This window comes from Aquarana catesbeiana, linkage group LG04, assembly GCF_042186555.1.
Source record: "Aquarana catesbeiana isolate 2022-GZ linkage group LG04, ASM4218655v1, whole genome shotgun sequence".
Classification (NCBI taxonomy): domain Eukaryota; kingdom Metazoa; phylum Chordata; class Amphibia; order Anura; family Ranidae; genus Aquarana; species Aquarana catesbeiana.
Window position 1 is genome coordinate 637355816 of NC_133327.1, and position 144179 is coordinate 637499994.

At 44.7% G+C, this 144179-nt stretch overlaps 1 protein-coding gene and 1 pseudogene across 1 annotated transcript; both read right to left on the minus strand.

Moving 5' to 3' along the window:
- Positions 1-4466: 4466 nt before the first annotated feature.
- On the minus strand, positions 4467-106852 carry SMYD2 (SET and MYND domain containing 2). The gene is made up of 12 exons (XM_073628386.1): positions 106550-106852; positions 85165-85228; positions 67883-67993; positions 65009-65069; positions 63267-63391; positions 56225-56292; positions 46292-46394; positions 30449-30559; positions 16405-16525; positions 12648-12822; positions 10083-10191; positions 4467-7612 (listed from the first exon to the last, which is right to left on the minus strand). The coding sequence occupies exons 1-12, from the start codon at positions 106714-106716 to the stop codon at positions 7535-7537; spliced, it is 1293 nt and encodes a 430-aa protein (XP_073484487.1). The 5' UTR covers positions 106717-106852; the 3' UTR covers positions 4467-7534.
- On the minus strand, positions 44382-45306 carry LOC141140865 (NAD(P)H dehydrogenase [quinone] 1 pseudogene; annotated as a pseudogene).
- Positions 106853-144179: the final 37327 nt, after the last annotated feature.

Here is a 144179-nt window from a genome sequence, read left to right on the forward strand (position 1 = left end):
CGACCGCGATCCATCTGCAAGAACTCCAGCGGCGGTTCCTGGCAATTAGCTGTGGGTGGTAGCCCCATTGAAAGCAATGGGAGACTGCCAGCTCCCACAGCTAGTTGAGGCCGCTCACATGTAATTGCTCATAGAGCGATCACCTGTCTGGGGAGGGGGGATTGAGGAGTGTCTGGAGAAAAACTCACAACGAGAATATTCCAATGCCAAGTATAGTGAGCTTGATTAGTTGGAACCACCTCTTGCAGGTCTGGGTTCAAAACTGGTGACTGTGTTGTCCACTAGAGGGAGCAATTATGAGGCAGAATAGAATAGCATGTAGTACTGTGACATGTACAATTGTACTTTTAGTCAAATGTTGCAATATTAAACACACACTATATATATATATATATATATATATATATATATATATATATATATATATATATATATATAGTGGGAGTGTGTGTGTGTATATTTTCCAGTAGCTCTGTGTGCAATACTTCTAGCACAGTATGAATTTTATTTTGTATCCCTTTTATTCATATTTTTCTCCACATCTACATGCAAGTCAAGCTGTTCATCAAAAGTGAGAGAGTGTTTGGGAGCAAACTATACCACCACCAAGGGGGTTTGCAGTCATCACTTTTTAGATGAGCCCTGCCCCTTACTCATCTGCATGTTAAGGTAAATAAAAAAAAATAAAAATCATCCCATATAAACCTTACATGTATTGGCCATGGTTGTCAAAATACACTTTTTTTTTTAGTTGTGATCCTTTAAAAAAAAAAAAAAACACACACATCCAGTAGGCCCAAAAGTGGAGTTTCCCTTTAAACATAATAGTTAATTTCAGTGCGCAATCACTCAACATCACTGCTCTTTTGTTGGCAGCAGCTAAATGTATCGTGCATTCCCACTATAGAATTAAGAATGTATTATATTTAAACTCTTAACTTATTGTTTAAGCTATGTTGAGGTTTCCTTTTTAGCTGCCTGCCAAGAACATAGCGCCTACTAAACTGCCATATTATACTATGCATTTTTTAATGTACTATAATGAATAACAGAAGTTTCTAGTTAAACATTGTTTTTTTTTTATTGTTTTTTTTTTTTGAATAACAAACATATCATACTTGCCTCCACTGTGCAGCTTGTTTTGCGCACAGTGGCCCCAAACATCCTCTTCTGGGGTCCCCCGGCGGCTCTTCCCCGCATCAGATAACCCCCTTGGAAAAGCGCTCTCCCGAGGGCGTTACCTTGCAGGCATGCTCCCGAGTCCAGCATTTGCATCCACAGACACTAATGCCAGACTCAGCCCCGCCCCTGCATCATTGGATTTGATTGACAGCAGTGGGAGCCAATGGCTGCGCTGCTATCAATCTATCCAATCAAAAGCTGGGACCCCATAGTGAGTGGGACAGCGCGTCCCCGCCGAGGAAATGAAGGGGCTCAGGTAAGTAAAACGGAGGGGCCGGTCACTGCCAGGTGTTTTTTCACCTTAATGCATAGGATGCATTAGGGTGAAAAAACATGAGGGTTTACAGCCCCTTTAACTACTTCAGAACAGTATTTTTGCACACTGCCATTTTCTATAATTGTGTATATGTGCTTGGTTAGATAATGTATTATATTCCAGCTCCTGTATATTGGCTTTTTCTATGTTCAGTTATCGGACTCTACGTTGTGCCTTTAACAAGATGTAACAAAGTGTTTATATAAAACTTACGTTTTTGGACCAAAATACAATGATGTATGTATGTATTGCAATTTTTAAAGAATAAATATACTTTAAAAAAAAAAAAAAAAAAAAACCTTCACCCCAACTGACTCCTCACCCTCACTATCAAAATGATTTGTCAGATTTAAAAAAAAAAAAAGTTTTTCCAGAGTTTGGAGATGTATAGTTTAGGAGTCCTCAGACGTTCTAAATAAAGGGCCAGTTTACGGTCCTTCAGACTTTAGGGGGACCAGACTGGCCAGTAGGAGAAGAACATTTCCCAGCAACCTCGGTCCTCAAATACCCCCCCTAAAGGCCATGTTTCCAGGTTTTCCTTTTCTTGCACAGGTGCTTGAAACCAGAGTCAATGGCTTGGTATTTTGGACAGCTATTTTTTCTGAGAGATTCCCAAAACATGGCCTGTTGGGGGTACGCGAGGACTGAGGTTGAGAACCTTTGATTTAATTCAAAGCCAATATATACTAGGACGGTCTGTTGTGCATTTAGGCAGCTTTTAATGTGCCATAACAGATTAACAATCACAACTGTTGCATTTTCACCGAATGCTACTACAGTGCAGTAGTGTGTTTGTATAGACCAGTGATGGCGAACCTTGGCACCCCAGAGGTTTTAAACCTATATTTCCAATGATGCTCAAGCACGCTGCAGTGTAGTTCAGCATCATGGGCAATGTAGTTTCAAAACATCTGGGGTGCCAAGGTTCGCCATCAGTGGTATAGGCCCTTACTATTGCTTGTATTTGATCATTATTTGTGTACTCTTACACTTTTCCAAAACTTTTTTCATATTTTTTTTCCCCTTTGAGAAAAATAAAGTTAGGGGGGCCGCTAATTTGGCACAACAGGTCCAGAATAGTGGGGGGGAGCTTCTGTAACCCTCCAGGAGCCATTTAAACTGCACCGAACCCTAAAGCAAAACAAAAACACTCCTATCCTTTACAGCCAAGGAAGCTGCCATCTTCCACTCTGATCTGCAACTTCCCTGTACTGCACGTGTGACCACTTATGACACCTGCCCTTTGATGGCTTGGCAGTTCAGGTGAGAACACAGGCACCAGTGACCATTCTCATTCATGGTCTATCTTCAATGCAACCATTTTGGAAAACCATTAAAATCCATGGGTTACTTCTGCTTTAATGTCAAATTCCAATTCATTTAGTGCAAATATTCTGATTTATGTTGAAATTTCACACTCAATTCCACTCACCCCCCCAGTCAGATCGGATGATCATACGATTCCTAAAGGGAGCTGGGATTGCTTTTCCTCCATTGAGTATAATAAACTGTCAGGAAGATGGGCTCTCACCCATATGCAGACTCGCATATAAAAAAAAAATGAATTATCGGCCCTAAGCCAATGAAGGTAAGGGGCCAGTTGGGGCTAAATTTAGTAAAGGTTCAGTTATCCTTTAAAAACTTTTGTAATCTTGGGGTGTGGAATTATTTTCAGATTTCTATTAAATTTACTTCAGTGTAAATATGTGAAGACTTTTGCTTATGTTTTTAATAAATATTGAATTTCTCTATGCAAGCTTTTTTTTTCTTTTATAATTTGTGTAAATTATGTGTCAAAAAAAAAAAAAAAAAAATTTCTTGCAGGAGCATGAAAGCATTGCACACCTAATCACTGCGTTGATCAGAAGTGTAATGTCAGGTTTCTGCATCCAAGCCCTGCAGCTTTTAGCCTATACCTACATACAGGCTGTCCAGTTTGAAAGCTGTAGAGTTTGTGAATGAACTAAGAGAGCGCTCATCAGAGACCTCACAGTTCATTCAGAACTACAACCCGTCAGCAAAGGTGGATGAAAATAGTTTTATTTTGTTCAATCACAGGAAAATGAATCAATGATGTGGCCGTAGCCCTGCACAGCCACACGGTTTTTAAATTATGACAGCAGGTGCAGGGAGAAGATTCCCTGGCCACTGTCGTACTGCAATTGCGCAGGAGCCGCATCTGACGAGTCTCAATTTCAGCTGCGACATTCAGCAGGTCGGGTCAGAATTTGGCATAAACAACATGAAAGCATGGATCCATCCTGCCTTGTATCAACGGTTCAGGCTGGTGGTGGTGTAATGGTGGGGAGGATATTTTCTTGGCACACGTTGGGCCTCTTAGTACCAATTGAGCATCGTTTATACGCCACGACCTACCTGAGTATTGTTGCTGACCATGTCCATTTCTTTATTACTACAGTGTCCTCATCTTCTGATGGCTCCTTCCAGCAGGATAATGTCACAAAGCTCCAATCATCTCACCACTGGTTTCTTGAACATGACAATGAGGTCCCTGTACTCCAATGGCCTCCACAGTCACCAGATCTCATCCAATAGAGCACCTTTGGGATGTGGTGGAAGTGGAGATTTGCATCATGCATATGCAGCCGACAAATCTACAGCGACTGCATGATGCTATCATATCAATATGGACCAAAATCTCTGAGGAATGTTTCCAACACCTTGTTAAATTCTGGGGTCACAAAGAATTAAGGCAGTTCTGAAGGCAAAAGGGGGTCCAACCCGGTACCAGCAAGGTGTACCTAATAAAGTGTCCGGTGTGTATGTGTCCTGACCAGTTCATTAGAAAAGCCAGTAGGAATAGACTGTGGTTATCATGGGCCCCCCACAGGCTTGCAGCACTCGTCAGATGCACTACACCATGAAATGCATGTCGTTGGTTTACCTAAGAATACAGCTTTGCTGCTACATTAAGCATGGTGAACAAAAAGGAAAAAACCTCAATGAATACATTGGTTTATCTTTTATTACAATGCAGTGTTTAAACAGCAATTTTGTAATAAAATTTGCAGGCAAACAATGGTTTTCAGGCTTTGACAACTGTTCACGAACCCACAGCAATTTTACAATTAGAAAAAAAAATTATTATTATTTCAGCCACTCAAAAAATATTTAAATTATAACTTGGTTTTTGCAGGAGATCTTAGGACTTCAGTAACATTGCATGTGTAAATATAGCCCTACATACACTTCTAGTATTTGAGCTGCAGCCTTTTACACGACTGTGTACAGCCTGCTCATGTAATGGGATAGTATCATTTGGCCACCACTAAGGGGCGCTACAAGGCTGAATAGGAAGACCTTCTCCCATCTGTAGTCTGACAGCAGGAGACCGATACATGGGAACAGATCACTTCTCTCCAACTAAACCATCCCAGGGACAAGGCCATAAGTCCGCACTGGAAGCACACTTATATTTCATGTTTACAAGTGATGGTAAATCACAAGTGCCATTTACAAAGGCGGCTGTCCCCTGGGAACAGAACGCATGTAGAACAACTTTGTCCTGTCTGGCTATGTGCTGTCTAAGGCTTGGAGACAGAGAAAAATGTTGTCTCCTTGCTGGTTGTGCTGTCAGGCAGGGTGCCCCCCAATGGCTGTCCAACAACACAGCAAGCGAGGAGACCGCATGTTTTTCTATCTCAAAGAAATTGCTTGGGTCAAGCACCCCGCAAAGAATGTGAGGAATTGAGTCATCGACTGTGTTCCAGGCAAGTGCTTGGAGATGGAAAAGAAAAAGCACCAAATGTCAAAGCCTCCATCTCCTTGCTCGCTGCATGTTCAAACAGCCATGGGAAAAGAGGGGCCACCCTGTGACATCACAGTAGGAGATGGGACAATGTACTATGGGCCCTGGAGAACAGAACACATTCAAAAGCATCTCAATTTTGAGACCGATTCCACGAGAAGAAGTCCCCTGACTTTCAAGGGCCACAATACATGAAAAAATAAAAATAAAATGCGTTTGTGATCAGCAAATATTCACATATAGGAAAAAGTCCTCATACTTGTGCAAAAATGAAGCTACGCTGTATTTTGCTACACTATTAGTAGTAGTAGCTGGTCATCCTTGTGAGGGCTGCTGTAGTTTAGCATTCACCCTAATCTAGAAGTGCGCTGATGGCACACAATAGTGTGTGAGCAATGGCAATTACGCTTTTTTTCTTGAGACCAGAGAGAACCTCAAGGGACATTTCTTTATATTCAGAGCGAAAACACCTAAAGGCCCCCCTTTCACATAGGTGCCTCTGCTTGCTCAGCGGGGGAATCTCTCCACTGAGCAGGCAGATGACAGGTCAGTGTCTGCTCCACTATGCAGAGCGGACACGGACACAGCCCGCTCTCCTCTATGGGGCAATCGGATGGAAATTGACTGCATGTCTGTATCCATTCGATCCGATCCACCAAAGGGATGGGGAATAGGACTCACCATTGGCCTGATGGCGGCAGACAGCATCCGGCCCATAGAAGAGACTGGAGGTCCAATCGGGTCTGCCTGAAACACCGAAAGGCGGACCTGAGCGGACAGCCTGTGTGAAAGGGGCCTAAAGCGGTAATTATAATTTTACATATATATATTTATTCTCTATAATAGGGATTACCTGTAGGTACAGTAAATATTTACTTTAGTAACAGCTAGTGAGGTCATAGACGCATGCGCACTGCGTTCCGGATGGCCGGTGCGGTCCATTCAGAGCTGTGTCACAGATGTGACGTCACCACGGCTCAGCCATTCATTTTTTTTTTTTTTTTGGTTTACTACAGCTGTAACACCAAGAGCTTCCAGTGCCACATGCCTTGTGTCCAAGGTTCCGCACAGCACTCAATGGCTCTCCGTGTGCAGATACAAAAGTGTCAACCCCTCCAGAAGATACGGAATTCACCCTTCAGGCTCATTCTGGGAGGTCACTCACATCCTTCCCCAAGAGTCCAATCCTTTCCAATTCCGGTAATCACATGGCAGACCCAGGGGCAATACAAAGCAACAGAGCATAGAGAGACAGAGGACAGAAGGGCGAATTGTTGGGTCGTCATGCAGATGAAATGAGTCTTTTGGAGGGGTTGAATCTTCAGGACCCCTACAATGTCCCTTCTGCAATAAATAAAACCTAGCTGCTGCCTCGCAGTCTTCTGTAGAAAGAACACAGAGCTGCACAAGCTCAGCCCAGTCCTTGTGTGCTGGGATGACTGCACTCCTGTACATGTGCCTAAGTGTCATCATCCTGCACCGGCCAATCAAGAAGGCTAAAGACCAGCACCCAAAAGAAGCCAGGGACTTCGGGGGCGTTGTACTGCTGAGTTTAGTTCTGCTTTAAGTTTCTGGGCTCTGAAGTTAAAGAAATGTCCCTTGAGGTGCTCTGTCCCCTAAAGAGACCACAACCACCACTGCTCACAAGTATGTACACAACAAATGTAATACTATATGAAATATATTTAAAAAAGCGTGACTAGTACAGAATAGCATCTTTATACAAAGCAGTTGGTGTATTGGCTATAGGGGGCCATTTGACATACTACAGCCTGTACCTACAGGCCAACAATTCACATGAAAAAAATGGATCTATATTCAAATGTAAACATAAACAATCCTGCTGGGATGGGTAAATAAAGCGTAACAGATGTGGTGGAATACTTACCTTACCTGGAGAAAGTGCTTCAAGGTTCACTCCAGTGTTGCTCACATATGCAAAAGCCTTGGGATTTTGTCACAGGATCTGTTACTCTTTAGCAACTCAACTCATAGAATTCAAATGCCAACATTTAAGCACAGGTTCACTTTATGGTGTGAAGAGCAACGGTGTTATGTTGCCCCCTAGTGGAATTTTCGTACATACACAAGAACCTAGAGGCCTTCTGAGTGCTACAAGTTATGGATGTCTTATCAGCCAGTGCAGAGGAGAATCTATTGTTCCCCATTGGGCGAAGCATCTTTCCATGTCCAACAATGCCACACTGACATACACTGGCATTTCTGACATACATTTAAATAGAAGCGTGTACAGTACACCTTTGGTGTTATTGCTCCATCTCTTTCTTGACTTCTTCTATATAATGGTGATCTGGTCCATAAGCCACCTCCATTATAGCAATGGCCTGGAGAAGAACAGAAAAATCAAAAAATGTTAAAACTCTTATACTCAAGAGATAAAACTAAATTTACAAAAAACTAGTTTTGCTGCATCTTGAGTATTTATTATAATACAGCAGTGGTCTCCAAACTGCGGCCCTTTGCTTGCCTCTATCCAGCCCTTGGGACACTATTCCTCCCACTGACATCAATGATGAGGCACCCTTCCTCCCACTGACACCATCAATGATGGGGCACCCTTCCTCCCACTGACACCATCAATGGGGGCACCCTTCCTCCCACTGACACCATCAATGGGGGCACCCTTCCTCCCACTGACACCATCAATGGGGGCACCCTTCCTCCCACTGACACCATCAATGGGGGCACCCTTCCTCCCACTGACACCATCAATGGGGGCACCCTTCCTCCCACTGACACCATCAATGGGGGCACCCTTCCTCCCACTCACACCATCAATGATGAGGCACCCTTCCTCCCACTCACACCATCAATGATGAGGCACCCTTCCTCCCACTCACACCATCAATGATGAGGCACCCTTCCTCCCACTCACACCATCAAATGGGGCACACTTCCTCCCACTGACACCATCAAAAAGAGCACCCTTCATCCTACTAAAACAAACCACGGGGCACTATTCCTCGCACTGATGCTGGGACATTTTTTACTCGCACTGGCCACAGTCTGGCCCCTCTAAAGCCTGAAGGACAGTAACCTGGCCCTTAGTTTGAAAAGTTTGGAGACCCCTCTTATACAGGATTTATATAGTGCCAACAGTTTAGGCAGCGCTTTACAACATAAGGGCAGACAGTAGGACTGACAGAAAAATAAAAAGAAATTACAGCGCTCACAAAATAAATTTAACATGTGAAAACGTCCATATACACCTTTACTGCTTTCTCTTTTGAGTAGGAATGAGATGGCCCTGCTCAATAGAGCTTGCAATCCAATGCCCTGTACACATGAGCGGACTTTTCGACTGGACTGGTCCGATGGACCGAAGCCAGCAGACAATCCGACTATGTGTGGGCTTCATCGGACCTTCAGCGGACTGTTTCTGTCGAAAATCTGATGGACTTTAGATTTGGAACATGTTTCAAATCTTATGTCGGAACTCCGCCGGACCCAGTTCCTATCGAGAAATCCACTCGTCTGTATGCTAGTCCGACAGACGAAAACCAGCGCTAGGGCAGCTATTGGTAACAATAGTTTATATGGTTTATACAGAGTTGCATAGATGCAGCCGCTCTGCGTTAAGGCCCAGCACGGTAGTCTGCAGGGATCAATAAGTTCACGATGCATACTCAGGAGCTTTCCAATCATGTGACTGCTAATCAGATCGGTCGCATGACCTGAAAACACACCACCTCCCGGCTTTTAGAACTCTTAAAGGGCCGGGAGGCGGTAAGCGCAAAGGGGTTAAACTTATTTGTCCTGAAGAAGACGCTTATAGAAGAACTCCATGCAAAAAAAAAAAAAAAAAATCGCTTAAAAAAACCATGGGCAAAATGTTTATTTACAGTTGCAGTGGGGCTGTGCCTGCACTGCATGGGTTAACTGCTCGTTTTCGTATAGGCCTTGCAGAGCAGAGATATATTTGCCTAATCTGCTGATCCCCCAAGTACAAGATCGGCCCCCACCGCTCCTGTCCCCTAGCAGTCTTGTGAATGGACTGTTCCTGACGTCATTACGTCCATAGAGCGGCTCTGGATGTAAGGATAGCAGGAACAGTCCACCACTGGACATGGGGGAGCACAGTTTTCCAAAAGATCGGGTAAGTATAGCCTTTCGGTGCACCCCTGGACAAAACAAGCAGTTAACCCATGAAGTGCGAGCACAGCCCAACTGCATGGGAGAACATTTTTCTCTTCATGGAGTGGTTCTTTAACCCCTCCCCACTCGGCCTATTGTGATAGGACGGCCTGGGCGGAACCCCTACTATCCTAAGATCGGGCCGTGCTTCGGCACGAGCTGTCACCCGCTGTATCCAGCCGATGACAGATCACTGTACCAGCCTGCTACTGGTATCATGTGATCACTGTGGCCAATCACAGCAGATGACAATTGTACACAATGAAAGGCTTTGCTTCATGCCTTTCATTGTGTACTATTGGGTTGAGCTCTGTGATTGCTCACAGTGAGCACATGGTACAGACCAGGCCCATCTGTACCATGTGATTAGCGGTGGCCAAACACAGCTAATCACAATAGTAAACACCGAGTGAATAGTTTTCATTAAAAAAAAAATGGCTGCTTATCACAAAGGAGCAGGCAGTGGGGGGGGTCGCAAACACAACTTACACCCAGAAACCGGCAACAACGCACAGGTACCCCGTCACATTATATGTACTGTGACAGGTCAGTAATGAGCTGGAAGACAACCAATTATTGCACACCAGTTTCTATCTGGTCAATGAGTAAAAATAAAGGAAAATGAACACAAATGTAGACTTTCCACGGAGCCTCACATACCTTTTTCAGGGCCTTAATCCCAGCGGTCTTCTTCTCCAGGCCCATGTAAAGTCTCCCCAGCTTCAGCCACATGGAGGCCACATTTGGAGAGTAGGGTGGATAGTGCTTGCTGGAAAAAACAGAACAAATAATAGAAAGATACAATATATGTACTTCTATGGAAGCATGTACCTGGGGAGACTGCTCACTAGTGGTTAGTAGAAATGATTTCCGATTGGTCGCTATTAATATCAGCACTTGGGATATCACAATTTAATTGTATTAAGGTGCCAATATATAAGCGAGTCTTGAAACAGACTCTCCTAAATGTCCAATCTTATTTTCAGACTACTCACTTAAAAGATGGTTGTAAACATCTGACATGAAAAATGAACACGGCATATTCTTCTATAGTGTGTACTTACCTCAATCCAAAGCACAGAGTAGGATTACTGCCTGCGCTGTCATTCCCCTATCTGCATAAGTTGCCTCTGGCAGTCTATTCAGACACCAAGCAATCCAGAGAGATGGACACCATCACTCCAGCACACAGCAGGTGACTGACAGCCTCAGCTGTGCATGTTTCCCTATGAGTCGGTGTAGGGAGGGGTGCCCATTCCCTCCACTCGGGTCTCAGATTACACTCGGCTTTCTTCTCTACACTGTGCGACATCAGATCCCTGCCCGTGCCTGCTGATGATCAGAAATGGGATGCAAAATGTGTGCTTTAAAGAGTTTGTAGAGGAGAGAGGATTGCAGATAAACAGGTACAACTTATGTAGGAAGCGTTGTTTCATCTCTGTACCATCTGAGGCTTGTCAGTTCACTAGGTAGTTGGGGTTTAGGATATGGTATATGCAAGGGTTTACTATAAGCCCCCTTCCCTACTACAAAATAAAAAACACAGGCTGCCATTGGTAACCCATCCTTCTGAAAATGCTAGGTGCCCAGCTGAACATATGGCTTCAATGTCTGCAAAGTCATTGACCCACACCAAGCATGTGGATGGAAACTGCGACTTCACTTTCTGCACGCTTGTTCTGGTTGTTCATGCCTCTGGAGGTACTGAATTTACAAAATAGGCATGACAACCAACTAAGACTTGCAGAAGGTCATCAGCGGCAGTTTTCTATAGGGCATTAATGACAGGTTACCTTTAAAACACTTTCAGAATACACTAAACCCTCCATGGCTGTAATGACCCAAGTACATGGTAAACCACTATCACCCTCCACCATATAAAATACTATTTTTTATTAAACTTTTGTGTCAACATACACATACAAAAAAGTAGAAACTGGTGATTCATAGCATTATAATATCACATAAGTACATAAAAGTGCATAATAAACAGTTTTTATTTATTGGGTCTCCTGTATTCACTAATTTGAGTTACCATAAAAGTACAGTATATAATTGATTGTATGACCATCAGGTGGGTGTGTGCCCTGTTTTTGTATATTTCCTCTGTTGGGGCCACTACCTATCTGGCGATTTGTCTTGAGGAAGGGTTAATGGGCTGGCCAGCCATTTATTCCAGATTTTGTAAAAGGTTTTGTTTTTTTTCTAACCTTGAATGTAAGTTTACATAGGGGGATCACATCATTGATCAGTTGTAGCCACAGAGATTTCAGAGATGTCTGTAAACCCTTCCATGACAATAGTATGGTTTTCCTCGCATAAAAGTGAAGGATATGAAGGAGCCTTTTGGCTTTGATTGAAGTGTGGAGATCCCCAAGAATTGTCTGCAGGCAATTCTTGGGGTGCAGAATATTTGGTAGGCCTATTGCTGATTAGATGAAAGTCCCCACCTTCTGTCCAAAAGTGCTGGATTATTGAGCAGGTCCAAAAACAATGTAAAAAAATCTGCCTCTTGGCCACAGCCCCTAAAGCATTCTGCTGTGGGTGTTAGTCCCAGTTTATGTAACCTAGCAGGGGTTAGGTGGGAGAAATTAAAAATGTCAATATTAATAATGCGGTTCCTAGATGAGATCACTGACTTTTTTTATGTTTCGCTAAATTCTGTCCAGTCTTCTTCAGAAGGTGTAGAGTCCATAAGGGTCCATTTTGTTTGGGCCATTCGGAATCTTGGGTTACTATCCGTCATGACGGTAGCGTAGTAGGTGGAGATGAGTTTGGTGGGATCAGGGTGTCGCAGTACTTTCTCTAACTGAGGTATAGCTATAGGATTACCCAACGAGCCAAAGTGGGCATATATAGCATGCCGGAGTTGGTAGTAGAAGAACATATATGAGCGTGGTAGATCAAAGTCAGCCCGCATTTGTCGGAAGGATTTAAATCCCTGTGAGTCATATACAGTAGATGGCACAGGTATTTAACTCCTTTGGTGTACCACCGCTGAGGGTCAGGCAAAGCGTACAGTTCTTTATAATTGGGGTTTAAACCAGAGGGTTATTAGGGGACTTCGACCATGGTTCATTTGTAATGTTAGAGACAATCATTTTAAACAGAGTGAAGTATTTAGCATAGTTGTGCCTGGGTGAGCTGGTGCCCCGGCCTCTACTACAGGTGCCCTTTAATGCCAATTCAGATGTTATCAGAATGGGCATGGCTGTTGAGACTTACCGGTATGGCTGGATGATTTTCCCTCCATACTTCAAGGCTCCTTCCCAGTCCTGCATGTACAGGCAGATTCCCATGGACTGATACGTCATGTGTAACATATAAATGTTAGTCTCTGCAAATAACGCTCCCATCTTCTCCATACTGAGCTCACACATCTCCAGCAGTTCACTAGGACGTGGTATGGTTAAGAAAAAAATAAATCTATAAATCACAGACCCCCTCAGAGAAGTAAGCCTGCCGGTATTTTCTAAGTACCACTGTCGCACCAGGCTTGGACTGGCCCCCCCAGGATTCTCTGGTGGGCCCCCCTGTACACAGAGTGCCCAAAAAGTCCAGGGTACTACTACTTTTAGGGAATGAAAGTACTCTGGCTGAAATTATTCCCTGAGCAGACTGATCTGCATTTAACAGATCTGAAAATGGTTCACAAAGTAGGACATTAGAAGAGAAGCCGGGGAGGGACAGTCAAGTTTCATCCGCAGGTGGTACTGCCCCGGTCCTACGGTAACAAAGTATAACAAAAACGGCAAAAAAAATTTCACCAAGCACGAAAGTAAAAGAAAGTTTCGGTTTGGCAACAGAACAGGAAAAGGAGGCACATCTTCCAATGGGGGACACTAGTTTTAGAGATACTGGTGATAACCAGGGAGTTTGGAGGAATTTCCTCTTATTTCCTGTTTTGGCTATGTGACAAAACTAAGGGAATTCTCCCCAATGGGACACATATGGTTAAAAAAAAAACAAAAAAAAAAAACAAAAACAAAAAAAACCACCACACAAGGGTTAGAACTCTTAAAATTAAGAATACAATGTTGCCTTTAGGCCCACTTTAAGTACCACCAACACCAATGATTTAGGGGCCCACTATCCTACCGACAGCATTGATTAATAGCAACTCATATTTTCAACTATTTACTCACATTTTTAATTTTTTTAAACACATATTTTGCATTCCCACACTTTTATTGTAAGTGTCTAAACCATTTTCTTTACTGTTGCAGCATAGAAAATGTTGGGAGAGTTGATCAGGCTCTGGTTTCACTGAGGTTAAAATGGTTCTAAGGACTTTTTCTTTTTACCATTCTTTGCATTAAAAAGGTAAAAAAACAAAAAAAAAAACAAAAAAAAACAAAACACACCACCACACCCTTCTGTGTGCAGCTCAGCCCCCTTATACTTTGAGCCAGATCTTGATCCACCGCTGTGCCAAAGAACAACAGCCCTCTCCCTCCTCATTGGCTCAGAGACAGCAGCAGGAGCCATTTGCTCCCACTGCTGTCAATCACACAGCCAATGAGGAGAAAGCAGGTGAACGGTGTTGCAGCCGAGCGAGCCTGCACAGTGGCTGCAGCGCTAATTAGTGTATTTTGACAGTGGAGGAGGAGTCCCCCCACTGTCAGAATACAATAGCTCAGCAGGAAAGATTCCTTCATCCACCTTGAAAGTGTGGATAGGGGGAATCCATTCGTTGTTTTTTTTTAGCCGGGTGGCTGATAAAAAAAAAAAAAAAAAAAATCAATGGTCAGCTTTACTGTTTACAGGACAATCCCTTAGATTTTATTGTATGGACACAGTCCTCTCTCCTATGGTTTCTAGCTACTGCTAGGTTTTGTTAAGTGGAAAGCCAAAAATCACCTGAAAACAGCTGCTTTGGGAGGAACCGACCAAGGTTCGCCCAATGCAGCTTCTGTTGAAAGGGCATGCAGGAAAATCAGCCTCCAATCAGCAGTCGCGAGCGCTGATCAGTGTATTTTGGCAGGGCGGGGGACAAGTTGGGTTAAGGCATGAATGTTTAACCCTTTGTCAGAACACAACAGCATAGCGGGGGCGATCCCCGCACTAAAGCCAGCCATAGATGGTTCCAATCTCATGCAAACCATCTATGGGCAGACTGATTGCACCCAAGTCAATCCAGTGATCGACTTAAGTACAACCAGCATGCCAGATTTTTCCATACGATTATTGCCAGCTGTTATAGCTGCTAGCAATCATCACTGTTCACCCCGCAGGAGCAGCTAACCGCTTGCGGCAGAACACAATAGCTCAACAGGAGAAATTCTCATATAAACACTGATTGGTTGATAGGGGAAAAAAATAAATAAAAATCAAGCGATTTTCTTTCCTGCAACCCATGGCTGCAGAAAAGAAAAATTGCATCATCTATGGCCAGCCTAACATCGCTTATGTTTAACCCAGCGGGTTATAGTGTGCACCCAGCATTAAACTATATAAACTAGAGTTTGGACCATTGTATTTACTTTCTACTTTACCTTCTTATATTTATTTGTACAGCTCCATGGCAAAAGATGGTGTCACACGGTATACAAACATCAAAATACTCATGTAATTGACAATAAAAGCAACAATAGAAAAAAAAATTTAATAATGGCTAAAAATCCAAGTGAAGAAGAGCAAGTCAAGTCAAGTCAAACAGGTAAGTGCTACCACATTGCTCAACTTAGAACGTTCACTCAATAGAGTACAATGCCACCAAATCTGATATTTTACTTAGGAAGGGAGGCAGCAATGGGTTGAATCGCACCTTTGGCTTCTTATATCAGGGGAGATCTCTCTGCAAGTTCTGGTGTCACCCCCTCTAAGACAATGAAGTGATCACGTTCTTCACTATATTTCTTGCATGGTATGGAGAATCCATCAGAAGAATGTGACACAACCGATGGGCTTTGCCATGGCAGTTGGGCCAAGCTGAGAATTGTGGATGACAGATCTGGTCACTGTATCTACTGCCAGATAGAAGTCGGCTTGGAATCCTACTTGCCACCAAGTACAAATACCTCAAACATCTGTTTTAGGTGCTGGTATTCAAGCCATTAGGGCCAGATTTAGAAGACTCCTCATAGTGTTTCTACCAGGATTCAATCTCTTATATGATTTTCTGCTGCAATGCCTCTTTCTGAAAATTTCAGGTGGTGGTGTGGTAAATCAGGGGACACTTGTCTATTTTCACACACACTGGGGGCCATTAAGAAAACATGGCAAGGTAGCCAGTGGCGTTTTAGCCAGTCGGCTTTATAGGATGAATTGCACAAATTATAAACAGTAGGCCAGTAGGTCCTATGCAAGCCTTGGCCTTATTCACATGAAAGTACCGATCAGTACACCCGTGCAAAGAGCCATCTTAACCCAAGCGGGATGAGCCTGTTCAGATCAACAACAGGCAGGTGGCTGCTCGAATCTGCATGATCCTCCAAGTGTGTTCGATGTATGGATCAGAATGCAGTCTGTTTGCGTGTTCTGATCCATGCAGCTGCCTGCCTGCCTGCCTGTTATTGATCTGAAAAGGTTTAACTGAATGAGGCTTAATGGAACCTCTGTAAATCCCATCTGCGTGAAGACAGATATTTGCACGAGTGTGCAGATGAGCATACCCACATCAATGAGGCCCTTTAATGCTTTACTGGGCTGCACTTTTAAAAAGGGAGAATTATCAATGGTGTGGAGTGGATGGGCTAAAAAACAAAATACTATGCATTTACATGAAAACTGGCCATTTAACGTCATCATTTTTTTTTTTTATAGCTCACTGTATGTGAACTCCGCATGCCATGGCTGAAAGAGCTGTCAGCCCCCATGATGCATTGGGAGATTGCCATGTTCTGCCCCTGTGTTTGTTGTGCTGATATATCAGAGGAGGACGACACAAGCAAACAACCCAAAAGGTTGCTGAATGAAATATTTTGCAGAAGACAGAACATAAGTGATGGCCTAGAGGCGCACACACACACACAAAGGATATTTTTGAAATGCTTGGCTCTCCTGAACTCTTCCACCACACCTCGGGCATATTTGATCATGTCTCGTACATCCTTAGGGTTGGGTGGTTCACTGAGTTTCCTGATCTCCAGCTTTGCCTTGTCCTGAAAGAAAAAGAAAAAGAAAAAAAAAAAAAAAAAAAGACATGTTGTTATCAGCTTCTGATGTAAAATTTGTACACGCAGACGCAGAGAGTGCTGGGCTTTCAAGGAAAGGCGCCATCTACTATTTACATAAAGCTGACCACACATGTTACAGTGAGGGAAAAAGTATTTGATCCCCTGCTGATTTTGTACGTTTGCCCAACGACAAAGAAATGATCAGCCTATAATTTTAATGGCAGGTTTATTGTAACAGTGAGAGACAGAACAACAAAACAAAGACCAGAAAAACGCATTTCAAAAAAAAGTTATAAAATTGATTTGCATTTTAATGAGTAAAATAAAGTATTTGATCCCTTCGCAAAACATGACTTAGTATTTGGTGGAGAAACCCTTGTTGGCAATCACAGAGGTCAGACGTTTCTTGTAGTTGGCCACCAGGCAGTGTTCATTTTGGCAGCAAATTTCGATTTAGTTTTAGTCTTAGGACTAAAATGTGTCATTTTAGTTTCAATCCCATTATAGTCTTCTGCAATTGTTTTAGTTTTAGTCGTATTTAGTCGACTAAATCTCCAGTACATTTTAGTCGACTAAAAAAATTGAATGGGTGTAATTAAATTGTAACACATTAGTTAACCTTTCTCTACAATTTCCAAACTTCTTATACAGTGCTGGAGTGAAAAATCTAATATGTTATTATTTATGGTATTGAGGCATGAACATGCACTACAGACCAGTGTTAATTTTGTCAAATTTCAATTTAGTTTTAGTCATAGTCTTGACTAAAATGCCATTTTAGTTTTAGTCCCATTTTAGTCATCTTAATTGTTTTAGTCATATTTTAGTTGACTAAAATAGTATTTAATTGACTAAAATGTTTTTGTCGACAAAATTAACACTGCCACCAGGTTTGTACACATCTCAGGAGGGATTTTGTCCGACTCCTCTTTGCAGATCCTCTCCCAGTCATTAAGACTTCGAGGCTTTGGTAACTTGAACCTTCAGCTCCCTCCACATATTTTCTATGGGAAGAAGGTCTGGAGACTGGCTAGGCCACTCTAGGAACTTAATGTGCTTCTTCTTGAGCCACTCCTTTGTTGCCTTGGCCATGTGTTTTGGGTCATTATGCTGAAATGCCCATCCACGAACCATTTTCAATGCCCCGGCTGATGGAAGGAGGTTCCCACCCAAAATTTGACGGTACATGGCCCCGTCCATCGTCGCTTTGATACGGTGAAGTTGTTCTATCCCCTTAGCAGAAAAAGACCCCCAAAGCATAATGTTTCCACCTCCATGTTTGACAGTGGGGATGGTGTTCTTCGGGTCATAGGCAGCATTAATCCTCCTCCAAACTCGGCGAGTTGAGATGATGCCATAGAGCTCGATTTTGGTCTCAACTGACCGCAACACTTTCACCCAGTTCTCCTCTGAATCAGTCAGATGTTCATTAGCAAATTTCAGATGGGTCTGTACATGTGCTTTCTTGAGCAGGGGGACCTTGCAGGCGCTGCCATATTTCAGTCCTTCACGGCGTAGTGTATTACTGATTGCTTTCTTGATGACTATGGTCCCAGCTGCCTTGAGATTGACAAGATTCTCCCTGTAGTTCTGGGCTGATTACCCAGCGTTCACATGATCACTGAAACTCCACAAGGTGAGATCTTGCATGGAGCCCCAGACCGAGGGAGATTGACCATTATTTTAGGTTTCTTCACCAACTGTTATCACCCTCTCACCAAGCTGCTTCGCGATGGTCTTGTAGCCCATTCCACCCTTGTGTAGGTCTACAAATCTTGTCCCTGACATCCTTGGACAGCTCTTTGGTCTTGGCCATGGTGGAAAGATTGGAATCTGATTGCTTATTGGGCAGGTGTCTTTTATACAGGCATCAAGCTGAGATTAGGAGCACTCCCTTTAAGAGAGTGCTCCTAATCTCAGCTCGTTACCTGTATAGAAGACACCTGGGAGCCAGAAATCTTTCTGATAGGGATCAAATACTTATTTCACTCATTAAAATGCAAATTTCTGGATATTTTTATTGTTATTCTGTCTCTCGCTGTTAAAATAAACCTATCAATAAAATTATAGACTGATTATTTCTTTGTCAGTGGGCAAACCTACAAAATCAGCAGGGGAATAAATACTTTTTTCCCCTCACTGTACATGGTGTGTGTCATAGTGCTGGACTGATAGCCGTGAAAATTGGTTCCAATGGATCTACCGTGAATTCATGACTGAAGTCTAGTATGGGTGGACACTGTTCTGGTCCTAGGCTGCTACCTCCCTGAAGAGGGAGACCCCCCCCCCCCCCGAAACACATCGACTATCTGATGCTCTTAACCATTAGATATTTTAAAAAGTCCTTTAAACAAGATGAACTTTTGTACCAGGCACTCATCCATACACATCCAACACCATACATGTTAGAGTCCGATTGTACAATTAGCTCTCCTACTAATTTTTGTTAAATGCAAGGGCCTGCGTGACTGGATACAAAAATTGAATTGATTGTTTAGGCTATTTTTTCTAGACTTGGATTGAACTGGGAAAGGGTTAGACTTGCCATTATATAGTATATATAATTGTATAGCCGCCTCATGGCTCCGGCGCTTAGAAATCCCCCTCAGCTCTCTCCTCTTCCCCGCTGAGAGGACGAGCTACGCGGGTTCTGATTGTTCAGCGCTGCCCATGCTACGGTGCCGACCAATTAGACTGCTCCTAAAAACACACCTCCTGAAGGGGTATGTTTAGGAGATTAAGCTCTGGGGATTTCTAAGCCCAGGAGCTGTGAGACGGCTATACCGAGCGCAGAACGGGAGAGATTGCTGCGCAACAGGTCAGCAGGACTGGGGGTGGGATTAAAACCTTAATCCTGCCAGAATTCCAGTATCCTTATATTGTAACTTCCTGTGCACTGGATTGACATGTCAAAACAATGTTATCAGCTTTTACAGCCATCATTTGTGAACTACAGAACATCTCCTCTCTATGTAATGGGGATGTGGAAAGTGGGGGTGTCTACAGTCTAAATCAAAAGTGCAGAACAGGGCAACAATTTGGCTCCTGTATGATACAGGGAGTAAGTGTGGTCATCCTAGCACAGGTAGTGTACAACATCCCCACACCCTAAGCTTTTCTTAGGAAGGAGTGTGATGGGAATACAACTAGTAACAAAAACTGCATCCAAGGTAAAGATTTCATCCCATCAACAACCAAGAAAACTGTTTCAACCACTACAACCGGAAGACTGATGAGATGAAATGTATTTCATTTTTGTCTATGGGCCAGCTGCAACTGTATAGACAGCCTATCGAGTAACTGATTTAATTTCTGTAGTTTGGCTAATCTCTAAATACGATGCCTTGAAGAAGTAATCACAATTGAAATGTTCCACATTTTGTCATGTTACAACCAAAAACGTAAATGTATTTTATGTGATAGACCAACACAAAGTGGCACATAATTGGGAAGTGGAAGATAAATGGTTTTCAACATTTTTTACAAATAAAGATCTGAAAAGTGTGGGGTACATTTGTATTCAGCCCCCCTGAGTCAATACTTTGTAGAACCACCTTTCACTGCAATTACAGCTGCAAGTCTTTTGGGGATGTCTCTACCAGCTTTGCACATCTAGAGAGTGACATTTTTGCCCATTCTTCTTTGCAAAATAGCTCAAGCTCTGTCAAATTGGATGGAGAGCGTCTGTGAACAGTAATTTTCAAGTCTTGCCACAGATTCTAAATTGGATTTGTCTGGACTTTGACTGGCCCATTCTAACACATGAAATGCTTTGATATAAACCATTCCATTGTAGCTCTGGCTGTATGTTTAGGGTTGTTGTCCTGCTGGAAGATGAACCTCCACCCTGGTCTCAAGTCTTTTACAGATTCCAGACGGTTTTCTTCTAAGATTGCCCTGTATTTGGCTACATCCATCTTCCTATCAACCCTGACCAGCTTCCCTGTCTCTGCTGAAGAAAAGCATTCTCATAACATGATGCTGCCACCACGTTTCACGGTAGGGATGGTGTGTTCAGGGTGATGTGCAGTGTTAGTTTTCCGCCACACATAGTGTTTTGCTTTTAGGCCAAAAAGTTCAATTTTGGTCTCATCTGACCAGAGCACCTTCTTCCCCGTGTTTGCTGTGTCCCCCACATGGCTTCTCGCAAACTGCAAAAGGGACTTCTTATAGCTTTCCGTCAACAATGGCTTTCTTGCCCCTCTTCCATAAAGACCAGATTTGTGGAGTGCATGACTAATAGTTGTCCTGTGGATTTCTGCAGCTCCTCCAGAGTTACCATGGGCCTCTTGGCTGCTTCTCTGATTAATGCTCTCCTTGCCCGGCCTTTCAGTTGAAGTTGACAGCCATGTCTTGGTAGGTTTGCAGTTCTGCCAAACTTTTTCCATTTCCGGATGATGGATTGAACAGTGCTTAGTGAGATGTTCAAAGCTTTGGATATTTTTTTATAACCTAACCCTGCTTTAAACTTCTCCACAACTTTATCCCTGACCTGTCTGGTGTGTTCCTTGGCTTTCATGATGCTGTTTGTTCACTAAGGTTCTGTAACAAACCTCTGAGGGCTTCACAGAACAGCTGTATTTATACGGAGATTAAATTACACACAGGTGGACTCCATTTACTAATTAGGTGACTTCTGAAGCCAATTGGTTCCACTAGATTTTAGTTAGGGGTATCAAAGTAAAGGGGGCTGAATACAAATGCACACCTCACTTTTCAGATCTTTAATTTGTAAAAAAATTAGAAAAACATTTATGATTTTTACTCCACTTCACAATTATGTGCCACTTTGTGTTGGTCTATCACATAAAATCCCAATAAAATACATTTACGTTTTTGGTTGTAACATGACAAAATGTGGAAAATTTCAAGGGGTATGAATATTTTTTCAAGGCACTATACACACACACACACACCTCACATTTTTGTAAATATTTTATTATATCTTTTCATGTGACAACACTGAAGAAATGACACTTTGCTACAATGTAAAGTAGTGAGTGTACAGCTTGTATAACAGTGTAAATTTGCTGTCCCCTCAAAATAACTCAACACACAGTCATTAATGTCTAAACCGCCGGCAACAAAAGTGAGTACACCCCTAAGTGAAAATGTCCAAATTGGGCCCAATTATCCATTTTCCCTCCCCGGTGTTAGGTGACCCGTTAGTGTTACAAGGTCTCAGGTGTGAATGGGGAGCAGGTGTGGTAAATTTAGTGTTATCGCTCTCGCTCTCTCATACTGGTCACTGGAAGTACAACATGGCATCTCATGGCAAAGAACTCTCAGGATCTTAAAAAAAGAATTGTTGCTCTACATAAAAATGGCCTAGGCTATAAGAAGATTGCCAAGACCCTGAAACTGAGCTGCAGCACGGTGGTCAAGACCATACAGCAGTTTAACAGGACAGGTTCCACTCAGAACAGGCCTCTCCATGGTCAACAAAAGAAGTTGAGTGCACATGCTCAGTGTCATATCCAGAGGTTGTCATGGGAAACAGACGTATGAGTGCTGCCAGCATTGCTGCAGAGGTTGAAGGGGCGGAGGGTCAGCCTTTCAGTGCTCAGACCATACGCCGCACACTGCATCAAATTGGTCTGCATGGCTGTCATCCCAGAAGGAATCCTCTTCCAAAGATGATGCACAAGAAAGCCCGCAAGCAGTTCAATGAAAACAGTTTAAGGACATGGATTACTGGAATCATTATTTAACCACATGCCGACCGCCTCACGCAGATATACAGCGGCAGAATGGCAGGGGCAGGTAAAGTAACGTATGGGTACGTTACTTGCCTCCCACGGGCGGGGGGTCCGATCGATCCCCCCACCCCTGCCGCCTGAGGCGGTCAGCTTCTGTCCCGGAGCGATCAGAGGTGAGGGGAAGGCCATCCATTCGTGGCCACCCCCTTGCGATCGCTCCCAGCCAATGAGATTCTTCCTCTGCTGCTGTATAGTAAACAGCGGCAGAGGAAGTGATGTCATCGCTCCTCGGCTCGGTATTTTCCGTTCCGGCGCCGAGAAGAGAAGAGAAGACATCGATGTGAGTGCACAAACACCACACACACACACACAGTAAAACACACCAGGCACACTTTTCACCCCCATCACCCCCCCCCCCCCCGATCACCCCCTGATCACCCCCCAATCACTGGTGACGCTAGTTAGGGAGGTAAATATTTAGGTTCGCCGTCAGCGTTTTATAGCGTCAGGGATCCCTATATACTACCTAATAAATGTTTTAATCCCTTGATTGCCCCCTAGTTAACCCTTTCACCACTGATCACCATATAACTGTTACGGGTGACGCTGGTTAGTTCATTTTTTATAGTGTCAGGGTACCCGCCGTTTATTACCCAACAAAGGTTTAGCCCCCTGATCGCCCGGCGGTGATATAAGTTAGGTTTTAGGGTCAGATAGGGTCTGCGTCGCCCCAGGCAGCGTCAGGTTAGTGCCAGTACCGCTAACACCCACGCACGCACCGTACACCTCCCTTAGTGGTATAGTATCTGAACAGATCAATATCTGATCCGATCAGATCTATTACTAGCGTCCCCAGCAGTTTAGGGTTCCCAAAAACGCAGTGTTAGCGGGATCAGCCCAGATACCTGCTAGCACCTGCGTTTTGCCCCTCCACCCGGCCCAGCCCAGCCCACCCAAGTGCAGTATCGATCGATCACTGTCACTTACAAAACACTAAACGCATAACTGCAGCGTTCACAGAGTCAGGCCTGATCCCTGCGATCGCTAACAGTTTTTTTGGTAGCGTTTTGGTGAACTGGCAAGCACCAGCGGCCTAGTACACCCCGGTCGTAGTCAAACCAGCACTGCAGTAACACTTGGTGACGTGGCGAGTCCCATAAGTGCAGTTCAAGCTGGTGAGGTGGCAAGCACAAGTAGTGTCCCGCTGCCACCAAGAAGAAGACAAACACAGGCCCGTCGTGCCCATAGTGCCCTTCCTGCTGCATTCGCCAATCCTAATTGGGAACCCACCACTTCTGCAGCACCCGTACTTCCCCCATTCACATCCCCAACCAAATGCAGTCGGCTGCATGAGAGGCATTTTCTTTATGTCCTCCCGAGTACCCCTACCCAACGAACCCCCCAAAAAAGATGTCGTATCTGCAGCAAGCGCGGATATAGGCGTGACACCCGCTATTATTGTCCCTCCTGTCCTGACAATCCTGGTCTTTGCATTGGTGAATGTTTTGAACGCTACCATTCACTAGTTGAGTATTAGCGTAGGGTACAGCATTGCACAGACTAGGCACACTTTCACAGGGTCTCCCAAGATGCCATCGCATTTTGAGAGACCCGAACCTGGAACCGGTTACAGTTATAAAAGTTACAGTTACAAAAAAAAGGTGTAAAAAAATAGTTGTCATTTTATTGTTCTCTCTCTATTGTTCTGCTCTTTTTTACTGTATTCTATTCTGCAATGTTTTATTGTTATTATGTTTTATCATGTTTGCTTTTCAGGTATGCAATTTTTTTTACTTTACTGTGCTTTATTGTTAACCATTTTTTTTTCTTCAGGTACACCATTCAGCTGCAGATCGGATTTATTTATCTTGACAGCAACAGCGTTTGCTCCCAGGATATATAAGGCCGTGACTCCAGCGGAGGTGATATATGCCGAAGCATGGGGGCAGCAGGGGCGGAGGAGCGATTTGCTCCTAACTTTTGGAGTAGATGCCCCCATGCTTCGGCATATATAAATGGTGCATGTATGCCCATCATTAGAAGTGGGTGGATGAAGGGAGGTATTCTAACGGTGGGCATACCCACCGATAAATCTCTTTTTTTCGTTCAGCCCACAGGCTGCATGAAAAAAAAAAAAAAAAAAAAAAAAAAAAAAATAGGATTACAATATTATATGCCCAACAAGGACCAGCAACGTACTGGTATGTTGCTGGACTTTGAGTGGTTATACCAGAATGATGCCTGCAGGTTTAGGTATCATTCTTTTCAGCCAGCGGTCGGCTTTCATGTAAAAGCAATCCTAGAGGCTAATTAGCCTCTAGACTGCTTTTACAAGCAGTGGGAGGGAATGCCCCCAGTCTTCCATGTTTTTCTCTGGCTCTCCTGTCCCAACAGGGAACCTGAGAATGCAGCCGGTGATTCAGCCAGCTGACCATAGAGCTGATCAGAAACCAGAATGGCTCCAAACATCTCTATGGCCTAAGAAACTGGAAGCTACGAGCATTTCATGACTTAGATTTCGCCAGATGTAAACAGCGCCATTGGGAAATTGGGAAAGCATTTTATCACACCGATCTTGGTGTGGTCAGATGCTTTGAGGGCAGATGAGAGATCTAGGGTCTAAAAGACCCCAATTTTTTCAAAAAAAAAAAAGAGTACCTGTCACTACCTATTGCTATCCTAGGGGATATTTACATTCCCTGAGATAACAATAAAAATTATTTAAAAAAAAAAAAAAAAAATATGAAAGGAACAGTTTAAAAATAAAAAAAAAATTTTAAAAAAGCACCCCTGTCCCCCCCTGCTCTCGCGCAAAGGCGAACGCAAGCGTCGGTCTGGCGCCAAATGTAAACAGCAATTGCACCATGCAGGTGAGGTATCACCACGAAGGTCAGATCGAGGGCAGTAATTTTAGCAGTAGACCTCCTCTGTAAATCTAAAGTGGTAACCTGTAAAGGCTTTTAAAAATGTATTTAGTTTGTCGCCACTGCACGTATGTGCGCAATGTTAAAGCATGTCATGTTTGGTATCCATGTACTCATCAAACATTTGGGCAATATAGTGTGTTTTAGTGCATTAAAAGTTTAAAAAAAGTGTGCTTTTTCCCAAAAAATGCATTTGAAAAAAATTGCTGCGCAAATACTGTGTGAAAAAAAAAAAAAAATGAAACGCCCTCCATTTTAATCTGTAGGGCATTTACTTTAAAAAATATATATAATGTTTGGGTGTTCAAAGTAATTTTCTTGCAAAAAAAAATAATTTTCTCATGTAAACAATAAGTGTCAGAAAGGGCTTTGTCTTCAAGTGGTTAGAAGAGTGGGTGATGTGTGACATAAGCTTCTAAATGTTGTGCATAAAATGCCAGGACAGTTCAAAACCCCCCCAATTGACCCCATTTTGGAAAGTAGACACCCCAAGCTATTTGCTGAGAGGCATGTCGAGTCCATGGAATATTTTATATTGTGACACAAGTTGCGGGAAAAAGACACATTTTTTTTTTTTTGCAGAAAGTTGTCACTAAATGATATATTGCTTAAACATGCCATGGGAATATGTGAAATTACACCCCAAAATACATTCTGTTGCTTCTCCTGAGTACGGGGATACCACGTGTGAGACTTTTCAGGAGCCTAGCCGCGTACGGGACCCCGAAAACTAAGCACCGCCTTCAGGCTTTCTAAGGGCGTAAATTTTTGATTTCACTCTTCACTGCCTATCACAGTTTCGGAGGCCAAACCCCCCCCAAAATGACCCTATTTTGGAAAGTAGACACTTTAAGCTATTTGCTGAGAGGTATAGTGAGTATTTTGCAGACCTCACTTTGTCACAAAGTTTTGAAAATTGAAAAAAAAAAAAAAAATCTCTTGTCTTTCTTCATTTTCAAAAACAAATGAGAGCTGCAAAATACTTACCATGCCTCTCAGCAAATAGCTTGGGGTGTCTACTTTCCAAAATGGGGTCATTGGAGGGGGGGGGGGGGGGGGGGGGGGGGGTTGCGCCATCTTGGCATTTTATGGCCTTCAAAACTGTGATAGGTAGTGAGGAGTGAATCAAAAATGTACGCCCTTAGAAATCCTGAAGGCGGTGATTGGTTTTCGGGGCCCCGTACGCGGCTAGGCTCCCAAAAAGTCCCACACATGTGGTATCCCCGTACTCAGGAGAAGCAGCTAAATGTATTTTGGGGTGCAATTCCACATATGCCCATGGCTTGTGTGAGCAATATATCATTTAGTAACAACTTTTTGTAATTTTTTTTTTTTTTAATTTTTGTCATTATTCAATCACTTGGGACAAAAAAAAAATTAATATTCAATAGGCTCATGCCTCTCAGCAATTTCCTTGGGGTGTCTACTTTCCAAAATGGGGTCATTTGGGGGAGTTTTGTACTGCCCTCCCATTTTAGCACCTCAAGAAATGACATAGGCAGTCATAAACTAAAAGCTGTGTAAATTCCAGAAAATGTACCCTAGTTTGTAGACACTATAACTTTTGCGCAAACCAATAAATATATACGCTTATCGACATTTTTTTTTACCAAAGACATGTGGCCGAATACATTTTGGCCTAAATGTATGACTAAAATTGATAATATTGGATTTTTTTTATACCAAAAAGTAGAAAATATTTTTATTTTTTTTTACAAAATTTTTGGTCTTTTTCCGTTTATAGCGCAAAAAATAAAAAAACCGCAGAGGTGATCAAATACCATCAAAAGAAAGCTCTATTTGTGGGAAGAAAGGGATGCAAATTTCGCTTGGGTACAGCATTGCATGACTGCGCAATTAGCAGTTAAAGCGACGCAGTGCCAAATTGTAAAAAGTGCTCTGGTCAGGAAGGGGGTAAATCCTTCCGGGGCTGAAGTGGTTAAGGACATGGATTGCTGGAACCATGTCCTGTGATCTGATGAGACCAAGATAAATTTATTTGGTTCAGATGGTGTCAAGCGTGTGTGGCGGCAACCAGGTGAGGAGTACAAAGACAAGTGTGTCTTGCATACAGTCAAGCATGGTGGTGGGAGTGTCTTGGTCTGGGGCTGCATGAGTGCTTCCAGCACTGGGGAGCTACAGTTCATTGAGGGAACCATGAATGCCAACATGTACTGTGAAATACTGAAGCAGAGCATGATCTCCTCCCTTCGAAGACTGTGCCGCAGGGCAGTATTCCAACATGATAACGATCCCAAACACACCTCCAAGACGACCACTGCCTTGCTAAAGAAGCTGAGGGTAAAGGTGATGGACTGGCCAAGCATGTCTCCAGACCTAAACCCTATTGATCATCTGTTGGGCATCCTCAAACAGAAGGTGGAAGAGCGCAAGGTCTCCAACATCCACCAGCTCTGTGATGTCATGATGGAGGAGTGGAAGAGGACTCCAGTGGCAACCTGTGAATCTCTGGTGAACTCCATGCCCAAAGAAAAAGAAGATCCTAAAGCATGTTATACAACACAATGCTTGTCCTGCGCCATCTGGCCCCCTGTAACACCGGGCTGATCCTGCCTGGCTATACCCTCCCCCCTGTACGCTGATTCCAATATATCAGGGCTGAGTCCTGACATCAGAGTCATCCGTACGTGCCTGCTGTCTCCTCTGTGTTCTCAGCTTGTGACAGTGCCTGCCCCCCCCCCTCCCCCCTACTCCTGCTGCTCAAATAACTTTCACATCTTCATACCATCCCCTCTGTATTCTAATACCCTGTGTGCCCCTGTGAGTGATTTATATGAAAAAAATGTCTGCTATACCTCATTTCACAGCTCTTCTCAGCGATCACGTGATCAACTGGATTTCTCTCTCTCCTCTCCCAAGTGATGTCAGCGGGGGAATCTCGGCCCCCGCATCTATCAGACGGGGAGAGGAGAAAGCCAGCTGATCGTGTGATCGCTGAGAAAAGCTGTGAAACGAGGTATAGCAGGCCTTTATTATAAATCGCTCACACTGGGGCACACAGGATTAGAACTCAGAGGGGATGGTATGAAGATGTGAAAGTGGCTTAACAACCAATTTAATGGCTGTGTGTTAAGTGTTTTTGAGGGGACAGCAAATTTACACTGTTATACAAGCTGTACACTCACTACTTTACATTGTAGCAAAGTGTCATTTGTTCAGTGTACTCACTTGAGAGAGATAATTATATTTGCGGTAACCCTAATTTTTGATAGAAAATCATTTGAGTCCATAATATAGGATCTAGTATTTCTCACAAGGGGTGACAGTACCTTGTCTAATAGTTGTGCTATAGGAACAAAAATCGAGTCCCTCCCTGAAACGATCGGGCGTCCTGGTGGGGAATGGCTGTCTTTGTGAATCTATGCTCGATACTGTACAGTTGCTTGCACTTTCATGTTTTTTGGAGACTTCAAGTAAAAGAAATAATTGCATCAAAGCATTGGTCCCATCGTTTTATTATCCATCTATGGTGGAGGATCGGGAGTCCACATTGACGGTGCTTAGATTAATCAGAGGACTAAGAAAAGAAGGTAACCCACCTAATTATTGAGATAGATATATATATATATATAATTTTTTTTTTTTATTTATTAGGCAAGAGATCCCTCATGTTATCAGGGTAAATAGTAGTCACCTGAGTGGCTGCCTACGGGAGCTCTAGGGTGCGGGGGGCCACACCGTCAGGTCTGTACCATTACTCATGGTGCAAGCTTACTTCCTTGTTGTTCCGGCCTGGAACGCACACCGACGTATCTGCGCTCCAGGCAAAGGAAGGGGCAGGCCTAGCGTCAGTTCCTCTGCGTCACCCGTTGCTCATAAATAACGTAGGCGATGGGGAGCGGATCAGCGCCATGTTACTGAAAGCAGCATCAAGGAGGACAGGCAAACCCGCACAGGCACAAGGCGGACAGAGCACAGTAACCGCAAAGCCCCAACACAAAATGACACAGTCTCTGCCCAGACAGCGGTGCAGATGGAACAAAGACCAACTCGCGCCGCCATACAGCCGTGTCATAAAACAATAATAAATGACTCATATCATTATAGATATCTATGTCCGCCTTGTGCCTGTGCGGGTTCACCTGTCCTCCTCGATGCTGCCTTCAGTAAGATGGCGCCGATTCGCTCCCCGTCGCCTACGTTATTTACGAGCGACGGGTGATGCGGAGTTAGTGACACTAGGCCCGCCCCTTCCTTTGCCTGGAGCACAGACAGACACGTCGGTGTGCGTTCCAGGCCGGAACAACAACAAGGAAGTAACCTTGCACCATGAGTAATGGTACAGACCTGACGGTGTGGCCCCCCGCACCCTAGAGCTCCTGTAGGCAGCCACTCAGGTGACTACTATTTAACCTGATAACATGAGGGATCTCTTGAGATAGAGAGATAGATATAGAGTTATTTATTTTTCCCATCATATGTACAGTACTTACTGCTGCTGACAAGAGCCTCATTATGCCCCTCATAATTACATTCCTATATTTATTTGTATTCTTATTATTATGGCTACTATCATTAACATTATTAGTTTTCTTGTAGTATCATATATTTATTTGTACTACTAGTATTATCCACTTACCGGCCCACCCACGGTGCTGTGGGTGGGAGAGGGAGGGTCTTTTAGGATTTGGGTTGATTGTTTGTAGGTGCATGTGGGTACACCTACACACATATATATCAGGGGACTGCTGAAGAAGGACTCACTGCTGTGCTCTGAGGAAGAGGGGACGTTCCCCTTGAAATGCGTCAGCTAGCAGCGTCCCCCGTGAGTCACTTTGTGACCTCTGGTGGGTCCACTCATTCCAGACTACATGCTTGAAGATTTGTTTTACCATGGGATCTTCTACAACTGTTTGTAAGCAGTTCCTTTTTACCATTGCTTTAATAAATTTTCACTTAAAGGATAATGCACATGGCTGGTGCGCCCCCTTTTTTTTCTTTTTCTCGTTGTCTGCTAGGATTCCCCATCCTTGAGGCAGCAACGCCTGCGGTTAAACATTGCCTGTCTGGTCATCCACTTGTGCGCAGGAGCGTTGTTTTTTCACTATGGGTTGCAGTTTGCGCTGAGCCCCTGTTCAAGGGAGTGTAGTGCAATTACTACACACCCTTTAGCCACTAAGCAGCAATCGGAGTCCCTTGAGGGAGACACTTCTATAGCCACACATTTACCTCTATCTACAAGGTTTTCATTCACTTTAGTAGTTTCTGGTAGGCACATCTAGACTATAAGCAATAAATTCATAATAATGTGATTGTATTTTCACCTTCTCTCTTATTGTGCACTCCCTGCATTCACAAGTGAAGAAGTAAGAATCTAGCAGTCTGTCATTCCGATCTTCTGTGGGGTATAGCAGATCAATGTAGCTGGTGAACACCTAGGAACAAGAAGGACATTGTTAATGGGTGCATGTGACCGGTGCCTTACCTGTCAGTGTAGTATTCATGCAATCTTCATCCAAAACTATACCAATAAAAAGTAAAAAGGAAGCAATTTTTTCTCATCAGCACACCAAGCAGCAATCTCATATAGTCCAGATAATTATTAAAGCAAATTGCATCACAATGCAATAAGAGGTAGTGTAATGTTCTGGGGGCCACGCAGGGCCCCTTCAGACAAAATCATTCTCCTTCCTCCATTGAAGCAGGTGCTTCCGGTATGGTATAAGTAAACGACCTCCTCCCATGTGACAGACTTCAGGTCTAGCATTGCATGTCGAGAACACATGACAAAAGGAGGGATGTCACCGTTCCACCTATCATCATCATCATCAGCCAACACTGGCTATTTTAGTGCTGGTTGCAACACAATGCTGTGGGAGACCTGAATGGTCAAGGTAACCATGTCAATAATGTCTCTTCTACAGACCTGCAGGACAACGTACTGACATAGGGACTGGCAGAAGGAACCGCAACTGGTGGGGAACCAGAAATCTGACACTCCCAGAAGTTTGTCAGATAAGAGGATTTCCCATTCACTGTATCTCTTAAAAAAGGAACAAAGAATGGTGGTGCTAGCAGAGAATGGGTAAGTGTAACGTCTTTTTACAGGCAAACTTCTTAAAAGGCATTTTAATTTTGTGACTGGGTTGCTTTTTTAAGAATTTCGAAAACATTTGAATAATCTTAAATTGGAATGGTTGTTGTAATAATCTCCAAAAGCCACAAGGGGGTATTGTAGGACAGCGTAATCCTACACAACAGCTGGTACAACCCTATCACTCATAGTGTAAATCTATTCCTGGAGCCTGTGGCATGCCTACATTTATTCAAGGGGTCTATTTAATTATATGTTTAGACCCTTCCTCGTAATCTTATCAAGATTCCAAGCAATAAGCAGACTACCACAAAGAAAAACAGGCCGCTGCCAGACTATGTCCCCCCATGCAGCCATTCTTATCCCGATAATCTTCCAGCTAGTTGTGACTTCTTGTGTTAGTAAAACTTGCTGCTCCCATGTTACAAAGCTGGCCAGCTTCCAATGGGCCACACTGCACAGCAGGACCCGGAACTTCTATAGGTCATATCTATTTAAAAAGGCATGTCTATTGAAGTCCCAGGCTCTTTCCTTGTCTCCCGAATTCCACATGTATAATGTCAGCATGGTACGGTATAGCACAAGTATTTCTTGGCGTGGCCTGGGAAGGTCTGACATTTGCTCACAGCCACTGTGGTTTCACAGCGTTCCTGGACAAAGACCGTCCTAGTGACAGAAAAAGCTGAAACTTTATGGGGAACATTCTCTATGTACTCCTTAAAGGCTTTATCGTTAATTTTTTTATTCAAATACAGCAATAATAGAATTTTTTATAACAGCTTACCTGTAAAATCCTTTTCTTTGAAGTACATCACGGGACACAGAGCCATAGTAATTTCTATGTGGGTTATAGGCCACCTTCAGGTGATGGACACTGGCACACCCTAAACAGGAAGTTGCCTCCCTATATAACCCTCCCACTACTGGGAGTTCCTCAGTTTTTTAGCAAAGCAATACACGTGTATACCAGAAAGAGGGGAGGGACCTGTGTCCCGTGATGTACTTCAAAGAAAAGGATTTTACAGGTAAGCTGTTATAAAAATTCTATTTTCTTAATCGTACATCACGGGACACTGAGCCATAGTAATTACTATACGGGATGTCCCAGAGCAATGCCAATTGAGGGGAGGGAGACACAACCGAAGTAGAGCAACATGAGATTAGAGGACTTATACTGCTGCCTGCAGTACACTGTGCCCAAAAAGCAACATCCTCATGTCTTTTTACATCCACCTGATAGAATCTGGTAAATGTATGGACTGAAGACCAAGTTGCAGCCTTGCAGATTTGAGCCATGGAGGCTTGGTGAGGCACTGCCCACGAAGCACTAACAGCCCTGGAGGAGTGCGCTTTGATTTGAGAGGGTGGAATCTACCGCTTTAAACCATAAGCTAGAATGAATACTTGTTGAATCCATTTAGAAATAGTAGATTTCAATGCTGCCTGTCCTCTTTTAGGACCTTCAGGCAACACAAACAAAACATCCGTTTTTCGAATCTGAGCAGTCGCCTTTAAGTAGACCTTGACTCACCACATCAAGAGAATGTAGCGATTTTTCTTCCATAGAACAAGGTTCTGGAAAATGAACCTAGAACATTATCCTGGTTTAGATAAAAAAAACCTGACACTACCTTTGGTAGAAAGTTAGGATGAGGACGCAATACTACCTCATCCTTGTGAATAATAATATGGCTCTTTACAAGAAAGAGCAGCCAACTCTGATAACCTTCTTGCAGAAGACATGGTTACCAGAAAAACTAGCTTCCTTGTCGAAAGGACCAAGGGAGTAGGTCTTATCGGCTCAAAAAGTTTCTGTAATGCCGACAGAACTGAATTCAAGTCCCAAGAGTTCAGCGGTGACCTAACCGGGGGATTAAGCCGCGTTACCCCCTGAAAAAAACTACGAGCCAAAGAATGTGAAGCAAGTGGTCGTTGAAACAAAACCGGATAAGGCCAAGACCTGGCCTTTGAAAGTACTCAAGGCCAGCTTCATTTCTAACCCCATCTGCAGAAAGTCAAGAATTCTACCTATGACATACTTCCTAGGGTGCCAACCCCTGCATTCCTCCCAGGAGACATATGCCTTCCAGACTGTATTAACCAAGGTAGATACCACTGAACTTGAGAGCCCACATTTCTTCAGAATGTGGGTCTCAATAGCCAACCCTTTAACTTTAGTGTTTGTATGGTAGGATGGAATACCGGACCATGTTAGAGAAGGTCTGGACATGGTGGTAGTCCATGGGACCCCTACCGTCATCCTTGTGATCTCTGCATACCAAGATCTCCTGGGCTATGCTGGGGGCCACAAAAATCACCAACCTCCATTCCTGCTTGATCCTGCAAAGAAGTCGTGGACGCAGGCAGAATAGGAGGGAATGCATAAATCAGTGAAAACTAATTCCACGGGAACACCAAGGTATCCGTTCCACATGGTAGCGGATCCTTTGTTCTTGACACAAAGTTGTCAATTTCTTTGTTGAACCTGGACACAAACAGATCTACATCTGGGATTCCCCATATTTGACATATTGACAGGAAGTTATCGGGGTGAAGGAACCATTCTCCCGGGAACAACTGCTGAGGACTCAAGTAGTCCGCCTGCCAATTCTCCATTCCTAGAATGAAGACTGCCGATAGGCAAAGTAAATTGTTTTCTGCCCAAGATATGCTGTGGCATTGTCGGATTGGATCCTGACAGGACAATTATGTAAACTGAACGTTCAGGCCTTCAGGGCCAAGTGCTCTGCCCAAATCTCTCGAATGTTAATTGGCACAGTCATTTCTGATCCGGACCACTTCTTTTGAACAGTTTCCTCTTCCAGGACTGCTCCCCAACCTAAAAAAAGGTTGGCATATGTTGTTACCACTTCCCAGGTAAATGTAGGAAGGATTTTCCCCTTTGCAGATTTTTGGTTATCAACCATAAACTGAGGCTCCTGTGCACCTTTGGACTCATACACATTGGGAACTCTAAGGGTCGGTTCACACTAGGACTTGGGATCCGACTTGTAAGCCCTCAAGTCGCCCCAGGAAGAGATTAACATTACAGGGAATCAGAGCGTCTTAATTGACACTACTGAAGTCGCTCCGACTTCAGAGTGTACTCCCTGTACTACTTGGATCCGACTTCTAGGCGACTTGTACCATTCAATTCAATGGAAGTCGCCTCCAAGTCGGATCTCCATCTATACTGAAGCGACTTTACAGTTAAAAAAATTAGTTTGCCCAGGCAAACCCCTCCCACCCAGAGAGCTGATTATTTTGTGATTGGCCACAGCCAAAGTCGCCTGTCCTGGAGGCGACTTGATGTCGCGTTGTAAATTGATTAAAGTCGCGGTGAAGTCGCGTTGAAGCCGCGTTGAAGCCGCCGTGCAAAGTCGCGCTGAAGTCGTGTTGCCCCTGTGTGAATCGAGCCTAAAGCTTGGACCTTCTTGTTCCAAGCCAATAGGATACTGTTTTACAGCAGCCTCGAACAAAACTGAACATAAGGAATGGCCTTGAATGAAGCCACTATCATTCCCAACAACCTCATGCAAAGCTGAATAGAAGGATTCTTCTTTGCTTCGACCACCTGAATCAGTTCCTTTATGGTGCTGATCTTTGCCTGGGGCAAGAAAACCCTTTTCTGGTTGCATCTATGACCAGACCCAAGTATTCTAGCCTCCTTCCCCCTTAAGGAAGATTTCTCTAGGTTGAGAATCCAACCTAGGTATTCCAGGTTGTTGAATATGGTGACCATACTTTGGTCCAAGCGGGCTACTGACTGGTCTATAAAGAGCAGATCGTCTAGGTAATCTATAATCGTTATACCTTGGGCCCTAATCTGGTTAGAGGAGGGGCCAGAAGCTTTGTAAACACTCAAGGTGCAGTAGCTAGACCGAAAAGCAGAGCTACAAACTGAAAATGAAGATTTTCTACCTTGAAAAGTAGATATTACTGGTGAGCGGGGAAATAGGCACATGGAGGTATGCATCCTTGATGTTGATTGATGCCAGACGGATTGGATTGACTCCATGCGAAAAGAGAGCAGATATTCAGGAACCGGTTTAGATCTTTTAGATCCAGAATGGGTTTGACATCTCTATTCAGTTTTGGCACCGTGAAAAAAGGTTTGAACAAAACCCCAACCCCTGCTCTTTCATGGGGACCACCATGATCACTTTTTTGCCAAAAGATGGTCCAATGCTTGAAAGAAAGACTTCTTTTTCTCTGGATCCTTAGGAATGTTCTATCTGAGAAAACGAGAAGACAGGAACTCTTGGAACTACAGTTTGTACTCTGGAGCTATTGAGGAAGTCCCCCATCTGTCTCGACACTCTTCCTGCCAGACACTTGAGAACTGCAGAAGTATTCACCCTACTCGAGCGAGGGCGCCTCCTCATAAGGAGGCTTTAGTATTTTATAGGTTTCCTCCCCCAAGACATCTTTTGTCCCTGGGGTTAACCCTGAGGATTACCTCTTGAACTTGACCTCGGAGGCTGTCGTGACTACCTGGAGGCTAATGGCCCTGGCACTGGAGAAGGAGCTTGTTAAAATGAAATGTGTTTACTGCTTTTCTTAAATGGCAAAGGGGTACTTTTTCCACTAGAAATTCTTTGGGGATGATTTGGGTAATACATCCAAACAGTCATTTCACTGCAAAAAGGAAGACTAGCCAGGAGCTTCTTGCATGCCGCTTAGCGAAAGGCACCAGGCCTGAAGGATAGAATCTCTCATGACGACTATTGCAAACATAAAGCTGTTAGTAGCTTGCCAGACCCTGGGCCTGCTGAACAGGATGACCTTGAGCACCTGTTTAACTGGCCTCTCAAGGATTGACCAATTACTGTCAGCGCAGGCTGAAGCACTCAACCTGGCAGAGAAAAAAAAGTGTTTTTTAATAGGAATTCCAACTTTTTATCCATTGGATCCCTAAGCATTTAAGGCATTGTCTGCCGGAAAAGTCAAGCTTTTATCCACAGAGGATATAGCAGCGTCACTTGCTGGTATCCACACCTTTGGGGAATTTTTTCCCCCATAGGATAAAGTGTAAAAAAAAACTTTTTTTTAGGTGGAAAAAAAAGTAATCAGCTCAACATAGAGAAACTTGGCAGCGTACCTTAAAGGGTAACTCCACTTTCATGGGAAAAATATATAATATAGCATATACAATTGTGACACAAGTCATATTATAAATTAAATATGACCTTTTCTTTTTAATCTAGAGCTGTCATGTACTGTAAAAGTGCAATGCAATATGGCTACCTGGAGGTGTTCTGTACGCAGAATGTGTACAGCATACCCTCCAGAAACATTTCCTGCTTGTGTGATTGGCTCACTGATTTCCCCAGAATACAAGCCAGATTTTTGACATCCCCTGCAACATTAATGTCATTTTTGGTGAGATACTCCCAATAAGAAATAACGCCTAAAAAGGGATGCAGACCCTGCAACTTTCCTCAGAGTCCTGATTCTGCAGCAGCTGGTTGATAATTAGGAAACCACTCCCATTAGACTCACTCAGCAGAAGGACACAGAGAAACAAACCGTGATTTCTTCAGAACAAAAAAGGTAGGAATCTGCAACAAAGTTTGTTAAAATCCTTGCAATCTACATAGATCACCCAGAGGGGATTTTTTTTTTCTCAACAAAAAGTTACTCTTAACCACTTAAGGACCGCCTAACGCCGATTTACGTCGGCAAAGCGGCACGGGCAGGCAAAATCACGTACATGTACGTGATTTGCCTTCCGCGGGTGGGGGGTCCGATCGGACCCCCCCCGCCGCCCGAGGCGGTCCCGTTCTGTTCCCCGGCGATCCGAGATGAGGGGGAGGCCATCCGTTCGTGGCTCCCCCCTCGCGATCGCCGCCGGCCAATGGGAACATTCCTTTGCTGCTGTATGCTAAACAGCAGCAAAGGAAATGATGTCATCTCCCCTCAGCTCGGTATTCCGTTCCAGCGCCGAGGGGAGAAGACATCAATGTAAGTGCACAACACACTACACACACAGTAGAACATGCCAGGCATACAAAACACCCCGATCCCCCCCCCGATCGCCCCCCGATCCCCCCCCAATCACCCCCCCCCCCTGTCACAAACTGACACCAGCAGGTTTTTTTTTTTTTTTCTGATTACTGCATAGTGTCAGTTTGTGACAGTTACAGTGTTGGGACAGTTAGTATTACCCCCCTTTAGGTCTAGGGTACCCCCCTAACCCCCCCTAATAAAGTTTTAACCCCTTGATCACCCCCTGTCACCAGTGTTGCTAAGCGATCATTTTTCTGATCGCTGTATTAGTGTCACTGGTGACGCTAGTTAGGGACGTAAATATTTAGGTTCGCCGTCAGCGTTTTATAGTGTCAGGGACCCCCATATACTATCTAATAAATGTTTTAACCCCTTGATTGCCCCCTAGTTAACCCTTTCACCACTGATCACCGTATAAACGTTACGGTTGACGCTGGTTAGTTCGTTTATTTTTTATAGTGTCAGGGCACCCGCCGTTTATTACCGAATAAAGGTTTAGCCCCCTGATCGCCCGGCGGTGATATGCGTCGCCCCAGGCAGCGTCAGATTAGCGCCAGTACCGCTAACACCCACGCACGCACCGTACACCTCCCTTAGTGGTATAGTATCTGATCGGATCAATATCTGATCCGATCAGATCTATACTAGCGTCCCCAGCAGTTTAGGGTTCCCAAAAACGCAGTGTTAGCGGGATCAGCCCAGATACCTGCTAGCACCTGCGTTTTGCCCCTCCGCCCGGCCCACCCAAGTGCAGTATCGATCGATCACTGTCCCTTACAAAACACTAAACGCATAACTGCAGCGTTCGCAGAGTCAGGCCTTGATCCCTGCGATCGCTAACAGTTTTTTTGGTAGCATTTTGGTGAACTGGCAAGCAAGCACCAGGCAGCGTCAGGTTAGCGCCAGTAGCGCTAACACCCACGCACGCACCGTACACCTCCCTTAGTGGTATAGTATCTGATCGGATCAATATCTGATCCGATCAGATCTATACTAGCGTCCCCAGCAGTTTAGGGTTCCCAAAAACGCAGTGTTAGCGGGATCAGCCCAGATACCTGCTAGCACCTGCGTTTTGCCCCTCCGCCCGGCCCACCCAAGTGCAGTATCGATCGATCACTGTCCCTTACAAAACACTAAACGCATAACTGCAGCGTTCGCAGAGTCAGGCCTTGATCCCTGCGATCGCTAACAGTTTTTTTGGTAGCGTTTTGGTGAACTGGCAAGCACCAGCGGCCTAGTACACCCCGGTCGTAGTCAAACCAGCACTGCAGCAACACTTGGTGACGTGGCCAGTCCCATAAGTGCAGTTCAAGCTGGTGAGGTGGCAAGCACAAGTAGTGTCCCGCTGCCACCAAGAAGACAAACACAGGCCCGTCGTGCCCATAGTGCCCTTCCTGCTGCATTCGCCAATCCTAATTGGGAACCCACCACTTCTGCAGCGCCCGTACTTCCCCCATTCACATCCCCAATCAAATGCAGTCGGCTGCATGAGAGGCATTTTCTTTATGTCCTCCCGAGTACCCCTACCCAACGAACCCCCCCAAAAAAGATGTTGTGTCTGCAGGAAGCGCGGATATAGGCGTGACACCCGCTATTATTGTCCCTCCTGTCCTGACAATCCTGGTCTTTGCATTGGTGAATGTTTTGAACGCTACCATTCACTAGTTGAGTATTAGCGTAGGGTACAGCATTGCACAGACTAGGACACACTTTCACAGGGTCTCCCAAGATGCCATCACATTTTGAGAGACCCGAACCTGGAACCGGTTACAGTTACAAAAGTTAGTTACAAAAAAGTGTCAAAAAAAAAAATATATATATAAAATAAAAAAAAATAGTTGTCGTTTTATTGTTCTCTCTCTCTCTATTCTCTCTCTATTGTTCTGCTCTTTTTTACTGTATTCTATTCTGCAATGTTTTATTGTTATTATGTTTTATCATGTTTGCTTTTTCAGGTATGCAATTTTTTATACTTTACCGTTTACTGTGCTTTATTGTTAACCATTTTTTTGTCTTCAGGTACGCCATTCACGACTTTGAGTGGTTATACCAGAATGATGCCTGCAGGTTTAGGTATCATCTTGGTATCATTCTTTTCAGCCAGCGGTCGGCTTTCATGTAAAAGCAATCCTAGCGGCTAATTAGCCTCTAGACTGCTTTTACAAGCCGTGGGAGGGAATGCCCCCCCCCACCGTCTTCAGTGTTTTTCTCTGGCTCTCCTGTCTCAACAGGGAACCTGAGAATGCAGCCGGTGATTCAGCCAGCTGACCATAGAGCTGATCAGAGACCAGAGTGGCTCCAAACATCTCTATGGCCTAAGAAACCGGAAGCTACGAGCATTTTATGACTTAGATTTCGCCGGATGTAAATAGCGCCATTGGGAAATTGGGGAAGCATTTTATCACACCGATCTTGGTGTGGTCAGATGCTTTGAGGGCAGAGGAGAGATCTAGGGTCTAATAGACCCCAATTTTTTCAAAAAAGAGTACCTGTCACTACCTATTGCTATCATAGGGGATATTTACATTCCCCAAGATAACAATAAAAATGATTAAAAAAAAAAAAAATATGAAAGGAACAGTTTAAAAATAAGATAAAAAAAAGCAGAAAAATAATAAAGAAAAAAAAAAAAAAAAGCACCCCTGTCGCCCCCTGCTCTCGCGCTAAGGCGAACGCAATCGGCGGTCTGTCGTCAAACGTAAACAGCAATTGCACCATGCATGTGAGGTATCACCGCGAAGGTCAGATCGAGGGCAGTAATTTTTGCAGTAGACCTCCTCTGTAGATCTAAAGTGGTAACCTGTAAAGGCTTTTAAAGGCTTTTAAAAATGTATTTATTTTGTTGCCACTGCACGTTTGTGCGCAATTTTAAAGCATGTCATGTTTGGTATCCATGTACTCGGCCTAAGATCATCTTTTTTATTTCATCAAACATTTGGGCAATATAGTGTGTTTTAGTGCATTAAAATTTAAAAAAGTGTGTTTTTTCCCCAAAAAATGCGTTTGAAAAATCGCTGCGCAAATACTGTGTGAAAAAAAAAAATGAAACACCCACCATTTTAATCTGTAGGGCATTTGCTTTAAAAAAATATATAATGTTTGGGGGTTCAAAGTAATTTTTTTGCAAAAAAAAAAAATAACTTTTTCATGTAAACAATAAGTGTCAGAAAGGGCTTTGTCTTCAAGTGGTTAGAAGAGTGGGTGATGTGTGACATAAGCTTCTAAATGTTGTGCATAAAATGCCAGGACAGTTCAAAACCCCCCCAAATGACCCCATTTTGGAAAGTATACACCCCAAGCTATTTGCTGAGAGGCATGTCGAGTCCATGGAATATTTTATATTGCGACACAAGTTGCGGGAAAGAGACACATTTTTTTTTTTTTTTTTTTGCACAAAGTTGTCACTAAATGTTATATTGCTCAAACATGCCATGGGAATATGTGAAATTACACCCCAAAATACATTCTGCTGCTTCTCCTGAGTACGGGGATACCACATGTGTGAGACTTTTTGGGAGCCTAGCCACGTACGGGACCCCGAAAACCAAGCACCGCCTTCAGGCTTTCTAAGGGCGTGAATTTTTGATTTCACTCTTCACTGCCTATCACAGTTTCGGAGGCCATGGAAAGCCCAGGTGGCACAAACCCCCCCCAAATGACCCTATTTTGGAAAGTAGACACCCCAAGCTATTTGCTGAGAGGTATAGTGAGTATTTTGCAGACCTCACTTTTTGTCACAAAGTTTTGAAAATTGAAAAAAGAAAAAAAAAAATGTTTTTTCTTGTCTTTCTTCATTTTCAAAAACAAATGAGAGCTGCAAAATACTCACCATGCCTCTCAGCAAATAGCTTGGGGTGTCTACTTTCCAAAATGGGGTCATTTGGGGGGGTTTTGTGCCACCTGGGCATTCCATGGCCTCCGAAACTGTGATAGGCAGTGAAGAGTGAAATTTAAAAATTTTCACCCTTAGAAATCCTGAAGGCGGTGATTGGTTTTCGGGGTCCCGTACGCGGCTAGGCTCCCAAAAAGTCCCACACATGTGGTATCCCCATACTCAGGAGAAGCAGCTAAATGTATTTTGGGGTGCAATTCCACATATGCCCATGGCCTGTGTGAGCAATATATCATTTAGTGACAACTTTATGCAAAAAAAAAAAAAAAAGTGTCACTTTCCCACAACTTGTGTCAAAATATAAAATATTCCATGGACTCAATATGCCTCTCAGCAAATAGCTTGGGGTGTCTACTTTCCAAAATGGGGTCATTTTGGGGGGTTTTGTGCCACCTGGGCATTCCATGGCCTCCGAAACTGTGATAGGTAGTGAGGAGTAAAATCAAAAATTTACACCCTTAGAAATCCTGAAGGTGGTGATTGGTTTTCGGGGCCCCGTACGCGGCTAGGCTCCCAAAAAGTCCCACACATGTGGTATCCCCATACTCAGGAGAAGCAGCTGAATGTATTTTGGGGTGCAATTCCACATAGGCCCATGGCCTGTGTGAGCAATATATCATTTAGTGACAACTTTTTGTAAATATTTTTTTTTTTTTTGTCATTATTCAATCACTTGGGACAAAAAAAATAAATATTCAATGGGTTCAACATGCCTCTCAGCAATTTCCTTGGGGTGTCTACTTTCCAAAATGGGGTCACTTGGGGGGGTTTTGTACTGCCCTGCCATTTTAGCACCTCAAGAAATGACATAGGCAGTCATAAACTAAAAGCTGTGTAAATTACAGAAAATGTACCCTAGTTTGTAGACGCTATAACTTTTGCGTAAACCAATAAATATACGCTTATTGACATTTTTTTTACCAAAGACATGTGGCCGAATACATTTTGGCCTAAATGTATGACTAAAATTTAGTTTATTGGATTTTTTTTATAACAAAAAGTAGAAAATATCATTTTTTTTCAAAATTTTCGGTCTTTTTCTGTTTATAGCGCAAAAAATAAAAACCGCAGAGGTGATCAAATACCATCAAAAGAAAGCTCTATTTGTGGGAAGAAAAGGACGCAAATTTCGTTTGGGTATAGCATTGCATGACCGCGCAATTAGCAGTTAAAGCGACGCAGTGCCAAATTGGAAAAAGACCTCTGGTCCTTAGGCAGCATAATGGTCCGGGGCTTTTCTCAACAAAAAGTTACTCTTAAAGTAAGAGTTACTCTTTAAACATGAAGCAGCCATAGGCTGCAAGCACTAATCGGATGCTGGTTTTCCAAAAGTCGGCCAGCATGTACCCAGTTTAAATCTTTTTTTACGCTTTGCAAATAAAAGGAATGCCCTGTTCACTTGAGTGCCCAATAACTTCCAAAAGGGAATAAAAATTTGCACGTGATTGGATGAAAAGTAAAGTAAACACAGCTTTGCATTATTCTGCTAAGTGAGCAGTTTTTATTCCTTTAGTTAAATAAACTCCAAAAATTCAGGTTATTTTTTTAACGGATTGTTTTAAAGTGCATATGTTCAGTTTACAGAAATACAGGTGCATCTCGTAAAATTAGAATATCATCAAAAAGTTAATTTCAGTAATTCAATTCAAAAAGTGAAACACATATTTTAAAATAGCATTTGTTTCTTTGAAATTGGACTATGGCTTACAGCTAGTGAAAACCCAAAATTCTGTATCTCATAAAATTAGATTATATAAGACCAATAAAAAAAAAAAAAAAAAAAAAGAAGGATTTTAAATACAGAGATATTGGTTTAGTGAAAAGTATATGTCCATGTATAGTATACACTCAATACTTGGTTGCGGCTCCTTTTTTTGCATGAATTACTGCATCAATGCGATGTGACATGGAGGTGATCAGCCTGTAGCACTGCTGAGATGTTATGGAAGCCCAGGTTGCTTTGATAGCGGCATTCAGCTCATCTGCATAGTTGGGTCTGGTGTCTCTCATCTTCCTCTTGACAATACCCCACAGATTCTCTATGGGGTTTAGGTCAGGCGAGTTTGCTGGCCAATCAAGATAGCGATACCATGATCATTAAACCAGGTATTGGTACTTTTGGCAGTGTGGGCAGGTGCCCAGACCTGCTAGAAAATGAAATCAGCATCTCTATAAAGCTGTTCAGCAGAGGGAAGCATGACGTGCTCTAGAATTTCCTGGTAGAGGGCTATGCTGACTTTGGACTTCATAAAACACAGTGGACAAAAACCAGGAGATGACATGGCTCCCCAAATCATCACTGACTGTGGAAACTTCACACTGGACTTCATGTAACTAGGATTCTGTGCCTCTCCACTCTTCTTTCAGACTCTGGGATCTTGATCTCCAAATGAAATGCAAAATTTCCCACAGTACGTGAGGGTTTGAGGAGCCATGTCATCTTCTGGTGTTGGTCCACTGTGTTTTATCTAGTGCAAAGTCAGCGCAGCCCTCTACCAGGAAATTCTAGAGCACATGCTTTCCTCTGCTGACCAGCTTTATAAAGATGCAGATTTCATTTTCCAGCAGGACTTGGCACCTGCCCACACTGCCAAAAGTGCCAATATCTGGTTTAATGATCATGGTATCACTGTGCTTGATTGGCCAGCAAACTCACCTGACCTAAACCCCATAATCTGTGGGGTATTGTCAAGAGGAACATGAGACACACCAGACCCAACAATGCAGACGAGCTGAAGGCCGCTATCAAAGCAACCTGGGCTTTCATAACACCTCAGCAGTGCTACGGGCTGATCGCCTCCATGCCACACCGCATTGATGCAGTAATTCATGCAAAAGGAGCTCCGACCAAGTATAGAGTGCATACTATACTGTACATGGACATATTTTTTAGTAAGCCAACATTTCTGTATTAAAATTCCTTCTTTTTTTTTTTTTCTTATGTACTATTCTTTACTAAAATTTTGTGTAACAAATCTATACAATATATGAGTTTCACCTTTCGATTTGAATTACTGAAATAAAATTAACTTTTTGATGATATTCAAATTTGAGATGCACCTGTATATCAGAACGACCAGAAGATTTTCAGGCCATTTCTTTGAGATTGTATTGACATAATATAGAGCTATGTACTTACAAACGTATGATATAATGATTGGTAGTAGCTGGTTTCTTTGTCATTTCCATGTTTTAAAGATTGTGCATTTTTTTTAGAAAGCACCGGCCTAGTTTATTTCCAATGGAAGAAAAACAATGATCAATACACAGAGAGAGCTCAGAGCCTTGTACAGCCGGCCTTCACCTGACTGTCGGGCGGCAGTGGTTTCCCCATGTGCTTCCCCACGCTGGGCCCATACTGCTCCTTGTGCTTTTCCATCACCTCCTTCTTCAGCACGAACCCCCCGGGGAAGGTCATGTCAAAATCCTCATTGGGCACGAAGCTGATTGGCTTCTCCTCCCAGATCTTGGCCAGACGAGCCTTCCAAGCGTCCAGGATGACGGACCGTTTCTCAGGAGGGGTGTGCCTGATGCTGTAGCCGATCTGAGGTTCAAGTACCTGGAAACCACAGAAGTGCAGGACTCCTCTCTGGAGTGGCCAGAGTAGAACATTCATATCTCCATTGACCCCAATTGAAGAGTACATGGACTCCAGCCCCCCGGTGGTGAAGGAAAGGATAGCTTTTTTATTCTTGAATGGTCTATTATAGTACATTTCTGATTGGCTGTATGCAAATCCCCCAGTTAATACACGATCAAACCAGCCCTTCAGGACAGCTGGAAGTCCAAACCAATACATCGGGAACTGAAATATCACCAAATCGGCATCTGCCAGCTTCTTCTGTTCCTCTACAATGTCTTTACTCAGACGGCCTTCTTTGTAGGCGTGCGAGGACTCAGCCGGGTATTTGAAGTTCTCTGGATCACGTGGACTTCCTGTGATGTCATCCCGTGACACAAGAGGGTTGAACTTCATGGCATAGAGGTCAGACACCGTGACAACCCAGCCTTTCTTCTTCAAGGCTTCCACAGCTGCCTCCATCATGGCGTAACTAAATGAGGTCCGTTCCTGGTGAGCCAGCACCACCAGAGCTTTCTTACCGGCCATGTCCTTGTCCTGTGCAGTGCTCTCTGGGTGATGACAGTCCTCCTTGTATCAAGATTGTGCATTTTTTTAATGGATGAGGTTTTGTTTCACCGACAACAAACCTGAGTTGGCATGATTTATATGACACATTAAATAAAGCTGACCTCCAGACAGATACACAAAAGCAGTATGCAGCCCCGTATTCATGAATTGTGTATATCTCTTCAAGATCCTGTATAGCAGAGCTCAGACACAGAGAGGGAGAAGCAGCACAAGAGCCAACCAGTTCTGCAATGCTTATACTAACAAGGTGCATGCTCATAAGAGGAGAGAGCAGCATGACAGATGAGCTCATAAGTCTGCCGTTTCTTGTCCAGTCACAGGCTGGGGAAGGGGACTAGACCCTAAAATGTTACTTAACTGGAGAAGAGAAAAATCAGGTCTCCCACCCTACCAGGCAGGACTATGACGTGTGGCAGAGCTGTGTATATCTCATGATCTTTAGATCTACCATCAATGATGTAATGATTGAATACAAAAATTGAATGCATTGTTTTGGTATGTCCTCATTACATAAATGAGATTGTACAATCAGATTGTATAGTGCAAGGTTTCTCAACTCCAGTCCTCAAGTACCCCCAATAGGTCATGTTTTCAGGCTAACCATTATTTTGCACAGGCGATTTGATCATTTTCACTGCCTTAGTAATTACCACAGCAGTTTGATCTGAGGGAAATCCTGAAAACATGACCTGTTGGGGGTACCTTGAGGACTGGAGTTGAGAAACACTGGTATAGTGTATGGGCAGCTTTAGACATTTAAAACTGGCTCATCAATACATGCATTTCACGTGTCTGTTTTGCTGCTTAGTGGGAATTAAAAAGATTAGGAGGAATCTACATTATAAAGTCACAAAAGTAGGCTACAACTGTGGCAGCTACTTTAACTCTGGAATACTTAAGCAGAATCGTATTCATAAAGTCTTTAATATAGTTACTTTATAAGAAATATATTAAGAGGGAAGAAGCATGGAGTCAGACATAACACGTCAGATTTCCAGGAGTCGGATGGGCTCAATTCTCACCTCGTCTCCGGGGTTAATCTCTTGTACAGCTCGGACCTCCGCGATGGTGCCCTTGTAAGTGACAATTACATTGGGACAGCAGCTGTGGTTCATTAGTGCGACGCTGCAACAGATCGGAGAATGCAAATCATTAGTAAAGTCTACTCTAATTACAAGTCTCTCTTCTAATGACCAAAGCAGATATTTTGATGACTTTATATCTCAACCTGACACTCGCTGCTGCAGCTTCTTCTCCGTAAGGTCTGAAGAAAAGCAAAGACTCATGAGGGATATGAAGAGCGACTTCTTAACCCTCTTGTCATAATTCTTCACTTTCCCCCATCCCCGCCTGCTATTTCTAGACTTTACTGAGCTGCCATTGCACCAGTGAGCCCACAGCAAAAAGAAGTGTGAAGTGACTCACTAAAAAAAAAATAATGGAGGCTGCCATTGCAAGGCCTCTTGAAAATGCTAGTTGCCTGACCCCGATATTTTTTGAGTCACCAATCCAGAAGCATGCTGTAAATGATGGAACTCTCTATACTTGTTTCAGGCCAGATACTCAAACTATTGAAGGCAAGGCATCCTCTAACATCCACGGACATTACATTCTCAAAAGAACAAGCCAGCAATAGAAGCCCCATACCTTTTCCCATGACAAAGTAAGACCCCATACACCCTATACAACTTTTGTTTTCCGATTTCCTTTAAATTTACAAAATCCATGTAGTGCAAGGGCCTGTCCGATTGCATACAAATTGAAAGTCTTAAGGGTTGACCTCATATTATATGGTTTGGGGAAATCTGAAGGGGAAAAAAGTAAATAAAATATAAAAAAAAAAAAAAGACAGAAAAAATTGTATAATTGTATCCAGCTTTAGAGTTGACTGAAGTTTTACTTTCAAGGATCACATCACCTAAAATGGATAATTCTTTTATAGTTGGAGTCTGATGGGCTGAATCTTCCCTTGGATTTCTATAGGTCTTTAAAGATTCAACAGTGGAATATTCCTGCCATAATTCCCCAACTTTAGTGCTGTCCACCTGGGAGTTTTGGGTGTTCCTACCCACCTTTGTTTGTTCCATTTCCTCTACTTACTTTTCCCAAATATAAAATTCCTCTACTTACTTTTCCCAAATATAAAATAGATACAAAAAAAAAAAAAAAAAAAAAATGGAAGAAAGTCCAGCAAGGATGGTGGGCCGAAACCGTTTTGGGTGGACTGGCCTTTTAAGGGAATTATGCACTAGGATAAAAAATGAGACTGCCTTTACTGATCTCCTTCTGAAAATGGTAGTTGTCTGGCAGAAAATAAGTCTGCAACTCATGAAGTCAAAAGGAGAGAGTCAGAACTTAGATTAATATAAATAGCCATAAAGCTAGCATTTCCAAAACGGAGAAGTCAGATATAGCTAGCTACTGTACTTGCAAATGTTATTGGGTTGACTTTACAGCATATCTAAACCCCAAAACATAATAATAATAATAATACTATTATACACACACATAAGTACAGTATTCACAGCCTTTGCCATGACACTCGAAATTGAGCTCAGATGCATCCTGTTTCCACTGATCATCCTTAAGATGTTTCTACAACTTGATTGGAGTCCACCTGTGGTAAATTCAGTTGATTGGACATGATTTGGAAATGCACACACCTGTCTATACAAGGTCCTACAGTTAACAGTGCATGTCACAGCACAAACCAATTCCAAGAAATTTTCTGTAGACCTCCGTGACAGGACTGTATCGAGGCACAGATCTGGGGATGGGTACAGAAAATGTTCTGCAGCATTGAAGGTCCCAATGAGCACAATGACCTCCATCATCCGTAAATGGAAGAAGTATGGAACCATAAAGAACTCTTTATAGAGCGGCCATTTGTCAGGGAGGTGACCAAAAACCCGATGGTCTTTCTGACAGACCTCGGGAATTTCTCTTCTCTTTTTCTCTCTTGATACAAAAAAAAAAAAAACAAAAAAACCCTGCTCCAGAGCACTCTGGACCTCAGACTGGAGTAAAAGTTCATCTTCCAACAGGACAATGACCCTAAGCTGACAGCCAAGATAACAAAGGAGTGGCCTTGAGTGGCCAGCCAGAGCCCAAACTTTAACTGGATTGAACATCTCTGGAGAGATCTGAAAATGGCTGATGGAGCTTGAGAGGTCCTGCAAAAAAAAAAAAAAAAAAATAATGGGAGAAACTGCCCAAAAATAGGTGTGCCTATTGACGCTGTAATTGGTGCCAAAGGTGGTTCAACAAAGTATTGTGCAAAGGCTGTGAATACTTATGTACATGTGATTTTTTCTTTTTAATAAATGTGCAAAGATTTCAAACAAACTTCTTTCACATTGTCATTATGGGGTATGGTTTGTAGAATTTTGAGGAAAAATTTCATTCATTTGGCATAAGGCTGCAATATAAAATGTGGAAAAAGTGAAGCGATGTGAATACTTTCCGGATGCACTGTGATATTTATATACACACACACACACACACATATACACATATATATATATATATATATATATATATATATATATATCAACCCCAATTCTAAAAAGGTGGGACGATGTGTAAAATCTACATAAAAACAGAATGCAATGATTTGCAAATCTCAACACATTTTTTTTCACAACAGAAAACATATCAAATGTTTAAACTGAGAAAATGTACCATTGTAATGAAAAAAACTTGGGACAGGGCCACGTTTACCACAGTGTAGCATGCCCTCTTCTTTTAACATCACTGGGAACGGAGGAGACCAGTTCCTGGAGTTTTGGGAGAGGAATGTTGTCTCAATCGTGCTTGAGAATATGTATTGCTCTAAAACTGGATACATCTTTCAGCATTGATGGTGCCTTTTCCAGATATGCAAGATGCCTATTCCATACATACTAATACACCCCCATACAATCAGAGATGCAGGCTTTTGAACTGAGCTAACAAGCTTGAAGGTCCTTTTCCTCTTTAGTCTGGAGGACGCAGTTCCCATGGTTGCCAAAAAGAATGTCAAATTTCAATTTGTCTGACCACAAAACAGTTTTTCACTTTGCAACAGACCATTTGCGCTTTGGCTCAGAGAAGACAGCCGCATTTATGGATCATGTTCAGATATGGCTTCTTCTTTGCAAGGTAGAGCTTTACCTTTCATTTTTGGAAGGCACGGCCAACTGTGCTTACAGTGATTTTTGGAAGTATTCCTAAATCTAAGCAGCGATGTCCATCACAGAATCATGGCTGTTTTTAATGCAGTGGCGTCTGAGGGTCCAAAGATCACGTGCATCCAATATGGTTTCATCCTTGTCCCTTGCTCATTTTCTCCAGATTGTCAGAATCTTGATATTATGGTATATGTAGCGGTACCCTGTAGGCGCCGCTGAGTATGGTGGTCCACCTGTCACATTGCCCAGCCTGGCATTCACCTCTCAGACAGAGAACAGTCCATGCGCTTTGTTTTTATGGAGGGGATTGAACTTGGATGGGGTAAGGGAAGTATGGGATGCCCGTTAGAATTGATAGACCTTGCTTGGGACAACTATATAGAGTCCTGTATATACACTCCATTTCTCCTCTGCACATTGCTTCCTCTCTAATCTTCAGGCACAGCTGGCACAAAGTGATTAGGCCTGACACTTGCTCAGCCAGGCCTTAGCAACTGCCTTTTGTAGGCAGGGACCGCGGGCCCCTATAGTGTGGCAAAATAAAAAGTCTCTGGTGCTAGCTGCCCTATATGCGGTTACTGAGCCCAGTAACCCATCTTCAGGCCCTGCCAGCCCCCCTGGCTGTAGCTGCCTCTCTCAGCTGCCCATGATACCACAGTTCACTCCACTGGTTCTGCACCCATCCCAGACTGCATCCTCTCAGGCCTGTGCATGTCACTCACCAGCCCTCTGGGCTGCAACCAATTGTTCCTCTCCCCAGAGACTTGCCCAGCAGTGCTCTCTCCTGCCCAGGACACCCCTGTGGTTTGTACAAGGGTTCCATCCGCACCCGAGCTCAGGCCCAAGGTCACCCCCCTCTCAGACTGGGGAGCTCCCTCAAAAGGCCCCAACAGCCTAGCACTTCATCTCCAGCTCTTCCACCCCATCAACGTCCACCTCTCCTCTCCTCCACTCTTTCCAGCAAATGCTAGAAAGAAGAGGGAGGTCTCAGTGATGTTGCCTGTGAGTCATCAGCTGCTACCCTGAGCCACTCCCAGCCCAGAACAGATCAAAACAAACAGGCCCGGCGGCTAGCCAGGCCTGCCTAAATTTACCTAGCCTACAAAATATTACCTCCAGCGCCTGCCTGGAGAGTGCTACTTATATGAGGATTATATTTATGATCTTTGCAATTTTGCGTGAGTAACATTATTCTGAAATTGTTCAGCAATTTTAAGAAGCAGCTTTTTACAGATGGATGAACCTCTGTCCATCTTTACTTCTGAGACACTCTGACTCTAAGATGCACTTTTTTATACCCAACCATGTTACTGACCTGTTGCCAATTAACACAATTAGTTGCAAAATGTTCTTCCAGCTCTTCCTTGTCAGCTTTTTGTTGCCCTGTCCTAACCTCTTAGAGACATGTTGCTGTCATCAATTTCAAAATGACCTCGTTTCTTATGATATATTTCAACTTTTGATATGTATTCTACTTTCTATTGTGAATAAAATCTGGTTTTATGAGATTTGCAAATCAACGCAATGCGTTTTTATGTAGATTTTACACAGCGTCCCAGCTATTTTGGAGTTTGGGTTGTACATTCTATTTAATTTAGCCACTTGCCGACCAGCCGCCGCAGTTATACTGCGGCAGGTTGGCTCGGCTGCACAAATCGCCATAGGTGTATGTCGGGCTCGTACACGGCGATCTGTGGGCTCACGCGCCCATTGGGCAGCGGTAGAGCCAATCAGCGAGTCCGGTGGACTCGATGTTCGCTGGTCGCCCACGATCGTTCCCCGCAGAGATAGAACCGGGATCTGCCATAATAAACAAGGCAGATCTCTGTTCTGTCAGATGACGCAGATCTAGTCTTTCTGCTATGCAGGAAGACGGATCTGTGTGTTGTCCCAGGCAGCCCATCCCCCACACAGTTACAAACGCACTGAGGGAACACATTTAACCCCTTGATCGCCCCTGATGTTAATCCCTTCCCTGCCAATGTCATTAGTACAATAACAGTGCATATTTTTCATATCTTTAGCACTGAACACTGTAATAATGTCACTGGTTCCCAAAATAAGTGTCAAAAATGTCAGTTAGGTGTCCGATCTGTCCGCCATAATTTCGCAGTCCTGCAAAAAAAAAAAAAAAAAAAAAAAAAAAAAAGGACATCAATTTTATTTGGGTACAGCATCGCACAACCGCGCAATTGTCAGCTAAAGTAACGCAGTGCTGTATCACAAAAAAAATGGCCTGGTCATTAAAGCGGAGCTCCACCCGATTTTATGACAATAGCTGTAGAGGATTACCGCAATGTCCTAATGAAAAAAAAACGGCACTTTTTTTTTTTTTCCCCCACTGTACCTTTGTTGTTCAGATCATCTTTTTCTGTTCCAGGATGTACAGCCTGCAGATATGGGCGGGTTTAGTGCGGCTAACTCGTCATTTCCTATTAGCCGCACTGGTTCCTGGGAGCTTGTGTAATTGTTCCCAGGAGTCAGTGCGACGGCCTGGCGCGAGTTATCGCGAGATTTCAATCCTGGAAGTGAACCTGAGCTGTTTATGGCGCTCCGGATTTATGGTTCTCTGTGCATGCGCAAGATCGGGAATACAACGGGCGGTGCATGCTGGTCGATCAGCGGCACAATATCCCGGAAGAGGATGTCTGTGGGCTTCACATGCCCACAGGCAAGATGAGAACCGTCATTATAAATGTTTAAAAGTTCATTTTTTGGGAGAAAACGGGCATCCGAAAGTAACAGAAACGGAAAAAGTGAATAACATATTTCAATGATTTAATCTTTGTCATTTTCCAAAAATAAAAAAAAAGTTGTAGACAGTGGAACCCCGCTTTAAGAGGCTAAAGTGGTTAACATGTCTTGTCCCTTTGCAGGAGATTTGCTAAGGCTCGGTTCACACCTAAACTGTCCACGGATCACACAGCAACGCTGTGCGTTCCTGTTCTCTGTTTCAGGGAAGAAGCTTTGCCCGAATTCGGCCCTGAAACAGAGCCAAAACACACAGCGTTTCTGTGCAGTGCGCTCCGCAGCCACAACAGAGATATGTGAACCGGCTCCATAGGGAGCCAGTCACACATTCTCCTACTATGCAAATTAGATGCGGGGAAACCTTAAACTGTAGCACTCAAAATCCGGCGCAGCTGTACATGGTAACCAGTTTCTAAATTCAGCTTGTTCAATTAGGCTTGGACAATAAGCCTTGGTTCACACTGACTGCGGGAATGAAAATTTGCGAGTTCAGCTGAACTCGCACCATTTCATTCCCGCATGTCTCTCCCGATTTCGGCGGCGATTTCTGAGACATCTATGCAGGTTTATGCACAGATTTCAATGGAAATCGCACCCCAAAATCTAAAAAAGTAGTACAGAAAATACTTTTTGGAATCGGTGCGGTGCACAAATGCAGTGTCGCACCGATTAGGACGGCCCAGTTGCCACCGATTTGACATATCAAATCGCATGTCAAATCGCACCAGTGTGAACCAGGGCTTAAACCTTTCTATGCAGAGCTGCACCAGATTATGCACTCTCCAGTTTTAGTAAATATCCCCCTTTGTGTTTACACTTATTTCTCCTTTGGATCTATGGAGAGTGTCATGCTTTTTACACAGGCTGAACTTCAAACATATCTACTTTTTTTCATATCCATTACATGGCGATTGATGGGACTAAGCTCACAAAAACAGAGGTAACAAGGTTTGTGTTTTCTTTTCAGTTCACAGGAATTAAAAGGTTTGTAAAGGCAGAAGGTTTTTTTTTTTTTATCTTAACCACTTGCTGACCAGCTGTCGTCATACTGCGGCAGGTTGGGACCCTTGGGCAAAGTGACGGAGGCGTACGTCGGCTGATTTGAGAGTGATAGGGGGCACAACGCCGATGCGCGTGGCCTCGATGTCCACCAGCCACCCGCGATCAGGAACAGTGGTTAAGGGGGCAAATCCTTCCGGTCCTTAAGTGGTTAATGCATTAAGATAAAAAGCATTCTGTGTAGAGCAGCCCCCCCAATACTAACCTGAGCCCCATCACCATCCAGCGATCTCCACGAGTCCCTTGACCTTCCTGGACTCTCCCTCTTGATTGGCTGAGACACAGCATTGGCACCATTGGCTCCCGCTGTTGTCAAAGCCAGTTAGCCAATCAGGAGAGAGAGGGGGCGGGACCAAACCACCACTCCGTGTCTGAATGTACACACGGAGCTGCAGTTCAGCTCGAGTGCCCCCTTAGCAAGCAAGCTGCTTGCTGTGGGGGCACTCGACAGGAGGGAGGGGCCAGGCTGCCCTGTGCAAAACCACTACACAGAGGAGGCAAGTATAACAAGTTTGTTATTGGAAAAAAAAAAACAAGACTTTACAATCACTTTAACAAGGACATTTCTAGCAAGATCAACAGGTAACCTCTACTTGCTAAAAAAATTTCCTGGCCTAAAACAAAAACGAATGCAGCCACTAGGACAGGTAATTTGCAATATTACATTTTTGTTTTAGGTTTTAGATACACTTTAAGGTTCAGGTTATAGCAGACCTCTAATGATTCTGGAATTCATGCCTATTTGCCGTCAGCGCAGACGGCCGGGTGCTTCAGATCCCACTGTACAATGATTTCCATATCTTAGTCAGTGATCCCTTATTATAAGCGAGCCATGATGCAAGGAAGACTGTCATGCCTTAATTTGCAGATCACACAAGCCTCTCTAATCCATTGTTTAAATGCTGCATTAAACGGATTAGCGCCAGAGGTCAACAAGGAAGTATAATGTAGCCCATATAATTCTGCAAGTTGCTCCTCCACTATATGGGGGGGGGGGGGGGGGGGAATGAATAGCTAGAAATAAAAGCTATGTGAGCTGGACATAAAAGAATTATCATGCTGGTCTCTAGATTAGTCTTAATCCTTCCATCTCCAGTTATTTCCCTCAGAACTCCTTACCTTTAACCTTGTACAAGGCCATATGTCCACACATGCCATTGCTTTCATCTGTAATAAGATAGTGTGCTGGACCATTACAGTCCCCACAAATTATGTAACGTGTCACATAACATCAACCAACCAGCAATCAGCAAGATCCACTAAACCTTGCCTGAGCTAATAGAGCATCCTGATGATTAAAAGGAATCTACGATATCCAATTATGATTGTGGTAGCCCAATCATTCCCATAAGTAATCAATGAAGAGGTCTTTCCCTAGGAATCCTCCTCTGCCAGACACATGACCAGCGGCAAGGTATGGACCGCGTGACCCACAGCATATCCCTGAAAAAGAGTAGCTGAACGGGCTTATGTATAGGCACAGCTGCCCATCAACTGAACCCAGATGCTCCCCTTTCAGACTGGCATTGGTTCACATGATCCTGGGGCAGCGAATTCCATAGAAGCAAGCATTAAAATAATAAAAAAAAAAAAAAAATGTATATTATATATATATTTTATTAGGGGTGTTGAATATAAATTGTAGCATTGGTGTGTGCGTCACAATTTAGATGTTCACAATGCTGCGAGTTGGCCGAATCGATGACTGCCAATGTCATCCGACGCTCCGTGTGATGCTCTGCCTCTCTGGGAGAAACATAGAGGCAGAGCCTGCATGGTGCATAAAGCCCCCCCCCCCTTCACTGAAGCAGAAAGTCAGCTGATGAGCTAAGAGCCAGTACAGTGCAGGGGGAGGAGCTCAAGGAGACCCGACATGAGGAGAGGCTTCACTGGAGACACTGGAAGGAGAAGACACATTGAGCAGCATGGAGGAGGGGGAAGTGACTGACACTGAGAGAAGGCGAGTGCCACTTATCCCATCCCTCAACTACCATCACCACTCTGCCCGATCTCAGCCATCCCTCTGCCACTGGAGCAAAATTCCTAACTGCCTGAATTTTTGGCTAAAGAAAAAATAAGTTTTTCACCAGCATATTAAGAAAAGCTATAGGATTTAGAAAACTACATGCTAAAACTTATATTAGCATTTGGAGGACGAGTTGCCATCTACTTGAATTTAGCTACACATCTGCTTTAATTGTTCCATACTGCACTGTAAGCAGCACCTAATTATTAGTGAACTTTCACCTTTTTTGCCCCTGGACACCACACACACACACACACTTTTAACCCAAACATACCTCCCCCCCGATCTCCTGTAACTGCCAAAGTGAAAACCAGGGAAGAATTTAATCTTAAAGTGAATGCACACAGATTTCTCTTGGAGCAGACCTGGGAACTATGGCAAGGAAATTCACAACTGAAACTTTTAGAAAAATCTAGCGGATGATTACAGTACAAGGCATTTTTTATTTTTGGATAGAGTAAGGGAGAGTTAAAGCCCCTGTCTGCCTTTTTTTTTTTTTTTATATCATCATTGTCCCATTGGGGAGATCTGCCTTCAAAGTGACAGAATCAATGCATGTCACCAGAATTAGTGTCCCCCATACAAAGGTTTCACCCCTAATCTTGTTCTGGCTGCAACACAAAGTTTCTGATTTTTATTTACTCTTGGTGACAACAGTAAGGAAGACAAATGGAGAGGGTAAATCTCCCCAATGGGGCACCAAAAAAACAAAACAAAACACACCACATATAAGATGTGATCTAATCCCTCTCCATTCTATCCAAAACTAAAAAAGTTATACTTTAATACCACCAACGTCCACAACTTACAATTTGTTTCAGATGAACTGACATTTAAATATACAGTAACATCACAGGCAAAAGGATATCTGAATGTATTACAATATATGCTCCATCTGTTGCTGCAAAAAAAAAAAAAAAAAAAAAATATTCACAATTAAAACAACATACTCTGGGAAAATAGCTGATCCTAAGTGAGACAGCTCCTCGTCTTCAATGGTAAAGCCATTACAGTTAACCTAGAGAAACACAAAAGAGATTAATGGGGATCACTGCATTCCATAATCCTCTTGCTATTTTAATATTGCATATTACTTATTTTTGATGTATCATTTTCTTTAAAGAAGAAGAAGAAAAAAAAAAAAAAAAAAAAACAAAAAACAAACAGTTTACTCATGCAACATTAACCCGTGCGTCTTGTAATTTTCTTGCATGTGGGATAATATTAATATATATATATATATATATATATATATATATATATATATATATATATATATATATATATAAAAAAGGGAAGACCTCAAATACCGGGTATTTGCACAAGAGGTGTTCATTTTAAAACTGAAGCTGCTGAAATGAATGTGCAAAGTATTTTGGCAGGTTTGGAATTTAACCATTGCAAGGGTGGGGCAAGAACTGCATTGTGTGCGATAGTGAGGAGCCAATCCGGTTTGACCTGATAAAAACAGATAATACCATTGGTTGTGGGATAGAAGTAGCATTTTGACGTTTTATCAGGTATTAATTTGTGAAATTTAGGCTGGCCATACAGGTCATCTTTTTGTTCCACAAGTGGGTTAAACAAAAAAATAAATAAATAAATAAAAAAAAATAAAAGCATAAAAGGAGGACTCAATTCCCTCATCCAGGCACTCACTTTGCTACTGTATCCTGACAGCAAGGAGGGAGACTTCTCCACCTTCAGAACACTGATCAGCACTGCCACCTATAGCCAGTGGTGTTGATCAAGAGAAAATTTTCCAACAGGCTGGTTCTTTACTTCAATGGATCAACTTGTGTTCAATCAGCCTGCCCATACAAGAATCGAAATTCAGTCGGTCCCTACTGAACCGGTCAAATTTCAATCCATGTATGGCTTGCTTAAAGGGTAGTACACAAGGGCCGAATGTCAGGCGCCATAGACTGATTCAACATAAACCGTCCAACATTCGGCTCGTTTGTACTACAGCTGGTCCGACAGAAGCTGGCCATGACCTGATTGAGGGTGCTGAGCAAAGTGTTCTGGTGGGAGGGCCTTCCCCCCTGTCAGAACACAATAGCACAGCAGGGGAGATCGCTGTACTAACATTGGATTTTTAGTACAGTGGCTCCTCCTGAGGTGCCAGCTTTTTTTTTTTTTTTTTTAATTCAGCACTTCTGAGTTGATCGAAAAGAAAAAACTAGCAGTGTGTACTAGGCTTAAGTCCTCATCTTGTCGCTTGGTATAAAGGTTTAGACAGATGACAAAGTCCAACTATTGTTCTGAAAAGTGTCTCTAACAAATTGAAGATATTTGTTCTTGTCTGGAAAGCAAGGCCAGGCTATTGTTACAATATTCTAGGAATGTTTGGATCTAATTTTTTCTGTAACATAATAGGAACAATTGCAAATCCAGTATGTGTTCTTTTTTATCCAGCAGTCCGCAGTATACACACACACACATCTAATTGTCCTAAGGGTCTCTTGCAAACTCTGCTTGATGAAACAATTGCCATTTGTATACTCATCAGAAATTGTATGCTTGTGAGACATCTACTGGATACTTTTGCTGTCCTTCTCCCTTATTGACTAATTAATAAGCAATCCATTCCTAAAGAATGTATAAAAACCAGCTACACTTAATTAAAAACAGAAATATTCTGTTCACAGATTTTGAAGTCTGTGTAATATATTTCTCATGCAACTGCATTCACAGGCTTCTTTTCCTAACAACAGGACTTTACAATTTCTACAACAGCTTGGCGAGCCCTAGTCAGGAGGAGGATGAAGGAATTTCCCGGGAGCTGAACACATTCAGGGACCTTTCAGGAACGCAGAATAGAAACTGCCAGCAGGTAAACAACCTTTTCTTGCTAACATAATATTCTGGCTCTCCTTATACTGTAAGTTAGTTGAGGCGGGGGGAAAATATACATGCTCCACTGTCAAACCAACTTGTACCTGGATATTTTCTGTATGTCTCAGGTGAAGGGAGTGTGATAGCTCAAGGTCCTTGCAATTCCCCACCCGGACCTTTTTGGGCTATTTGGATTAGGAATTAGTGTCTAGGGCATAGAAAAGTTGTATGGTGGCCGATGTCCAACAGAGAAATGACGTGCAGATAACACTGACCAGAATAGTGTAAGGCTGGGTACACACGGACCGAAAAATCAGCCGAAAACCACTTTTGGCCCATGTGTACAGCTCCCTCTCCGACAGAAGCCAGCCTCACAACCAGCTTTTGAAGAACAAGCAAGCTGGAAAACCAGCATCAGATCAGCGCTCACAGCCAATGGCTGCAAGTGCTGATCCGTGTGTTCTGGCGGAGGGGCAGTCCTTCTGTCAGACCACAACAGCTCAGCGGGGAGTTCATCGCACTAACATCGCTTGTGTTAGAATGGTGATCTCTAAGGTTTTTCGTTCAGTCTGCTGGGTTAAAAGAAAAAAAAAAAAAAAAAAAAAAAAAAAAAACCACCACACACACACACACAACACTTGTGTGTACCCCGCACAACCACTTTCGGACCGCCACACGCCGGTATATGTCCTAACTTTGAAGGGAGATATCTTTGTTATGGCAGCAGCTAGCTGCCAGAACCCTGGTATCCTCTTCTTTGGCAGGCGGTCCGGTTTCCGATAATAGGGGTCTCTGCGGCGGATTCACTGCAAGATCACTTTTAAAATCGGTGGCGGGAAAGGGCCCCCCCCCAAAACACCGATCTCCGGTGCCCTCCGCCGCTTACCGTAGCCGTCGGTAGCAGCAGAGGCGATCGGATGCTTTTCCTTCCTGGGTATGGAGACGAGTGAGGGGGTTTCCATACCATTGCAGGGCGGAAGAGACGTCAAAATGTCACTTCCGCCTATAGCTCTTAAAAAGGGCCATTTTTTTTTTCAAATGACAAAATTTTTTTTTTTTTATTGCATTTTAGTGTAAATATGAGATCTGAGGTCTTTTTGACCCCATATCTCATATTTAAGAGGTCCTGTCATGCTTTTTTTATTTTTTTATTACAAGGGATGTTTACATTCCTTGTAATAAAAAAAAAAAAAAAATTTGTGTCACTTTTATTCCTAAAAGAACAATGTAAGAAAAAAAAAAAAAAAAAAGTTTTAAATGCGCCCGTCCCGCCGAGCTCACGTGCAGAAGCGAACGCATACGTGAGTACCGCCCACAAATGAAAACGGTATTCAAACCACACATGTGAGGTATCGCTGCGATCGGTAAAGCGAGAGCAATAATTCTAGCTCTAGACCTCCTCTAACTCAAAACATGCAACCTGTAGAATATTTTAAACATCGCCTATGGAGGTTTTTAAGGGTAAAAGTTTGTCGGCATTCCACGAGCAGGCGCAAATTTGAAGTGTGACATGTCGGGTATCAATTTACTCGGTGTAACATCATCTTTCACAATATAAAAAATAAAAAATTGGGCTAACTTTACTGTTGTCTTATTTTTTAATTTAAAAAAGTGATTTTTTTTTTCCCAAAAAAAGTGTGCTTGTAAGACCGCTGCGCAAATACGGTGTGACAGAAAGTATTGCAACGACCATTTTATTCTCTAGGGTGTTAGAAAAAAAAAAAATAATGTGTGGGGGTTCTAATTTTTATTATTTTTTTTTTTTTTTAACTAGAAAAACTGTTTTTAAACACCAAATCTCAGAAAGAGGCTCGATCCTTAAGTGAAATATTTTTTTCCCATTCTGTATGGTATAGAAGGACTACCTAGTATAACAAAGCAAGTCACAATGACAGGTCCATTGGAATCCTCTGCTTCTCTGCAGAGTTAGGTTTTCAGGATCACCATTCCCCAAATTAGAACACAGTGCCTCTCGGTTTCTAAACAATAACAGCTGCCTAACTAATTGAAGAGTCCCCTGGTGACTTCTGTCCTCACATTAGCCAGAGTTATCTGACAGCTTTGGAAGTGGGAGATATAAGAACGTGTGATGGGGAGGGTGAAAAAGGGGTCACTTGCCATAACCAATTATACTAGATGTAAGAAAAGAGATTGAAAGAAAAAAGAAAAAAAAAAAAAAAAAAAAAAAAAAGGAAATACAATCATCTCAGCAATCTATTTCTATATAATAACTAGGAACTTATCTCTGCAGATTTAAAGTGATGTAAAGTGAATAAAATCAAACTTAAAGGACATTTTCAGTAAATGCGTTATATAGAGATTTATATATCTCACAGTAGCTAAGCAGTTAGCACTTGCAGCACTAGGGTCGTTTTCTTGAATCCCAACCACGACACTACCTGCCTGGCGTTTGCATGTTCTCCCTGGGCCTGTGTGGGTCACCCCTGGGTACTCCAGCGTCCTCCCACACTCCAAAAGACATGCTGGTGAATTGCCTCCTGTCTAAATTGGCCCAAATATGTGTATGTATGAATGAATATCAGTTAGGGACCTTAGATTGCAAGCTCCTCGAGGGAAGGGACCGATGTGAATGCACAATAAACATGTAAAGCTCTGCATAAATTGATGGCACTATACAAGTACCTGTGATAAATATCTCTTATCCCCTCAACTCAACAAGATGCTGCGGAGTGCTCAGTATTCTCCATATTCCACAATATGACACTCCAGCACACTGCAGGAGCATCTTCTTGTGATATTTCAGATAACATGGTCATCCCTCTGGCAAAATTTCAGTGCATTTCTTGAGATCTCACCAGGAAGATGGTGATGTTATCTTCCCCTAGAATCCACAGAAGAAAGCCGGGCAAAAGTGTTTTTTTTTTTACCCTATTTTTAAATAGGAGCTGTAAGGTGGGCTGTGTTGTGCATAACCCTGCAGCATATGACAGCGCATATCCATTTTCCCTTAAAGTGACACTAAAGTAATTTATTTTTTAAAATAACAAAACGTATCATAGTTACCTCCAGTGTGCAGCTCATTTTGCACAGAGTGGCCCCGAGCCTCGTCTTCTGGGGTCCCTCGGCGGCTGTCTCGGCTCCTCCCTGCTTCAAATAACCCCCTGGGAGAAGCGTTCTCTGGGGGATTACCTTGCGGGCGCGCTCCCGAGTCCAGCATTCGCCGTCCATAGAAGCCAAATGCAGGACTCGGACATGACCCCCCCGGCGGCCGCATCATTGGATTTGATTGGCAGCAGCAGCAGCCAATGGCTGCGCTGCCATCAATCTATCCAATCAACAGCCGAGAACCCTGGGCAGAGAGACGGCGCGTCCCCGTGGGACAAGTTCGTGGGTTCAGGTAAGTAAATCGGGGGGTTGGGGGGGGCGGTCACTGACAGGTGTTTTTTCACCTTAATGCATAGGATGCATTAAGGTGAAAAAACACTTAGCTTTACAACCCCTTTAAAAACTGGCTCTTACGTCTCTAGATCAGGGGTGCCCAACCTTTTGAGGAGCGAGGGACACTTTATAGATTTGGTAACCGGTCGCGGGCCACAATAAGTGTATAGGGGGGATGGCAGGTCTGTGTCCATTCTGCATATGTAGACCAGACACGGATGCAATCCGCTCTACCCTAAGGGCCATCTGATCTGCCCAGACAGAAGGGGAAAGATCCCCTTGTGTTTTTTTTTTTTTTTTAATAAGGAGACTGGATTGCAGATAGGCGGGTATAAATAGACACAAGTCCGTTTACATCTGCTGCTCTATAGAGGTGAATGGAGAGTCCGTTTGAGTCCACCTGAAAAACAGACAGGTGGACCCGATTGGACCGATCATGTGAAAGGGGCCTAAGGCTGCTTTCACACTGATGTACAGCGGTTTACCTGCTCCTCAACTGACCTCAATCTTCACTTCTTCCTCAGGATTCCTGCAGCTGGCTGGTAATGCCGGTGGGTACTGCTGACAGGTGCTGGTACTGCTGGTGGGTACTGGTACTACTGGCGGGTACTGGTACTGCTGGTGGGTACTGCTGACTGATACTGCTGGCTAGTACTGGTACGGCTGGCGGGTACTGGTGGTTTATACTGCTGGCTGGTACTGGTGGCGGGTACTTCTGGCTGGTACGGATGGTGGGTACTTGTACTGCTGACGGGTACTGGTACCGGTACTGCCAACTGATGACTGGTACTGGCAACTGATGACTGGTACTGGCAACTGATGACTGGTACTGGCAACTGATGACTGGTACTGATGACTGCTGGCGGTTTATACTGCTGGCTGGTACGGATGGTGGGTACTTGTACTGCTGGCGGGTACCGGCAACTGCTGGCTGGTACAGCTGGTTGGTACTGGTACTGTCCCAGATCGCGAGTTCCCATGTCCCAACCCGCCATCTCAGAGCAGAATTGTGAAAGAAGCATGCAGCTGCAGTAGAGAGCAGAGCCGATGCTTCCTGTCACAGGCAGAGTACATTTGGTATCACTGTGAAGGAGCCGGCGCTATACAGGAAGCATCGGCTCTGCTTCCTCTAGTGGCGGCTCCGTTCTTTGCACTAATGCTTGGAGATGGCGGGTCGGGGACCCACGATATGGGCTTGCCGACCCGACATCTCAGAGCAAGACATGGAGGGCCACATCGGAGGGCGCCACGGGCCCGGTTGGGCACCCCTGCTCTAGATGTTATGTATAGTGACCAGTCACTGCCTTAAAGACAATCCATGTACATTTGAAGATCTAACGTTTCCCCTTAGTATTGCTTGTATTTGTCAGACAAGATTGGCCCATGCAGAATTTGCCCCATTCCAGTTCTTTCTTGCCCGAGATGTTTAAAACAAACTGGCTGACCGTGCCAAATCATGTGGCTCATTTTCAAATAAACTCCATTTCCCTAAAAACCATATAGGTGAATAATAAGCTACTCTACAAAACAAAGAGAAGCAAGAATGCAAAAGGTCCATGTGATCTCTTGCTAATTAGCACTGGTCATTTGAAACAAAGGGATTTTTCCATGTTTTGATTCATATTTGAAAAAGGAAAGCAAGCAGTGGACTAGACTCTTGCAGAAGGCTTCTAATGTCTGCTCCCCTGGGTGTAATTACAAGTTCCAGGCCCGATCAACAAATGTGAGCTGCTCCATGAAAGGAGGGATCCTCACCTGTGCGAAGAGGAATTCTAGAGATGCATTGTCGGCATAGTGCAAATTCTTGGAGTAAAAGTGGTGTAAGGCTTCAATATCATTCTGTATGAGCTCTTTCTTCTCATTGTCCAGCTTGCTCAAGTCTGCGGAAACAAACAAAGCTACAGCTTTCTGCAAATACGTCACTGTATGGGTCCAGTCAAAGGGCTTAAGGCACAGTTAAAAATCTATTTTTCTGCAGTAAATGATCCTCCTAGTCATGTTGTGTTGTATGGTATAGAACAGGGATATGCAATTAGCGGACCTCCAGCCGTTGCAGCACTACAAGTTCCATGAGGCATAGCAAGACTCTGACACCCACAAGCATGACACCCAGAGTCAGAGGCATGATGGGACTTGTAGTTTTGCAACAGCTGGAGTTCCACGAATTGCATATCCCTGGTATAGAAGGACAAAACAGTTTACAATCCATGCAGTGTTGTAAATCCCATGTCACCATCCCACACCTGATCTACTTCAAAGCTGGTCATACATGTATCGAAGATTGACTGGTCCCTGCTGAACCGGCCGCATTATGATCCAAGTGTAGGCACTTAGTTGTTCACAAGTCAATCTATTGATCTAATTGTGTACAACCACCCTGTCAGGTTTTTCCCAAACAGTTCATGCCACCAGCTACACCCGGTTGCTCCCTGGTGGCAGAAACCAATAGTGCTGTGGGGGGGGGGGGGCAGATAGGGTTGATGGGAGAATCAAGCAAATTTCTTTCCTTCCACCCATAGCAGAAGAAAAGAAAACTGCGTAATCAATGGCCTGACTTAGGAATACAAATTAAGATCACCAAACTGGAAATGCTCATCCAGAGGTCTCTCCCTCCTCATAAAAGTGAACCCAAATACCTCCTTCTGATCAGCTTGTACCCTAGAATTGGGAAATCAGTAGAAAACAAGGATTTTGGGCAATAACAGAAGTCAGATCACCAACCCAAAAAGTATAAAAAAGACATAATGTCAGCCACACTGTTAGTGATTTTAGCAGGATCCATCATCAACGGCACTGTTAAGCATTGCAGGATTCCATTAAAGCAGCGATCTCCAGACTACGGCCCTTTGCATGCCTTTTTCCAGCCCTTTGGCACGGTTCCCCCCACTGATACAAGGCACCATTCCTTCCACTGACACCAACAGTGGGGTGTAATACCTCCAACTGACAGCAAATATAGGGCAATATTCCTCCCACACACTAAGGATGGAGCATTATGGGGAACTAGTCCTCTCACTGACACCAACAATAGTGCACTATTCCTCCTCCTACTGACCACAGGCATTATGTATTTTTTTTTTTTTTTTTTTTTTACTCCCACTTGTCACTTGGGCAGTTTCTATTCTCACTGGCCCCCTCTAAAGTCCGAAGGACAGTAAACTGGAACTTTGTAGACCCTGGTATTTTAAGGGATGAAACATGAAAGAAAAAAAAAAAAAAAAAAAAAAAGGAAGATTGTCTAGTTGAGCAGGGGATGGACACATTTTGATCCAACTATTGTTGTTCCCATTCCCACTTAATCAAAGTCAATTTAATAGTTTAAAATGTAACAAATTATATATATATATATATATATATATATATATATATATATATATATATATATATATATATATATATATATATATATATATATATATATATATATATATATATTTTTTTTTTTTGTTTTAAAGAACAAAAACTAGAAGTATCTACGTGAAAAACACAATGCTTACGAGATTCAAACTCCTTAACCGTCAAGAACCTCTCAGATGGTGTTCTTTCTTTGCAAGTTTTCTAGGGAAAAGAAAAAAACAAGAAAAAACAAAAATATCACTCCAAATGGCTGAATAAACACTGAACAGAGAGAAAAGGCAGAGATCACCAATTCTAATTACCATCTAGCTTAGTGGTTGTCCGTTTAAAGTTGCTGCTTTTTTTTTGCTTTTAAACCAACATTTCCATAAGGCTCTATCTTGAACATCCTCCATCTGCATGTAGCATCAGATCAGAAAAATAGCAGGGTTCATTTAAATATGTAATTTCCCTTTGTTTCTCTCGCATCCAAATAAGGCAGACATGCAAGTCGGACTTTGAGGTAAGTGGATCCGTTCGCTGTTGACAGAGTATAAAACGCATAGCTCAGCTGTTGGCCTGGGGCCACTACTTTGTAATCTTGGCCATTAAATATGGGTTTGCAGGTGGCCCAGCAGCTGAGGTTAAGAGGACTGTATTTTGCATACTAAGCTTTCATAGAGTATAGGGTGTTTATCTATTCCTACAAGCTAGCCATTATACATTCTTGCCAGTCAGTTTTCCGATGTTTAAAAGAACAGCATTTGTTTGTGCTCCGTTAGGCTTTTTCTCCTTTTATTATTTCCGAGAGAGCTCCAGGCAGACCAACTAAAGTCTTGCCACGGCCGTGTCTTTTGTTAAAAGATTTAAAAAAAAAAAAAAAAAAAAAAAAAAAAAATTATATCTTAAGGCTTCGAATGTCCAACAGTGCTTTAGAAATCAGATTCAAAATGTTAACTGTAATAGGCGTGCGATATATATCTATGGCAAAATGCTGTCTTTTATGCAACCTTGACAATGTGCTGGGTATCTGTTCAAAATCTGCAATATGGTTCTCCTGGAAGGTTAAGATATGCAGGAACATAAAGAGAGACTCTGTTACCAAAGTCCTCATAAAAAATTAAAAAAAAAAAAAAAAAAGAAGAAGAAGTTGTAAGGATGTCGTATTTTTCTAAATTTCGTTTTTTTATGATTCTATAAGAAGCAATGAGCTACACCCAGCTTGTCCATGTGTGTGCCTATTAGTGTTCTTTAAGCCTGGAGTGCATTTTCTCAGTCGCTTACTATTGGAGCTCCCTCTTTTACATCCAGCTAATCAAGCTCTGTGTAATGACTGTTTAAGGACTTTAATAAGTGGGTTTGGAGGACCCTGTGAGCTGGCTGGGAAAGGATTAAATATTCGAGTCCCTCCCTGGCACATGGTCTTTCCTTGGGCTTCTGCCTCCTGAATATATCCCTATGAGAACGGTCATTCTCCCAGACCTTTGAGCTTAGGGATTGGAGTGCTGCAGGAATCTCCCCTCCTGGGAGGAAACACTGAAAATGTCGGCTGCAAGTGACTTTCTGTTCCAGCCTAGCCTAGCAAGCTTCAACGGTCCTCAATCTTCATGCCCTGCCTTGGGTCATAAAGATTGAGATAACACTTGGACCTCAATTGCCAAGGAGCCGTGTTCTAAGTTTAGTGTCCAGCCAACACAGCTCTATGAGAGCTTAGAAGATGTGGCAGAAGCCATTGGCTCCCACTGCTGTCAATCAAATCCAGTGACACAGGAGCCGGGCCATGTCCAGCTGTGTCAATGGACGCAGCAGCGGGACTCGTGAGCGCGCCTGCACGGGTGCCCCTCATGGAAAGCGGCATGCCATGGGGGGACCCAATGGAGGAGGAGCACCATCGAGGCACCCCAGAAAAGAAGGATCAGGGCTGCTCTGTGCAAAACCCTTGCACAGAGGAGGCAAGTATAATATGCTTGAGATATTTATAGATAGAGAGATAGATAGAGAGATAGATAGAGATTTTAGGATGAATAACAAAATAAAAAATAGCAGCTTATGAATTTTTCACAGCATGTTTTCTTTAACAAGAAAGAAAATAAAATTAAAATAAAAACTTAGACAACATTTATATCTTCATGATAATACTGCAGTATGAGAAAAGTAAATCCCAGCAATTGTGAGAATGATTTGTCAAAATAATTGTAAGCAAATTTACAATGTATCAGACTATGGGCCTGTGTTGACGGCTTCTGAATGCATCAAAACTGCTTCTATCCACATACAAGTTGATGGAACTTTTAAAATGTACTGATGAAGGTTGATGCGTCTCAGAAGCTTCTGAAACTGATCTCAAATGCAAGTTGAATGCACCTGAAAGAACACTGCATTTGCCTAACAGCATAAGCCCAAAAGGATCGTCAACATTGGGCTTAGACCTCTTTTTACACTGAAGGAGCTATTCAGGCGTTTTAGCACTAAAAAGAGCGCCTGAAAAGTGCCTCTCAAGCCTCCCCAGTGTGAAAGCCCTTAGTGCTTTCACACTGGGGCGGTGCGCTTGCAGGACGAAAATCGGCATCTTTGGAGCGGTGCGGGAGTGGTGTATACACCACTCCTAAACCGCCACTGAAATCAATGGGCAGCGCTTCAGCAGCGGCGCATTTAACCCCTTGCTACCCCCTTCTTTGGGGTTAAAAGCGCCCCGCTCTGGCACAGCGCCGGTAACGCACCGCTAAAACTAGCGTTGCTTTACCGCTAATGCTTGGGCAGTCTGTGTGTGAAAGTAGCCTTACTGATCATGTCCATACTCCAATGAAGGTAAAATTCTGGGTGCCCTTAGAGTATACACCCATATACAATAACACACCGACACTCATTTGCCTCACTATGGAGCCTTGTAAATTTTTTTAAAGACATTTTTCATACTTCAGTAAAAACAACAAAACAAAAATCCTGATAATAGATATATGCCATTCATTAAAGGAAAAGCAGGAAAAGAGTCACATAGCAGAGATGTATCATTTTGGTTTCCTCCCCGGCCTCACCTGTTTGGCTATTATCCTTGCGGTCAGTCTTACAGTTTCCGAAGGATTCCATTGCTCTCCGTAGGCACACATGGAGGAACACTCTAGTTTGTGCATGGGCCAGTCTCCTTTCTGTATGGTCAGAAAAACAGCAGGGCCATTAAAATGAGGATACAACTGTCTTCTCTGCACACAAAGGTCGAGTGAAATATGTTTCCTTTCTACATAGGGGGAAGACACAAAAGGATCCCGAGAGAGGAAAATTGCTGCAAATCCAAGAATGAAGCTCTCCATTCAGCTGGACAAATTAAAAAAAAAAAAAAAAAAAAAAAAAAAGGCACACATCTGAATTCATTGGATTATATAAAATTTTCTTTTGTTATACTTAAATAAAATCATCAGAGCAGAATTCAAGCACTCATTTCATACACAGAATGACTGTGCAACAATAGATACAGGTAATGCACACATGTAACCACAACAAGTTTATTTAAAAGGATATGTTCACCTTCAGGAACCCATTTTTAAGGTCAAACATGTTCCCGACCCCCTGTGACAGCGAGCGGGGGGGGGGGGGGATCTTCTCCCCATATCTGCTGTCACTATTTGAAAAGAGCACAACAGTGCGGAGCTCCTCCCACAAGGCCGTGTCATTGATTCATTCACAGAATTCTGTGAACGAACGAACTACAAGTACCGACGGCCTTTGCGGCTGTTGGCTTGTAGTTCTCAATAAACTACCTGGGCGCTGTTGAGAGCTCTAGTAGTTCATCGATTCTTCCTGGCAGTGTGAAACTGCAACCACGTTAAAAGATAGGGGAACAAATGTAGAGCTGCAACATGGCTTCTTACTCTGCATACAAAGCATTATTACTTCACTTAGTACTTCTTTTCGCCACAAGATGTTCCATTTTCTAGGCTGAACAATGGTCGTCATTCAATCCAGAAGGCTAAAAACATGCTATAAATGTAGGGTGTCACGGCCCTGCCCCCGATGGGTTGTCAGCACAGCACCCTTTAAATGATAGCGTATTAATGCAGATCGCAGCACTGAGGTCATGTCAGCACTGCTCTTTGCATCTACGAGGATGGACGAGGGCATCGACCACGGGAATGTGGAGTTGAGCTTTAACTGTCTATAGCAGCCTTTTACAACAATTTTAATATTTAAATTTTATTTATTTCAAGTACTTATATATCGCCGTCAATTTACGCAGCAATTTACATATACCACTGTACATTTACATCAGTCCCTGCCTTCAAGGAGCTTACAATCTAAGGTCCCCAACTCACATTCATACACACACACACACACACACACACACACACATTAGGACCAATTTAGACAGGATCCAATTAAGCTACCAGCATGTCTTTGGAGTGCGGGAGGAAACCGGAGTACCCGGAGGAAACCCACGCAGGCACAGGGAGAACATGCAAACTTCAGGCAGGTAGTGTCGTGGTTGGGATTCGAACCAGCGACTCTTTTGCTGCCAGGCAAAAAAAGTGCTAACCATGTACTACTTTATTACAGATGATTCTGTGAATTGACAGGTTTTCTGAGCAGTCTGTTATTTCCATCTTGAGTGTGCCCATTTCCTCCGAGCCCACTTGGTTGTTTTTGAGGCTGCAGCATTTCTCAAATAGTTTTTAAATTGGAAGCAAAAAAAGTTTGGCTAAATCCTCATGCAATGTGCAGGGTTAGTGTTTAATTATTATTTTTGAATACAAACCAAGCAACTTATGAAACCATTTGTTAATGTAATGTCATGATTATGTATTTTTACATTCACGTTTTCTTAAATTGTAGATGTATTATCGTCTTGATGTAACCACCCACCCCTGAAGAAGAGAACTATTACGATTTGAAACGCGTTGGGTTATCTCTGTCGTCATAATTGTTTCAATAGTGTGTTGGATATTGCACATTGTATTTCCATGTTTTGTATATTTGTGACATTTGTAACTTTAATAAAAATGTAATATTTTGATAGTAACTACTGCCCGACTGTAGTGAAGCAGTGCCCCGTTTAAAGTCCCACTTAGAGGAAACCAACTTTTTAGTGATCTATTCTGTAATTTAGGGATGTGGGTCAGCCGACTTCATTTGCTAAACGGAAACACCATCCATTATATCACTTTAATACAGATGAACCCTTGAAACAATGTTCCAGCCTCAAGGAACCCCTGTTAAAAATAACCACTTCTACAGCTCATTGTATATTAAAGTGATGGTCGAGGAGAAGAATGCACCATTTGTGGTCAGTGGGAATAATTCCCCTTTTACAGATACAGTAGCTAAAAAGATAATAATTGGTTTCAGCTGCAACTTATCTGGGAGGCAGAAATTGCCCCTTGCTAACAGAACCCCCACCAACCTCTAAGGCAGGTCTACAGTGTTGTACAATTACCAATGGAGTATTGATGTGAACTCAACATTACATGAGGATAATTTAGGAAATCTGGAGCAGCCAGAATCAGCTGCTCATGGCAACCAATCAGCTTCTAGCTTTCATTTTCAAAGCTAAAGTTAGAATCTGTGCATAATAACCAATAAGCTTCTGTCTGCTCCAGTTTTATTAATATTCTCCCACATGTGTTTACTTTGTCTATTTTGCAAAATGCAGAGCCTGGTCACATCTTATTGTGCTTGGTGGATACTTCCAAGAGCTTCAAGCAAAATTGCCTATTCTGGCACTTCTCTCCTACATGTAAAAAAAAAAATCATAATTTTTTTGCTAGAAAGTTACTCAGAACCCCCACACATTATATATGTTTTAAAGCAGACACCCTAGGGAATAAAATGGCGGTCATTGCAACTTTTTATCTCACACAGTATTTGCGCAATCATTTTTAAAATGCCTTTTTTTGAAAAAAAAAAACGGTTTCACGAATTAAAAAAAATAACAAAAAAAACAGTAAAGTTAGCCCAATTTTTTTTGTATAATGTGAAAGATGATCCTCCCTAATGTTGTAAAGTGCTGCGTAAACTGTTGGCGCTATATAAATTCTGTATAATAATAATATTATTATTATTAATAGTGACGCCGAGTAAATAGATACCAAACATATCACGCTTTAAAATTGTGCACACTCATGGAATGGCGCCAAACCTCGGTACTTAATCTCCATAGGCGAAGCTTTGAAAATTTGTACAGGTTACCAGTTTAGAGACAGATCTAAGGCTAGAATTGTTGCACATGCTCTAACACACGCGGAGATACCTCACATGTGTGGTTTGAACGGCGTTTACATATGTGGGCGGGACTTGCATGTGCGTTCGCTTCTGAGTGCAAGCTACCGGGGACAGGGGCGTTTTCAATTTTTATTTTACTTAATTTTATTTTTACACTTTTTTTTACCACTTTTATTCCTATTACAAGAAATGTAAACATCACTTGTAATAGGAATCTATTGTGACAGGTCCCCTTTATGGAGAGATGCGGGGTCAATAAGACCCCACATACTATTTTCTCCATTAGCTCATCCCCCACAGCTATTACCCTTTTGTATCACTTGACCCTCCCTCCTAGATTGTAAGCTCTAATGAGCAGGGCCCTCTGACTCCTCCTGTATTGAATTGTATTGTACTTGTACTGTCTGCCCTAATGTTGTAAAGCGCTGCGTAAACTGTCGGCGCTATATAAATCCTGTATAATAATAATAATAATAATAATAATAATAATAATAATAATAATAATAATCTTTCCTCCAGGCTGGAAAGCATGAGATCGCCTCCTGTCGACAGCCGCGATCGCGGCTTTGTTTACATCCGGGAACCCGGGCATGACGTCGGGCCTCCGACGGTCATAGAGATGACTGGTGACCATCTGGTCACCGGAAATCTCTATCGTCGTCATCCGACGCCGGCCGATTTTTTTTCTCTGGGCCCCCGATGGCACGGGAGAGCACCGGATGGCGGCGGGAAAGGGACGTCCGCTCCCATCACCTATAAGAACGATCAAGCGGTGACTGCCACTATGATCATTCTTATGGTGCACAGAATCGCCGGCTGGAAAGAATTATATCTGAATGATGCCTGTAGCTACAGGCATCATTCAGATATCCCCTCACAAATTCAAGGACGTCATTTCACTATGGCCCGGTAGGACGTCATTTCACTATGGCCCGGTAGGACGTCATTTCACTATGGCCACACGCACGAAGCCTGAACAAGAACCCATGTTTTGGTCTTGCATATTAAATACAGGAAAAATAGGATTTTTTATTACAGCTTACCTGTAAAATCCTTTTCTTTCAACGGACATCACGGGACACAGAGCCACAGTAATTACTGATGGTTCTTGGGTTATAGGGTATCACTAGGTATTGGACACTGGTCACACCCTAATCAGGAAGTTCAACCCCCTATATAACCCCTCCCCTTCCAGGGATACCTCAGTTTTGTAGCAAAGCAGTATAGGTGTATTAGAAGAGGGGCGGGACCTCTGTGTCCCGTGATGTCCGTCGAAAGAAAAGGATTTTACAGGTAAGCTGTAATAAAAAATCCTATTTTCTTTTCTCGGACATCACGGGACACAGAGCCACAGTAATTACTGATGGGATGTCCCAAAGCAATGCCAACTGAGGGGGGGTAATCACAACCAAGTAGGGTGCCATCAGACCTGAGGACCTTGTACCGCTGTCTGCAGCACACTACACCCAAAGGCGATATCCTCATGCCTTCTCACATCCACCTGATAGAATCTGGTGAATGTATGAACTGAAGACTAGGTTGCGGCCTTGCAGATCTGAGCCATAGAGGCCCGGTGATGCACTGCCCAAGAAGCACCAATAGCCCTTGTGGAATGTGCCTTGATCTGAAACGGGGGAACCTTCCGTTTAAAACCGTAAGCTTGAATAATCAACTGTCGAATCCATTTAGAAATGGTCGCTTTTGACGCTGCCTGTCCTCTATTGGGACCCTCCGGCAGCACGAACAAGACATCCGTCTTGCGAATCTGAGCAGTTGCCTCCAGATAGGTCTTGACTGCTCTTACTACATCCAAAGAATGTAATGACCTTTCTTCCGAACAAGGTTCTGGAAAAAAGGAAGGTAGCACAATGTCTTGGTTTAGATGAAAATCTGAAACCACCTTCGGTAAAAAACTAGGATGAGGGCGCAGTACCACTCTATCCTTGTGTATAATCAAGTAAGGCTCTTTACAGGAAAGAGCTGCTATCTCTGATACTCTTCTAGCAGAGGAGATAGCTACCAGAAATATTAGTTTCCTCGTCAGCAAGACCAAAGGAATCTGACGTATTGGTTCAAAAGGCTGTTTTTGTAACACCGATAGAACCAAGTTCAAGTCCCAGGGGTTTAGGGGCGCCCTAACCGGAGGATTAAGACGCATCACCCCCTGCATAAAGTTTCGGATCAGAGAATGCGAAGCAAGCGGCCGTTGAAACAACACTGATAAGGCCGAGACCTGGCCCTTGATGGTACTCAAGGCCAGCTTCATCTCTAATCCTAATTGTAGAAAATCCAGAATTCTACCTATGACATATTTCCTGGGATGCCAACCCCTGGATTCACACCAGGATACATAAGCTTTCCAGACTCTATGATAAATCATTCTGGAAGCTGGCTTCCTTGCATTGATCAAGGTAGATCTGACAGGACCTGAAAGCCCACGATCTTTCAGAACGTGGGATTCAATAGCCCACCCGTCAAATCTAGCATTTGTAAGGCAGGCTGGAACACCGGACCTCGAGCTAACAGGTCTGGGTGTATCGGTAGGGTCCACCGGGAACCCACCATCATCCCTGCTATTTCTGCCTATCAGGTTCTTCTGGGCCAAACGGGGTCACCAGAAGCGCCGACTTCCCTTCTTGCCTGAGTCTGCGAAGGAGCCGTGGCAGTAGCAGAATGGGAGGGAATGCATAAATCGGTGAGAGCCGATGCCACGGAATCGCCAACGAATCACCAACGCATCCGTCCTGCCTGCAAGAGGATCCCAGGCAACCGGTAGGAAGGATCTCCCCTTCTGTAGGTTTTCGGGTATGAGCCATCAACTGAGGCTCTGACGCATCGCATGCGACAGGTGCATTGGAAAGTCTAATGCCTGCACCTTCCTGTTCCAGGTCAACAGAATACTGTGTTGCAACAGTTCTGCTTGGAACTGCGCATAGGGAACTGCTTCGAATGAAGCCACCATCTTCCCCTGCAGCCTCATACAAAGGCGGACAGAAAGACCCTTCTTGGCCCTGACTGTCAGAATCAGCTCCCTTAGAGCAATGATCTTTGCCTGCAGACACTTCAGTTAAGCAGGAAAAATGGGCACATGTAGGCCTGCATCTCTGATGCTTATAGACGTCAGAAATTCTCCTCCCTGCAGGATGGAGATTACTGTCCGAATTGATTCCAAACGGAAGGACTGCATCCTTGGGAATCGTTTCAGATCTCTCAAATCCAAAATGGGTCTGCCGTCCCCATTTGGTTTTCGGACCATAGAAAGATTGGAACAGAGTCTCAATCCTTGATCCTTTGTGGGAACCCCCACAATGACCTCTTGCGACAAGGATCTTTGAGCATCTGAGCGTTGTCTACAGGACAAGTCAGATTACTATTTACAGAGGAAATGGCTGCATCAATAGCCAGTATTCCCCACCTCTTAATAAACTTTTCTTCCATAGGATAAAGTGTAGAAAACTTTTTCGGCGGAAGAAATCGCTTATCTGGGTGATCCCACTCAGAATAAAGCAGCTTTTCAAGTAAATTATGAACAGGAAAAGCATGTGCTGCTTGGAAAGGTTTCAGTGACCCCAAAGCAGAAGAGGTTTCTGTAACAGTTTCAGGTATGGGCAACTTAAATGTGGAACGGACCAAACCAGTGAGGATCTGCACTAAGACTTTCTCCTCTTGGGAAGTCGCAGAGGGTCTCTCTCCACCTGAATCCTCCGAAGAGGAATCATCTGTCCCATCCCGATCCTCTGAAAGGGATTCATCTCCCTTATCCCAGAGCTCCTCTGACTGAGGGTCTTGGGGAGCAGAGGAAGGCCTTGTGCGTTTTCTTCCACTGAGTGAAGATGTAATCACGGCCATTAGTTTTTTCTCTAATCCAGAAATGGTTGAGGAAAAAACTTCTTGTGTAATGTACACAGGGGCTGAAGTGCCGGCAGCAGATGTAGCCCCTAACCCCAATGGCTCTCCCTGTCCAGCTGCCCCGGTCCCTCAGGAGGGGATGGTGTAGCAGACAGGGGGTCCTCAGAACCTGAACGAGACCCCCTAGTGCCTCTGGTTCTTGGGGTGCTTGAACCTCTTCTACCCATAGTGCAAAGCAACAAGGTGTGAGGTATCAAAAACGAACACTGACTGCTGAGCGATGTAGTCTGGCTAAAAGCCTTGCTACCAAATGCCCAATCCGGTGTTCTTTAGTAAATGCAGCCTAGGGGAATGCCTGTGTCCCACCTTACATGTGACTGTCAGCTCTGTGTCCCTCCAAGGCTCAGAGCACCTGTATAGTGTGCTTTAAATAGCCATGCTTTGGCACTGTGGGCGTCTGAGCACGCTGATGCTGTGCTGACGCCCCGACCCCCCTCCCCCCCCCCTCGTTTTTGAAAAACGAGCGCTTCCCGCGCGAGCCGACCCTTCCTGGCAAGCCTGAAGGAAGGCTGGGGGTGGGGGAAAACGGAGGAGGCCGGCAGTGATGGGCCCTGCATCGCAATGCGGCTTTGGTGGCGGCGGCGGCTGTGACAGTGCGGTCTCACCCGCCTTACAGCATACCTGAGCCTCTCCCTAGCCTGGGGGGACCATCCCAGCAGAGAAAACCCCCCACCATCTTACCTTTGGAGCTGGAGGGAGAGCCTGTGCAGCGGACGCCGAGACAGAATCAAGCATGAGAAGGTTTGTGCTCTTGGCAGCCCCCGGTGGTCACAATAGGCACAGCATGCATTTACCTTAAAGGAGAAGAGCCATTAGAATTAAAATTCTGTGGAATCTCCTCTTACCTTATCCAGGCCGCAGGGTTCAGTTACACAGACCCAGCCTTCGTCTCTCACGGTGGGCTCCGTTTGTGAAAAACCGTCAGAGACTGGGGCCCCCATCAGTAGGGGGATCCTTCAGTTCTTGGCCTGTAAAGCACCTCGCCAGAAATTAGGAAGTTTAAAGCCATTTTCTGATCCGCGGGTCCAGCTCTCTAAAAAGAGAAGCATTACGGGTAAAACCTCGTTTCTTCGGACACGAGGCACGGGTACCATCCAATTCGGCCATGAAAAGACACTTTGAATGGATCCGGTCGCCTGGCTTGCCCCAGTATAGGATCTTAGGATATTCCCTTTGGAGCTTCAGCACAGGACATCTTTGCACGTCCATCACCTAAGACACTGGCGTAAAAACTGAGGTATCCCTGGAAGGGGAGGGGTTATATAGGGGGTTGAACTTCCTGATTAGGGTGTGACCAGTGTCCAATACCTAGTGATACCCTATAACCCAAGAACCATCAGTAATTACTGTGGCTCTGTGTCCCGTGATGTCCGAGAAAAGAAATGGTTACAGAGCACTCCAAGGACTCTCCAGTCAGGGAAAATAAACTTGACATCATACAGAACAGTGAACACTTCTCTTACAGATTACAATATACAAGGACAAGTATAATGTGCTAAGATTAGAACTTTGGGAAGAGAATAAGTTGGTGAGGGAACAAAAAGAAAAAAAAAAAAAAAAAGGAAGTGAGGTTTAAAGCTAAAATTTGCTTCCCGTAGGCACTGCTAATTAAAACCTATCCTCAGGCAGGATCACGCTAAGTGGAAGAAAAGTGACCAGCATTTCAAATTTTTTTTATGATTAATGACCGGCTTTAATTAATGGATTTTATCTGGCAATTGCTTTGACGTATAGGATATGCAGGTTTTTACACATATTATTCAATAAGGCCAAGTTCACATTTGCTCATTCTCTGAAAAGCGATAAGCGATGAATTGCTTTTCAGATTGTGCCTAAGCAGCTGCTGTCAGGCATTCAGGAGGCGAAATTGCAGAATTCTGATTGCTCTTCCATTTTTTTTGGGGGGGGGGGGGGGGACAGCAGTTTTTAACGGTGCTAATGAACCACAACTATAAGCCAAGCATTTGGTTCACAGTTGGGACTTGATTACCGACGCTGCCTGTGAACATGCTGTGTTACATTGGATGTGGATGCAGCATGTGAACAGCCCCTTTAATTGCACTGTAGACTTTAGGGGGCCACTGGATTTCTTGCAGTACAAAACAAAACAAAAAAAAAAAAAAAAAACGAAACAAGTGCAGACACCGCATCTGGGGACTGGTGAGCATCAATATATTAAAGCCCAAAAGTGCAACATCTCCATATACAGTATATTATTGTATATGCAGCCTAACTGCCCTTCAAGAAGAATTCCAGGCAAACCCTAAAACTGCTCTCCCTCCCTCCCCTGAACACCTATACTGGCCTGACAAACCTTTAAAATGAGAGATGTATATTCTTACCCATTTTCAGGGCGTTCTGGTTTGTTCAAGTGACCCAGATCCCTCTGTGTTAGCCAGCAACAGCTGCAGGGGAGAAAAAGGGAGCACCAATAACAGATAAAAGCCTATGGGTGATGTCAATGTTTTCCAGGCATTCCAGCCGTTGTCGAGCACTCTCTCCTCTCCCCTGCAGCTGCCTCTGGATGACACAGTGGATCATGTGACTGGACTGGAGAAGGCTGAATATAGGAAAAATAAAATTTCCTTGTTCTTGGTTTTAAATATATTTTAACCTACAACAGCCAATCTGAATTCATCTTTCACTCCAATAGTGACTGCAACACACTAAAATCTGTTTGGCTGCTCTAGGTTGTAGTGATATAGTAGTGGGACAAGGATTAAGAATTATTATTCTAGTTATTCCCGCAGCAATCTGTTCTTCCAGAGAGATGCATTTATTGAGTCCAAACACAGAACAAAGTTCACAAGATACTTACAAAACAGATGACAAAATCCAACTGAGTAAATATTACAATGAACAAAAGCCTTCAGAGTCCCATTCGTCCTAGCAAGCACAGAGATAATCCAGCATAAATCCCATAAGCAAATGGAAATTATTAACAATAAGATCAAAAGCATTTTGGGTTGACCAATTAGAACCCACCCAGTGACAGACTGGTATTTCAGGGGGAAGATTTGAGCCGTTAACCGCTTCAGCCCCGAACCATTTGGCTGGTCAAAGACCAGAAGCCCTTTTTGCGATTCGGCACTGCGTCGTTTTAACTGACAATTGTGCGGTTGTGCCACAGGGCTCCCAAACAAAATTAACGGCCTTTTTTCCCCCCACAAATAGAGCTTTCTTTTGGTGGTATTTGATCACCTCTGCGGTTTTTATTTTTTGCGCTATAAACATAAAAAAAAAAAAAAAAAAAAAAAAAGCATAATTTTTTTACTTTTGGCTATGCCCGCACACCCGCGCACGCCTGCCATAAGTGCGCGCCATACCTGGCCATCTGTAACTGGCTGGTCTTTGGAACACAAGCAAAAGGTTTGTAAAAATGGAACAGAGGGAATGTATATATAAAAAATTCCCAAAGGGAGTACTCACCGTCCCAAGCAGCAGCACCTGTTTTACCAGGCCCAAACTTCCCCCATCACGGCGGGTAGCGCCTCTGAGGACCTTCAAGGACCGGGTCCCCCATTCTTTGGGGGCCACACCCTTGGACCTGTAAGGCACCCTTCTGGTTTACCTTGGGCAAGATTATGACCAGGAATACCAACTTAACAAGGGTCCAGCGCCATATAGGACACATTACAGGCAAAACCTCACTCTTGAACCGAGGCTCGGGTACCATCCACTTTAGCTTTCTGATGCCATCCGAATGGATCAGATTATAACATCCTCACTGGGACATTATTTGAAGAATTTTTAAGAGCTTCAACAGCCATGACCATCACTTTCAAGACACTGGTGAAAAAAAACGGAGGTATTTCCTGTATAGGAGGGGTTATATGGGAGGAATCGTCTTACTATTGGTTGCCAGTGTCCAATCACCTAAAGGTAGCGTATAACCCAATTAGTCATTATTATGGTGCTCTGTGTCCCGTGACGTACAATAAAGAAAATATATAAAACATTCTTTTCCCCAGTTTAGGCCGATACGCATTCTTCTACATTTTTATTGTGACTGCGACATTATGGCGGACACGTCGGACAATTTTGACACATTTTTGGGACCATTGACATTAATACAGCTATCAGTGCGATTAAAAATGCATTACTGTAAAAATGTCACTGGTAGTAAAGGGGTTAACACTAGGGGGAGTGAAGGGGTTAATGTGTGTGTCCTAGGAAGTGTTCTAACTTAAGGGGGATGTGGACTGTGCAGGGAAACTAACAGATCGCCTGTATGAACAGAGGATGTGTCAGTTCTCCCCTCAGAGAACCGAAAACTGTGTTTACACATACAGCTCACGGTTCTCCGTGTGCCCCGTGCGATCGCGGGAGGCCGGCGGTGATTGAGACCACCGAGCACTTGCATCGGCTCCGTGGGTGAGCAGACGGCGCACACGCGCCCCCTAGTGGTCGTCTATGATACCGACGTACCATGACAGCGATTCGCCTGCCTGTGCCATTCGGCCGCAGTATAACTGCGACGGATGGTCGGCAAGCGGTTAAGTGTGCATTCATTCTCTCTTCTCCAAGATGAGAGCACAGGTCTAGATTATAATACATATTATTGCATGCATAGAGGCCATATAAATGTGGATATTATAGATGGGACATATGCTGGATTGTAGTGTCTTTATGCTGGGACGAAGGGAACTCTGAAGGCTGCTATTCATTGTATTATTTACTCTGTTGGATTTTTTCATCTGATGCAAGTATCTTGTGAACTTTTCTGTGCTGGAACTCAATAAATGCATCTCTCTGGAAGGGTTGCTGCTGGAATAGCTAGAATTATAATAATCAATTAATCCTCATCCCACTATTACATCACTACACAGGTTACTACACTTTACAACTAGATTTTTCATTTTGAACAATGTTCTTTTTTTTCCTGGTTCAGACCTACTTATTTAGAGAGTCCACACACACTTATTGTGTGGAATAATTGACACAATTCCTGCAGTGAGAGACATGTAAAATAATTTTGATAAGATTTTGGCTAATCGGTGCAGCATCTCCAGGAATTGGTCCATCTTGACCAGGTGGGCTTTACCCCCCACTAGGGAGGCAAGCGATAACACCACCAAAAGCACTCACCCTCCTCCATGTAGCAACCTCTAAGGGCGCCCTGTGCGTTTTCTTAACCACAGAACCTCTTTTTGAGATTTGTTGTTTAAACAGTTTTTTTTTTTGCTAGAAAATTACTTAGAACCCCCAAACATTATAATTTTTTTTTTCTAACACGCTAGAAAATAAAATGGTGGTCGTTGCAATACTTTGTCACACCGTATTTGCGCATCGGTCTTACAAGCGCACCTTTTCTTGGAAAAAAAATACACTTTTTTTTTAATTAAAAATAAGACAACAGTAAAAGTTAGCTCAATTTTTTTTTATATTGTGAAAGATAATGTTACGTCGAGTAAATTGATACAAAACATGTCAGATTTTATTTATTTGACTGGAATTCCAACTTTTTACTTGGCCCTTTTGAGTGACCCGATTGTGGGTCATTTCGTTTTAACGCAACAGTGCATTTCCCCTCAATAAAAGCACTCTTTGCAGCATTATTACACTATTGGAGTTTTTCCTTTTCTCTTTTATATTCACTTGCACTTTTGACCGTGAATTGGAGTGGAGTATCGCCCAGTATTATCTGGAGGCGAGAGCTCAGCACATTGGATGATCGTTCCAGGCTTCAAATCGTGTCTCCAAACGGATCACAGATCCAGCAAGCCTTATATGACACCCCCCCCGTATAAGGGTGGTCACTGGATTTCTGGTAAGCCTCCTGTTTTACCTCTGGTGGTCTCACGTGGTCAAGTGTTCTTACGTCACTATTTATGAATGATTCACCTTACAACGCAACAAGATTCCTTATGAACTGATGTCACTTATTTAAATATATCATCATATGAATATTTTGTGCATTATTGATTTGATTTGATATTGATTTGTACGGTTCACTATTTTGGATTTTTGCACTAATGTACTTTAATATGTCAGTTATATTAATTATCACTTTTTATTATCATTAGTTTATTTCAATAGCGCTGCACTTTTGTTATACATTTGCTTTTTGCCTACTATCTGGGTTATAGTGCATAGCCGCTGTATGTTTTTGGTGCTACGTTTTTAGCGCAGATATTTCTTTTAAATTTTTTTATTTTTACCCAACATGTCACGCTTCGAAATTGCGCCCGCTTGTGGAATGGCGATAAACTTTTACCCTTAAAAATCTCCATAGGCAATGTTTAAAAAAAAAAAAAAAAAAAAAAAAAAAACTCTACAGATTGCATGTTTTGAGGTACAGAGGAGGTCTAGGGCTAGAATTATTGCTCTCGCTCTACCGATCGCAGCGATACCTCACATGTGTGGTTCGAACACCATTTTCATATGCGGGCGCTACTCCTGTATGCGTTCGCTTCTGCACACGAGCTCAGCGGGACAGAGCGCGTTTAAGACTTTTATTTTTACACTGTTCTTTTAAAAAAAAAAAAAATCTGCCACTTTTATTCCTATTACAAGGGATGTAAACAACCCTTGTAATAGAAAAAAAAGCATGACTGGACCTCTTAAAAAAGAGATCTAGGGTCAAAGACCTCAGATCTCATATTTACACTAAAAAAAAAAAAAAAAATTAAGGGGGGGGAGAAAATTTTGAAATTTTGTCATTGAAAAATGTTTTAAAAAATGGCCCTTTAAGAGCTATGGGCGGAAGTGGCGTTTTGACGTCACTTCTGCCCTGCAATGGTATGGAGATGGGTGGGGGCCATCTTCCCCTCACTCGTCTCCATATCCAGCTTGTGAAAGGATCCGATCGCCTCCGCCGCTGCCGGCGGCTCCGGTAAGTGGCAGACACCGGACTGTGGCGGGAGGGGGCCCCTCTCCCGCTGTCAATAAAAAAGTGATCTTGCGGCGAATCCGCCACAGGGACCACTTTTATCTGAAAGCGGACTGCCGGCCAAACAAGAGGATACCGGGGTTATGGCAGCTAGCTACTGCCATAACAACGATATTCCTCTTCAAAGTTAGGACGTATATATCGGCATGCGGCGGTCCGAAAGTGGTTAAGCACCGATGACAAAAAGACATTTGACAAAGTGAATTGGAATGTTATGTTTTCAGTGCTCTGCCACATTGGTCTCGGGGCGAGGATACTCAGCTGCATAGGCAAGATCTACTACAACCTGACAGCTCAAGTGAAAGCAAATGGCCTGCTCTCTGACCCCTTCCACACTGGTAATGGGACAAGGCAAGGGTGCCCTCTATCACCCCTTCTCTTTGCTCTATCTCTAGAGCCGTTCCTCTGTAAAATAAGACTGAACCCAGACATACAGGTACTATCAGTGGGTGATACTCAGTGTATAATACCTATGCGAATGACCTACTCTTCTCTCTGACAAACTCTACAATATCGCTGCCAAACCTCCTTCGGGAATTTGATATATACAGTACTTTTCCAAACTTGAAAATCTATTTTTCTAAATCTGAGGCCATGGGAGATGCAATCCCCCCCCCCCCCCCCCCCCACACCCTTTCAACTATGTGATCCAACTTCCATTGCAAATGGACAGACTCTGTCTTAGAGTATTTAGGTACATACAATCTCAACTTCCCACCTCTATTAGTTAAAACCTGCATTCTTCTAGAGAACTGGCATAAAAGAAGGACTACACTCCTGGTATGGCAGATGCAACCTTATAAAAATGTGCATTATACCGAAGTACCTTTATTTGTTCAAGGCTTTGCTCATACAGATACTACTTTTTTTTTTTTTTTTTTAAGCGAGTACAAGCCCTCTTCGTTTGGGCTCACAAAAAACCCCACCCTTCTTCGGACCCAAATGTCTCTACCAAAACAAAACGGGGCGCTGGCATTGCCAGATATCCATAAGTATTGCCAGGCTATCCATCTGGGCCGAGTGCTTGATTGGCGGCACCATGCGGTATCCAAACTTTGAGTACAAATAGAACAATCCAAAACCAAAATACCCTTGAAGAGTGCTCTATGGTGCTATGATTCTTTAGCTCAAGAGATGAAATCTCACCCGCTGATAGGGACCACATGAAAATGGTTGTAAACTCTCCCCCACAACTTTGTCCCATGTAAATCAGCATAAAAAAACACTTATGAACACTGCTTGTGGATATCTCCTTACTTGCTTAGTATTGTCGTAATCCTTTTTGTTCTTTAGAATGATGTCACTGAGCATGCCAAGATCTCCCCCGATTTACGGCACACTCTGTGTGCTTATCTGTCCATTATCAGGACTTCCTACTGCACAACACTGAAATCCCAGGAGACTACATAATCACTCAGAGCTTCCTACTACACCCCATGTGACATCACATGGCGTAAAAAACCTGGGCATCGGACAGCATTACTGCAGTCTTATCAACTGAAGCTGATAAGACTGACATAGGCAAATACTAGATAAATCGCCACAAGTCAGCTATGAGCAGGGAAGCAAGGTTGCCATAGAAATGTTGTAGTGAGAAGGAGGCTTGGTTAACAGTACAGGAAGTGCTCAATGTAAGGGCGGAAATACACTCTACTCTACTCAGAAAACAATACTTAAGATGGCGCTGCCTTACCCCTGGAAACAAGTTTTTTTAAAGTTTCTTTAAACAGTAAGTAATATGCGATTTGGGCTGGATTACAGTGGCTATAGTTTGACAATTACTTATTATAAATGGACTAAATGAAAAGAAGCAGAGTGGGAGAGTTTACATAGTCTTTAAGGCAAGACTCCCAAGTAGCCCTGCAAGCTTCTCTCACGACGAAAAATGCACCATTATTTCCAATTTTCGAACATCCAAATTTTTCGCCAGGCCTTCAACCCGGAGAATTCATATCCTTGCATGACTCAGGCTGTGACCATGCTTCTAAGTTTGTTACTGCGGGGCGATGGCACTCCATTCCGGAGTTAATCAACTCGGTGGGCCCCTACCAACTCTCATTTTGGAAAGCGGCGCAACTGCACCATTTTCTGAACTCTATCCCCGACTCTTAGAGCTTCTCTCGTCAACTGATGACCTTTGAAAGTATTGTTCTGGGACTGAGCCTCTACACCAAGTCCTCTCCAAAACGCATTCCCTTTTGAACACACCCTCACACACACACACACACACACACACACACACACACACACACATCTACCCTGTCTGGAGAGATGGGAGACAGATCTCAACCGCAAGTTCTCTGCGACTCAAAAACAGTAAATCATCAGATTTGCCCTCAATTCATCCCTGTGTACCAAAATACAAGAAACAATATTTCAAAATATTGACCAGATGGTACCGCACACCCTCTAGACTACGCAGGTGTTACCCTGCCACTTCGGACCGTTGTTGGCGTTGTCGGGGGGGGGGGGGTGTTATACATCTTCTGGCCTTGCCCTAGATTGGGGAATTTCTGGGGAGATGTTCGTTGCATTATGCATAAATTCACACAATACAAGATACCAGACGATGCAGCATTTTTCCTATTACACCTTTCACAAACCCTGCTAATACCTACAAAAAAATCTATTGTACGGCACTTGCTAAACACCGCTAAATTCCGTATACCTCTTTACTGTAAACTGCAATGCCCACGACAATCGCGAGTTGGCTGCGGAAAGTGGAGGATATAAAGAGGATGGAGGACTTGGTCCTTACAGCGCAACATAACCGTGAGAATTACAAAGACCTGGAACCTTTGGAACATGTTTATTACCTGATGAGAGGAAAACCCTCCTTGGATCATAGATCCCTCATCTGCTGCTGCTACGGTCCTGAGTCACAGTCGTCCCCTTACCTGCTTCCCTTCCCCTACCCTCTCTCCCCTTCTCTGCTCTATTTTATTTCTGTTAATATTTAAGAAAAAAGGGAAAAGAAATTGGTGAGACCCAGTTACCCCTTTGCACTCGCACGACAGTCATGTTACGCTAGTTACCACTGAGCAAGCTAATCGCAATATTTGTTTTGTACCAATGAGTGATATGTGCATTGATGTATTACGAACTGAACTACATGTTTACAATCTCAATTACCCTTATATTATTGTTGTAATAATGGGGTCTCAACCTTTATTGGCATTCAATAAAAATAAAAAAATAATAATAATTATGATTGGCACTTTGGCTGTTGATTACTTTTGCAGAACTTATCTACTGCCTATAGCTTGTTAATCATTACGTTATACATAAAGAACTTTAGTATCTTACCTGGCATTCCACATTGCAGTAAAAGGCCTGTTTGCATTTGCCGCATTTTGCAAGACCTTCCTTCCTGAAATCAAAGCAAATGAATGCATATTAAGTTTCCCATTGGTATGTGGGGTAATGGCATAAAGCATAAAGACAAACAGCATGGCAAGTTAAAAGGAAGGTAAAGCTTGTGCTGACCTATTCTGGAACTGCTCCATCAGGTTGACCAGTTTATCAATAAAATTGCTAATACAGATGTGACAATTTCTAATTGTAGCATTATAAAAAACCAACAAAGAGGCCTCATGCACACAGGCAAAAAAAAAAAAAAAATTTATATCGCTGCTTAGAGGCATTTTTCTTTTTAATGCAGCTCTTTATTAACACATTGTGGCATTTGGTTTTGGATTTTATAAACACTCCCTGTGGCTGCAGTTACTAGGAGTGAGTATACACTTCACCAAATTGCCGGCTTTCTAATGTGCTTCCCAGGCTTTTCTATCCCAGCTGTGGGCCCACAACCCGCATGGCAGGTGCCGTTGGGTGGAGGGGAGGGAGACCAACGACTATCCATTCTCTGATCTCCTCTAGCTAGAACGAACATACAAGTGTCATGTAAAGCGTCACTTCCAGTTTCTGGTGTCACTTTCCCTGGCCCTTGCATCCGGGGGAAGAAGATAATAAAGTGCGATCCATTAGCTTCATCGGTGGGCAGGCGAGACATCAGTGGTCTATTTACTCAGCGCAAATTCATCTTTTACCAAAAAAGTTTGGCAATATATTGCAATTGTGTGCCCTAAAAATAAACTTTACTGTATGTTTTCTGAACCTTTCACACTTAAACTGTTGTGCAAATATTGTGTGACATAAAAGAATTGAAACTACAACTATTCTATTCCCCAGAGTGTTTGCTTGCAGATGATTAAAGTTTGGGGGTTTAACTAACCTTCAGGCCTAAAATGTATTTTCTAAATGTGTAACAAAAAAAAAAAAAAAAAAAAAAAAAAAAACACACGCACACACACACACACACACACACACACACACACACACACACCACACAAACACACGGCTCTGGCAGCAAAAGGGTTAAGGGCAAAACCCTATATTCAGAGAAAGTTGTACTGGCATAAATTTACGTATGTATGCAATTTCAGTCTAATGGCTAGAACCACTGAGTAGTCTAGACCAAGGGTCTCCAAACTTTCTAAACAAAGGGGCCAGTTTATTGTCCTTCAAACTGTAGGAGGGACAGACTTGCCAGCAGGAGTGAAAACTTCCCAGGCATCAGTGGGAGGAAACATCACCACGTTCCATATTTGGTGAGAGGAATAGTGCCCCATCATTGGGAGGAATAGTGGCCAATTTTTAATGTCAATGGGAGAAATGGTGCCCCATTATGAATGCAAGTTGACAGAATAGTGTCTCGTATCAGTGGACAGAATAGTGCCAAGGGCCGGATAAAGGCAAGAAAAAGGGCCAGATCTGGCCCCCGGGCCACAGTTTAGAGAACACTGCTCTAAAACGGACATTACACACATCCAGGTGCATAAATATGGGCCAGACCTAGGGTTGCCACCTCATCCCTTTAGACCCAAACACAAATGCATTACACAGGTTCTGGAGGACAATTTAATGCAGATAAGGCACAGAGTTTAAACTACCACCTTAATCAACCACAGAACCTGTGTAATTAACCGCTAACTGACCAGCCACCGCAGTTATACTGTGGAAGGTTGGCACGGCTGCTCAAATCGCCGTAGGCGTACGTCGGCTCTTTAACCACTTGCCGCCCGCCCACCGTCAAATGACAGCGGGGCGGTGAGGCTCTAATTCTGGGTGGATGTCATATGACGGCACCCAGAACGGCCGCGTCGCTAGCATACAGCGTGACCCTGGCTCTTTAACCATGAGATCGGCTGTGTCCAATCACAGCCGGTCTCACATGTAAACACGGAGATGCCAGTAATCGGCTCTCCTCACCTCACACTGACAGAGTGTGAGGAGAGGAGAGCAGATCAGCGGCATCTCCTCACAGAGAGCATCTAGGCATTTAATCAGGACATGATAAATCAGAAAAGAGGAAAATGATAACAATTTCACATGGCTACAGTGTAGCATGACTGCGCAATTGTCATTCAAAGTGTGACAGCGCTGAAAGCTGAAAATTGGCTTGGGCAGGAAGGGGGTGTAAGTGCCTGGTATTGAAGTAATTAAGACGCTATTGCAAGAGCGGGCACCCGCAGCGTGTCCCCGGCGGGTGCGATGTTTGCCGGGCACCCATGATCGTTCGTGACAGAATGAGAACAGGGGTGTGTGTGTGTGTGTGTGATAGAGATAGATATATAGATATATAGATATAGATATAGATAAAAAACACACAAATCCCGATTCTGTCAGGCAAGAGGAGACAGATCGTGTGTTCCTACTAAGTAGGAACAACGCTATGTCTCCTCCTCTATTCACTCCCATCCCCCCACAGTTGAAACACAGTGAGGAAACACAGTGGCTATTTTTAGCTCTGATCGCTGCATAAAATGTCAGTGGTATCAAAAGTGTCCGATCTGTCCACCGCAATGGTCACAGCCCCGATAAAAGTCACAGATCGTCGCCATTACTAGTGAGAAAAATAAATAATAAAAATGCCATAAATCTATCCCCTATTTTGTAGACGCTATAACTTTTGCGCAAATCAATATACGCTTATTGCGATTTTTTTTTTTTTTTTTTTTAACCAAAAATATGTAGACTAATACATATCGGCCTAAACTGAGGACGAAATTTGTATTTTTTATAATTTTTGGGGGGATATTATAGCAAAAAGTACAAAATAGTGGGTTTTTTTTTTCAAAATTGTTGCTCTTTTTTTGTTTAGGGAACCAAACCAAAAGGCCAAATGACTTCCCACTTGACTTTCAGAGCAGGTCTCTAGAAGAACCTACACCATACTGGTTGTTGTGAGAACCTGTATAGTGCATAAATAGTAAAGCTCTTTCAGAGCAAGACACAGGGGTTAATTTACTAAAACCGGATAGTGCAAAATCTGGTGTGGATCCATCTAGAAACCAATCAGCTTCCAAGAGGATAGAGAGATAATAGGATTTTTATAACAGCTTACCTGTAAAATCCTTTTCTTGGAGTACATCACGGGACACAGAGCACCATAGTAATAGCTATGTGGGTTATAGGCCACCTTTAGGTGAATGGACACTGGTATAACCAAAAAGGAAACAGGAAGTCCCCCTCCCTATATAACCCCTCCCATACCCGGAGTATCTCAGGTTTTTGTAGCAAAGCAATATATACACACACACACACACACACACACACACATCCCAATAAGAGGGTAGGGACCTCTGTGTCCTGTGATGTACACCAAGAAAAGGATTTTACAGGTAAGCTATTATAAAAATCCTATTTTCTTTATCGTACATCACGGGACACAGAGCACCATAGTAATAACTTTGTGGGATGTCCCAAAGCAATGCCACTTGAGGGGAGGGAGACACAAAGCAAATAGCCGCCGCCAGGCGTGAGGACCTATACTGCTGCCTGCAGCACACTGCGGCCGAAGGCGGGGTCCTCCTGCCATCTTACATCCATTTGATAGAATCTCGTGAATGTATGTATTGATGACCAAGTAGCGGCCTTGCAAACCTGAGCCACAGAGGCTTGGTGATGCACTGCCCATGAAGCACTGACTGCCCTGGTAGAGTGCGCTTTAATCTTAAAGGGAGGAACCCTTCTTTTCAGGACATAAGCCTGACTAATCACCTGGCAAATCCACTTAGCAACAGTAGATGTCGATGCTGCCTGACCCTTTCTAGGGCCTTCCGGCAACACAAACGAAAAAAAAAAAATCAGTTTTCCGTATCTGAGCAGTCGCTTTCAGATAGGCTTTAATTGCTCTCACTACATTGAGAGAATGTAATAATTTTTCTTCTGCAGAACGAAGTTCTGGCAAAGAGGAAGGTAAGGAAACATCTTGATTCAGATGAAAACCAGACACTACCTTTGGCAAAAAGGTTGGGTGCGGACGCAGCACAACCTTATCCTTGTGAATGATTAGGTATGGCTCTTTACAGGAGAAAGCAGCCAATTCTGATAACCTCTGCAAGAAGAGTATCGCAACTAGGAATACCAATTTCCTTGTCAAAAGGATCAAAGGAATATTCTGTATAGGTTCAAAGGGTTGACTTTGCAACACCGACAAAACCAGATAAAAATCCCATGGGCACAAGGGTATTCTAACTGGCGGAGTTATCCAAGTTACCCCTTGTATGAATGCCCGGACTAAAAAGAGTGCGAAGCAAGCAGCCTTTGGAAAAAAAAAAAAAAAAACTCTGCCAACGCCGAAATCTGACACTTGATTGTACTCAAGGCCAGCTTCATTTCTACTCCTAATTGTAGAAAGGCCAGAATTCTTCCTATGACATACTTAAGAGGATGCCAACCCTTGGTTTCACACCAAGTGACGTAGGCCTTCCAGACCCTGTAATAAATGGTCCTGGAGGCCGGCTTTCTGGCATTAATCAGGGTGGTTACTACCAAGCCTGAAAGCCCCCGATTTTTAGAAAGTAGTGTTTGTAAGGCAGGATGGAATACCAGTCCTTGCAACAGAAGGTCCGGACGAGTCGGAAGAGTCAAAGACTCCCCTACTGCCATTCTCACGATCCCTGCATACCAGGGTCTTCTGGGCCATGCCGGGGCCACTAGGATTACCGGCTTCCCTTCTTCCCTGATCCTGTGAAGCAGCCTTGGTAGCAGCTGAACTGGAGGGAATGCATAAATCAGTGAAAACTGATTCCACTGGATCACTAACGCATCTACTCCGAGTGCAAGTGGATCCCTTGTTCGCCACAAAGTTGTCCAACTTCTTGTTGAACCTGGATGCCAAATGATCTACATCCGGCGTACCTCATCTTTGGCATATGGCCAAAAAGACATCGGGATGTAGAGACCATTCTCTCGGCAACAACTGTTGACGGATCAGAAAATCTGCCTGCCAATTTTCCACTCCTAGAATGTAAACTGCAGATAGGCAAGGAACATGTTTCTCTGCCCAAGACAGAATATGGTCCACCTCCCTTTGGGCAACGTGGCTTCTGGTGCCTCCTTAGTGATCGATATAGGCCATAGCATTCCGCATTCAGGCTATTAGAGTCAGACGTACTGCCCAAATCTCTAGGTTATTGATGGGCAAGGTCTTCTCGGACGCTAAACCTTGGGCCTCTTCAGTTTGAGCAGGAACTTTTTTTTTTTTTTAACCCTGCTTGAATTCATCCCGAAGGGTTTGACAGATGCCTATTGCTTCCACTGCAGGTTGTACTACCGCACCAGCTACAGCAAATGAGGCCTCAAGTAGAGATTCCAACTTATCATATGGATCACTAAATACTTGTACATTGTCCACTTGGACAAGTTAAACTCCTGTTCACAGAGGAGATAGCCGCATCCACATCTACTGCTGGCAAATCCCATCTCTTTGAGAACCTTTTCTCCATAGGATAAAGAATTGAAAATTTTTTTAGGAGGAGGAGAAAACTGCTTATCTGGGTGATCCCAATCAGCATAAATCAGTTGCTCCAGTAAGGGGTACATAGGGAAAGCATGAGAACCCTGTGGGAGTTTTAGTGAACTCAAGGAGGGGAAGGAAACATCCTCCACCTCTGCAAGAGGCAACTTATATCCAGAATGAACCAAGTCCATAAAGGATTGGATTAGCAATTTCTGCAATTGAAAAATTGAGAAAGGTTCTTCAGATGCTGAATCCTCCAGAGAGGAGCCACCTGAACCTCCTTCTCTCAAATATACCCCAATATCATCTGCCTATTGTTGCTCCTCTACTGGAAGGTCAAGGAGAAGGGGGGGGGGGGGGGGGGTCTGCTGCGTTTTCTCATCTCCTGGGAGGAAGACGCTAACATCTCGGCTATTTTCCCTTCCAAACCAGCCTTAGTGACGTATGCAGAGGCTGGGACGTTGGAGGTAGCCACCATGCCTGCAAGACAACCGTGACCAACACCTTAGACACTGGCGAAAAAACTGAGATACTCTCAGTATGGGAGGGGAACTTCCCATTTCCTTTTTGGTTATACCAGTGTCCATTCACCTAAAGGTGGCCTATAACCCACATTAGTTATTATGGTGCTCTGTGTACCGTGATGTACGATAAAGACAAAATAAAATTATATATGCACCAGATTTTTTTTTTTTTTTTGCACTCTCCAGTTTTAGCAACTCAACCCCAAAGTCTGATATAAGTGTTCCTCCAGTCCTGGCTAAAAGTCCCAGGCCAAGATGCAAATGTGTGCAAAAAGTGGCATTACCATGGCACCATACACACAGTGTGTTTCCCAAAAGGTATCTTTCCCATGGACTGCCACTCTAGGAGCATGAGCACAATAGGCATCTTTCTTCCCAACCAATGGCCAGAAAAGTTAGCCGTCCCTACAGGGAGGCCTAAGCATCAGGAGCTCCTCGGATGGTGCGATCACAAGAAAATAATTTCCAGAATGGAGGATATATCTTTGGAGCAGAGTTTTCAGCCCTAATCTGCCATAATAAATATGGGCAGCAAACCTAAATCTTGCCATTGTAAAAGTTAATATCTGGTTTCATGATTTTTTTTTTGGACATGATGTATTTTTGCTGCTAGTATTGCTGTGACAGTACTCGTTGCCATAATAAAGAATTTATCACCACGTCGCTGTTGAAGTTTTAGGGTAATGCCCTGTACACACGATCGGACATTGATCAGACATTCCGACAACAAAATCCATGGATTTTATCTGACGGATGTTGGCTCAAACTTGTCTTGCATACACACGGTCACACAAAGTTGTCAGAAAATCCGATCGTTCTGAACGCGGTGGCGTAAAACACGTACGTCGGGACTATAAACGGGGCAGTGACCAATAGCTTTCATCTCTTTCTTTATTCTGAGCATGCGTGGCACTTTGTCCGTCCAATTTGTGTACACACGATCGGAATTTCCGACAAAGGATTTTGTTGTCGGAAAATTTTATATCCTGCTCTCAAACTTTGTGTGTCGGAAAATCCAATGGAAAATGTGTGATGGAGCCTACACACGGTCGGAATTTCCGACAACAAGGTCCTATCACACATTTTGCGTCGGAAAATCTGACCGTGTACAGGGCATTATTGTTAGGGGCTACCTTGTGGTTAAAGTATATACCACCCCAAAAAAAATGTCTCGGCTAACCCTTTCAGCAGCAGAGCATACCCACCAATTCCCAAGCAATGATATTCTAAGGAATATGGTACCCTGAAGAATGGCTCCATAAATAGACCAGTGTACAATAATTAGCCTGGTGAGGATAGACAGACACGTACATGAATTGGATTAGCACTTAGGAAGAGCTAATGTGCCATGCAGATAATTGTTGTAGGGCTAACAAATCACTCATTGGGGCAGGTTATAATAAGACGCTATGACATACAGGCCACGACTTTGCAGTTAAGTGACAACAGGTGTTGGCCCTAAATAAGTCAACTGCTTAGAGGGTGTGAACAGCTTAAACAGCTTTCACTAGAAGGAAAATAGTTGAAAAATAAAATTATTTTGGGAACATCACCCCATACCATAAGAGTCTGATGGTTAATTGTTTAACCAACAGGAGCTTATACAGCTTCCCTATGTATTTGACTGATCAGAGCGCTCAAGCTTTTGGGTTTAAAAATTAAGAAAAGTCTATTTAAGTATGTATTCTTAACTCAAAAAACTTCTATTGGGCTACTCCAATTTGCCGAATGCCTTTTTTCCTGCTGTGATCAGACTTCCTGTTAGAGGGTGGCTATGGTCATTCTCCATGGCCCCACTGTATGTAGGAACGAAGCCATACAAAGTGCACTGGAGGATGCATTAAAAAAAAAAAAAAAAAAAAAAAAAAAAGGGTGCAGCGCTATTTTACAAACAACCTTAAACAGAGTAGATCAACCATGCTAAAGTGGGTTAAAAAGTATACAAAATGCCAAGAAAATAAGTAAAAAAAAAAAATAAAATAAAAATAATGAAATAAAAATGTAAGAGTTAATTCATTAACTCCAGAGAAGGATTCATGTGGCAAGTGATGTCAAACAACCAGAAGGATCCTCCACCAACAGTGATCACACATAGCTGCTTACCAGATATCTGTGACACCACATAGAAAGATGGACAAAAAGCGCAGTGGATAACAAAGGTTGGGGGGGGGGGGGGGTCAGAATCCGGGTAATTTTTCTTCCGTTCACCTCACTTGCTCCAACTCCCAAAAACATACAAGTTATAGAAAGGGAAGCAGAACCATCTCTGTGTATAGTATGTCCTAAAATGCAGTATTTATTAAAAGTGTTCCACTTAAATATGACGGAAGAAATCAAACACATCAATATGGCTTGGTTTCAAACCAACAAGATGGTGGTGCATGACGACGATTTACTGGAAGATCCATGGGGGGGGGGGGGGGGGGGTGTTCTTGGGGGAGTGAAATGATATACAGGTTTAATATAATATCCCCTTCCCCCAGAGCATACGCACATATGCGGCCTCGGCTTTCGGGGGTTATACCGGGGATGATGATGATGACGATTTTTTTTTTTTTTTTTTAAACACAATTTAATGATATAAAAATAAATAAAGCGCCCCCGCGAGCAGCAAAGAAAACACATACCGAAGTCGTGCCCGCATATGTAAACGGTGTTCAAATCAAACATGTGAGGTATCGCTGCGATCATCAGAGCGAGAGCAATAATTCTAGCAACAGACTTCCTCTGTAACTAACCCGGTAACCGTAAAAAAAAAAAAAAAAAAAAAAAAAATTTTATATATATTTTTTTTTTTTTTTTTTTTTTTTTTTTTTTTTTAATTAAATCGTCGCCTATGGAGATTTTTTTTTTTTGGGTACCGTAGGTTTGTCACCATTCCACAAGTGCGTGCAATTATAAAGCATGACATGTTTGGTATCTATTTACTTGCCGTAACATCATCTTTCACATTGTACAAAAAGATTGGGCTAACTTTACTGTTTTGTTTTTTTAAAATTCATGAAAGTGTCCCGAAAAGTTGCGTTTAAAACACCGCTGCACAAATACCATGCAACATAAAATATTGCAACAATCGCCATATTATTCTCTAGGGTTTCTGCTAAAAAGAAAAAAAAAAAAAAAATTTATATATATATATTTATTACACATAATAGGCTTAGGCATGAAAGGGTTATATTTTATATTTATATTACACAAACATAAAAATTGCCCACACCAAAGAACACTCAAATATGTACTAAATACAAAGTTGCTACAACGAAATCTGATAAGTCCTCTTGATACAAAATGTAGCACATAAAAGTTCCTATACAACCAGAAGTGAGATTAGCCAGGCGATCAGCAACGAGAATGCTGGTGGGGAGCGCTAAATTTTCTCCAAGGTACAGCAGACTACAGGTTTGTGTGAGAACTCTACCTCCGCTGTGACACCTTGCTAGTACCGGGTTGGACCCCCTTTTTTCTTCAGAACTTCCTTTATTCTTCGTGGCATAGATTCAACAAGGTGTTGGAAACATTCCTCAGAGATTTTGGTCCATAGTGACTTGATAGAATCACGTAGTTGCTGCAGATTTGTCGGCTGCACACCCATGATGCTAATCTCTGGTTCCACCACATCCCAAAAGGTGCTCTATTACAGTGGTTCCAAACCTTTTTGGCACCGGCTGCGTGGAAGAAAATTGTGCCAAGGCCACATTGCCTGCCACCAGATGAGGAATGCCACTTGCCATGCTGCCTGCCACCAGATGTTGATTGTCACTGCATTGCTGGCACTGGTTCATTTAGTACAGAGGCCTGGTCGTTCTTGAGTGAGGGTAGGAGAGCGGTGAGAGATGATGTCCTCTCTCTGTTCCCCGCCGCACCTCCGACATTACGCACGCTGTGAGGGCGGTAGAGCGGTGATGCTAGGCAGGCGGAGAGAGATGTCATCTCTGCTCGCCAGCCCACTTCTCTCATCCACCCACCTGCCTCTCTGATTCAACGGGTTCTCACCCACCCGCTCGCCGTGGCCTAGCTGCAGAGACGCTACGGCCCATTAGTGGGCCCCGGCCCAGGGGTTGGAGACCCCTACTCTATTGGATTCAGATCTGGGTGACTGTGGAGGCCATTGGAGTACAGTGACCTCATTGTCATGTTCAAGAAACCAGTGGTGAGATGATTTGAGCTTTGTGACATGGTGTATTATCCTGCTGGAAAGAGCCATCAGAAGATGGGTACACTGGAGTCATAATGGGAAGGACATGGTCAGCAACAATACTCAGGTAGGTCGTGGTTTTTAAACGATGCTCAATTGGTACTAAGGGGCCCAAAGTGTGCCAAGAAAATATCCCCCACACCATAACACCACCAAGCCTGAACATTGACACAAAGGCAGGATGGATCCATGCTTTCATGTTGTTTACGCCAAATTCTGATCCTACCATCTGAATGTTGCAGCTGAAATCGAGACTCATCAGACCGGGGAACATTTTTCCAATCTTCTATTGTCCAATTTTGGTGAACCTGTGCGAATTGTAGCCTCAGGTTTTCTGTTCTTAGCTGACAGGAGTGGCACCCGGTGTGGTCTTCTGATGCTGCAGCCCATCTTCTTCAAGGTTCAATGTGTTGTGCTTTCAGAGATGGTATTCTGCATACCTTGGCTGTAACGAGTGGTTATTGGAGTTACTGTTGCCTTTCTATCTCCTCAAACCTCCAGTCTACCCATTCTCCTCCAACATCAAAAAGGCATTTTCGGCCACACAACTGCCACTCACTGGATATTTTCTCTTTTCTGGACCATTCTCTGTAAACCCGAGAGATGGTTGTGCCTGAAAATCCCAGTAGATCAACAGTTTTTGAAATACTCAGACCAGCCGGTCTGGCACCAGGGCTGTTCTGAGTGGAACCTGTCCTGTTAAACCCCTGTATGGTCTTGGCCACAGTGCTGCAGTTCAGTTTCAGGGTCTTGGCAATCTTCTTACAGCCTAGGCCATCTTTATGTAAAGCAACAACTCTTTTTTTTTTCAGATCCTCAGAGTTCTTTGCCATGAGGTGCCATGTTGAACTTCCAGTAACCAGTATAAGAGTGAGAGAGATAACACCAAATTAACCCCACCTGCTCCCTGTTCACACCTAAGACCTTGTAACACTAACAAGTCACATGACACCGGGGAGGAAAAATGGCTAATTGGGCCCAATTTGGACATTTACACTTAGGGGTGTACTCACTTTTGTTGCCAGCGGTTTAGACATTAATGGCTGTGTGTTGAGTTATTTTGAGGGGACAGCAAATTTACACTGTTATACAAGCTGTACACTCACTACTTTACATTGTAGCAAAGTGTCATTTCTTCAGTGTTGTCACATGAAAAAGATATAATAAAAGATTTACAAAAACATGAGGGGTGCACTCACTTTTGTGAGATACTAGATATCTATGAACACAACTCAAGTACGCTTTAGCATACAAGTGCTACATACAACAGATGAGGTGTGAATTCAGATTTTCACTGAAACAGAAGGTAAGAGTACATCGGGTTCTATAACAAGAGTATTTTCCTCACTTTGGAGAGATTTGCTGCCATAGAGAGCAAAAATAAATAAATGTAAAAAAAAAAAAAAAAAAAAAAGGGGGGGGCAAGGCAGACCAGATATAGAAAAACTTAGATGGTGGTTGCAGAGCAAGGCTATGATGTTCTATTACAAAATAAGCAGAATATTTGACCATTTCTCCAGCATTACACACACAGAACTCAAAAGTGGACACTTATCAAGTTTGTGTTTTTATAGATCAGTACGGTTTTTGAAACCGTATTCAACAGCAGTACTTGATACACAAGAGCTCTTTGATTTGCACTCTTGTCACATCAAGCTGAATATGAATAGCAGTGCTTGGCTTTGCAGACACGTTTATTTTTACTGATACCCGTCCTGGAGATCTTTTGACAGCTGCATCACTTGTAACGGAGAAGACACTGAATGCACCTCACAAGTGCTTGTTGTGGTTCACAGGACATTGCTTTACACACCTCATTGTTCTAAATTGAAAGCTGCAGCATACTGCACTACATACTGCACTACTACAGCTGTTTTCAGCAGGCTGTAATAAAAGCATCATGTGGGTTTATAAATAAAAAATAAAGGGGGGGGGGTCAGTCTGATGGCGCCTTTAATGAGCGAGACTCTTTAGCTTCTGTGCAACATCAAAATTGCACATAATCTTCAGCAAATGTAATGCTTTAGAAAACTGTAAAGTAAGGCAGGCCAAAAACGCGTGGTTGCAGGAAAGAAATTTGCACGATTCCCCCATCAACACAGACAGTGCTGCCGAGACATTGACAACCGCCAGATTTACTTGCTTTTATCTCTAGCGGCTGCTATAGCCGCTAGCAATAATAAACTGTCTTCTACCTGCAGGGATGGCTTTCCCCGCTCCCACCGGGAGAAGACAGTGATTATTGCTAGCGGCTATAGCAGCCGCTAGAGATAACTGCAAGTAAATCTGGCAGGCTGGTTGTACTGAAGTCGATTGATCAACTTGGTACTTTCAGCCTGCTCATACACATTTGAATCTTGGTCGGTTAAGCTGGAACCGCCACAAATTCAAACCGTCTATGGCCAGCCTAACTGAAATGGGGACTTGCAGCTAAATTTATTCCAGGGAGCAACAAAACAAAAAATGTATTTAGGGCAGGCATATCCTGGGTAGAAAACCCTGTATTCTTTGGGGGCCATTTAAAGTGATAATAAAAAGTAGGGTTAGTAAAAAAAAAAAAATGTATTGTGTGTGTGTGTGTAATATATAATTAGGGCTGGGGAAAAAAAAAAATAGATTTTAATCTTGAATCGAGTTGAGAGGTCAAATCAATTCAAAATTTCAGCAAATCGATTTTTTTTTCCCCACCAGGACCGACGCTGACACCGCGCCGGTCCTGAGGAGCTGTGGGCATCTCTTGCCTGCTCTGTGCAATGGTTTTGCACAGAGAAGCCATGATCCTCCTCTGAGCTCCTGGCTCCTCCTTGACCACTGCCCCCAATAGGAAGCCACTTGCTATGGGGCCACTGGTGCATGCTCGCTCCTGTGCCCCGCTCTAGTCCACAAGACACAGAGCTGTGGTTTGGTCCTGTCCACTCCTCATTGGTTCAATGTCTGTGATTGACAGGAGTGGCAGCCAGTGGCTCCCGCTGTTGTGTCTCAGCCAATGAGGAAAGAGAGACCCCGGGCAGCCGAGGCTCCCATGCACATCGCTGGATTGAGAGGGGCTCAGTTGAGCTTTGGAGGGGCAACACACAGAAGGTTTTACAACCACCTTAATGCACATGTACAGCAATGTGTCCTGCACTGTATGCTCTGGTGCAATGCCAATAAATCTGCAGTCATACCAACACACATATTGAATAAACAAATGCACCCGCCTCTCAGTCATAAGTCTGGTATGGCTGTGTAGATCCCAGCTATATATTTTTAATCTGTATTTAGCAGATTGCCCGGCATTCAGTGTACTCTGTCCAGGCCTTAGTTTGTCAGTCAGACTGATTCTTCCTTTTATAGACACGCCGGCATCTTGAAAGAATCTAAGTAAATTATTATTTATCTTTACACATTTTGCTACAGGAGGGCCCTTGTTATCCCCTGGTACCCAAACGGTAGTAATAACCCAGCACACAAGCTGATCCCAGAGTTACAAGAATTCCTCCTGACAGCTGAAGCATTAGCTAAGAAATGCCCGGCCTAATCGAAGAGCTTTTCAGGATGCCAGCAGAAGTTGCAGACTGCCCTGGGTAAACCTGATATGTCTGCTGAGGCTTTATCAAGGAGCTGGGCTGCAGAAGGCAACTTGATCCGTTTTCCAAGCCTTACAAGTAATGTCTGGTCTCGTAAATCTCAAAACGACTTCAACTGCCGGAACCTGAAGCTCCAGCATTAGAATACTGTGTGGTCAGCTCGTCAGTCCTTCACCCAACTTGGCATTTGTAGTGGGATTGCACTATACCCTCTGTGTAAGAGCACGTTGCAATCATATACTGAACTGCTAATAAGACTGTTAACTTGAATAGAAATGCAGAATCTGATAAGACCCCGACCCCAGCAGCTAGTGTTTAAAGCCATGGCAGGTGCGATGAAGATTTAGATTGTCAAATGCAAGATGTACCCTGATTGAAGTACCCATGTGCTATTCTCCTAAAACTGAGTGAAAATCATTTTAAGTGTTGAGTAGAGAAGGATTGGAACCCCTGCCAGGTTTTTATTGCTGCCTGTGTCCCCATTAGGTAGTTTCACCCTTTGTATTTGTACAGGTGACCAAAAGGATGGGCTAATAAAAATGTTATAGTTGTCACAAAAACGAGATAAGAGTAATAGTATTCATGTGCAAAAACAAGAAAAAAAAAAAAAATCCCACAGCATTTAGAGCCCCCCCCCCCCCCCCGCCTGTAAAAACATACCTCTATGTTAGCCTGTCAGGGCTTGACAAATTTGCTTTGAATCTAGGGGCCAGCTAAAGTAATTCGGAGCCAGGTTTTTTTGACTTGACGGAGATGGCACATCTTGAATTTGCATATGGAAGGGACTGGAGGTGGGCATGCTGCTAGGTGGGATGGCTTTTCTCGTTGGGTGGTTTCAGGGGATGTGTGTCCCCTTTGGGGCTCTCGAAGGATGGGTATTTGACACTTGAGGTTGTTGGCTCTGAGGGGGGTGTGTGTGTTGAACTCTGCTCTTCTCCAGCGCCACACACAGGGATGAGGAGTGGGCCATGGTACACACGGATTGGCTGGTGCCAAGGGAAAGAGGAGTTTTGGGGAGCCTTTCTGAATGGTGATGTGGTGGTGGCGGCGGCGGGCCTGCTGGGGGGGAGGGGGCGCCAGTGTGTGGAGAGAAACTTTGGCTCTGCTGCGGGTAGGTAAGCAGCAGAGCTGGAGTTCTCTTTCTGGATGTTGGCCTGCATGTACATAGCATACCCCTCTTATCGCTTGTTCTCCTGATGCTCGAAGTGATCAGTATCCTCACTTAAAATGTAGGACTATTGTTTGTATGTGATTATGTCGCAGATGCGAGAGTTGGACGAAATGCCAAAAGAGAAGAGGATTCGGGCGGGGGGGGGGGGGGGGGTTGAGACCGGTCACAGGCAAAAACAAGTCCATGGGAGGCAAAAAACTAGGAGAGGTTAAAAGTGCTTTTTACTGGTACCCTATCCAATGAACAATGCTAAACTCTTGTGGTGTAGAAGCTCCACTGCGAGGATATTTTTTTTCCCCCCGTGCTCCAGAATTCAGCTTTAGGTGCATGCAGAACCTTTACCAGAAAACACGGCACCCCAGTGTGTACTACAATTAAAGCGGATGTCACTGATAAACATATTGTCCATAAATGTTGGTCTATGTCCAGCTACTGCAGTTGCCCCTCATAAAACTATCACCCAAACTGAGGTTCTGACATTACCGCACTGCAGCTGCAGGGTGACTGAAGAGCTGACAGATACAGATTTAAAGCAAGGAACCCTGACACCAGATACTGCAACACAAGCTGAAGAGAGTCTGGAATGCAAGGTATTGCAAATGTTTATCACATACACAGCTAGGGACTATTTATTATCTCCAGCAACACCAATCAACACCTAACCATTACCAAATAAATGGTTCCCTAAAACGCTCAAAAAAGTTTGACAGATTGCATTTGAGGCTCATTTTTTTATGTGGATGCAACACTGCCCAACTGTTACAATGGATACACAAATTGGAATCCCAACTTTCCAAATAAAAAAAACACCACACATACATAGAAGAGGCTGAAAAAATGGAACTCCAGCAAAAAGTTTGCTAGCCCTGGTTAACATGGAAGAGCTTTAACATATTTATTGATAGTTACTGCAAAATCCAGTGGAAAAAAAAAGGGAAATGCAGAGTTACAACTAAACTGCAGGAAAAAAAAATAATAATTTCACAGTGTCGGGGCATTTCCATAAATTAAAATAATTGGCCTTGGACATTTTTAACTTTTGGTTGCCCTTAAAAATTAGAAACAACTGGAAACACAGCACACTGGCTTAATATTGCACATGTCATCATTGAGTGTGTACAACCAAGCTGAAAGCCACCATACAGGAGGAGGCACCTATGGGTTGAGGGAGCAGCTTGGGCAACAGAAAGAGTATAGAACCAGAAAGAGGCCAGAAAAAGGTGCATCTCTTTATGTGTGTGCAAGAGCCATCTGATACAACCTCTGCAGTTATTTGGTACCATAAAGTTGGTCTCGGATGTTTGTAAACATTTGGATTTACATGCACAGCCCTCACAATGCCTTTTAGTCCAGAGGAATGTTCTGCTCCTTGGAGAAGCATGCAGACATTTCAAGCAGCCGATTATGTGGGAAGCAGGGCTTTCTTGTCGAACTGCCTTGCCCTCCAAGAAAACACTTTTAAGGATGTCAAGAGCAGCCAAACTAGCATTAAATTGCTACTGCATCAGGTTGAAAATACAGCCGAAAGTTTTGAGAATGAGACAAACATTAATTTTGTGATGGCAATTTGCATATACTCCAGAATGTTATGAAGAATGAATGGATGAATTCCAATTAATTGCAAAGTCCCTCTTTGCTATGAAAATGAACTTCATCACAAAGAAAAAAAAAAAAAACCCCACACGGGACACCACCAGTGCAGAGCTTGCTCAGGAATGTTGTGCACGCACAGTGAGAAGACTTTTGGAGGATGGCCTGGTGTTGAGAAGGGCAGCAGAGAAGCCACTTCTCTCCAGGAAAGCCATCAGACAGGCTGACATTCTGCAAAAGGTACAGGGATTGGACTGCTGAGGACTGGGGTAAAGTCATTTTCTCAGATGAATCCCCTTTCCGATTGTTTGGGGCATCTGGAAAAAACCTTGTCCAGGGAAGAAAAGGTGAGCACTACCATCAGTTCTGTGTCATGCCAACAGTAAAGCATCCTGAGACCATTCATGCGTGGGGTTGCTTCTCAGCCAAGGGAGTGGGCTCACTCACAATTTTGCCTAAGAACACAGCCACGAATAAAGACTGGTACAAAAACCAATCTTCCGAGAGCAACTTCTCCCAACCATTCAAGAACAGTTTGGCGATGAACAATGCCTTTTCCAGCGTGATGGAACAGCTTGCCATAAGGCAAAAGTGATAACTACGTGGCTTGGGGAACAAAACATCGAGATTTTGGGTCCATGGCCAAGAAGCTCCCCAGACTTTATTCCCATTGAGAACTTGTGGTCAATCCTCAAGAGGCGGGTGAGCAAAAGAACAGAACAAAACACAAATTCTGACAAACTCCAAGCATTGATTATGCAAGAATGGGCTGCCATCAGTCAGGATGTTGCCCAGAAGTTGATTGACAGCATGCCAGGGAGAATTGCAAAGGTCTTAAAAAAGAAGGGTTAACACTAAACTTAATCAAATTGTAAAAAAAAAAAAAAAAAAAAAAAAACCCCACACACAACATACCACACACCTTTGACACTTATGAAATGCTTGTAATTATACTTTAGTATACCATAGTAACATCTGACAAAAAGATCTAAAAACACTGATGCAGCAGACTTTCATTGTCATTCTTGAGAACTTTTAGCCCATGGCTGTAGATCAGAAGATCTAAGTCTATCAAATGTCACTTGGTCTGATTGTTGATGGTTGGAGAACAACTCCCAAGACACCCAACTGACAATCACCTTGGAATAATTGAGAAATCTGGGCCAAATGCCAGCTATGTTTTCCCCACAGAAAAGCCTGGGATGCCCTCCTACCTTTCCCATTTCTCAGGCACACTGGGCGTTTAACCCTGATGCATATCTGGGTGTTATGGTGTGGATGGAAGGCACAGACGAAACATCCAGCCTCACAGCTGGCAAAACTACGAGAGGATAAAAACTTCTGCTGCTTCTGTACAATACATAGAGCGGTACTAATGTTTAGGGCAGTATGCGCCCATGGAAAAATGCCCATAAAGCAAGATGTCCGAGTCCCAGGCATTCATCCCTGGGCCGATATTGCCCTAACGACAGTACCATTTGCTGCACCCTCTCAGAGATTTATAGTCTGCTAGACTGAGTGCCTGTACCAAAACACCAGGATCCTATGCACCAGGGCTAAACGCCTAATGTGCATGAGGCCTAAAGAATAAAGACAGATGAAGGACAGACAATTTCTATATGGCAAGTGATATCATTCCCCCCCATGCCCTTTGCCTAATCACAGATAAGTAACAGGACCACGCCACAGCCCCACCAGTGCTGGTACTTATCTTTCACTTTCTCTACTGCCATCCTATTTCACTGTCTTGAACTCCTCAAAATCCCAAAATCATTTTTGTGTCAGGCCGATGGAGCAACCACAGGTCTAACCAAACCCACGTGATATGGCTTAGGTCAAGTATCTGGCCACTCAGTCACGTTCCCCCATAGTGGTACAGGTTAGTGCTTTGCAGCTCTGATGGGTGAATAGGGAAGCAGATGGAAGACAAGTACCAGCAGTGGAGGGGGCCCATGATGCAGCAAACCAAGGCCAGAGCACCAAATAGATTATTATTATTGGAGAAGAATTCAGGGAATATCCCATGGTGCTACACCACCACATGCATTAGTCCCACACACTTGTATACAAATCCTAAATGTTGTGTTGGACGAGACCCTGTCACCACTTCTAACATCTGCATTTGTTCAATGCTTTGGAAATGGAAAGGATCATCCTCACAATTATCCTCTCCATTGAAACAATCTTTTCCTGTTTGCTGGGGTACAGATTAGAGGTCAACTGATATATCGGCCGATATTTGGCTTTTTTTACTTAATCATCAGCAGATTGTGCTGATAAAAAAAGCCAATTATAACTTCAGTGGGACTTGCAAATGACTTCTGTAATAGAAGTCAATGCAAGTTTCCTGAAGTTATCTGTGGGGAGGATTCTCTCCTCCCTGGCCAGTCTGCCAAGTCTACATTGTATCTCTTCAGGTTATTTTATCAATGAGCTGAACTCTGTGTGTAGAAGTTCTCAGTTTAACCATTTAAAGACTCAATCTTTTCTGATACTTGTTGCTTACAAGTAAAAATCCTGTATTTTCTGCTACAAAGTCACTTAGAACCTCCAAACATTATATATAATTTTTTTTAGCAGAGACCCTAGGGAATAAAATAGCGGTTGTTGCAATATTTTATATCACAGGGTATTTGCGCAGCGGTCTTTCAAACGCAATTTTTTAAAAAGAAATACACTAATGAAATAAAAATAAATAAATGAGCAGTAAAGTTAGCCCATTTTTTTTCGTCCAAAAGTTTTGATTACCTGTTTTTGTGTATTTAATATTTAAGATATAGTTATTTTTTTTTTTAATCTAAATTATACATTATAAATTATACACTGAGAATGTGACCTCCTATACTAGTGTGTAGTTATGGCAGTGGAAGGAGGAATGACCCAGCTATGCCAGTGTAGGAAGTGGGTTGGCCCAACCATTGCAGTGTAGGAACTGGGGGGGGGGGGTGCAGCTCTGGCAGTGGAAGGGCAGTGAGGGCCCCAGCACCCAGCTCTGGCAATAGTGTAGGGTGTACAATGAGGGGCCCCAGCTCTGGCAGTGGTGCAGGGCATCAGTGTGTGGGGCTCTGGCAGCGGTGCAGGGTGTACAGTGTGGGAGGGCCCCAGCTCTGGCAGTGGTGCAGGGTGTACAGTGAGGGGGCCCCAGCTCCGGTGTAGGGTGTACAGTGAGGGGGCCCCAGCTCCGGTGTAGGGTGTACAGTGAGGGGGCCCCAGCTCCGGTGTAGGGTGTACAGTGAGGGGGCCCCAGCTCCGGTGTAGGGTGTACAGAGAGGGGTCCCCAGCTCCGGTGTAGGGTGTACAGTGAGGGGGCCCCAGCTCCGGTGTAGGGTGTACAGTGAGGGGGCCCCAGCTCCGGTGTAGGGTGTACAGTGAGGGGGCCCCAGCTCCGGTGTAGGGTGTACAGTGAGGGGGCCCCAGCTCCGGTGTAGGGTGTACAGTGAGGGGGCCCCAGCTCCGGTGTAGGGTGTACAGTGAGGGGGCCCCAGCTCCGGTGTAGGGTGTACAGTGAGGGGGCCCCAGCTCCGGTGTAGGGTGTACAGTGAGGGGGCCCCAGCTCCGGTGTAGGGTGTACAGAGAGGGGTCCCCAGCTCCGGTGTAGGGTGTACAGAGAGGGGTCCCCAGCTCCGGTGTAGGGTGTACAGAGAGGGGTCCCCAGCTCCGGTGTAGGGTGTACAGAGAGGGGTCCCCAGCTCCGGTGTAGGGTGTACAGAGAGGGGTCCCCAGCTCCGGTGTAGGGTGTACAGAGAGGGGTCCCCAGCTCCGGTGTAGGGTGTACAGAGAGGGGTCCCCAGCTCCGGTGTAGGGTGTACAGAGAGGGGTCCCCAGCTCCGGTGTAGGGTGTACAGAGAGGGGTCCCCAGCTCCGGTGTAGGGTGTACAGAGAGGGGTCCCCAGCTCCGGTGTAGGGTGTACAGAGAGGGGTCCCCAGCTCCGGTGTAGGGTGTACAGAGAGGGGTCCCCAGCTCCGGTGTAGGGTGTACAGAGAGGGGTCCCCAGCTCCGGTGTAGGGTGTACAGAGAGGGGTCCCCAGCTCCGGTGTAGGGTGTACAGTGAGGGGTCCCCAGCTCCGGTGTAGGGTGTACAGTGAGGGGTCCCCAGCTCCGGTGTAGGGTGTACAGTGAGGGGCTCCAGCTCCGGTGTAGGGTGTACATTGAGGGGGCCCCAGCTCTGGTGTAGGGTGTACAGTGGGGGGCCCCAGCTCTGGTGTACAGTGAGGGGGGGGGCCCAGCTCTGGTGTACAGTGAGGGGGGGGGCCCAGCTCTGGTGTACAGTGAGGGGGGGGGCCCAGCTCTGGTGAAGGGTGTACAGTGAGGGGCCACAGCTCTGGTGTAGGGTGTACAGTGAGGGGCCCCAGCTCTGGTGTACAGTGAGGGGCCCCAGCTCTGGTGTACAGTGAGGGGCCCCAGCTCTGGTGTACAGTGAGGGGGGCCCCAGCTCTGGTGTACAGTGAGGGGGGCCCCAGCTCTGGTGTACAGTGAGGGGGGCCCCAGCTCTGGTGTACAGTGAGGGGGGCCCCAGCTCTGGTGTACAGTGAGGGGCCCCAGCTCTGGTGTACAGTGAGGGGCCCCAGCTCTGGTGTACAGTGAGGGGCCCCAGCTCTGGTGTACAGTGAGGGGGCCCCAGCTCTGGTGTACAGTGAGGGGGCCCCAGCTCTGGTGTACAGTGAGGGGGCCCCAGCTCTGGTGTACAGTGAGGGGGCCCCAGCTCTGGTGTACAGTGAGGGGCCCATTCCCCTCCATACAAGGTATCTTTGGCTCAGGACTGTGAGGAAGTGGCCCCCACGTGTCGGCCGTATAGCACAGAATAGCGGCGCACTGCTCGGGCCGGGGCGGGGTACCTGCAGAAGCAGAGATCGCAGTGGTTTCCTCGCTCCTGGGCGGTCAGCACACAGGTGTAGGCCGGACAGGTGAAGAGCAGCTCTCCCAGACCGAAGTGTCGCAGGGCCCGCATGCCTCGGCCTTTCCCCGGGCTGTCAAATCGTTCGATGCCTTCAGAGGGTCCCATGTCTGCGGAGGGGGCAGCCTGCTGTGCCGGTGTCTGCGGAGAGATCGGTGTGCGGCTATTAATGTCTGCCCGGGACAGACAGACACAGGGACACAGCTGGAGGAGCGGGGGGCCGGGCGGTCCTAGTGCCGGCTCATCACCTGCTGAGCAATCTGAGTACTACACTGTGCCTACACCCGGGGGTCAGATTGGTTAGTTTACAAGTCAGGAAGGACAGTAAAATGAGTGGTCAGGTAGGTTTAGTAGGTAGGTCAGTCTAGAAGTCAGACAGGTCAAGGAGAACAGTGTAGTAGTCAGGCAGGTAGGTGTGGTGGTCAGAGTGGTTTGTGCATTAGATAGGTAGGCAAGTGTAACGTCAGGAAAATGTGTGTAGTAGTAGTCAGGTAGGTCAGTGTAGAAGTTCCAGTTAAGGACTAACATCCGAAACGCGTAGGCTGTTTTACAGCTTTGTACATGTATTTAATAAAGAAATACCATTGTCATCCTGAGTGCCGACCAGCCCTTTCCTTACTCTGGTACGTTGGAGGTGTCAGCAGCCTCAAGGTCTGAGCACCGGGCGGAGCTTCTATGTGGGAAGGTTGCAGCACCTATACACCTGTTTTCCTTAGTGTAGAAGTTCCTGACAGTTCCTTATCAGGGAATACCACTATACTATGCAGTGTAAAGTTTTGACTCGGCTCCAAGTCATAGCTTAGGCTCGGGTTCACAGTGAAAACGGCCGCGGATCGCACAGGAACGCTGTGCGTCTCTGTTCTCCATTTCAGGGACGAATCTTTGCCTGAATTCGGCCCTGAAACGAGCCAAAGATGCACAAAGCTTCTGTGCAAGCCTCCCCGGAGATATGTGAACTGGCTCCATAGAGAGACGGTCACATTCTCCATTGGATGCGGAGAAAAACCCAGCCTTAAACTCACCCTAGGGTGCCATCCGTCTGGGGTTTGAATCATGTGTCCGGGTTTCAGTCCACCTGAAACCCAGACACATTATTCAGACAAAAATAGGGCTTGGAACAGGGCTTGACCAGAGGGTAAGGGGGCACTATGTGCGCCACGGTACTATTCTCTTTGCAGTGCCCAAAGGTGTTCCAGGTCTGTTACAATCCTATAGCGTATACTAACAAAAATAAATTATTGTGCCCCTCTAAAGTGTTCAGGATTGGCTTGAAGAAAAATGTGACAACCCTAACTCACCCCATGATACAGATGTCTCCCACTAGGTGGGGCCCCAGATATTGTAGGATGTAGGGACACACATTCTGTCATCTCCATAGTAAACACCCTGAATTTGGGGCCTCCCTGGTGTATGTACCTGCACTGCACAGCTCCCTGAATGGAAGTTCATCCTGGATGGTGCAGGGACAGGTCCTCTTAGTATCAGGCTAAATATAAACATTGGGGAATGTAGAAGTGCTTCCTTATCTCATAAGTTGCAGATAAGAAGAAGGAATGGTATTTCTCTTGTAGCATGTCCCTAAAAGGCCCCTGATACCATCATCTTCCCTGTCCAGCTATGGTCACCCAGATTGGGCCATGCTCCTCACATCTGTAGGTAGTGGGAGACACTAGTGACAGTATGCACAATGGGACAGGCAATACATTTTGAATTTCTCACAGTGTGCATTAGAAGTTGCAGCAAGTCATATGAAAACCACCTAATTTCCTGTCTGGAGAACATTCAGCATCATCTAGCCCATTCATTTTCAAGTGTGGTTCTGTGGAACCCTAAGGTTCCTTCAGAGGTTGCTAGAAGTTCCTTGGCCTGAGGCCCGTTGACCTGCCATCTCATAGTACATGCATATTTACGGGGCCATCACCACTTGGCAGAGTGCGTGACATGCTAGCAATTAGATGAATGCAGGTATTTGTCGCATGTATAGCCCTTGATGGGCAGATTTAAGTTTGATTTTGATATACTCTAAGTGGCTCCCTTGAAATGTTTATTCTAGTTGTTCACCAATGAGCGTATTGTCCTCCTGTTGAAGACTATGTCCCTGCTCCTTCCATCAGCTCATTTGCATATTGAGCAAGTTCTGGCCAGTGGTCCATCTTCAACACCCAGTAACCCAGTGGATGCTCTGTTGGAAAGGCCTCCAAGTCTGCTCTTGCCCCTAGAAATTCCTGCACCATGTAATGCAGACACTGGCAATGGTTGCTTGAACTGATCAGACCTTGGCGCTGAGGACTGAAAAATTGTTTAAAGGCTTCGGTCAGCCGGCCACCTTCTCCACCGCTCTTCCTCTGACTGAACAAAGCCTCTGCAACACGTTGTCTAGCACCAGGAAATTGTAACCTCCCAGGGTCTGGAAATGCATTGCACAAACCTTTCTTCAAGGCCTCCTGAAGATGTTTCATCCTCTGCTCCCTCTGCGAAGGCAGGATGAGTTCTGAAACCTTACCCCTGTAATGTGGATCAAGAAGGGTTGCCAGTCGGTAATGATCCCTCTCCTTGATACCACAAATCCTGGGGTCCTTTCACAGGCTTTGCAGAATCAGGGAGGCTATGCAGCGTAAGTTTGCAGAGGCATTCGATTCTGAGTCCTCTGGGTCACTAAGGATCACATGATCCGTAACAACTTCCTCTCAGCTACATACAACTCCTTGGGGTTCTGGGGACTGAAAACCATCCCTTGAAGACTGCTGCTGAGTGTTTTCCTCTATATCCATGCTGACACAATCCTCCTCCTCTTCTTCCTGTGTGTTGGCGGGCCCGCAGGAATGCTATCTGGATAAAGGGGGCCTTGAGAGGTATGGAAGTCCTCCTCTTCCTCCCGCTGTTCTGCCTCAAGTGCCCTGTCCATGATTCCATGAAGCGTGTATTCCAACAGGAAGACTAGAGGGACAGTGTCACTGATGTATGCATTGTCGCTGCTCAACATCCTTGTGGCCTCCTCAAATGGTGACAGGACAGTGCATGAATCCTTGATCAGTAGCCGTTGACGTGGCAAAAAGAAGCCAAGCTCCCCTGACCCTGTCCTGGTGCCATACTCCCACAGGTACTCATTGATGGCCCTCTGCTGTGTCTGCAGCCGCTGCAGCATTGCCAACGTTGAGTTCCACTTGGTGGGCATGTCAAAAATGAGGCGGTTGGTGGGCAGGTTGCATTCCCTTTGAATTGCAGCCAGCCGAGCACTGGCATTGTATGACCGTCAGAAATGACCACAGACTTTTCTGGCCTGCCTCATGAGATCCTGTAAGCCTTGGTAACTTCTCAAGAACTGCTGCACCACCATATTCAGGACGTGTGCCAAACATGGAACATGTTTGAGTCCCTGTCTGAGGGCGGAGAGAAGGTTGGTGCCATTGTCTCATACAACCATTCCTGGCTGAAGCTGGCGTGACGTCAACCACCTCTGAGCCTGCCCCTGCATAGCTGACAGAATCTCTGCCCCAGTGTGGCTCCTGTCCCCTAGGCAGACCAACTCAAGAACCACATGGCATCTTTTAGACTGCTTGCGTAGCCCCTTGAACGCTTACAGATCACCACTGGTTCAGAGGACAAATCTGCAGAAGGAGCCATAGAGGAAGAAGAGAAGGGGGTGGAGGAGAGAGCTGTGGCAGAATCACCACTAGCATTTTGGAGGCGTGGTGGCAAGACAAGCTCCAACAACGCTGAACCCTGTCCTGCATTCTTCCCAGCTGCCAGCAGAGTTACCCAGTGTGCCGTGAAGATAAGGTAACGTCCCTGCCCATGCCTGCTGGACCATGAGTCGGCGGTAATATGCACCTTACTGCTGACTGCCCTGTCCAACGAGGCCAAAACATTGCCTTCCACATGCCGGTAGAGAGCCCGAATGGCCTTCCGTGAAAAGAAATGGCGTTTTGGAACCTGCCACTGAGGTACAGCACATTCCACAAATTCATGAAAGCGTCTACCAGCTGAAAAGGCAGCAGTTGCAGTGCTAGCAATGCGGCCAAGCTAGCATTTAGACGCTGAGCATGTGGATGGCTGGGACTGAATTTCTTTTTACGGTTCAGCAACTGGGGTAAGGAAATTTTCCTGCTAAAATCAGATGGTGGTGTACTGCTAGCAGATTGGCTGCAAGTACCTGGGACACCTATTGCTATACTTTCATTCCTCTCAGTGCAGGTTTTTGAGAGGACGGGAGGTATAGTTGGGTTGGAGATCATAGATGAGCAAGGAGAAGTCCGCCTTTTTCTTTGATGTGGGTCTTTCAAGTGCTGTTGCCAACAGACTGCATGGTAAGTCATCATATGTCTGGTCAAGCATGTGGTGCCCAAGCGGCTGCTGTTCTGGCCACGCTTGATCCGCTTCAGACATAGGTTGCAATCAGCAACAGGTGTGATCTGCTGCACACGTGTTGAAAAAGGCCCACACCGAGGAACTTTTAAAAGTCAGTGGGGAGTCAGCAGCGCCCTGCACCTGCGGAGCTCTGCGGTGTGATGCAATAGGGTGGCTGCCCCCTAGAGGACATCCTGCCTCGTTGGAGTTGTGCTTCCTCCTCCTCCTCCTCCTCTCTCCTCTCAGGCACCCAAGTACATTCAGTGACCTCATCATCCCCTCCCTCCTCGTCACTGGAGAAAACTTGGCAGTATGCTGCAGCTGGGGGAACATGACTGCCAGTTTCTTGTCCTTGGGCACCCCCTCTCTCTGGGCTCACATTACTCCCTACCTTAACCTTGGAACCAACATCGGAGCCTTCAAATCGCTGCGCATCCTCCAGCAGCATGTACCTGACACTGTGGTCGAATAATTCTGGGGACTCCTCTGTGCATGATGGTGGGGCTACGGAAGGAGTGACTGTGGACAAGGAGCCGGTGGAATAGGCCGCTTTGGCAGCTGCGTTGGAAGGCAAACTACTCTGAGCCTGGGTGACAGAGGATGAGGAGGGCTTTGTTATCCACGCCCCCAACTCTTCTGCATGTTCTGGCTCAATAACAAGGCCAGCAGCAGAAAAAAAGGACAAGCGTGCCCCGCGGCCACCTGCAGAGGATGCACCATGTTCACGACCAGCACTGTTGACTGTAGACACAGAGGCTGCTTGCTCTCTTTTAGTGGCCTGTGAGCATCTGCCTCTCCTTGGTGGCCTTCCAGACATGATGTATATATTTTGTTTTGCAACACTACACTACACTGTGTACACCACCAGAAGTAGTAGAAACTGTACACACTGTATTAGATACTGTATACACCGCCTGCACTGTATTGTGTACTGTGTACACCACCAAAACTGTAGTAGAAGCTGTTCACACTGTATTAGATACTGTGTACACTGCCTGCACTGTATTAGCAACTGTACTACGGCTGCACTGTATTGTAAACTGTGTACACCAGGAGAAGTGTAGTAGAAACTGTACACAATGTATTAGATACTGTGTACACCGCCTGCACTGTATTAGCAACTGTACTACAGCTGCACTGTATTGTGTACTGTGTACACCAGCAGAAGTGTAGTAGAAACTGTACACATTGGATTAGATACTGTGTACACCGCCTGCACTGTATTAGCAACTGTACTACGGCTGCACTGTATTGTGTACACCACCAGAAGTGTAGTAGAAACTGTACACACTGTATTAGATACAGTGTACACCGCCTGCACTCTATTGGCAACTGTACTATGGCTGCACTGTATTGTGTACTGTGTACACTACCAGAAGTGTAGTAGAAACTTTACACACTGTATTAGATACTGTGTATACTGCCTGCACTGTATTAGCAACTGTACTACGGCTGCACTGTATTGTGTACTGTGTAGACCACCAGAAGTGTAGTAGAAACTGTACACACTGTATTAGATACTGTATACACCGCCTGCACTGTATTGTGTACTGTGTACACCACCAAAACTGTAGTAGAAACTGTACACACTGTATTAGATACTGTGTACATCGCCTGCACTGTATTAGAAACTGTACTATGGCTGTACTGTATTGTGTACTGTGTACACCACCAGAAGTGTAATAGAAACTGTACACACTGTATTAGACACTGTGTACACTGCCTGCACTGTATTAGCAACTGTGCCACGGTGTCACTGTATTGTATTGTATTGTATTGTATATATATATATATATATATCAGTATATATATAGACACAAGACTGTATATATATATATATATATATATATATATATATATATATTTTAACACACCACCTGAAGTGTTTTAGAAACAGTACATCACGGAATGCCGGAATGCACGAACAATGAGGAGGGTTGTGGGACTTTATATGAGGCACATATAGGATGTGCCTCCATCCCTAATTCAAGGAAAATAGGAAGTTTGGGACTTTGAGTGAGGCCATAGACATGGTGGAAATAGATAAAGAAAAAGTACACATTTATTGTCATAAGAGTCATGAAACATGTCAAATAACAGGAACCACATGGGTGAGACAACATTATAAAAATGTAATTTCATGTTTGTTCACATACACTATTAAAAGTGTGCGTGCAATACAGGCAACTAGGGTACATCTGGGTCTGGTAGCCAAGTGCCCCGCAGTGGTCTGAATTGATAAGTCAATGCATTCCAATGAGTTCAAAAGGGTACATAAAGTATATAACAACACTTGCAAAAGAGACAATGAGACCACAGTAAAGTACAAAATCAAGTTAAAAACAGAAAAAAAAAGTCAAAATGATCGAAGTGTAAGGAAACATCCCAAAATGCCCAGAATGGATGATTGAGTAGGGGCTGGTATGTGCATCCCAAACAATTCCCGACGTGTTTCGTGTATATTACACTCATCAGGGGCGGGTGCTAGTAGTGTATCTACAAAATATGACGACGGTGTCTTGTCGAATACAGTCCCCTATCCAAAAGTGTCCGCCCTGTACTGCGCAGGCGCAGTACGGAGGACAAACGAGACGCCGAAAGTCTCCGAAGTTCAACAGCTGATCGTCAGCTGTACACGGCGCCTGCGCTTTTATTCTTACCCTGTGTCCAGGTTCATTCCCTGCTATCCAAGTGGACATAGAGTAAGAATAAATAGTTGCCGAGCGCAGCGAGGCCGTGCCCGAAGCGTGGCGAGCGAAGCGAGCCCGCGAGGGGCCCTCTTGCAAAGCCATCACTAACAAGTGCCCGAGCGCCGTGTACAGCTGATGGTCAGCTGATCAACTTCGGGCATTTTCGGCATCTCCTACTCCTCCGTACTGCATAGGCGCTGCACCTGCGCAGCACAAGGCGGACACTATATGATAGGAGGACAGTTCTTGGCAGAACACCGGCGGTCAGGACCGCCCGCAACCGACGCTCGTTTCCCCAGCTGTGTCGGCTCCGATGGTAAGGTCACCTGCTCGACGTGATGGCGTCAGACGGTGACGGCACACGAGAGGCAGGATGCGTGGCGCCGATGCGCTGTGAACCGCCCTCCCTCCCACATCCATCCCCCGCCACACAGGTGGGCGGGGAGGAGGGTGAGGGGGCTGGGGCACGCAGAGCGCATCGCAGCTCCTGGCAATAGACAAAGAAAGCCCTGGACATACCAACCTCAGTGTGGGTTCTCACAATTAAAGTGTCTGTGCTGAAAATTCTCACAGACAAAAAGGAAATCTCTGTCTCTAAAACACAAGCCCGGACATAGTGAGTCAATATCACACCCGGATAACATGGAAAAAGAGGGGCTGTCAATCCAGTCTCAGGACCTCCATCCCTAATACGAGACTTTATATGAGGCACATATAGGATGTGCCTCCATCCCTAATTCAAGGAAAATAGGAAGTTTGGGACTTTGAGTGAGGCCATAGACATGGTAAAAATAGATCACGGAATGCACTGTAGATATAGGTTATACTGGATGCAACGTATATATGTACAGGGCTTTTTTTCAGGGGGAACTTGGTGGAACTCAGTTCCACCACCTCTGGCTCAGACCCTTGGGGGGGCTGCTCACCACAATCACTTGTAAACACACAAGTCTGATTTCTGTGTTTACAAGTGACAGCTCTGCACTCTGTGTGTAACCCCCCTGAACTCTGCACTCTGTATGTAATGCAATCCTGGTATTTAATACCCCTTTAAGACCCTCCTACTGTTTGTGAAATTGAAACTGACCACACCCACTATTGATGTGATTTGGAGGGTGTGTGTGGGTGGAGCGGTTTTGGGGGGTCGTGGTTGAGTTCCAGCACCTATTGTTTGAGAAAAAAAAGCTATATATATATATATATATATATATATATATATATATATATATATAGGTAGGCCAGTATGGTGGCCTGAATTTATGGTAGGAGCCCGGGGGGTATTTAACCAGCCCGCTTGCCTGTGGTCTTTGTCGGTTTCTTGTGCGCGATACTACGTCACTAGGCCGACTATTCGAAATTCAGCGTTCGTGAGTTCCCATATTCGTGAGTTCCCGTGTTCGAGATTTTTCGAGGCTCTCGTTACCAATTTGCAGTTTCGTACATGTCTGGCTCGGCTGTCGCAGGTAGGGTTTCGGCTGACGTTTCCATTTCACGCATTTGTTAGATATCATGTCACTAAACCGTGATATCAAACTTACGAACCACTCGTAAAACTTTACACGTAGCCGTAACGTAAACCACTCACTCGTACTGTCGTTATATCAGTCATTTTGTTATTTTTGTACCCCACTCCGACGCAGGCGTCACTTCGGTCAGGCATGTCTAAAACTGTTTACCATGCTCCACTAGACAAGCCGTTGTCACTCGCAAATTTCGGTACACAGGCCCGTGCCGTTTCAAAGCTAATTCATTTCACAAACATTTCAAAACATTTCAAAGCATTTCAAACCATTTTGAATCATTTCATTCATTTCAGTCACGTACCGCGCTCTGATTCGAATCCAGTTGCATCCGTGAGGCACCGATTAGTTCCGGTGTGCCCCAGTTGTTTTGGCCTCATTTCAGTACATGCTCCAGAGTCCGGTTCGTTATCAGTCGCAGATGCGGTGCGACCGATCCGTATCTCTGTCACGGGAATTAATTATCAGTCATTTCACTCCCACATATCGTGCCCTGTTTCAAATCCAGTCACATCCGAGATGCACAGATTCGTTCCGGTGTGCCCCAGTTGTTTCGGCCTTATCCAGTACCTGCACCAGAGCTTGGTTCGTTGTCAGTCACGGTTGCGGCACAACCAATTCGTACCTCTGTCAGGGCAGAGCATTTCATTCATTTCACTGTTACGTACTGCGCTCCGATTTGAATCCAGTCGCATCCGTGATGCACCGATTCGTTCCGGTGTGCACCAATGTTTTCTGTTGCCTCATTTCAATACATGCTCCAGAGTCCGGTTCGTTGTCAGACGCAGCTGCTGCACGACCGAGTCGTGCCTCTGTCATGGCAAGATGTTTTATTAATTTCATGATTAAGGCAAACATTTCATACATTTCATTATCGACACACCGCACCCTGATTTTGAATCTTGGGCATTCATGAGGCATCGATTCATCCCGGTAGGCCACAGCGGTCTTGGCCTCGTTTCATGCCATGCCCCACAGTTCGATTTGTAGCTTGTTGCAGTCGCGGCATACCGATTCGTGCCCCCATAAAGGCATACACATTTCACTCATTTATTTCGTCCCATGCACCTGTTGTTTAAGTCACCATAAATTCACTTCTTCAAGTTAGTTAAGCAAATCCTTCACGAGTTGTTACCTTTTCATTCTCCTCCAGGTCAGTCAAGTGCAGTAGGTCCACCCTGCACCAGGTTGGATAATATTCCACTAGGTAAAAAAAAAAAAAAAAAAAAAACACACAAGAGCACAAGCTGGGTACATATGCCTTTCTAGGGAAAAGACACAAACTTGAAATTCATGTCACCATCAATAGGTTCCGGTTGACCAAAACTCGACCCCAAGGACAGGACATCATATCCAGGGCAGAACCATGTCCCAGGCTGGCAGCGAAGACCTCACAGCTCCTCTGTCACCTTCTCCCGTCTCAGAGAGCGGCAGTGTGCAGTCCCTCAGGGGATGGACCATCCTGAAGTTGACGGCAGAACTAAGGTGCAGAGGTGTGCCCTTTCCCACTACAGCTAGTAAGGGTGAGCTCTTCAAGCTCCTCTTCCCTCCACCAGCCGCAGCAGGGCCCAGCACCCAGCAGACGTCCCTCCAGTCAATATCTTCTCCCATCTCACAACTCTACACCATGGTCTTATCTTTGTCTACCTCAGTCACGGATGTCCAAACCAGAGTGGCACTCTTGGAGGCTCGCCCGGCCGCTGCTATCCCTGACCCTACCGCAATCCAGGTTTTGACACCCCTTCCTGCAGGTACCACAGGGTGGAGCCCCATTGTCTACCCGTCCCATTTGGTTCCAGCCAGCATTAGGAAGGACATCCTGGACGGCAGGGACGTCAATCTTGCCTCTCTCCTCATTTCAGTCCACGACACGGCAGAAAACAAAGCCTACACCTGGGGTGACGTGTCAGTGGTCCTTAAGGCCAAAGACCCCAGGCTCAATCGGAAATTGTCCATCCCAGAATTCACATTGGCCTTCGGCATGCTGAGGGATGTCCTGTGTTCAGCCTCTCCCAGCAGGAGGGAAGAGCTGGACTTATACCTCCATACTGTAGTAGACTTGGTCTACAAGTATGGAGTATTTTCTTACCATTGTTCCTTCTCCGCCAAGGCAGCAGCTAGGCTCACACAATTCCAGACAACCACGAATTGGAGCCTTATGGACACAGAGCTGTTCTGTCGTCACTTTGCCGGCTTGTGCTCACCACTGTGCGCTATTTGCCAGTCCTCCACCCACACCGCCACCTGGTGCGCCAATGCGACAGTCTGTCGCCCCTTCGAATTTCCCTCCACCTCCGGTGCAGTTCAAGGCCAGTCGGCCCCTGTACAGACGCCTCAGGTGGACAAATTTGGACGCCCAGTCCGAACTGTGGAAGGAGCAGCTATCTGTAACAATTTCAACTATGACTCCTGCAACTTCAGCCAGTGCCGCCTGCTCCACATCTGCACCCTATGCCAGAGGACACATCCAAGGAACTTGTGCGAGGTCAAGCAACAAAAGAGGGCATGACTAAGCCGAGTTAATGTCCTGTGGCTAGGGCTCTACCTCATCTCACACCCCACTCCCTCCCTGGCCACCTACCTTATCCAGGGATTCACAGCAGGGTTTCACACCGGCCTCATTTCCCTGCCCCACACTACTTACGAATGCAGGAATCTCCGCTCAGCGGCCACTGACGAGCAGGCCATAGATCAGCTCTTACAGGCTGAAATAGACCGAGACTTCATCATAGGCCCCTTTATTCAGCTCCCTTTCAATACTTGGAAAGTCAGTCCTATTGGGCTTGTCAAGGGCAAGTTCTCTAATAAATTACGTTTGTACGACCTGTCTGCGCCTCATTCTTCCCACATTCCCAGTCTCAATTCCCTAATCCCCTCCGAAGAGTTTTCCCCGTAGTATGCCTCCGTAGATATGGCAATTCAAGCGATCATCAAAACAGGCACAGGCGCCTGGCTCTCCAAAGCCGACATCTCGGACGCTTTCAAGCTCCTGCCTATCCACCCATCCCTTTGGTGCTGGCATGGCATTAAATGGAAGGAGGCATACTATTTTGCCACCAAATTGACTTTTGGTTCGAAGAGTAGCCCTTGGCTCTTTGACACTTTTGTGCAGTCCCTCACCTGGATACTGTTGTACAAAGCTCAGTGTTAAGAGGTCATCCATTACCTGGACGACTTCTTGCTAATCGAACTGCCCAGCATGTCCCCAGGAGACCTTGACAAACTGAGAGTCGTATTCGGGAATCTCAATATTCCCATCGCTGAACACAAAGTAGACGGTCCAGCACACACCATCACCTTTCTTGGAGTCAACCTAGACACCTGCTCCATGCAGGCCAGCCTCCCCCTCGACAAACTGACCCGCATCAGGGTGGTCCTACGAGACTTCACCCACACTAGGGGGTGTACCAAGAAGCAGCTGCAATCTCTGTTAGGAATGCTTAATTTTGCCATGCGGATCATTCCACAGGGTCGCTCCTTTGTGTCACGTCTGCTGGTATTCCTTTCACAAACACAGGATCCTGATCAGATCCTCAATCTGGATACTGCAGCAGTAGCGGACCTATCTATGTAGGAGGAATTCCTTTCTGCCTGAAATTGGTATATCCCTATTTATACCTACTATGTCGTCCCTATCACCCCAGGTAGTGACAGATGCTGCAGCCTCCACAGGCTTCGTGGCAATTTTTGGCCACCATTGGTTTTCAGGACCCTGGACTTCACAGATACTTTTTTTTTTTTTTTAATCAAGAATAACGTTTATTAAGCATAAAACAGTATAAGTACAAACATTCGGAAAGACGGTGCAATAGGCACCACATTATCAAAACATTCCAAATTGACAGTTTGACCAGGCTTAATATGTGTATTATGGTACTCTAATGATCAAGGCGAGATAAGATATTATAGGAACAATAGGTTATTACCAAAGACCAGAAGGCATCCGCGAACAGGGTTTATGTACTTAATCTCCGTAAATGAGACTAGACCTCCACTTCGCAGTTAGAGGCATCCTCCACCCATCTGTCCCAGATTTTATGATATTTATCAGGACATCCCCTATGAGTGTAAAGCAGTTTCTTATAGGGGAGGGTAATGTTGACGGCCCTGATCCATTGTTGTATTGTAGGAGGGGGACCTCTCATCCATGTCCTGGCGATTTGCATTCTAGCAAGAAATAAGGTTTCCTGCAAGAGGGTGTTCAAATATTTTTCATTTTCAGTTAGTGAGAGGAGTCCCAGCACGCATTGACAGGGGCAGAGAGATACTGGAGAGCCCATGCGGTCATGGAGGAACCGGACCACCTGGGTCCAGAACCCCTGTATTGACGGGCAGGCCACTATTAGGTGGTAGAATGATGCATTTGGATGGTTACAACTGGGGCAGTTGGGATTGTGGCCTGGTCTGTATTTAGAGATGCGGTAGGGCGTTAAGTATGATCTGTGGAGGATGTAGAGGTTGGTGAGGCGATCAGATAATTTGGGGGACACTGTTTTACAGTTGGATAGTGCCTCTCTCCAGTCCTCATCAGACAGGGCACCCAGATCAGACTCCCAGCGAGACCTAAATTGAAGAGCTGTGGACTCCGCTATGGGTGATCTGAGGTATGTATATAGAAGACATATCAGTTTTTGAGAGTCTTCACCCAAGACAATGTCCACTAGAAGCGGGATCTCGAGACGCGGAAGTGAGCCCCTGAACTGCGTACAGAGTGCGTGCCTGAGTTGGTAGTAGCGGAGCAACATGTGGTCGGGTAGGGTGAAGTTGTCCCTGAGGGCCTGAAAGGATTTAACCAATCCACCCGACACTACCTGTGACAGGTATATAATTCCCTTGTCCACCCACAGTCTATGGTCAGGAACAGAGTTTAGCTCGGGCATATGTGAGTTGTGCCAGAGAGGTGTGTGGGAGTGTGTGGTAGGAGCCTGTCCAATGCGCATAGCGTGTTGCCAGATTCTACAGTGGTGAGATAACATTTGTTTCGAAGCGTCATTTCGGGTTGAATTGTGTGGGCCGCAAAATAATATTTGAAAGGGATGAGATAGTGAGTCTGGGGTTTGGGGACAGACTAATGTGGAGTATCTCTCTCGATCAGAGTGGTTGAAATGGAAAAAAGTGCGATAATTGAGATGCTAAGTAATATAGAAAAAGGTCGGGGAGTGCCGCTCCTCCCAGCTCAGTCGGGCATTTGAGGACTTTCCAGGACAGCTTATGACGGGAGGGTCCCCAAATAAACGTATTGATGATGGATTCCATGGATTTAAATATGCGCGGGGGAAGGTACAATGGAGCCTGCCAAAAAATGTATAAAAGTTTAGGGAGAAGTATCATTTTTACAAGATTTATACGGCCCATGATACCTAGGGGGAGACGGGACCATGTTTGCGTTTTAGTCTTGAGGACCTGGAAAAGGGGTTCAACATTAAGAGGGATATAATCACGAAGGGACCTGGAGACATGTACGCCCAGGTATTTAATGTTATTGGTTCTAACCAGTGGAAGTGCGTCCTGATCAGCACTTGGGACGCCTAGGTCCAATGGGAGTATATGGGACTTGGTCCAGTTAATTTGAAGCCCGGAAAACGTTCCAAAGGCTGTAATGATCTGGAGGGCTGTTTGTAGGGAGGGACCAGCGTCAGCAAGATATAGAAGCATGTCATCAGCGTACAGACTGATGACCTCTGTCAGCTGACCACAGCGGAGTCCCCTGATGCCGGGGTGATGTCTAAGAGTTATGGCTTAGGGTTCAACTGCTAAGGCGTATAGCAAGGGTGATATGGGGCATCCTTGGCGCGTACCACGTGAGAGCTGGAATGAGCGGGAGATTCTACCATTGACTTGTATGCGGGCTGTGGGGGCCCGATATAAAAGCTGTAGCCATTTTATAAATTTTGGACCAAGCCCAAAACTGTGTAGACACTCCCAGAGGTAGCCCCATTCCACAGAGTCGAACGCCTTGGCGGCGTCCAGGCTGACTACTACGCTAGAGCCAATTTCCGTATGCTGGGCTTGAAGGTTCATATGTAGCCGTCTAAGGTTAAAGGCCATATTTTTGTTGGGCATGAAACCGGTTTGGTCGGGGTGTATTAGGCTAAGGATAACTTTGTTTAAGCGGAGGGCTAAGATTTTGGCAAGTATTTTGACATCTAGTTGGAGTAAGGATATAGGTCTGTATGATTCGGGGAAGTGTAAGTCTTTTCCTGGCTTAGGTATGAGGATGATAAGGGCTTCGCCCATGGAGGCTGGGAGTGTGCTTGAGTCAAATATATGCGTGTATAATTTACATAATTTGGGGATTAGAGTTTCGCTAAATTGACTATAAAATTCAAGAGGGAGACCATCTGAACCGGGAGTCTTGGAAGCAGGGAGATGCGCCAAGGCCTCCGCTATGCATTCGGTGGTGATGGGTGCCTTAAGTTGATCAACCTGTGATGGGGATAGTTTTGGAAACGCGACATCCCAGAGGAATGCCGTGAGGTCATCCTGGGTGTACTGCGCGGTGGAAGAGTACAGGTCCGAATAGAAGGCCCTGAACTCCTCAACCACCTGGTCTGGATCTGTCACCATAGACCCCGACGCCGACCGAAGGGTAACCACCACGGGGGGCTTATGGTCTAGGTGTGCCATAAAGGCGAGGAGCTTACCAGCCCACTCACCAAGTTCATATGTGCGCTGCTTGCTAAAGAAGATGCCTTGTTTGGCCTTTTGGAGATGTAGTTGGTCTGTGAGTTTAACCTGTCTGCGCAAAAGGGAGGCATTTGTAGCTGTTGGGTCTGCCTGAAAGGCCTGTTCTAGGGCATCTAGGCGTTCCTCTGCTTCTCTGAGTAGGATTTTGGACGTTGCCTTATGTCTGTTAATACGCGTGGATAAGAGCATTCGAGCGTGTAGTTTAAAGGCCTCCCAGACAGATCTGAACGAGGCTGAGTGTTCATTAATGCGGAAGTAATGGTCTAGCTCAAGTTGGACGGATTCCAAGTCCGGTAGGACTTTAAGCCAAAATGGATTTAGTCTCCATATATGTACCGTAGGTGGGTTTGGTAAGCGTAGTTTGATCCAATATGGGGAATGGTCCGACAATACCCTAGGGTCAAAGCCCACGTCAGTAAGGTGTGGAAGCGGGGAAGGAGTAAGGAGGATGTAATCCAACTTGGACATGGCTGTACGTGCGGGGGTGAAGCAAGAGTAACGTATTTGCTGTGGATGTTTGTGTTTCCATGAGTCTATAAGGGCGAATTCCGCTAGGAATTTCCCAAATCTTGTAATATTGGGCGCAGGGGCTGGAGGGGTAGCCGAACTCAACCGATCGAGGCCTGGAGCAATAACCATATTGAAGTCCCCTGCCCAGATGTCCGGAACAGATGGGTGTTTGGCCATGAAGGCAACCCCAGCCTGCAACACAGCAAATGCAAATGGCGGGGGGACATAGAATGCAAGGAGGAGTACCTCCAAACCCCCAACAGAGGCATGTAAAAACAAAAACCGTTCCTGGGGATCCAACTGCAATGTATAGAGTTGGAAGCGTAGAGTTTTAGCAATGAGGACTGCTACTCCTCGAGAATTGGTGGTATGAGGGGCCTGGTACAACCATCCCACCCATGGCTTCTTAAGGCTCAACTGTTTTTGACCAGCCAAGTGGGTCTCAACGAGCACAGAAATGTCCGCCCGAAGAGATTTAAGATGGGAGAGAACCGCGAGACGCTTGGCCCTCTCACCCAGGCCCCGGACATTCCATGTAATTATTTTAAGTGAGGTCATTATGTTTGGAGTCTAAACGATTGGTGCAGTCGGATACCCAGAGGACAATGCATAACCACAAACATTACATTCAATCTGCAGAGCATTCCGGCATGTTCAACCTGTCTGCTGCACATCCAAAAGGCAAAGTAATCATATATGGGATGCTGGACTGACATTGGAAGTATGTGGCATATGAAAGGCTAGCATGCATATGTGGATAGCCCAGCAGAGTTTATCCTAGAATTCGTCTTGGACAAGTGTAATATCGACAGTGTAAGTAAATTAGAGTACACAGTAAGCATCAATTGAAAGTCTGGAACAAATGAAAGGAAAAAAAAAATTAAAAAAGTGTTCAGAGCAAAGTAAAACAAACGTACTGCAAGGACGCTGGACTGGCATAGCAGGTTCAACACTCCGCCATTCGCAAACTGCAATGGGGCAGAGGCCGGCCAGGGAAACTTTAACATGCTTGCGAAGGTCACCAGTGGCAGAAATGCCAGTGTTACTAAGTGACCATTCAGGTCAAAGGGACGAACAAACTGGACAGTGCACGGTTACGTGGGGAAAGCAACCAAGTTCAATAATCTGGCATCATTTTAGCAAGGAGGGGGGAGAGAGCAAATGACGCATTGCTGAAGCGTATACATGGCTGTGCACAGGTTGCGATTCAGCAAATGTGATCAGAACTGAGAAAGGGGAGCAATCAGGATAAAAACCGTAACAAACAATCAACTCACAGTTCCGATCCCGACGGAGAGGGCACGAACCAAGGGGTGATTTTAGGCAGCCGGGTTCAGTCACTGGGGGACGCAGGGTCCGTGTGTGAAGTGCAGAAATCAGAGGCGAGCTGGGCCAGCTCCATTGATCTGTTCCAGCCATGTTATCGCGGCCTGTGGATCTTCAAAGAAGTGCGCCTTACCTTCGTTCACCACGCGGAGGCGGGTGGGGAAAAGCATGGCATACAGCAAATGGCGCACCCGGAGCAACCGCTTCGCCTCCGTGAACCTTGCCCTCTTTTTCTGCACCTCTGCCGAAAAGTCCAGGAACACCGCCACCGTCACGTTTCCGACCGGGATGTTACCCTTTTCTCTGGCAAGGCGCAGAATAGTATCACGGTCGCGGTAATTCAGGAACTTGGCAATTAGTGTCCGCGGAGGAGCTCCAGCAGGTGGTGGCTTTGCTGCAAGACGGTGGGCGCGCTCCACCACAAAGGTAGAGGAGAAAGCATCTCTGCCGTAGGTATTGATCAACAGGTTTTCCAGGTATGTGGGGGGGTCCGAGCCCTCCGATCTCTCAGGCAATCCTACGAAGCGGAGGTTGCACCTGCGAAGACGGTTCTCCATGTCGTCTTGTTTGGAGAGGACGGAGGTTAACTGATGCTGAAGTTGTTCAGTAGTGATCTGGAGAGGATGTATGTCATCTTCTGCTTGGCCTATACGGCGCTCCATCTCAGACACCCGGTCCCGTAGTTTGTGGATGTCTTGTCGGATTAGAGAGATGTCTACCTTCACCTCCTCAATCCTGGAGGTGAGGGTGGATTGACATAAAGCGATGGCCTCGAGGACTTTAGCCGTATCCCTGGATGACTGATCCTCCTCATCAGGGAGGGCCTCGGCGCCATCTTCCTCCACCGGGTCTCTCTCCTCATGGCGATATTTGTCAAGTTTAGCTATGGCACCGGATCGTTTAGTAGGCGACATGTCTTCTCAGGTCTAGAGGATGAGCAGATGCTGTAGGGTGTTGTTTTGTAGCAAATATAGCCCTCAGGATGAAGTAAAAGGATAGGCCTCGAGCGGAGCTCTCACACCACACGTCCTATTCCATGCAGCTGCAGACCACGCCCCCCCCTTCACAGATACTTTTAATTCCTGGCTTCACCCTCCCTCTTTGAGCTCTATCCGATAGTGGCAGCCGCACAGCTCTGGGGTCATTGTTGGACAGGACAAACTGTGGCCTTCACCACCGACAATCAGGCCACGGCAGATATTATTAACAAAGGCAGGTCCAAGTCCCTCTCGGTCATGTCCTTCCTGCGCAGGCTGGTACAACTGTCTTTACAACATCAGTTTAATATCCACTGCTCATTTGTTCTGGCCAAGTGAAACCTCGTAGCAGACGCACTGTCCCGATTTAACTACACCTCCGTTTTCAAACAGGTGCCCGGAGCCGATCCAGTTTCAGCCCCTATCCCTGCTTGGTCTCAGCTGACCCTGGATTAGTACAACACCTACATGGAGCGACCCAGCTCATCAACTACTCACTATCCCACAACACGCTCAAAGCCTACCAGACAGCTTGGAGTGCATTCAACAAATTCCTGGCACACTGCTCCAAAGAAACAACAGACGTCAAGCACATACTGGCCTTTATCTCGTATTGCCATGCTCAGCTGGCCTTATCCCATAACACTATTCGACTATACCTAGCCGGCATCCAACATTTCTTGACTCTACGAGACCCCACAAAACCTTCCTTATTCGCATCCCACGCAATCCGGGCCATCCTACGCAGCACCCAGAAACACCAATCGGTGGTCAGTGCCAAACATTTACCCATAATGAGTGCCATCTTTAGGGGTATGTCGACCATCCTGACTACTTCTCCATTTGGTCTTCTCCCCAGTGTGGTCCTACAAGCGGCCATATACTTGGCCTACTATGGGTTCTTGCGACCTGGCGAATTCACCTGTAGCAACCCTGCAGGCCAGGTGCTACGTAGACGTCACTTGGTCTGCTACCAAGACCACTTCGTCCTCCACTTGACAGTTTCTAAAACCCAGCAGGCAGGCTCTGGAGTAGACACCCACCTTTACAAAACTAATAATACAACAACAAATAGCAAATAATAAAAACAGTGCAAACATCACAATAGTCCTTTGAGCTGATTGTAGCTCCTTGTGAGAAATATACAGTCTTTTTGCAGGGCAGCCTTATGAGGGGAGTGAAGCCACTCCAATATGTAAAAGAAGAAAAACAGCAACAGGCGCCTCTTAGTAAGATAGTAATATTTAATAGCAGATATGTATTAAAAGCACTCACATATAGTGACATGTTAGTCCGGCGCAGGGGGTTCCAGTAGAAGCCATAGATGATCTCTGCGGTGTGTGATGGAAGGGAGCCTGGTTCCTCTACACTGTTGGTTCATGTGTTCGGCGCAGCTTCCGGGATACGAAGATGATCTAAAGCGAGGCTTGCAACTCGGCCAGGCAGTCAAGAGGAGGGCTGGAACGCAGAGTCAATGGTATGGGCTGTACTGCCGTTAAGCAACGCGTTTCAGAGCATGCGCTATGGGGCGCGCTTCTTTCTCAAGCCATCACACACAGCAGAGATCATCTATGGCTTCTACTGGAACCCCCTGCACCGGACTAACATGTCACTATATGTGAGTGCTTTTAATACATATCTGCTATTAAATATTACTATCTTACTAAGAGGCGCCTGTTGCTGTTTTTCTTCTTTTACAAAACTAATAATAGCTGGTGTCCAGTTACCATACTCAATCATCTTCTGTCACTCCTGCCCGAAAAGCCGGACTCTAGTCCTCTTCTACCGTTTCCAGTCAAACCCTTGAGTGCCTGTCAGTTTGTGAAACACATAAGGATTCTTCTCCGCAACCTTCGCCTCAACCCCAGCCAGTACTCCGGCCACTCCTTCCACATTGGAGCGGCCTCGGCGGCATCCCGCCATGGGGTCCCAGACCACGTCATTAAGAGACTAGGCAGGTGGAAGTCTGCCTGCTTCGCCCGGTACATCCCCAATCCTCAAGTGGAGATGGCACAGGCATTTACCAAACTAGCTCAATAAACAATTGAAAACTAATAAAATACTATACCCCTACCTGAATATTTTTGCCCCCTTATTTTGGTATACCGTCCATTTCTCAAATATTAATTTCTCTTCACAGAATATTCATTTCTAATCTAGGGTATGCCCCCTTATTTTGGTATACCGTCCATCAGACCAAGGCACACTTTCAGGTCCATTTCATGTGATAAGTCTTTTGTTAACTCTAAATTTTATCCATATCCGTACCAGCCATAGGGCCTCAACCATATATATAATTATATACAGTATATATATATATATATATATATATATATATATATATATATATATATACACACACACAGTGGGGCAAAAAAGTATTTAGTCAGCCACCAATTGTGCAAGTTCTCCCACTTAAAAAGATGAGAGAGGCCTGTAATTGTCATCATAGGTATACCTCAACTATGAGAGACAAAATGTGGAAACAAATCCAGATAATCACATTGTCTGATTTTTGAAAGAATTTATTAGCAAATTATGGTGGAAAATAAGTATTTGGTCAATATCAAAAGTTCATCTCAATACTTTGTTATATATCCTTTGTTGCCAATAACAGAGGTCAAATGTTTTCTGTAAGTCTTCACAAGGTTGTCACACACTGTTGCTGGTATGTTAGCCCATTCCTCCATGCAGATCTCCTCTAGAGCAGTGATGTTTTGGGGCTGTCGCTGGGCAACACGGACTTTGAACTCCCTCCAAAGGTTTTCTATGGGGTTGAGATCTGGAGACTGGCTAGGCCACTCCAGGACCTTGAAATGCTTCTTACGAAGCCACTCCTTCGTTGCCCGGGTGGTGTGTTTGGGATCATTGTCATGCTGAAAGACCCAGCCACGTTTCATCTTCAATGCCCTTGCTGATGGGAGGAGGTTTGCACTCAAAATCTCATGATACATGGCCCCATTCATTCTTTCATGTACACGGATCAGTCGTCCTGTTCCCTTTGCAGAGAAACAGCCCCAAAGCATGAGGTTACCACCTCCATACTTCACAGTAGGTATGGTGTTCTTTGGTTGCAACTCAGCATTCTCTCTCCTCCAAACACAACGAGTTGTGTTTCTACCAAACAGTTCTACTTTGGTTTCATCTGACCATATGACATTCTCCCAATCCTCTTCTGGATCATCCAAATGCTCTCTAGCAAACCTCAGACGGGCCCGGACATTTACTGGCTTAAGCAGGGGGACATGTCTGGCACTTCAGAATCCCTGGCGGTGTAGTGTGTTACTGATGGTAGCCTTTGGTCCCAGCTCTCTGCAGGTCATTCACTAGGTCCCCACGTGTGGTTCTGGGATTTTTGCTCACCGTTCTTGTGATCATTTTGACCCCATGGGGTGAGATCTTGCATGGAGCCCCAGATCGAGGGAGATTATCAGTGGCCTTGTATGTCTTCCATTTTCTAATTATTGCTCCCACAGTTGATTTCTTCACACCAAGCTGCTTGCCTATTGCAGTTTCAGTCTTCCCAGCCTGGTGCAGGTCTACAATTTTGTTTCTGGTGTCCTTCAACAGCTCTTTGGTCTTCACCATAGTGGAGTTTGGAGTGTGACTGTTTGAGGTTGTGAACAGGGGTCTTTTATACTGATAACAAGTTCAAACAGGTTCCATTAATACAGGTAATGAGTGGAGGACAGAGGAGCCTCTTAAAGAAGAAGATACAGGTCTGTGAGAGCCAGAAATCTTACTTGTTTGTAGGTGACCAAATACTCGTTTTCCACCATAATTTGAAAATAAATTCTTTCAAAAAATCAGGCAATGTGATTGTCTGGATTTGTTTCCACATTTTGTCTCTTATAGTTGAAGTATACCTATGATGACAATTACAGGCCTCTCTCATCTTTTTAAGAGGGAGAACTTGCACAATTGGTGGCTGACTAAATACTTTTTTGCCCCACTGTATATATATATTAGACTGACTGTATATATATATATATATATATATATATATATATATATATATATATATATATATATCAAATACACTGCCACTAACTGAATAACCTGCCTACTTAATCAAAATCAATCTATCTCTCTGTCCACACCAACAACACTACACACTGCCGCCGTGTAAGCAGCCTTATATAGTGTGGGGCGTGGACCTTATCCCCCTGAGCCGTGATTGGCCAAAGGCACCCTGCTTTTGGCCAATTATGGCTCTCTTAGCAGAAGGCGCTGTGATTGGCCAAAGCATGCAGGTCAGGTGCATGTTTTGGCCAATCATCATACAGCAATGCACTGTGATCTCACAGAGCATTATGGGGTGTTCCGCGGCGCTCGAATTTGCAGTGACCGCCCCATAATGTTCGCTCTTTCGGCGAACACCCGATGTTCGAGTCAAACTTATGTTCGACCTGAACATCAAGCTCATCCCTAGTGAGTATGGTTTTCTCTCCCCCCTTCCCTATGGCTGCTTGGAGAAATGGTTATATATAATTAAGCAAGTTCCTCTAATGAGGCAGGGTACATGTGGTGAGTTCCCACTTAGTGGCCTTTTTCCGTGGGAGCCCCCCACACTGCTTCATTATTATTTTTTGTTCTAATATTTTGATGTTTGAATATCTTATTTGCATATGTTTTTGTTAGAACCAACTCTCCTCTGAAATATACTCCTGAATAAGCGGTTTTCCGCAAAACATGTCGAGATTATGACTGGAAGGATATGATTAAAGAACCCCCCTGTCATAGAATTGATATACATAATTCCTTTCCAGTCCTTATCAGAGGAATTTATATTCCATTTCTTCATTCATTTTATTGTTCTTGACTCAAGTTTGCCCTTACGGGTATTTTTAATATGAATTTACTTAAAAGAGAAGTATGGGTTTGGGGGTTATTGCAGTTTTATACTTACCGAGGCGGATGTGGCATCTGTCCCCCGGCGCTTCTGATGTGAGAACCAAGCGATCGAACACCGAACGCCGATGGATAGGTTCTCTCGGCTCCCCGAGCGGAGAGCTGCTGCCTGTCAGTCAACAGATCTCCTGCTGCCTATCAGTCAGCAGCTCTACTGCTCTGCTTCTTCACGCTCATTGGAGCACTGAGCTGTGGAGGGGTGGGGAGCGGCCCTCTCAGCGGCTCGCTGAGATGGCTATCAGTCCAGACAGAGTCGGGATGACGTGGTGCCTGGACTGATATTGGTGACGTCAGCAGAGAGTGGACTGCTGAAAACGGGTCAGAGGAGTGCCAAACGGATTGCACTCCTGTGACCTATAGGAGAAGCCCAGCCAAACAAGCTCAGGGTGGGTTTCTCCTTTAATACATTTCTACTTTTATAATATGTCCGAGTTTTGTAAGTCTGTACCGGACCACTAAAGTCCAGCTTTGCCTCCCATTCATTTGCAAGTATTTCCTTATCACCCGTATGCTATTACAGTAATGGTCCTATCACCCTCCTGCAGTAATGTCCCTATCACTCCTGTGCTCCTGCAGTAATGTCCCTATCACCCATGTGCTCCTGCAGTAATGTCCCTATCACCCATGTGCTCCTGCAGTAATGTCCCTATCACCCATGTGCTCCTGCAGTAATGTCGTTATCACCCCCATGCTAGGGTTGCCACCTTTTCTTCAAGTCAAACCCGAACACTTCAGCGTTGCACAGCAATTTTTTGTTCATAGTATGCATAGGTAAACTATGCATAGATGTTGTTATTAAATAACATTTCTAATCATATGAAGTTAATCACAAGAGTCCCCCTTTACACCAGAGTTCGCAGAGTTTCCCTTCACTGTAAGGGGGGAATCTGTGGACTCTGACGTAAGGGATGCTCTGGTGTACTAAGAGGACTCTGATGTAAGGGGGAACACTGTGGCCTCTGGTATAAAGGGGAGCTCTGATGTAATGAGTGTTCTGGGAACCCTGATTTACCCTAGCGTACTCAATTAGAGGCAGGAGAGAGAAGAGGGGAGACTTCAATCACAGACAGTAATGGATGGTGAGCTCACTCACCCCTTGGCAGTCAGCACCTCTCATCCAGATATATCTGAGGCTGCTGGGCTTCAAATTTCCCATCCCCACTTTCCTTTTCTGAGGCAGAGCGCTGGGGATTGGAGTGTGGGCAGGCAAAGAGGGGTAGGGGCGAGGTGCAGATCGAGCCCTCTCTCCTTTCCCATCTGTGTGTGTGTTTGGGGGGGGATTGATAGTGCTGGCTTTGGGCAGTGTGAAAGAGAGTGTAATGCCGCGTACACACGACCGGACTTTACGGCATACTTGGTCCGGTGAACCTGAGTCCGTCGGACAATTCGATCGTGTGTGGGCTCCAGCGGACTTTTTTTTCTCAAAAGTTTGACGGACTTAGATTTGAAACATGTTTCAAATCTATCCAACGGACTCGAGTCCGGTTGAAAAGTCCGCTCGTCTGTATGCTAGTCCGACGGACAAAAACCGACGCTAGGGCAGCTATTGGCTACTGGCTATGAACTTCCTTGTTTTAGTCCGGTCGTACGTCATCACATACAAATCTGTCGGACTTTGGTTGATCGCGTTTAGGCAAGTCCGTTCATTTGGAAAGTCCGTCGTAAAGTCCGTCGAAAAGTCCGCAGGACAAAGTCTGCCGTAAAGTCCTATCGTGTGTACGCGGCATTACAGACACAACTGCAGCCAGCAACCCTGTTGAGAAGCCATAGTCTGGTCTGAATAATGTGTCCGGGTCTCAGACAGTCTGAAACCCAGACGCATGATTTCAAACCCGAACTGTCTGGGTGAATCCCGAACAGGTGGCAACCCTACCCTATCCTCCTGCAGTAATGTTCCTATCACCCTTATGCTCTTGTAGTAATGTCATTATCACCCCTATGCTCTTACAGTATTGTACCTATCACCCTTATGCTCTTGTAGTAATATTCCTATCATTCCTATGCGCCTGCAGTACTGTGGATTTATAGCATGCATCTATGCGTGAATTTTCACATACAATAATATGTTTTTTAACTGATGTGGATATTTTAACTATACCATGTGTAGGGAAGGGGTCGGTAAGCCTAAGTACCAGGTCAGATTTCAGCAGATGCCATAACAGCTATACTCAAAAATAGGGATGAGCCGAACACCCCCCGGTTCGGTTCGCACCAGAACATGTGAACAGGCAAAAAATTTGTTTCGAACACGCGAACACTGTTAAAGTCTATGGGACACAAACGTGAAAAATCAAAAGTGCTAATTTTTAAAGGTTAATATGCAAGTTATTGTCATAAAAAGTGTTTGGGGACCCGGGTCCTGCCCCAGGGGACATGTGTCAATGCAAAAAAAAGTTTTAAAAACTGCTGTTTTTTTTGGGAGCAGTGATTTTAATAATGCTTAAAGCGAAACGATAAAAGTGAAATATTCCTTTAAATTTCATACCTGGAGGGTGTCTATAGTATGCCTGTAAAGTGGCGTATTTTTCCCGTGTTTAGAACAGTCCCTGCACAAAATGACATTTTTAAAAGGAAAAAAAGTAATTTAAAAGTACTTGCAGCTATAATGAATTGTCGGTCCCTGCAATACAGATAAAAGTCATTGAAAAAAACGGCATGGGACCCCCCCCACTCCATTACCAGGCCCTTTGGGTCTGGTATGAATATTAAGGGGAACCCCGAACCAAAATTTAAAAAAAAATTGCGTGGGGGTCCCCCCAAATTCCATATTAGGCCCTTCAGGTCTGGTATGGTTATTAAGTGGAATCCTGCACCAACTTTTTTTTTTAAAATGGCGTAGGGGTCCCCCTCAAAATCCATTCTGGTATGGATTTTAAAGGGACCCCCCCCCCCACCAAAGTTTGACTCTAACATTGGGCTCATCCCTACTCAGAAATAACACTGTTGACTTAACCTGTTTTAAGAAATTCTTCACCTGTTGTCAGTTGTTCTGTAAATATGCACTCCACATTGTGAGGTCATACATCACAGTGCATGCTAGAAATTATACAGTGGGTTCAAATGAAGCAATGTAGTCAGTAGACCATCCTTTCTCAACCTTTTTACTCCAAAGCAATGAATGAAATTATTTTTGTTTATCTCTCATTGGTGGTCAGTGAAGAAAATGCCCCTTACATTCGTGGCTAGTGGGAAGAATGTTCCAGTGGTGTTCAGAATTCCACTCCTACACACAGCTAAAAAGTTCATTGGGTTCATTGGTTCTGGCAAGTACAGTAGGGTTACCACTGGTCCCATTTATCATGGGTTCGTCACGGATTTCTAAGTAAAACCATTAATTCAATATGGGATTCAATTTGTCCCATATTTTTACACAGTGCCATACATTTACATGATGGTGCAGGTGGGCCAGTCGCCATTATCATAGAAACTCACACCACTGATCCAGGCAGAATTCAGGGCCACCCCTGGTCAGTGTAGTAGTCAGCCACATCAGTGTAGAATCAGGCAGGTAGGTGTGGTAGTCATGTAGGACAGTGTAGTATTCAGGTCAGTCAATGTAGTGGTCAGATTGGTTAGTGTATTAGGCAGGTAGGTAAGTGAAGTAGTCAGGAAGAACAGTGTAGATGTTAGGTAGGTTAGTGCAGTAGACAGGTACATCAGTGTATAAGTCAGGCGGGTAGGTGTGGTAGTCAGGCAGGTCAGTGTAGTAGTCAGATTTGTTAGTGTATTAGTCAGGTAAGTAAGTGTAGTAGTCAAGCATGACAGTGTAGTAGTCAGGAAGAACAGTGTAGTAATAAGGTAGGTCAGTGTAGTAGTCAGGTAGGTCAGTGTAGTAGTCAGGTCAGTGTAGTATTTAGGTAGGTCAGTGTAGTAGTCAGACTGGTCAGTGTAGTAATAACATAGGTCAGTGTAGTAGTCAGGTAGGTCAGTGTTGTAGTTAGGTAGGTCAGTTTAGTAGTCAAGTAGATGAATGAAGGAGTCAGATTGGTCAGTGTAGGAGTCAGGAAGGTAGTCAGATTGGTCAGTGTAGTAGCCAGGTAGGTCAGTGTAGTAGTCAGGTCAGTGTAGTAGCCAGGTAGGTCAGTGTAGTAGTCAGGTAGGTCAGTGTAGTCAGATTGGTCAGTGTAGTAGTAAGGTAGGTCAGTGTTGTATTGAGATTGGACAGTGTAGAAGTCAGGCAGGACAGTGTAGTAGTCTGGAAGAACTGTGTAGTAATAAGGTAGGTCAGTGTAGCAGTCAGGTAAGTAAGTTTAGTTGTCAGGCAGGACAGTGTAGATGTCCTGCCTGACTACCACTGCCTCTGGAACATTCTTCCCACTAGCCACCGATGTAAAGAGCATTTTCTTCACTGACCACCAATGAAACATAAACAAAAATAATAATTTCATGGATTGCTTTGGAGTAAAAAGGTTGAGAAAGGATGCTCTACTGACTACATTGCTTCATTTGAACCCACTGTATAATTTCTACACTTCTTGTGTGATTGGCTTACTGATTTTCCCAGACGTCTGTAGTGTACTAAGATACAAGTCAGATTTTAGGCATCCCATGCAACAAAAATTTCATTTTTGGTGAGATACTCCCAAAGGGAATCATGTCTCAAGGGATGCAGACCCTGCCAATTACCTCATTAGAGCCCTGCAGATGCAGCAGCTGATTAATCATTTTAAAATCGCTCAGATACAGATTCACTCTGCACATAGGCACAAGCAGCTATTTCTTCAAAATAACAAAGGGTAGGAATCTCCAACACAGCTTGTTAAAATCCCTGCAATGTACATAGATCACCCAGAGGGGAATTTTTTTTCTCAACAAAAGTGGAATTACTCTTTAACCACTTAAGGACCGGAAGATTTGCCCCCTTAATGACCAGGTCATTTTTTGCGATACGGCACTGTGTCGCTTTAACTGACAATTGCACGGTTGTGCGACGCTGTACCCAAACAAAATTGATATTCTTTTTTCCCACAGATAGAATTTTCTTTTGGTGGTATTTGATCACCTCTGCGTTTTTTATTTTTTGCGCTATACACAAAAAGACTGACAATTTTGGGAAAAAAACTATGTAAAAAAACTAATTTCTTCATCAGTTTAGGCCAATATTTATTCTTCTACATATTTTTGGTAAAAAAAAAAAAAAAATCGCAATAAACGTATATTGATTGGTTTGCACAAAAGTTATAGCGTCTACAAAATAGGGAAGAGATTTATGGCATTTTTATTGTTTTTTTTTTTTTACTAGTAATGGTGGTGATCAGCGATTTTTAGCAGGACTGGGGCATTGCGGTGGACACATGGGACACTTTTGACACTTTTTTGGGACCATTGACATTTATACAGTGATCAGTGCTATAAAAACGCACTGATTACTGTATAAATGTCACTGGCAAGGAAGGGGTTAACACTAGGGTGCGATCAACTGGTTAAGTGTGTTCCCTGGGAGGTGTTTCTAACTGTGGGGGATGGGACTGACTGGGAGTAGAGAGAGATCGCTGTTCCTAATCACTAGGAACAGACGATCACTCTGAACTCCCCTGTCAGAACGGAGATCTGTTTCTTTACATTGACAGATCCCTGTTCTGTCTCTGTGGAGCGATCGTGGGTGACTGGCGGATATCGCGGCCGCCGTGCGCCTCCGGCGGTGCACATGCGCCCGCGGTAGCTGTCACAGGGACCGACGTACAGCTACGGCAATTCCGAACGAGCTGACCTGCCGCCGTATAATGACGGTGGTTACTCGGCAAGTGGTTAACCACCTCAACACTGGGCACTTTCACCCCCTTTCTGCCCAGGCCAATTTTCAGCTTTTTTTTATCGCATTTTGAATGACAACTGCATGATCATGCAACACTGTACACATATGAATTATTTTTATTTTTTTTAGACAGATAGAGCTTTCTTTTGTTGTTATTTAATCACCACTGGGTTTTTATTTTTTTACACTATAAACAAAAAAAAAGGATTCCTAGTTTCTGTTATAACATTTTGCAAATAAGTAATTTTCCTTCATAAATGTTGACCAAAATTTATATTGCTACATTTCTTTGGTAAAAACAACCCAAATCAGTGTATATTATTTGGACTGTGTGAAGGTTATAGAGCCTACAAGATATAGTACCAATCATTGAAAATTGACCACACCTTATGTACTGACAGCCTCTCATTTCTTGAGGCCCTAACATGCCAAGACAGTACAAATACCCCCTAAATTACCTATTTCTCACAATTCTTTGGAAAATGAAGAAATTAAATAAAATGTGTTTTGTTTTTTTTCCACAAAAATGTCATATTAACAAGTTATTTCTCACACAAGGCATAGGTATACATGCAGCTACACCCGAAAACACATTCTACTATTCCTCCTAAGTATGGCGATACCACATGTGTGAGACTTTTTCACAGCCTAGCCACATAGAGAGGTGCAACCTCCAAGGAGTACCTTATTATCCACTTTAGGACAAGGCCTTTTTCTGACATTTTTCGTAACATATAAAAATCTGTATTTTTGACAGAAAATTACTTAGAACCCCCAAACATATATTTTGGTACCAGAGGCCCTAGAGCAGGGGTCCCCAAACTTTTTAAACAGGGGGCCAGTTCACAGTCCCTCAGACTGTTGGGGGGTTGGACTAAAGCTTGAAAAAAATATGAACAAATTCCTATGAACACTGCACATATCTTATTTGTAGTGCAAAAAAACAGGCAAATAATATAATATTTAAAATAAAGAACAAGTTTAATTAACATAAACGTATTAGTATTTCACAGGCTCCCCTCATCACAGACTCCTCTCCATCACAGACTCCCCTCATCACAGACTCCTCTCCATCACAGACTCCCCCATCACAGACTCCTCTCCATCACAGACTCCCCCCATCACAGATTCCTCTACATCACAGACTCCTCTCTATCACAGAGCCCCCTCATCACAGATCCCCCCCAATCATAGCCCCCCCCAATCACAGACCCCCCCATCTCCCCCATCACAGATCGCAGCACAGATCTCCTCCAGCACAGATCTCCCAGCACGAATCTCCCCAGCACAGATAGCAGCACAGATCTCCCCCAGCACAGATCGCAGCACAGATCTCCCCTAGCACAGATCTCCCCCCAGCACAGATCTCCCCCAGCACAAATCTCCCCAGCACAGATCTCCTGCAGCACAGATCTCCCCCAGCACAGATCTCCCCAGCACAGTTCTCCCCCAGCACAAATCTCCCCAGCACAGATCTCCCCCAGCAAAGTTCGCAGCACAGAGTTCCCCCAGCAAAGATCACAGCACAGATCTCCTCAGCACAGATCGCAGCACAGATCTCCCCCAGCACAGATCGCAGCACAGATCTCCCCCAGCACAGATCTCCTCCAGCACAGATCTCCCCCAGCACAGATCACAGCACAGATCTCCCCAGCACAGATCTCTCCAGCACAGATCTTCCTCAGCACAGATCAAAGCACAGATCTCCCCCAGCACAGATCTCCCCCAGCACAGATCACAGCACAGATCTCCCCCAGCACAGATCTCCCCAGCACAGATCTCCTCCAGCACAGATCTCCCCAGCACAGATCTCCTCCAGCACAGATCTCCTCCAGCACAGATCTCCCCCAGCACAGATCTCCCCCAGCACAGATCTCCCCAGCACAGATCTCCTCCAGCACAGATCTCCTCCAGCACAGATCTCCCCCAGCACAGATCTCCCCAGCACAGATCTCCCCAGCACAGATCTCCTCCAGCACAGATCTCCCCAGCACAGATCTCCCCAGCACAGATCTCCCCAGCACAAATCTCCTCCATCACAGATCTCCTCCAGCACAGATCTCCCCCAGCACAGATCTCCTCCAGCACAGATCTCCCCCAGCACAGATCTCCCCAGCACAGATCTCCTCCAGCACAGATCTCCCCCAGCACAGATCTCCCCCAGCACAGATCTCCTCCAGCACAGATCTCCTCCAGCACAGATCTCCCCCAGCACAGATCTCCCCCAGCACAGAATCTCCCCCAGCACAGATCTCCCCAAGCACAGATCTCCCCCTGTACAAATCTCCCCCAGCACAGATTGCAGCACAGATCTTCTCAGCACAGATCTCCCCAGCACAGATCTCCCCCAGCACAGATCGCAGCACTCCCCCTCCGCTTATTCACACAAGATACGAAGCATGGCAGGTCCGTACAAAGGGCAGATGTTTTGTGCACTGGTACAGATGCTGATGAGACAGTGGTACACTGTGACAGCTGTTTTGTGCACTGGTACAGATGCTGATGAGACAATGGTACACTGTGACAGATGTTTTGTGCGCTGGTATAGATGTTGGATATCCCCATGACTAAGCGCCAGAGGGTGGAGCAAAACTCCTTGGAGGCGTGGCCTGGTAGGAGGCCAGGCTGAGGTTGTCTCTCTCATTCCACCATAGGACCCCCCGTAGATGTGTGGCACCAGGGATCTTTCCTTTCTTCCTACACGTGTCTCTGTGTTGGCTCTCCCCGCTGAGCTCAGTGAGAGCTCACTGGGGGAGGGGAGCGGGGATGTGCGGCACCAGGGATCTTTCCTCTTTTCCTTCCAGTGACTACAGGAGTCGGGACAAGCTCCATTCCCATGCTGGCACTCCTACAGTAGTTGCAGCATCACCCACACTACTCCCCATAGTGATCGAGCCTGAGCAGCACACTAAACAAACCGTGGGTCACAGTCTCTGTTTACACAGTGTGAAGGCTGTGATTGGGCACAGTCATCAAGTGATCGGGAGGGCCAATCACAGAGCCCATGTCTCAATCTGTGATCTGCTGTGTTCTAAGGACACAGCCATCACAGGATCATGCCGCTGTGCGGCCTCCTGTTATGAGCGATGTACAGGTACGTCCACTCAGGATGGGGAAGGTCACAAACAGCTGTTTATGTACATTGGCCGGTTGGGAGGCGGTTAAATTGGACCTGTTGCTTCTCCCTGTGTAGGCAGTTTAACGGCCAGCCCACATTACCGCTAGCTATAGCAACCAATCAGATTCCATATTCCACTTTTCCAGAGCTGGTCAGAAAACAAAAGCTAACACTTGACTGGTTAGCAGCATAGACACCATTCCAGGTTTCAGAAATTAGCCACCATAGCGTGAAATTTTGCATAAGGGAATAAAATCATCCTTCCTGTGTGGGAGGAAGGGAGGAACGTAATGCTTGAGAAACTGAAAAAAATAAAGCAGCAGTTAACGTCAGGAGTGACCAGAGACCAGGTGAGTGAGGAAGTGACCTCTGACCTCAGGAACCATCTTTCTGCTTCCTCCAGGCTATTATCATCTTTTCCTGGAGCCACAAAGGACAGGAGCCAGGTATTTTTGGAAAATGGAAAGCTGGAGCGGATAAAGAACACAAAGACAATGGAATTTTTCCAATTTTTTTCCTTCAATCTCAAAAATAAGTGGAGAGAAACAGTGAAGTAAGTTGGTCCAGCAAGATGACAGAATCACAGGAGGAAAGGAAAGGGAAAGGGCCCATGAATGGTGACCCATGAATGCTGGAGAGGTTATTGACGCCACAATGGATCTGTGTGCTGGTTCTGCTGAGTGACTTTGCCGGACTTCTTTATTTCCATCCTTGAAGAGACAAACAGGAAGGTATACTGAAAGAAGACTTGTTATGCAGATGTTGAGTTACAGAGGGCAGCCAACAAATGGCTCAGAATTGGATCCAAACCCGTATGCTGCTTACACACTCACTGAAAGCAAATTGTTTCTCATTTTGCAGTTATTAAAGCAAACCTATGGCTTACCCATGCAGGTTCACTTTAAAGTGAATCCCTGTGACATACAAGTACTGAGGTGAGTATATTGCAACAACTTGGCAAAAAATTAAAATGATCAATCACCAAATTAGGATAATCAGTGAAAAAAATATATAAAGTCCAGTGAAGTGAAATTTTCTTTTTTCGATCCAAAAAAAAAAAAAAAAAAAAAAATTATATATATATATATATATATATATATATATATATATATATATATATATATATATATATATATATATATATATATATATATAGTCCAGTGAAGTGAATATGGATAAAACACTCCTTATGTGGCGATAAAAACACCAATGATAGTGGACCTCCACCATACAAAATGCACGCTTACCAGAGGGCAAGCAATATCAAGCCTGTAATCTAGATCGATATCCGGACATCGGACCAGCACCAACAGCAAATCACTTGATGAATTGTAAGGATAAGCTGGGAGATCAGGGCTCAGTGGAAAGGACCAACGATCCAGGTTATGGGAGGATGAAAAGAAACTCACCAGAGTGTGAATCCATAAAACAGCGATTTTATTATATGTAAAAAATATGCACTTACAACACAGTAGAAGGTCACAAACTCGTAGAAAAAATGCCGGCCGGCTAGCAGACACCAGTCCACATACACAATACACCGCAATGACGTCAGCACGTCTGCCTTTCAATGTGGATGGGTTTTTTTTCTTTTCAAAGTGGGTTTACAACCATTTCAAGAGTTCCCTTCACTGGAACTAAGGGGCCAAGCCCAACCCCTGAAAAACCATCCCACACCATAATCCCCCCTCCACCAAATGGTTTGGACCAGTGCCCAAAGCAAGGTCCATAAAGACATGGATGAGCGAGTTTGGGGTGGAGGAACTTGACTGGCCTGCACAGGGTCCTGACCTCAACCTGATAGAACACCTTTGGGATGAATTAGAGCGCAGACTGTGAGCCAGGCCTTCTTGTCAAAATCAGGTCCTAACCTCACAAATGCACTTCAGGAAGAATGGTCAAACATTCCCATAGACACACTCCTAAACCTTGTGGACAGCCTTCCCAGAAGAGTTGAAGCTGTTATAGCTGCCAAGGGTGGGCCAACTCAATAATGAACCCTACGGACTAAGACTGGGATGTCATTAAAGTTCATGTGCGTGTAAACGCAGGCCTCCCAATACTTTTGACAATATAGTGTATATGGGAGCTTACCGATGCTTGGATGTGGTGGGTGCATTCAATTTATTTTTAGGCTTTTTTCCTCTTTATTTTTATTTTCTTCATTGCAAGCTTGGCTCATCTTCTCAGAATGACAATAGGTCCTTATGCCTGAGACTTACCCATCCACCCATCACTGTTTTCTGTAGTGTCACAGGAACAAGAAGTGAGGTGAAATCTCCCCCAAAAGGGCCATGGGACAGAAGTAAAAACTATTCAGAATATTTAACCTTCCCAAAACTATAAAACATCGGTTTGTTATTTATTGCTGTATACGCTCCGTTAGGGAGATTCACCCTCTCTATTTGTCCTGTTTACCATTATCTCCAACAGCTCTGCTTAGCTCTGAAAAATCAGATCCAGCAGGTGTGAAATGGGCCTTAGGATTCTGGTGGACTGTCAGGGGGCGGTAAAACCATGGCTTAGCCACCTGTTTTTACGGCCTCCAGTCCACCAGTGTGAAAGAGGAGCCTCAATAACGGGGAAATCTTTCAATGAGGACACTAGTTCTGATGTCCCTGGTGGTAACAAGGGATTCCCTCACTTTTGAGGGATTTCCTCTCACTTCCTCTTGTGGCTATGGAACAGGAAATGAAGGGAAAAGTCCCCAATGGAGTTCTAACCCTCCCTTACTCTGTCAAAAACAACAGTATCTGTCAGTCTGTATATCAAATCAGTCTGTATATGCAGTAAAGCATGCTTGTTATTAGTCACTGTAAAACCTAATAAAACCTAAGGGGTTTATCCTGCACATTGTGTAAAAAGGCTGTTTGATCCTGTCTTCTCTGATCCTCCCCTTCTTCCACTGTCCACAATCCATCTGTTGATAATTCAAAGCCTTGGATACGCTCTGCACATGCTCAGTTTGGTATTTATTGCTAGAGAGTTTTTTTTTGAGAGGGCGCATGATCAGCACTGTCCAGATAGAGGGTCAGGGGTCATGCAGCCTCATAGAACAATCAGAGGAGAATAAAAACTCCTACAAGCTTTAACCAGCCACATATTTACTAAAATAATTGCATTTCCATGCTCTGTTTACTGTGGGAGACCAGATATAGTGAATGCAGGGTCCTGGGTTTAATGACACTTTAAAGCTGCATTCAGGGTTGCAACAGTCGCACTTGCAACGGGGCCTGGCATTCCGCCACTGTAGGGGGGGGCAGCAGGGTTGCTATTCACACATGGCTCTGCGCAGAGATCGTGTCTGTCATGAAACAGTAGCACAACAGAAACACCGGCATTAAAGTTCTATTTGCCCGTCCGTCCTCTCTCGCAGGGGATGAGAGAGGACACACAGCTGATCTCACTGCTCCTCCTTCTCCCCCCTCCCCTCTCCTGTGTGCTCCGCGGGAAATGTGAGCTCTTTAGCTTCACACTAGACTGCCCGCAGAGCACACAGGAGAGGGGAGGGGGGAGAAGGGGGAGCGGGGAGATCAGCATTGTGACCTCTCTCATCCCCTGCGAGAGAGGACGGACGGGCAAATAGAACTTTAATGCCGGTGTCTCTGTTGTGCTACTGTTCCATGACAGACTCCGATCTCTGCTCAGAGCACTGATGGACATTAATAGTATTCACTGATGGGCACTGATAGAAGGCACTGATGGGCACTGATAGGAGGCACTAATGGTCACTAATAGAAGGCATTTATGGGCACTTATAGGAGGCATTTATGGGCACTGATAGGAGGCACTGATGAGGAGGCACTGATAGGAGGCACTGATAGAAGGCATTGATGGGCACTTATAGAAGGCACTGATAGAAGGCACTTATGGACACTGATAGGAACCACTGATGTGCACTAATAAAAGGCACTGATGGGCACTGATAGAAGGCACTGATGGGCACTGATAGGAGGCACTAATGGGCGCTGATAGGAGGAATTTATGGGCACTGATATAAGGCACTGATAGGAGGCACTAATGGGCACTGATAGAAGGCACTAATGGGCACTGATAGAAGGCACTGATAGGAGGCACTAATGGTCACTGATAGAAGGCACTAATGGGCACTGATAGAAGGCACTGATAGGAGGCACTAATGGTCACTGATAGAAGGAATTGATGGGCACTGATAGAAGGCACTAATGGGCACTGATAGGAGGCACTAATGGGCACTGATAGGAGGCACTGATGAGCACTGATAGGAGGCACTGATAGGCCACATTGATGAGCACTGATAGGCAGCACACAGGAGAGGGGAGGGGGGAGAAGGGGGAGCAGTGAGATCAGCATTGTGACCTCTCTCATCCCCTGTGAGAGAGGACGGACGGGCAAATAGAACTTTAATGCGGGTGTCTCTGTTGTGCTACTGTTCCATGACAGACTCCGATCTCTGCTCAGAGCACTGATGGACATTAATAGTATTCACTGATGGGCACTGATAGAAGGCACTGATGGGCACTGATAGCAGGCAGTAATGGTCACTAATAGAAGGCATTTATGGGCACTGATAGGAGGCATTTATGGGCACTGATAGGAGGCACTGATGAGGAGGCACTGATAGAAGGCATTGATGGGCACTTATAGAAGGCACTGATAGAAGGCACTTATGGACACTGATAGGAGGCACTGATGTGCACTAATAAAAGGCACTGATGGGCACTGATAGAAGGCACTAATGGGCGCTGATAGAAGGAATTTATGGGCACTGATAGGAGGCACTGATAGAAGGCACTAATGGGCACTGATAGAAGGCACTAATGGTCACTGATAGAAGGCACTAATGGGCACTGATAGAAGGCACTGATAGGAGGCACTAATGGTCACTGATAGAAGGCATTGATGGGCACTGATAGAAGGCACTAATGGGCACTGATAGGAGGCACTAATGGGCACTGATAGGAGGCACTGATGAGCACTGATAGGAGGCACTGATAGGCCACATTGATGAGCACTGATAGGCAGCACTGATAGGAGGCACTAATGTGCACTGATGGGCTGCACTGATAGGTGGCATTGATGGGCACTGATAGGTGGTACTGATGGGCACTGAGGAACATTGATAGGCAGAACTCAGGCAGTATTGATGGGCTTTGATGGGCAGAATTGAAGAGTACTGATAGGTGGCACTGATGGACGCTGTTAGGCGGCATTAATGAGCACTGATAGGTGGTGCTGATAGGCAGAATTGATGGGCACTAATAGGTGGCATTAATAAGCATTGATAGGTAAAACTTGTAGGTGAAAGTGATGGGCGCTGATAGGCGGCATTGATGAGCACGGATAGGCAGCATTGATGGGCACTAATAGGTGGCATTGATGATCACTGATAGATGGCACTGATGGTTGGGGCACTGGTTATCAGTGTAAACAATTTACTGACATTCTTGACAGTTAACGGCAGTCCTTTCCTCACACAGACACAGCGTGGGAAGAAAGGGCTGCGGATAACCGGCAAGTCTGTTTACATGTGATCAGCTGAAAGGGCCACTGTGATTGCACTGGATGCATGTCCCAGGGGTCATGCGGGAAGCACGGTTTTGGGAAGATGTCCATGGACACCCTCCCAAAATTGGAAGCCCGGGGCTCGGATGGAAAGGGGGCCCATCATGGTTTTTTGCATCAGGGCCCTGAAGGTTCTAGTTACGCCTCTGCATGCGCGATTTTCGCTGCGACTCTCCCCGCGATTTT

Coding starts and splice junctions, on each gene's coding strand:
- SMYD2 (XM_073628386.1), bottom strand. CDS start 106,716: ATGGGACCCTCTGAAGGCATCGAACGATTTGACAGCCCGGGGAAAGGC. Junction 30,560..46,291: donor AGATTAACCCCGGAGACGAG/GTGAGAATTGAG, acceptor TCTTGTTCCTAG/GTGTTCACCAGCTACATTGA. Junction 7,613..10,082: donor GGATTAAGGCCCTGAAAAAG/GTATGTGAGGCT, acceptor GTTCTTCTCCAG/GCCATTGCTATAATGGAGGT.